Consider the following 144,179-nt stretch of genomic DNA (forward strand, 5'->3'; position numbering starts at 1 on the left):
CACGGCCGACCGGTGCTGGAGGAGCCAGTCTGGGAGTCGAGAAGGCAGGCAGAACACTTCTCGGTCACCTCAGGTGAGTCAGCACCAGATTCGCCCAGAACCCCCTGTTGGTCATGTGTTTTTGCCTGTTTCATTTTCTAAATTTTTTCCCTCTTCCCAGCATAGGGCGCTAGTCGATTCAGGCGCAGCTGGGAACTTTATGGACCGTGGACTTGCCATTAAGCTGGGCATTCCACGGGTGCCGATAGATTCCCCCTTCCCCGTGCACTCCTTAGATAGCCGACCATTAGGGTCAGGGCTAGTCAGGGAGTCTACGGTGCCGCTGGACATGGTAACGCTGGGGAATCATAGGGAAAGCATTAACTTTTTCCTTATTGATTCACCTGCGTTTCCAGTGGTGCTGGGGGTCCCCTGGCTGGCTGGTCACAATCCCCTCATTTCATGGAAACAGGGGGTTCTCCAGGGGTGGTCGGAGGAGTGTTCAGGGAAATGTCTAGGAGTTTCCATAGGTGCCACGTCGGTGGAGAGTCCAGACCAGGTGTCCACCGTGCGCATTCCCCCTGAATACGCCGATTTGGCGATCGCTTTTTGTAAAAAGAGAGCGACTAAATTACCACCTCATCGACAGGGGGATTGTGCGATAGATCTCCAGGTTAACGCTGCGCTTCCCAGGAGTCACGTGTACCCCTTGTCACAAGAGGAGACGGCGGCTATGGAGACATACGTCACGGAATCCTTGGGACAGGGGTACATTTGGCCCTCCATCTCACCCGCTTCCTCGAGTTTCTTTTTTGTGAAGAAAAAGGAGGGAGGTCTGTGTCCGTGCATTGATTATAGAGGTCTAAACGCGATCACGGTGGGGTTTAGTTACCCACTACCTCTTATCGCTACGGCGGTGGAATCATTTCACGGAGCACAGTTCTTCACAAAATTGGATCTCAGGAGCGCGTATAACCTGGTGCGTATCAAGAAGGGAGACGAGTGGAAAACCGCCTTTAGTACCACATCAGGCCATTATGAGTACCTCGTCATGCCGTATGGGTTGAAAAATGCTCCAGCCGTCTTTCAATCCTTTGTTGACGAGATTCTCAGGGACCTGCACGGGCAGGGCGTGATTGTCTATATCGATGACATTCTGATATATTCCGCCACCCGCTCCGCGCATGTGTCCCTGGTGCGCAGGGTGCTTGGTAGACTGCTGGAGCATGACCTATACGTTAAGGCTGAGAAGTGTGAGTTTTTCAAACGAGCCGTCTCCTTTCTGGGTTATCGCATTTCCACCACGGGGGTGGTGATGGAGTGTGACCGCGTTAAGGCCGTGCGTAATTGGCCGACTCCAACCACGGTGAAGGAGGTGCAGCGGTTCTTGGGCTTTGCCAACTACTACCGGAGGTTTATCCGGGGGTTTGGCCAGGTAGCGGCTCCCATTACCTCACTGCTGAAGGGGGGGCCGGCGCGTTTGAGATGGTCGACGGAGGCGGACGGAGCCTTCAAGAAGTTGAAGACCCTGTTCACCGACGCGCCCGTGTTGGCGCACCCGGACCCATCTTTAGCGTTCGTGGTAGAGGTGGACGCATCCGAGGCTGGGGTGGGTGCTGTGCTATCACAGCGCTCGGGTGCGCCACCGAAACTCCGCCCCTGCGCTTTCTTCTCAGGGAAGCTCAGTTCGGCGGAGCGTAACTACGATGTGGGGGACAGGGAGTTGCTAGCGGTAGTCAAAGCCTTGAGGGTGTGGCGACACTGGCTTGAGGGGGCTAAGCACCCCTTTCTCATCTGGACCGACCACCGAAACCTGGAGTACATCCGGGCAGCGAGGAGACTGAATCCACGTCAGGCAAGGTGGGCCATGTTCTTCGCCCGGTTTAGGTTTACCATCTCATATAGACCGGGTTCCCTTAATACTAAAGCCGACGCGCTGTCCCGTCTGTATGACACGGATGACCGCCCCATCGATCCAACTCCCATCATTCCAGCGTCTAGGCTGGTGGCACCAGTGGTGTGGGAGGTGGACGCGGACATCGAGCGGGCACTGGTGTTGGATCCTGCGCCTGCGCAGGTGCCCGTGGGGCGCATGTATGTGCCGCTCGATGTTCGCGATCGGTTGATTCGGTGGGCGCACACGCTACCTGCGGCGGGTCATCCTGGTGTAGAGAGGACAGGGCGGAGTCTAAGGGGGAAGTATTGGTGGCCCACCTTGGCTAAGGACGTGAGGTCATATGTCTCTTCCTGTTCGGTCTGTGCCCAGAGTAAGGCTCCTAGGCATTTACCGAGAGGGAAGTTACAGCCCCTCCCCGTTCCGCAACGGCCATGGTCGCACCTGTCTATTGACTTCCTGACAGATCTTCCCCCCTCTCAGGGGAACACTGCGATTCTGGTGGTTGTGGATCGGTTTTCTAAGTCCTGCCGTCTCCTCCCCTTGCCCGGTCTCCCTACGGCCCTGCAGACTGCGGAGGCCCTATTTACCCACGTCTTCCGGCACTACGGGGTGCCGGAGGATATTGTCTCTGATCGGGGTTCCCAGTTCACATCCAGGGTCTGGAAGGCGTTTATGGAGCGGCTGGGGGTCTCGGTCAGTTTAACCTCCGGTTATCACCCCGAGAGCAATGGGCAGGCGGAGAGGGTGAACCAGGAGGTGGGCAGGTTCCTGAGGTCGTATTGCCGGGACCGGCCAGGGGAGTGGGCGAGGTATATTCCTTGGGCAGAGTTAGCCCAGAACTCACTTCGCCACTCCTCTACTAACATGTCACCCTTCCAGTGTGTGCTAGGGTACCAGCCGGTCCTGGCCCCATGGCACCAGAGCCAGACCGAGGCTCCTGCGGTGGAGGACTGGGTTCAGCACTCCAAGGAGACCTGGAAAGCAGTATAGGACTCACTGAAGGAGGCCAGTGCTAGGCAGAAAAGGAGTGCTGACCGCCACCGCAGTGAGGCGCCGGTGTTCGCACCGGGTGACAGGGTCTGGCTCTCGACCCGGAACCTGTCTCTCCGCGTGCCCTGCCGGAAGCTGGGGCCGCAGTGTGTGGGGCCCTTCAAAGTCCTGAGGAGGATAAACGAGGTGTGTTATCGGTTGCAACTCCCTTCCTATTACCGTATTAACCCCTCGTTTCATGTGTCTCTCCTCAGGCCGGTGGTGGCTGGTCCCCTACAAGAAGATGAGGTGCCGGAGGTCCCTCCACCCCCCCTGGACATCGGGGGGTCCCCGGCGTACAGCGTAAGGGCCATTCTGGACTCGAGACGCCGGGCGGGGGGCCTGCAGTACCTTGTGGACTGGGAGGGGTACGGTCCGGAGGAGAGGTGCTGGGTGCCGGCGGAGGACGTCTTGGACCCATCCATGTTGAAGGAGTTCCACCGCCTCCGTCCGGATCGCCCTGCGCCTCGTCCTCCGGGTCGGCCTCGAGGCCGGTGTCGGCGCGCTGCAGGGGCCGCGCGTCAGGAGGGGGGTACTGTCACGATTCCTACCGACGGTGGCGCCCCCTCCTGCTCGGGTGGCGCTCGGCGGTCGTCGTCACCGGCCTATTAGCTACCACCGATTCCCTTTTTGTTTTTCCCTTTTTTTTATGTTTTCTCACCTGCCCTGAGTTAGGTAATTAAGAGGGCTATTTAGTTCAGCTGGCCCGCACCCTATTGTGCGGGATTGTTTTTCTGTATGTCAACTGCGTTTGTTGACTGTGCTTGTCCAGTGTATTTTTCCCTGTTGTTGGGAGACCTCTTATTTTGTACGGGTGGTTCTTGATTAAAATTACCACACAGTGTTCGCTGCTTCCTGCGCTTCTTTCCGCCACACCACAGACAAGACATTACAGCCTTAGAGCATTAGATCATTTATTCTGATAAATAGCTTGTTTTTGGTCACAGGTTCAGGAATGGCAAAAAAATCACAACATTCATTTAAAATGAACCCTTCAAATAGCAATGTTGGGCGATTTGGAAAGCCATCAATCAACAATATAATAATTATCTTGTATCTTTAACGTACAATCGGTGGCTAGTCTGCGATTAGAGAAGTTCAAAGTTCATGTGAGACATCACAGCACAGTTGAAAAATGTATGGCACGTGAAAATCAAAGGGTGTATACGGAGATAGGTGGGGATGGGCCGAGCGTAGCAGACTGTTGGGTTTAAAAAGTTCATGATCGGTACTAGTTATTACTGAAAACACTATAGATGTCCAAATACTAACTATCCACAATGTTGTGTGTGTGTGTATATAAATAAATATGCCTATGCTCAAAATGAAAAAATAAATAGCTACAAAAGTATTTGGTATGTAATGAATTTTGAGAAATTAATTATATTTTGAACGCCTACCCCCTGAAAGGTCTGTGCACGGCCCTGTTACCCACACATGCCTGAGTCACATATGCTTCATAGCAGTAGCTAAAGCTACAAGGATGTACTGTACATATCCTGCTTATATCTACAAGGTACACAAAAGGCCTAACACAATGTTGGTTGTGGTCGTAGCCGTTTCGTAGCATGGACTGACATGGGCTAATAAATAACTACAGTGCTTTCAGAAAGTATTCACAACCCTTGACGTTTCCCACTTTTTTGTGTTACAAAGTGAGATTCAAATGGATTTCATTTTCATTTTTTTGTCAACGATCTACACAAAATATTCATCTGATATGTTTTTTGGCTCTTTATTTACTCATGACGAAAACAATGATATGAGATCAGATGCTATTATTTAGATGATGGCGCCACCCCTAAAATGAGTAGTTGTTTATTTGAACACATCTTTAGAAGGAGTGAAGTCAGGGGAGATGTGTTATTTCATAGTTTTGATGTCTTGACTATTATTCTACAATGTAGAAAATAGTAAAAATAAAGAAAAACCCTTGAATGAGTAGGTGTGTCCAAACTTTTGACTGGTACTATATATATATTTCCTTTGCTCTACAAGGTATACTGTATTTCTTTCTATCAACTTTTATATAATGATCAGCAAATACAACTCAGCAACACTGCATATTTGGATAAGTGTACTTTATTCATATCATCATATATATGTCTGTTTTCATTTATACAATAATACAGTAAACAGAGTGTTGCCCAGCTTTTGCCTGGGTCACAATTCCGTTTTCTTTTGGCACCCAGACTTACTTCCTGGAACACATAAACACAGAATTCACCAATTCAAATTCTAACATTAGAAATATGGAATTCTATTTCGATGTTGGGAGACTAAGCTAAACACCACTGTTCAGGGCACAGCTACTTTCAACCAAAATAAGCTAAAGAACATATCAGAACTGATACCATAACATATTTAGGGCTCTTTTATTTAACCGTTATTTTAGAGAACACATTCTCATTTAGAGCAACGACCTGGAGAATGGTTACAAGGGAGAGGAATGAGCCAATTGGAAGCTGGGGATGATGGTATGAGGACCAGATTGGGAATTTAGCCAGGACACCGGGATTAACACCTCTACTCTTACGATAAGTGCCATGGGATCTTTAGTGACCACAGAGAGTCAGGACACTCATTTAACATCCCATCCGAAAGACGGCACCCTACACAGGGCAATGTCGCCAATCACTGCCCCACTGGGGCATTGAGATATTTTTTTAGACCAGAGGAAAGAGTCCCTTTCCTCACCTAACACCTTTTTTGCACTATTGGTTAGAGCCTGTAAGTAAGCATGTCACTCTAAGGTCTACACCTGTTGTATTCAGCGCAAGTGACAAATAAACTTTGATTTGATCTCCTACTAGCCTCTCCACCACCACTTCCAGCAGCATCTGGTCTCACACCCAGGATCAACTCTGCTTAGTTTAAGAGGCAAGCCAGCAGTGGGATGCATGGAGGTATGCTGCTCACTCTTGCTCTATTCTCTATGGACTGCAGGGCTGTTGAGGCTCCATGGAAAGACATCCAAAATAGCACCCTATTCCCTATATAGTGAACTACAGTGTATTCAGACCCCTTGACTTTGACATTTTGTTACATTACAGTCTTACTCTAAAATGGCTGATTTTTTTCTCCCACCAACAATCTACACACAATACCCCATAATGACAAAGTGAAAACAGCATTTAAGAAATGTTAGCAAATGTATAAACATTTTCTTTTATATTTGCCAAGAGACTTGAAATTGAGTTCAGGTGAATCCTGTTTCCATTGACCATCCATGAGATGTTTCTACAACTTGATGGGAGTCCACCTGTGGTAAATTCAATTGATTGGACATGATTTGGAAAGGCACACACTTGTCTATATAAGGTCTCACAGCATGTCAGAGCAAAAGAAAAGCAATCGGGTCGAAGGAATTGTCCGTAGAGCTCCGAGATAGGATTGTGTCCAGATCTGGGGAAGGGTATCAAAACATTTCTGCAGCTTGAAGGTCCCCAAGAACACAGTGGCCTCCATCATTTTTAAATGGAAGAAGCTTGGAACCACCAAGACTCTTCCTAGAGCCAAACTGAGCAATCGGGGGAGAAAGGCCTTGGTCAGGGAGGTGACCAAGAACCCGATGGTCACTCTGACAGAGCTCCAGAGTTCATCTGTGTAGATGGGTGAACCTTCCAGAAGGACAACCATCTCTACAGCACTCCACCAATCAGGCCTTTATGGTAGAGTGGCCAGATGGAAGCCACTTCTCAGTTAAAGGCACATGACAGGCCGCTTGGAGTTTTCTGAAAGGTACCTAAAGGACTCTGACCATGAGAAACAAGATTATCTGGTCTGATGAAAGCAAGATTGAACTCTTTGGCCTTAATGCCAAGGGTCACGTCTGGAAGAAGCCTGGCACCATCTCTACAGTGAGGCATGGTGTTGGCAGCATCATGCTGTGGGGATGTTTTTCAGCGGCAGGGACTGGGAGCCTAGTCAGGAAAACCTGCTCCAGATTGCTCACGAAAGTTCACCTTCCAACAGGACAATGACCCTAAGCGCACAGCCAAGACAACACAGGAGTGGATTCGGGACAAGTCTCTGAATGACCTTGAGTGGCCCAGCCGGAACCCGGACTTGAACCCGATCGAAGATCTCTGGAGAGACCTGAAAAAAACTGTGCAGCGAAGCTCCCCATCCAACCTGACAGAGCTTGAGAGGATCTGCAGAGAAGAATATGAGAAACTCGCCAAATACAGGTGTGCCAAGCTTGAAGAGTCATACCCAAGAAGACTCAAGGCTGTAATCGCTGCCAAAGGTGCTTCAACAAAGTACTGAGTAAGGGGTCAATACTTATGTAAATGTTTTGTATGCATTTTGTATAAAAATCTGTTTTGCTTAGTCATTATGGGGTATTGTGTGTCGATTGATAAGGGGAAAAATATATTTAATCAATTTTATAATAAGGTTGTAATGTAACAAAATGTGGAAAAGTCAAGGGGTCTGAATACTTTCCAAATGCACTGTACATAGGGAATAGTGTGCTATTTGGGTGCTATATCTCTGTGTTCATAGGCTCTAAGACGGACAAGAACATGGGTGATGCCACCAGATTTCTGTTCACAGCTTAAACCATTATTTCAACTCATCGCAATATTCATACAATATGTAAAGTTAACTCTTTAAAAGCTTACATGATTGTTTTGTTGTGGCAATTTTTTACGTTTTTCATTGCATCGAGGGGGATGAAAAAGAATACTCTTGTATCTTTAACAAAACAACACTTACTCACACCAAGCATTTTCAGCTTCTCATGCTGAAACTGTCACTTTTGCTGAGAACTATAACACCAATGTTTTTTTATTTTTACCTACACTCCATTTTGCATGATAAAAACACTCTCCTAACAGAAAGGTCCAAGAGGAAAATTTCCCAAATACACAGGTTTTACCATTTGAACCGTTTCCAATAAAGAGTACAACAGCTAAAACATTACATGCGGACAGGATTGTCTAAATTAATGCAAACTGGATGTCATGCCCTTGGTTCTCTATGGTGTAGTAGGTCAGGGCGTGACTAGGGGGTGATCTAATATGTCTATTTCTATGGTGGTGCTAATATGGTTCCCAATTAGAGGCAGCTGTTTATCGTTGCCTCTGATTGGGGATCATATTTAGGTAGCTATTTCCCCACCTGTGTTTTGTGGGATATTGATTGATTGTTAGTGTGTTTGGGCACTACGTCCTCACGGTCTTTGTAAGGTTTGTTATTTTGTTTTGTTAGTTTCACTTAAATAAATATGTGGAACTATACTCATGCTGCACCTTGGTCCGATCATTTTCAAGAACGTGACACTGGAGTTTAATGCATTTTTCTGTCGTGTTATTTAGTGTAGAATTGCGTGTTGTGGAGTATAAGTGTTCAAATGAAGAGGGTTATTGCTCTGACTGTGTCCTGATATTTAATATGGCTTCCACTTAGGCTTAGGGTCCATTTGTTTGGATGAGTATCAAAATTGTGTATTGAAATGAGGGTAATGGGTGAACATATAAGGGCCACAATGACAACACAAGTAACAAGTTGTTTCTATTGGTGTGAGATCATTACAACCAGTTGGGCATTGATTCAACACTCTCTAGGTATTGTCCACAACACTTTCTAGCACTTTCTATCCCATTGGTTCATGGTCACTGAGAGACAACCAACACCTATCAATGAGATGGGTTCTTGGTCTCAGGTCCTCCATGTTGCTGTTTTTTTCAACGGTTTGCCTCAATTCTTAGTAGTCTCCTGATGAGTTGGTGAAATGTCATACACAACATTTTGGGTATAATAGAATGATGGCCATGACTGCGGACCCAACTTTTATCAGACTAATCTTCATAATTATGCTGCAATATCGTAGCCTGAGTTGCTGAGTACAACAAGAGTACCACACGATTTGATAGACAGTGGATAAACTGATAGACACTGTCCACACAGATCATATCACTTTACTGAATAATGGTGAATTTTAGAGTCTGGTCCTCTCCAAAGTTTGCTATATTCTGGCTTTTGACGTGCGTGTTAAGAACATTTTCTAATATTGTTACCTCAGAAATAAACATTTTATCTCACTTTCTGTATAGGTTACTGAAGGTTATTTGGAACACAATTCATTAGGGTACTTGGTTACTGGAGTGACAAGTGTATTGTTCAAGTAAAAACGTTTTTTTTTGGCTCAATTTCAATAAATAGCTTTGAACCACTTTAACACATTGTTAAACTGTACAGCTGTGTACATGCAACATACATAATATACCTTATGGGTGGTTAGGCTGCAATATACCAGAGCGGAGTTATAATGCAGAATCTGATGCAAAACTGGTTTACTTGAGGCTAGACCACCTCTTTCTTGTGCATTGAGGGCATAGAAAAACCTTTCTGATCTAAATCAATATGGATATGTAAGATTTACCCTTGATCTACTATTGATTGCTATATGGACAATCATTTTTACTGTATATAATGGGATAAATGAAAGTTAGTCAAAGTAGCAATTATTTTTACATTTACAACTCCAACAAATGCCTTTCATACAATCCATTCATAAGCAATTAACAACACCATCATACATACGTAAGTACATCACTCTATGGCTGTCTTAATATAGATAACGCATGTGTTTATGGATTCCAGTGTGCTGTTTAAGTAGGCTTTATGCATTGCAGAATAATGGGTTATGTAGTCTTTATAAACCACCCTCGTAGACCTTTTCCTGCTCATTTAGTATTTCTATAGATGAGCTGAATCACTGACAGTTTTTTTTCTCCAACTGCAGCAATATTATGCTGTCAGCATTCCGAGTAAATAAATAAATACATCACACAACCTCATCCCTTCCGTACGTACATGGCCAAAAACATCAAATAAAACAGATGGTTAAATTTGAGAATATTTCTAGCTAACTCATTTCAAAATAGATTCTCAGGGAATGTCCAATGGAAACCAAGATGGAGAAGGAAGTGGAGTGGAATGCTGCTGAGAAGAAGTTGAGGAAAGTGAGGGCGACTAGAGGTAGTCATTTATGCTTCAGTCCTAATGAAAGAAAGCTATTTATAGGCGTTTGTTCTATGCTGCGTTCTTGAGTAGAACCAGTGTCCACGCTCCAGCCAAACCCACAAAAAGTGCAAACGGGGGGGTGCTTGTGAAACCAACTTTGTCCTGTGAAGTTCACTGTGTTTTCAACAGTTATTGATGTTTCCATGAGAATCCCACTCTCCTTTTCAGTTTCATATGATGAAATTTGATGATAGATGACAGGTTAATATATTCTCGCAAGAACAACTCCCAGCTTATTGCAGGAGTGATAAATTGTGTGCCATTTTCTGGTTCTGATATGAGAAGACTGTCTTTCACCGTAAGAAATGCAGTTTTTTGTTTACTTTTGTTTGCTTGCTCTTTCTTAGATGACTCCTCTGTACACCTAAGAGAGAGAGAAAGAAGTGGATGTATAGTAAATTAGTGTTAATCTTTACATACAGCGAGCTAAGAATAATTATCCTGGTTCCATACTCTTTGTTGTCAAGCCATAAATGTCAGGAGTTGGCTAAGATGGCTTTCCAACTCTGAGGTCACATATTGATATGAAAAATCTCACCAATTTCCAAGGATTGAACAATTACACTGTCTCAATGATGTTCAATCTGTTCCTGTAGCGGACAAAAAATGTACCATAAATCTATTGAGATATGTAGATACAAATTCACCTCACCACAAAACTACAAAATGATTTTGGCACACACAAACCTGTCAGATATTAAGATTAGTGAATTGATAGATTAAACAGATGAGTGAATGTCTTTACTTTTCAGAAATGTCGTCTAGTGGAGGTGCCAAACTCTCTTCTGTTCCTGTAAAGAGGCCTCCTTCCACTGATTTCAGTTCATCTGATTGATGTTGGTTGCTCCTTGATTTCACCTGTTAGATAAGAGTAACACTTTGTTAAAGGCCCAGTGCATTCAAAAACGTTATTTTTCTGTGTTGTATATGTTTTTCCACACTGAAGTTGGAATAATACTGTGCAATTGTGAAAATTATGATAGTTGTTTGAAAAGACCACCTGAAATGTCTACTTGTTATGGTGGGATGTAGTTTTGGCCTGCCTGGTGACATCGCCATGATGTAAATTAGTTAATAAATTGATAAGAGATCCAATCCTCTCTGCCAACAACAGATAGTTTTCAGTTTTCCCCTCCCCACTCAGACCACTCCCAGACAGTCCTAGCTAAATTCTTGCTTGAGAAATTACTCTTTGCTAAAAATCAATTTTTGTTCTGTCATGGACGAATCAGAATTAGTTGGGTAACATAGATAATTAAGATGTTTTATTAGTATAATATGCTTATTTGAGGTACTTGTCATTAGAAAGTGTCCATTGGACTCTGGTGTCTTTTCAGTTGCACGTCTACCTTAGCTGGGGCTCAGACACTTGGGGCCCAGAGAGGGGAGAGGTCAGACTTGTCATCATGGGAATGTGTCTTTACCTATTTCTTAAACCATGTGAAGGGATGGCGTGATGAATGGGGAACCAATGACTTGTCTCCACAATGTCTGTGAGCAAGTCACACCCTCCTTTTCTTTATTGTGGGGAGGATTATGGCAGTAAATGGACCCTTGTATGTCCTCTCTTAGATCTCACACTTATCCTGTGATAATATATGGCCTAGAGGCTCACTCCCTCCAGTGAGCCTGTCCAGGAGTGGGGTCAAGAGGGGGTTTGCTTGAGATGGGAGTATCTAGAGTTGACAATTGATATATGCCATTGGATGAAATAGTTCTGTTCAATACCGTACCAGGGAGGGACAGTTCTAAGGAGACCAGATACTGGGCTATACCATTAATCCTGTTGACATAGCAGTTACTGTCTGATGTGTTTTATGGATATCTGTCATACAAAACGTAACCTTTGTGAACTGTTACTAAGTATCTGTGGTTTGTCAATGTACATTGAAGGGGCTGTATCGTTGCTATAAAAGATCCCTGTAGCCATTCTGCAATCACCTCATTAAATGATTCATTTGAGAGAATGCATTATTGGGGGTCAAGAACTTTTGCAAAAGTATCTTAAGTATTGAAGATGTAGTTTTAACTCGGACCGGTGTGTTTGTAAATCCTCATTTGGTAATGCGGAAATTAGCCACTACAGTTCCTTTTTTGCAATTTTAATTTAAAACAATCACAGTAACGTACTTAATTGTTACCCAGAAATGATTTCATATTTAAAAAAGTCTGCGTTGGACCTTAAAACACCAAGGAAACCCATGTTAACCCACAAACAAAGTAAAATTCCCTAACAAAAATTCAAAAGAGAAGTCAAAGTAGCAGTTACTGGGAAAGAAACACCCAGACAGTCACAGACAAAATAACCATCAAAGACCAAAAAATGTACTTGCAATCAAAGAAATTGACAATTGCTAACAGTCAGGTTTTAAGTTGCAGGTCCTTAGGGTCAAAGAACAGCTCACCTTCCACACAAAGAGAAACACGATGGCTGCAATTGGAATTACAAGTAGTGACAGGAGGCTTCTCTCCACTACTTCTGGCAGGAACCTCAGAGACTCTTTCCCTGTAGGGACAGAAATGTTTCTAGTCTGTAAGATTCTCGAAAAGGTGCAAGCAAAGAAATCATACAAAATCGAACCATTCAAACAATTGTAATATTTTGTTTGTATTATTTCACCTTTATTTAACCAGGTAGGCCAGTTGAGAACAAGTTCTCATTTACAACTGCGACCTGACCAAGATAAAGTAAAGCAGTGCGACAAAAACAACAACAGAGTTACACATGGGATAAACAAACGTACAGTCAATAACACAATAGAAAAATCTGTATACAGTGTGTGCAAATGAAGTAAGGAGGTAAGGCAATAAATAGGCCATAGTGGCGAAGTAATTACAATTTAGCAATTAACACTGGAGTGATAGATGTGCAGATGAGGATGTGTAAGTAGAAATACTGGTGTGCAAAAGAGCAGAAAAACAAAAACAAATATGGGGATAAGGTAGGTAGTAGGATGGGCTATTTACAGCTGCAGCAATCGGTAAGCTGCTCTGACAGCTGACACTTAAAGTTAGTGAGGGAGATATAAGTCTCCAACTTCAGTGATTTCGGCAATTTGTTCCAGTCATTGGCAGCAGAAAACTGGAAGGAAAGGCGGCCAAAGGGGGTGTTGGCTTTGGGGATGACAAGTGAAATATACCTGCTGGAGCGCGTGCTACAGGTGGGTGTTGCTATGGTGACCAGTGAGCTGAGATAAGGCAGGGCTTTACCTAGCAAAACTTATAGATGACCTGGAGCGCGTGGGTTTGGTGACGACTATGTAGCGAGGGCCAGACAACGAGAGCATACAGGTCACAGTGGTGGGTAGTATATGGGTCTTTGGTGACAAAATGGATGGCACTGTGATAGACTGCATCCAATTTGCTGAGTAGAGTGTTGGAGGCTATTTTGTAAATGACATCGCCAAAATCAAGGATCGGTAGGATGGTCAGTTTTGAGGGTATGTTTGGCAGTATGAGTGAAGGAGGCTTTGTTGTGAAATAGGAAGCTGATTCTAGATTTAATTTTGTATTGGAGATGCTTAATATGATTCTGGAAGGAGAGTTTACAGTCTAGCCAGACACCTAGGTATTTATAGTTGTCCACATATTCTAAGCCAGAACTGTCCAGAGTAGTGATGCTAGTTGGGCGGGTGGGTGCGGGCAGCGATCGGTTGAAGAGCATGCATTTAGTTTTACTAGCGTTTAAGAGCAGTTGGAGGCCACGGAAGGAGTGTTGTATGGTATTGAAGCTTGTTTGGAGGTTTGTTAACACAGTGTCCAAAGAAGGGCCAGATGTATACAGAATGGTGTTGTCTGCGTAGAGGGGGGATCAAAGAAGAAAAGAGTCAGCTCGAGAATTGAACCCTGTGGCACCCCCTTAGAGACTGCCAGAGGTCCGGACAACAGGCCCTTCGAATTGACACACTGAACTCTATCTGAGAAGTAGTTAGTTAACCAGGTGAGGCAGTCATTAGAGAAACCAAAGCTGTTGAGTCTGCCGATAAGAATACGCTGGTTGACAGAGTAGAAAGCCTTGGCCAGGTCGACGAAGACGGCTGCACTGTACTGTCTTTTATCGATGGCAGTTACGATATCGTTTAGGACCTTGAGCGTGGCTGAGGTGCACCCGCGACCAGCTCGGAAACCAGATTGCATAGTGGACAAGGTACGGTGGGATTGGAAATGGTTGGTGATCTGTTTGTTAACTTGGCTTTCGAAGACATTAGATGGATATAGGTCTGTAACAGTTTGGGTCTAGAGTGTCTCCCCCTTTGAAGAGGGGGATGACCGCGGCCACTTTCCAATCTTTAGGAATCTCAGACGATACGAAAGAGAGGTTGAACAGACTAGTAATAGGGGTTGCAACAATGGTGGAGGGTAATTCTAGGAAGCGAGGGTCCAGATTGTCTAGCCCAGCTAATTTGTAGGGATCCAGATTTTGCAGCTCTTTCAGAACATCCGCTGTTGGGATTTGGGTGAAGGAGAAGCGTGCAGGCTTGGGCCAGTTGCTGCGGGGGGTGCAGAGCTGTTGGCTGAGGTTGGGGTAGCCAGGTGGAAAGCATGGCCAGCCGTAGAGATATTATTTCTGAAATTCTCGATTATCGTGGATTTATCAGTGGTGACAGTGTTTCCTAGCCACAGTGCAGTGGACAGCTGGGAGGAGATGCTCTTATTCTCCATGGACTGTACAGTGTCCCAACACCTTTTGGAATTAGTGCTGCAGGATGCAAATTTCTGTTTGAAAAAGCTAGCCTTTGCTTTCCTATCTGACTGTGTGTATTGGTTCCTGACTTCCCTGAAAAGTTGCATATCACGGGGACTATTCGATGCTAGTGCAGTACGCCACAGGATGTTTTTGTGCTGGTCAAGGGCAGTCAAGTCTGGAGTGAACCAAGGGCTATATCTGTTCTTAGATCTCCATTTTTTGAAAGGGGCATGCTTATTTAAGACCGTGAGGAAAGCACTTTTAAAGAACAACCAGGCATTCTGTACTGACGGGATGAGGTCACTATCCTTCCAGGATACCTGGGCCAGGTCGATTAAAAAGGCCTGCTTGCAGAAGTATTTTAGGGAGTGTTTGGCAGTGATGATGGGGTGGTCGTTTGACCGCGGACCCATAACAGACGCAGGCAATGAGGCAGTGATAGCTGAGGTCTATTTAGAGTGTAAATTGGTCAGGATGATATCTATGAGGATGCCCATGTTTACGGATTTCGGGTTGTACCTGGTAGGTTCCTTGATAATTTGTGTGAGATTGAGGGCATCTATCTTAGATTGTAACCTCCTCAAATTCTTACTGACTAGAGTGCTCTACCTGTGCAGAGCACATGTCCTTTTGCATTTCCTGTCTCAAAAGTGCCCTTTTTATATATTATAATATATTATTATAATATATATATATATATAATATAATATGATTATAATTTGTCATTGTTGTTCGAAACCCACTGCCCGCAAGTCGTCGCCACCCTCCATCCCATCCGTTGGTTGCGCCTGATTGGTTGCGCCTGATTGATGTAAATCAATGATAGCCCACCCTCCTTTCCCGATGTCAATCATTTTCTTATGAGGCACAGTAACTAGTGAAGCTGTGTTCGAAATACTCATACTAACCGCACTAACAATATTATTTGTGATGTAAATTGAGTATGTAGTCATGCTGGAAACCCTATACCCACTCCAATAGATCCACAGATGACGCAATCACACTCCACACTGCCCTCCATCGAGTTCCTGCACGACTCCAGGGCGAGGAAGCGTGCAGAAAGATCTTCGTCGACCCCTTCCACTCTGGTCACACACTATTCCAAAGAGTCAACTCTGGCAAACTGTTCAAGTAAATCACGAACAAAACCTTGCATCACCTGAACAGCTTCTTCCCCCACACCTTGGCCCTTACCGTGGCCACCTGGTACACAATGATCTTCTCACTCATGGACTTTCCACTCTGCAATTTAATCCACGGACTATCCACCCTGTACTTTTATCCTACAACTGCACATTTCACTTTCTTCTGCGCTCTGCCACCGGTTACATATATATTTCCCCCATTGCACATCATCCTGTAATTTTTTTTAATTCATACATCTCTACATGCATCCGTTATAATGTTGTTTATAGTGTTTAGTGTATTCTGTAGTTTTTAGCTTCAGTTTTATAGTGTACATACTGTATGTGGATTGTGTAAGTTCTGTGTCTATATACACTGCTGGTCAAAAGTTTTAGAACACCTACTCATTCAAGGGTTCTTCTTTATTTTTACCATTTTCTACATTGTAGAATAATAGTGAAGACATCAAAACTATGAAATAACACACGGAATCATGTAGTAACCAAAAAAGTGTTAAACAAATCAAAATACATTTTATATTTGAGATTCTTCAAATAGCCACCTTTTGCCTTGATGACAGCTTTGCACTCTTGGCATTCTCTCAACCAGCTTCACCTGGAATGCTTTCAAACATTCTTGAAGGAGTTCCCACATATGCTGAGCACTTGTTGGCTGCTTTTCCTTCACTTTGTGGTCCGACTCATCCCAATCCATCTCAATTTGGTTGAGGTCTGGGGATTGTTGAGGCCAGGTCATCTAATGCAGCACTCCATCACTCTCCTTCTTGGTAAAATAGCCCTTACACAGCCTGGAGGTGTGTTGGGTCATTGTCCTGTACACATACTGAGATCATCTGTTCATCCACACCGCGTCTCACGAAGACACGGCGGTTGGAACCAAAAATCTCCAATTTGGACTCATCACAGGACAAATTTCCACTGATGTAATGTCCATTGCTCATGTTTCTTGGCCCAAGCAAGTCTCTTCTTATTATTTGTGTCCTTTGGTAGTGGTTTCTTTGCAGCAATTCGACCAAGAAGGCCTGATTCACAGTCTCCCCTGAACAGTTGATGTTGAGATGTGTCTGTTACTTGAACTCTGTGAAGCATTTATTTGGGCTGCATTTCCTGCGGCTGGTAACTCTAATGAACTTATTCTCTGCAGCAGTGGTAACTCTGGGTCTTCCATTCCCGTGGCTGTCCTCATGAGACACAGTTTCATAATAGGGCTTGATGGTTTTTGCGACTGCACTTAATTTTTCAAATGTAACCTTTCTTTAACTAGGCAAGTCAGTTAAGAGCAAATTCTTATTTATAATGACGGCCTACACAGGCCAAACCCGGATGACACTGGGCCAATTGTGCGCTGCCCTAATCTTCCTCTGGTTCTGTGACTCAGCTGAAGGGGCGGCAGATAGCCTAGTGGTTAGAGCGTTGGGCCAGTAAATGAAAGGTTGCTGGATCGAATCCCTGAGCTGACAGGGTACAAATCTGTCGTTCTGCCTCTAAACAAGGCAGTTAGCCCACTGTTCTCCGGTAGGCCATCATTGTAAATAAAAATGTGTTCTTAATTGACTTGCCTAGTTAAATAAATAAAAATATTAGCACTAATGTCACAATGGACCTTCCAAGCACTTGGTACGTTTCATGTTTTGTCATGTGAAGAAGAGATCTAACGCAAAAAAAATATTCACAAGAGGAATCATTTAACCCTCCTGTTGTGTTCTTTTCATGTTAATTAATTCTGTTCCCAGTCCAAAATGACCGCCCCATTATAGCTGATTATAAATCCATAATAATACATATATTATCACCTAATGTTGTGTTAGATCTTTTTTATCAACTTAAATTCTTGTGAACATTACACATTTTGAACTTCTATTTATGACCTGTAGGCCTCAATGACCTGAGCTCATAAAACTCATTTATGAGTTAAAAAAAGCAGAATGTATGGATTATTTTGACAATAACAAATACTCAGATGAAACATATTGTGCTATTTATCACAGACTAGTTTGTGTCAAAGTTTAACAAGGACTCTCTCCTCACCAGTGTCATGATCAAAGATATTATCAAGAGCCTCACATACAGTATATCGTTTGGTCATTGTGCTGCCACAGAATGAATTGTGAGCAAGGCCTCAAAAAAAATGTATATACCATTTTTCAGAGAGAGAACTTGTAAATCGGTCAAATCGACAGGAACACAGCAGGAGGGTTAATGGAGAGGTACTGGTGCCCATCCACCAAAGAAGACAAATAGTCGTTTTTAATTCCGGTATATGATAACCACCACATTATATTTTAGAAGACTTAACAAGATCGAAACTGAGAGCTGACTCCTATGACCGTATCAGCATTGACCACTATCTGAATATTAGCGAATGCAACAATGATGTAAGATAATATTTACACTTAAACAAAAACACTTCAACATTTACCTGATGTGGGGTATTTTGTTGCTATTGTAGTTGCTGGTGCCTTTGTTGTTGTTGGACAGGGAGGTGGATCGCATCCTTCTGGCGAATCTCTATTCGAACGGGCCGTTTTTAGAAAATCTTCAACAAACTGAAAATAGTGTCCTGTCTGCCATTTCTCGTCTCTGTAGTGGCACTCAAAATCAGACGTGATCACCTCCTAAGGATACAAAAGGGAAATAATAATCTCAACGATGTGAAATTCAAAACATAAACATGTTAGCTTTAACTTATTCCACCCAATGGCATTCTCATATAGCGATGCAGCAAATAGTTCAAAGAACACAACTGGACAGAGATGTTTGAGGCCAAAATTAAGACATATAGGACAAGGGGGACTTAATTATCCCTATTGGATTATGAGCAAAGTTAATGAGTAATATGTTTTAACAATTTATTACATCTGCATTATCAACATATTTCTTCACTCTCATGAGACTACAAGAGATCCCCAGGTCCCTTTGTGAATACCTGATCTACCTGACAGATGATCCAGTCCTCACAAGACATTATTGCTGACAACTGACAAGATGTGACCTGATGTGGTCACTGGGATATTTGTGCTAAGAACTTTTGTAAACCTGTTTATTAATTTATTCTAGTCGCTTGTATTTCTCTATTTCATGTCAATGGGCCAGAAAGAATAGCATGAATGTATGTGTTATTGGCCAGCTCCACTAGAAGCAGCTAGGTAGTCATCCCAGTCAAAGCCTCTATCCAACAAGTCCTTTGCCAATTCAGTCTTCAATGTTTTGAAGCAGTTGACACGTGCAACTAACGCATTGCACTATGGGTGGTATGCTTATTGCGATAATTGTAATTGGTAATGACATATTGGTATCATAAATATTATATGTATGGTAATGCACTTCAAAGGTGCATTTTTGAATAGCCTTAAACATGTGTCCTCATCAAAATAAACCTGTCATAGTAGCTATCGCAGTTACATTATTAGTATTAGAACCAAAGCTCCAAACGTACCAAGTTCTTCATGTGATATCGCGTCTCTTTCAGCATTTCGATCAATATGCTGATATTATATTTGTTGGACGAAATGTTTCCAAACTTGTCTGCTAATCCTCGTAAACTGAGTTCCAAGTGGAAAACATTTAGCGTGACCCAACACATTCCACCCTGAAAAAGTAAACAATAATCAGGACATAATAATCATGGCTACTGGACAGTTTTGACATTTAAAAATTATAGTCCACCCTCTAAAAAGGTGAGGCATCACAGTCATTCGATTATATTTTCTAAGAAATACAAACATTTGAAGTTATAATAATAGTGTAATAATGCTATTGCGAAGAAAACAAAATCTTACCACTTCTTTTGGAATGTATGTCACAGGAATCTTGTAATCTTTAGGTATATTTTGTTTCTGTTCAAAAACAGACAATATCAAAACATTTTACCAGAAATGTTTGTTACCAAACTACTGATTTACATTAATGCTAATTAGTGTTGCACAGTATATCAAAACATCTGTACTTTTTTGATACTAGAACATGAACAACTGTTGTGTCTGTCATCACTTTTCCCAAATGTGTCTCATGTCGTATACTGATTGAGAGGATCAAGTCTGCCTATCAGTGCAGCCGAAGTCCCCTTAGCACGAGCGCACAGTTCATGCAACATGTTGGCTCCCCACTCATGCTGCACCGAAGTTAACACACTTGAATAATGCAACAAGGCATGTTGAAATGTTGATATTGTTAATTATTTATTGTAAAACAATGTTCATACAGGCTAGAAAACTTTACAATACAAGATGATACCGGTAGCTTCCAGCTTTGTAGGCTAACTTTCCTTGCTAGCTTACAGATGACGCTGACATCAATTCAATATCCTAGTACATGGTTTGTGATGCAAAATATGATGATTTCAAAGCTAATTGTCTCCAAAAACGTCATTAATTCACTTAATCATCTCCATCCAAAGATACTTTCCCCCTTCATCTGTCACGTCTCTTCCTCACCGAACTAAACTGACCGTGTGGGCGTATGACTCATCATGAATGACGTCATTACTGGGTTTAAAGAGACAGCGGGCACTTTATAAAAGAAGAGATTGCTACTTCTATGAACATTTTGTTGATCAGTACAATAAAATAAGTCCCAAATGGAAGGGAAACAGATTGTCTTATCTGTAGCCATATGAAAGCAGCGAAAACAAGCTCAAAACTCAATGCATGTACACACTCCTATTGAATATGCATTCACCTGTATTGTGGATAGACCGCCTAGTACATCTTGATTTCCCAGTTTATCAATAGAGATTTACTATTCAAATAAATGATTGGTAAAAACAAAGCCAAATGAATTGTATGATTTTATAATTGATTCATTAATGCAAACATAGCTGTCCCTGAAACATGTCGACATCAAATTTCAAATGTAATGATATTGAATTCAAAAGATTTCCAACTATTGAAGAGAGCAGTAGTGGAGTTTATCTGTCTGGATCAAGTGCCATTCTGTGACTTTGGCTAATACGCCTGTTTTGCTGTGGTATCGTTTTGGTATTGAGTATCATGATGGTATCGAGTATCGCGATATTAAACCTGGTATCAGTATCGAAGTAAAAATTCCGGTATCGTGACAATGCTAATGCAGGAAGTCCTACTGCATTACAATACTCATTCGGATAATAAGTGGTATTAGGAAACAATGACTGAATCTAAATGGATCAATGTATCAAAGTATAAAGTTTACAAATGAATTGTGTGCAACTGGCATTGCAACAATGTTACGACTAAGCCAAAAGGTTGATTTCGAAAGGATCCCTGGTTGAGAATAAGACTACATGCTGCCAGTAACTGGATCGAGACAGCTAAATACAATAAGAGCATTAGCCGAAGAGCTTTCATTTGCAGTTTTGGTGGCTTGAAGAAGTAAGTACGTCAGAGGACCTTACCAATAGTGAAATGCTTGTGATGTCATCTGTTACAGCATCTCCAAATTCACTTGAGTGAACTCCAAATGTGGTGCACAGCAATAAATGGACACAGATGCGTATCCAAATCTGAAAACCAAGAAAGACAAACACACAGCATCATGAGAAATGTCTACAGATAAATATTCTATTAGCGTAACTAGCTGTTGCCTACAATTGAAGAGTTTCTTTTCAGAAATGTTGGTATATTAACTTTTATTGTTTTAAAGACATTCTTAAATAGATTGGTGTGCTTTTTCACTATCTAATTATGGCATGAGGTTGTTCAATGACAGACGTACTGTATTTTTAAAAAATCTGTCACTTGATGGTTTCATTTCAGAGAGACAATCGTATTTTTTGGGGCAAAATGCTACTTTTCCACCTCACTCTCTGATAATTGTTTTATAAAGAACAGTACAAAGGATACATTTGTGACAAATATTATACTTTTTTATAATTCAATACAGTAATACGAGATTTGTATGTAAAACATTTTACATTTGAGTAATTTAGCAGATGTTCTTATCCAGAGCAACTTACAGTAAGTGCATTCATCTTTAGATAATTGGGTAAGACAACCACATATCACAGTAAAATATACAGGATACCAACATTTAATTCCAGCTAAACAATGAATATATAGCGTTTTGCAAAAAAACACATTCTCATACACATCTACAATCTATGAATAAAATATCTGATAAACAAGAATTTCGATAGAAAAAAAACATTAAAAAATGTGGATATAGCATTTTGGAAATAAATAATTTAATTAGACATAATCCACTAAAGTTAACCCTTGGCCGATCTTAGTTGATCAAAGGTAGCAACCTGACACTTAAAAAACATGCCAGGCATGAGAAGAGAAGAGCACATATCCACGCAACTTTATTTTCACCATAGTGATGATAATGTTCCCTTAGAAGTCTGTCTTCAAACACTAGGCTCTGTAAAATAGACGGTGACAGACCATTAACGCTCTAGTCCTTTCTAGACACAGCTTGCCATTATGTGGCTGTCTTCAGCTAATTGGCCCACTTCAATCTTCTGAATTGCAGCCTTGGTATCCAGACCAGGCCTTTCACTGTCTAATGACTAATGCCTGTAGTGTTTCAGGGAGGCCTGTGTGACAGTGCCTACACCTTGCCCCTGGGGCATTCCCTCGCCCCTGTCACCACTTCCACCCTTTTCCCCATGACAGTCTGAGCATGTTATGGGCAATTCCACAGTAACGGAATTACACTTTGACCCAGTATTTTCACTTTTAAATGTATGCCAAAAAAAAACATTGATTTTAAAATTTAACAAACCATAAAACTCTGAACAAGGACTACTTTTAACAATCTCCACTGAAAAATTTACAAAAAACTAATTTAGTGATATAAAGTTGCAGATGCAAACTTTGGTAATGGAATTATGGTCAAATTTCCCTCAGGTGATTATCTGTTAAATATCTGCTCCGAATTAAGATTCAACGATGTCTGCAGAAAGAATGGGGTGTCAGCTGTGACCTTGAGTTTGAAATAATCTCGGTAACACTTCATTAAGGGGTCCTTATTACAGTGCAGTTACATGTGTAAATACACTGTAACAAGTATTGTAATGAAGTTTAATACTTCAGAGTTACACTGTAATAACTGTAACTGGTGGTAATTGCAGTCTGTAATTACAGGGGTGTAACAACGAATGCTTGTTAAATGTAAAAGTTTCCAATACCATCCCAACGCACCATATTTCAGCCTGCACAAACCACGTTATAAGTGTTAGCCAATTGAAAACCGACCACCTCATTGAGACAACTCTGCAATAAAGGTCTGGAAAAAATGGGTTCAAATGGTTGACATAAAAAAATACGTTAAATCATTTAATGTTCATTTGAAAATGGGTCAGTTATTTTAACCATCGATTACATTTTTTTAGATACATTAATAAACAGTTATGGTCAAATTGTGAGAGAGTCATTCGTGCTTGCCAAATTGTAACCCTATGAAGCTTGGTTGAATAATGGTTTATAAATGCACTTAAAAATGTCATTAGACAAACTGTCGATCATGTAACCTTGAAAGGGTTTTCACTGTTGGAACATTCTCACTTTTGGATGGGATACATTGGTGCAATTATTGATTTATCCAAGGAATCATGTCAAGGTCTGCCCATCTGTGCAACATGTTCGAAATAACGGCGACACTGACTTCATGTAACAGTGTGTAAAGAACGAGATCGAGAAGGTCATTGTGCAAATTCCAGAAATGAAAGATTGCTTAAAAAAAACAAACAAGGTGTTGTATTTCAAAAATGTCAACACATGAGACAGAAAGTACATTTTTCATGCAATTTGTTTAGCTTTTTTGGATACATGAATTCTTCCTTGATGATTTAGCATAGGTAGTAAGCTAGCGTTTGCTAGTTAACTGCAGCTAGATAGCTAGCAAATGTTAGCTAGTTTTTGTTGGGCCTACCAACTAGGCTAGCTAGTTAGTTAAAGAATAGACTTTCCATGCAATCTGTTGTTTTTTTGGATAAGCTAGCATGCTAGCTAGCTAGTTTTCTAACCTTGGCTTGCTAGCTAGCTACCTAAAGTTGGCAAATATGCTATGGTTGCTAGTCACTAGCTAACGTTAGCTGGGCTCTTCCCAAGGGTATCTGTTAGCTAGTTACTTGTGTCAACACAAACACTATTGTTGCTAGCTGGATAACGTGAGAACTAGCTAAGATGCTAGTTAGGCCTGGCTAGCTATATGCATAAACTACAGAAATCATGATGATGATAACTAGGGGTAATGAATAGTGTCTATACTAAATTGTCATACATTCTACATCTTCTCTACCACAGATTCCCACAAGGTCTCAGACTCCAGGATGGGAAAATGCTAACAAGAAAGAAACAGATGAGGTCAGAGACAGAATTGTCCATTGTTACTTGTAATGTTAAAAAGGGAAGAAAAAGACAATCCCATATTTCTAAATTAGCTAGCTATCTAGGCTACTCAGCATAATTTAGGCTAAAGATTTGAGTCACCACTAGAATAGTTGTTTTTATGTTATCCTGTTGGGGCTCGGGGGCAGTATTGAGACATTTTGAAAAAAATATGTGCCCATTTTTAACTGCCTCCTACACCAACTCAGAAGCTAGGATATGCATATTCGGATAGAAAACACTCTGAATTTTCTAAAACAGTTTGAATGGTGTCTGTAAGTATAACAAAACTCATATTGCAGGCAAAAACCTGTGAAAAATAGATCCAAAAAAATGTGAATTTTGTGACTGTACTATTTAGTGTCATTGTTTTATAGATACCATAGTGAGAAAGGATTCATTTCGCAACACCTACGGCTTCCACTAGATGTCAACGATCTTTATAAAGTTGTTTGAAGCGTCTATGATAAACAGAGAGCAAATTAGAATCCAAGGAAGTTGACATGTCCTCACTTCATTTTTTTGCGCCTGCGCATAAATCTGAGAAACGTGAGTTTGTCATCATTTTTTATCTAGACATAGGATAGGTTGTGTGAAAATATTACTGATGTTTAACGTTAAAAATGGACCAAAAGATTAATGCTAAACAACATTTGACATGTTTGAACGAACATAAATAGATTATTTACTAGGTTTTTTTTACCTTTTCGGCGTGATTTTACCAGCCCCACACCACGTTTTATGGGAGCATAATGAACGCTAAGTACTTGGTGTTATTTGGACATAAATTATGAACTTTGTCAAAAGAAACCACATTTGTTCCGGACCTGGAATGCCTTCCGGACCTGGGATCCTGCCTTCTGATGGAGATAATCAAAGGTAAGGGGGTATTTACAATGTTATTATCGATTTTAGATGATGCTAACTGTATAGCATAGCCTGTTGTTCTTAGCATAGCACCCCGTTTATTGCAAAATGTGATTTCCCAGTAAAGTTATTTTGAGATCTGGCCATTCGGTAGCAATTACGAGATGATAATATATTATTCTTTGAATGACAATATTATAATTTACCAATGTTGTCGAATAGTAATTTTGTTATGTTCACCGGAAGCATTTCAGAGAAGAAAAAAATCTGAATTTCACGCTACTGTAAAATGCTGTTTTTGGATATAAATATGAACTTGATGGAACAAAAAATGCATGTATTGTATAACATAATGTCCTAGGAGTGTCATCTGATGGAGATTGACAAAGGTTAGTGCATAATTCTAGCTGGTTTCTGCTTTTGGTGACGCCTGACCTTGAATTGAAAATGGATGTTTGTACTTTTGTGGCTATGTACTGTCCTAACATAATCTAACTTTATGCTTTTGCCGTAAAGCCTCTTTGAAAATCGAACAATGTGGTTAGATTAAGGAGATGTTTATCTTTTAAATTGTGTAAAATAGTTGATGGTTTGAGAAATTGAAATTATTAGATTTTTGATGTTTTGAATTTCCAGCCTTGTTAGCAATCCCGACTCGGGGTTCATTGCTAACCTGTAGCCCCAACAGGTTATAGGCCTATATCTTTGTTTAATAAATACAAATGTTAATCATCTTGTAAGAAATGTAAGGTATTTTAACATGTTGAATAAGTAGAAGCTCATCTTTTGTTTGTAGGTATTTTCACTTGGTAATGAGTAATAAATAAGTAATTATATAGATATTGATCATAGCTCACTATAAAGTTACACTTACTTTAAATAGCTAAATCCTGTGTAACTAGCAATAGCCTTGTACTTATTCCGATATTACAGATATGTACTCCATGGTATATTACTGTGTTTATTTCCTTACTTGGATGGCGCACTCAGAAGCTGACGATTAGATTGTCAGAAAAGGTAACGTACTTTGTAGGTACATAATAAATAAAAGTAAGTACCCCTCAAGATATCCTCAATTTTAACAAGCTAAATCCGGTGTAACACATTAATTGCATTGTACTTATACAGATATTACATGTACTCTGTGGTGTACTAGTGTGTTTATCCTCCCACTTGGATAGCGCTTCCGGAAGCCTTAAAACCTCTTGAGGATACCCTAGGATAGGGGGCGCCACAGCGCATTTTGAAAAAAAATCGTTCCCATTTTCAACGGCCTACTAATCAAACTCAGAAGATAGGGCATGCATATACTTATTATATATGGATAGAAAACACTCTAAAGTTTCTAAAACTGTTTGAATGGTGTCTGTGAGTATAACAGAACTCAAATGGCAGTCAAAACCCCGAGACCGATTGAAACAAGAAGTGGAATTCTGAATTGTGGACTTGACTTCTCATCTTTCCTTATTAATCACACCGTTAAACATGGTTCAGTGAGCACTTCCTATTGCTTCCACTAGATGTCGCCAGTCCTTTCACAGTGGTTTGAGCCTTATAGAGTCAAAACTGAGTGAATGACACTAGTTTGAAATTGGTCACAGGGGATGGGCCATCACCATTATGACGCCGGCGGCCATGTCTGCCCCCACCTTTGGAAACGGTTTTAAAGGCCATGACATCATCCCCCTCGAATCTTATTGGCTCTCTTGGTGTTAGAGGCCCTGAAGATTTATTTTATACAACGTTTGACATGTTTGAACGAACCTACATGCGCGAGGATTGCTTTCATTATGAACTTCAGAGCTGCGCTTGGAGAGAGCCATAGGACGCGCTACCAACATCAGGCTAATGGAACGTGAAGTATGGACTTTTTGACCGAAAATACATCTGTTGTGGACCTGGGATGCTTTCTGATGAAGACAACTAAAGGTAGGCGATTATTGACAATATTATAGAAGATGAGATGGTTCATGGTGTTGCGTCCAAGATGGCGCCGAGCACTGTATATTAGCTCATTTTCTGAGTATCGCATCTCCTTTTATCGCAAAGTGTGATTACCCAGTAAAGTTAATTTAAAATCTGGTATGACGGGTGTTCTCAAGAGATATTCATCTATAAATGTTAGATTGACAATATACATTTAAAAAATCGTTATAGTATAGCAATTTATTGAAACGTAGCATTGTTTACCGGGACGCTTTTGAGGGGAAATTAGGTAGTCAACGTCAGACAGAGATGTAAAATGCTGTTTTTATATATAAATATGACCTTTATTGAACAAAAGAATGCATGCATTGTATAACATGATGTCCTAGGGGTGCCATCTGATGAAGTTTGTAAAAGGTTAGTGCTACATTTAGCTGTTTATTGATTAAATGTGATGCAAGTGGTTGGTCGGAAAATGGCTATGAAGCTGCTTTTTACGATGGACTCATCTAATATAATCTAATGATTTGCTTTTCCTGTAAAACCTTTTTGAAATCGGACGACGTGGGTCGATTCAGGAGAGGTGTATCTATAAAAAAAAAATATATATATTTTTTATTTTAAAAAAAAATTATGATATTTTTTTAATGCTAATTGGCGATATGATTTTTCGCTGGATTTTGATCCCGCTAACGGGATCAGATGCTCAAGAGGTTAAGCTAGGGGGCAGTATTGACACGGCTGGATAAAAAAACATACCCGATTTAATCTGGTTACCACTCCTACCCAGTAACTAGAATATGCATATACTTATTACATATGGATAGAAAACACCCTAAATTTTCTACAACTGTTTGAATGGTGTCTGTGAGTATAACAGAACTCATTTGGCAGGCAAAACCCTGAGACATTTTCTGACAGGAAGCGGATACCTGATGTGTTGTGTTACCTTTAAACCTATCCCATTGAAAAACACAGGGGCTGAGGAATATTTTGGCACTTCCTATTGCTTCCACTAGATGTCACCAGCCTTTACAAAGTGTTTTGAGTCTTCTGGAGGGAGATCTGACCGAACAAGAGCCATGGAACGATGATGGCCCATTAGACACCTGGCAGGCGAGTTCATGTTGGGTACCCTCGTTCCAATACGTTATAAAAGAGTATGCATTCGTCCACCTTGAATATTATTCATGTTCTGGTTAAAAAAGGCCCTAATGATTTATGCTATACAACGTTTGACATGTTTGAACGAACGTAAATATATTTTTTCCCCTCGTTCATGACGAGAAGTCCGGCTGGCTTAGATCATGTGCTAACAAGACGGAGATTTTTGGACATAAATTATGAGCTTTTTTGAACAAAACTACATTCGTTATGGACCTGTGATACCTGGAAGTGACATCTGATGAAGAGAATCAAAGGTAATGGATTATTTACATAGTATTTTCGATTTTAGATCTCCCCAACATGACGTCTAGTCTGTATCGCAACGCGTATTTTTCTGGGCGCAGTGCTCAGATTATTGCAAAGTGTGATTTCCCAGTAAGGTTATTTTTAAATCTGGCAAGTTGATTGCGTTCAAGAGATGTAAATCTATAATTCTTTAAATGACAATATAATATTTTACCAATGTTTTCTAATTTTAATTATTTAATTTGTGACGCTGACTTGACTGCCGGTTATTGGAGGGAAACGATTTCCTCAACATCAATGCCATAGTAAAACGCTGTTTTTGGATATAAATATGAACTTGATAGAACTAAAAATGCATGCATTGTCTAACATAATGTCCTAGGAGTGTCATCTGATGGAGATTGTAAAAGGTTAGTGCATCATTTTAGCTGGTTTTATGGTTTTGGTGACCCTGTCTTTGAATTGACAAAACATTACACACAACTCTTGTAAATATACTGTCCTAACATACTCTAAATTTATGCTTTCGCCGTAAAACCTTTTTGAAATCGTAAAACGTGGTTAGATTAAGGAGATGTTTATCTTTCAAAGGGTGTAAAATAGTTGTATGTTTGAAAAATTTGAATTTTGACATTTATTTGGATTCAAATTTGCCGCTCTTGAAATGCACCTGCTGTTGATGGAGTGCACCACGGGTGGCACGCTAGCGTCCCACCTAGCCCATAGAGGTTTTAACTTATGCCACTTTTTTACATGGAAAATGTATCTATGCCATTTCCCCAAATTATAGACTCTTAGCTTTCATTTGACACCCAATTTGATATGCTCCTATGAACTTCAGATGTTGGTGCTCATGGGTCCTTTTCGATGGAAATTCCCTTATGCAACAGACCGACCTGACCCACACCTTACCCCCTCATAGCCCAGATAGGAACTCAATATTAGGAAGGTGTTCTGAATGTTTTGAGCACTGTGTATATTATCAAGGGCCGGTTGCACCAGTTGGTTGTAAGTGGTTCATATCTCTACAGCCAACGTAAAATGCGCTCAATGCCGGACCTAAAAATTTGACGTGTGGCAACACCTGGGCGTAAGCCCTTCTAGAGGTATGACTGGGCGTAGATTGTACGCCTAGTAGAGAGCAGGCGTAGGTTTTTAAATTGGGACTATTGTCATCATGATATGCACATAAAATAATAGCAATCTATATTTTCAAAAGGATGTGAGTCTCGTGTTCATATTTCACAACCTCCACATAGTTTTTGAGTTACACCTGATTTATTCTATATTACAGCATTCTACCCTTTTCTGATCAGTGATAGATTAGCAAATAGATTAGCTACCACCACTATTTATTAGTCCAGCCAGAGATAAAATAACCAAATATATGCTACAGACGGAGATTCAGTAAAACAAAATCAAAGTTTTTGATTATCCGACAAGTCAAGGGCTTTTGGTTGGGATATAGGCTACTACGCGTGTGAAGAGCAAAATAATCAACTTGTAGCAAAGTTTTCTGACCAGTGCTAAACAAGGTAGACTAAAGATTATGATCATGAGCACTCACCTCAATATAGCTAATTGTAACCAAATATCCAAGCAGAGATTCAGTGAAAAACATTTGACATTGATTGATTTATTAAGATGAGTCCCCACACTTGTCTCAAACAATCAAAAACGGTGGTGAAATGATACACTACATGACCAAAAGTATGTGGAAACCTGCTTGTCAAACATCTCATTCCAAAATCATGGCGTTGATATGGAGTTGGTCCCCCCTTTTATGCTATAACAGCCTCCACACTTCTGGGAAGGCTTTCCACTAGATGTTGGAACATTGCTGTGGGGACTTGCTTCCATTCAGCCACAAGAGCATTGGTGAAGTCGGGCACTGATGTTGGGTGATTAGGCCTGGCTCGCAGTCGGCATTCCAATTCATCCAAAAGGTGTTCGATGGGGTTGAGGTCAGGGATCTGTGCAGACAAGTCAAGTTCTTCCACACCGATCTCAACAAACCATTTCTGTATGGACCTCGCTTTGTGCACGGGGGCATTGTTATGCTGAAACAGAAAAGGGCCTTCCCCAAATTGTTGCCATAAAGTTGGATGCACAGAACCGTCTAGAATGTCATAGTATGCTGTAGCATTAAGATCTCCCTTCACTGGAATTAAGGGGCCTAGCCCGAAACATGAAAAACCTCCCCAGACCATTATTCCTCCTCCACAAACTTTACAGCTGGCACTATGCATTGGAGCAGGTAGCGTTCTCCTGGCATCTTCCAAACCCAGATTTGTCCGTTGAACCGCCAGATGGTGAAGCATGATTCATCATTCCAGAGAATGCGTTACCACTGCACGTTTGGACAGTGATAAACTGTCACTGGTAACCCACTTCAAGATTAGGAAATGGATATAATAGCATCATACAGTGGCTTTGACATCTGGCTTTGGTTAAACTGAGAGAACACAATGGTGTCAGGGTCTTGTGAGGGATGTTATGAGGGCTACTTCAGAGACGCATTAATTGAGATTCTGTTTGTATCCAAGAAAATCAGATTGGAATGAAAAATGATCAAGACAATATAATAGTTCAGGGAACAATATTTATGACTTATGTGCTTCAGCACTCGGTAGTCCCATTCTATGAGCTTGCGTGGCCTACCACTTCTCAGCTGAGCCGTTGTTGCTCCTAGACGTTTCCACTTCACAATAACAGCACTTACAGTTGACCGGGGGAGCTCTAGTAGGGAAGAAAATGTATGAACTGAGTTCTTGGAAAGGTAGCATCCTATGACGGTGCCACGTTGAATGTCACTGAGCTCTTCAGTAAGGCCATTCTGCTGCCAATGTTTGTCTATGGAGATTGCATGGTTGTGTGCTCGATTTAATACACCAGTCAGCAACGGGTGTGGCTGAAATAGCCGAATCCACTAATTTCAAGGGTTGTCCACATACTTTTGTGTTGACCACACACGGCTATTGTTTTAAATTATTTAAAACAGTTGGATGACTTTGGGAGTTTCGGTAAGCAACAATTTGATACATGCCTTCAATTGCATTAACCTACTTTATTACAATTTTTTCGACATTCAGTGATAATCGTTCCCCCTATAATTAATTGATCCATCCAGTTGTGGTTAAGCAAACGTGCATGCATAGTGGTGGGCTTTGCGAAGTACCATGCAACGCAAAGTTTAGAAATGCCACAAGGATGGTATGAATGTGCATTGCTTATGCCGGACTTAGCAACAATTAGTCTCATTTTGATTGTTGCAACAGGTGTAAATTCTGATCCCGAAGTCGGACATAGCTACGCCCGATCTAGCATTTAAGACCAACTTATTTACGCAGATGTGCTATTAGTAAAACGCATTATCACCTGTAACCCAACCCTATAAAATGTAGACAGGCAAAAGCATGGGGTTTATACATCTGCATTTACCCATTGGACACAAACTCCTGATTGTTATTATTAACCTGTTAGGGCTAGGGGGCAGTATTGACACAGCCGGATAAAAAACGTGCCCGATTTAATCTGGTTACTACTCCTGCCCAGTAACTAGAATATGCATATAATTATTGGCTTTGGATAGAAACACCCTAAAGTTTCTAAAACTGTTTGAATGGTGTCTGTGAGTATAACAGAACTCATATGGCAGGCCAAAACCTGAGAAGATTCCATGCAGGAAGTGGCCTGTCTGACAAGATGTGTTTCATCTAGGCTGTTTTTATTGAAGATTTTGGATCTTTGCACTAACGTGACACTTCCTACGGCTCCCATAGGCTCTCAGAGCCCGGGAAAAAGCTGAACCACTTTTATCGCATTTGGCAAGTGGCCGCTCATAGTACTGTGGGCTTAGGCGCGTGGCCGAGTCGACCGAATGCTTTATTTTTTTTCGTCCGTTTACCTAAATGCAGATTCCCGGTCGGAATATTATCGCTTTTTTACGAGAAAAATGGCCTAAAAATTGATTTTAAACAGCGGTTGACATGCTTCGAAGTACGGTAATGGAATATTTCGATTTTTTTTGTCACGAATTGCGCCATGCTCGTAACCCTTATTTACCCTTTCGGATAGTGTCTTGAACGCACGAACAAAACGCCGCTGTTTGGATATAACGATGGATTATTTTGGACCAAACCAACATTTGTTATTGAAGTAGAAGTCCTGGGAGTGCATTAATAACATTTTTCTTATAGTAAATCTGACTTGGCCAGGCTATCTACTCAGAATATTGCAAAATGTGCTTTCACCGAAAAGCTATTTTAAAATCGGACATATCGAGTGCATAGAGGAGTTCTGTATCTATAATTCTTAAAATAATTGTTATGCTTTTTGTGAACGTTTATCGTGAGTAATTTAGTAAATTCACCGGCAGTGTTCGGTGGGAATGCTAGTCACATGCTAATGTAAAAAGCTGGTTTTTGATATAAATATGAACTTGATTGAACAAAACATGCATGTATTGTATAACATAATGTCCTAGGGTTGTCATCTGATGAAGATCATCAAAGGTTAGTGCTACATTTAGCTGTGGTTTGGGTTTATGTGACATTATATGCTAGCTTGAAAAATGGGTGTCTGATTATTTCTGTCTGGGTACTCTGCTGACATAATCTAATGTTTTGCTTTCGTTGTAAAGCCTTTTTGAAATCGGACAGTGTGGTTAGATTAACGAGAGTCTTATCTTTAAAATGGTGTAAAATAGTAATATGTTTGAAAAATTGAAGGTTTTGCATTTCTAAGGTTTTTGAATAACGCACCACGGGATTGCACTGGCTGTTACGTAGGTGGGACGATTTGGTGCCACCTAGCCCAGAGAGGTTAATAATTTTATCATACAGGTGAATATATAAATAATAAAAAAAAATTGTTGTTTCTATTACAAAGTATGTTAGTGCCCCTTTAAGAGCTCTGTTAGTAGCTACACCTAAGCCATGCTTGAAACTCCATGCTACACCATTTTATATATGGGGGCGGCAGGGTAGCCTAGTGGCTAGAGCGTTGGACTAGTAACCGAAAGGTTGCAGATTTGAATCCCGAGCTGACAAGGTACAAATCTGTCATTCTGCCCCTGAACAAGGCAGTTAACCCACTGTTCCTAGGCTGTCGTTGAAAATAAGAATGTTCTTAACTGACTTGCCTAGTTAAATAAAAATAAACACACGGACTCTCTCTCTCCCTTACATGCACACACGCACGAACACACACCAACCCACCCACCACAGGGATGGGTCCAAAAACAAAGATTCAAACTATGCACTTGGCGACTTCGACAGATGCAGTACAATTACAGTGTAGGAATAGCACATTTTAACTTACATTTACATGGAAGACCGTTCAGGTCTTTACGTGTAAAAATTAACATGTCAAATAACTAAATTCTATTATAGTGTGTGTGTGCTGAATTTACATACACAAGCCACCAGTACAGTCAGTGGCACTGTCAAAGCTGTCTGCAAATCGACAGGATAAAAAATGTAGCTACTGGTAGTCAACATTTTCTCAGAAATTCCATCATCCCAGAGGCAGGGGATAAAGGATAGTGGTCCTGATGCTGCTGCTGCAAGCCAACCAGCCACATCCCAAGAAGTTGCACCTGATTTATCTTTGTCAAAATACAGAATAATAATCAAGCATTTTGTCAACATCGATGACAGTTTGGAAACTGGAGGTATGCTGTCTCACTACTAACGTTACGTTGACTTCGGTTTGTAGTATGACAAAGTCACTCAAAAATATCTTTGATACAAATGTTAATAGCAACTTCTGGGGTAGCTACCTAGCTTGATAATGTTACCTAGCTAGCAACGATGCAACCAACCTGAAAACAATGATCAGAAACTACAGTCATTCTCCATATTCTTAGCAATGATTTAGGAATCCATGTGACTATTGGGCAGCCACTTAATGTTCTCCTATTTAAATCTAACTTCAGTTCATAACTTGCTAGCTAGTGAACTAAACAAGCTAGCCAGTTACCTGTTGCACCAAGCCATAGTAGCTAGCTTTCTTCATACTCTAACTAATGGCTTGACCGGAATGTTGATGTTCTTCCCTCAAAAACTGCAAAAACATAGCAAAATGACATCTGTATTAGTAGTTACTGTATCTAGTTAGTTAGCTAACAATCTACATGTCATCATCTGAATACCATCAATCAAATACTGTTTTATATATTCGGGGTATTCAGATGATGACATGTAGATTGTTAGCTAACTAACTAGATACAGTAACTACTAATACAGATGTCGTTTTGCTATGTTTTTGCAGTTTTTTGGGGAAAAGAACATTTAACTTCCATCAGCTAACTAGTTTTTTTTCTGACTAGCAGTCCCAGAGCTTGGGGAAATGTGTAGTTCATGCGGCAGGTGTGTGAGACAACTTTACCAGCATAATAGCATATTTACCAGTGAATCACTGTAACATATGAAATACAAGTGATAGTGTAATCACTATGTAAACATTTTATGTATGTGTTAATCCAGATTGGTCAATAAATTTATTTGAAATTTCAAATAGTGCTATTTGACGGGTCAAATAACCAAGACAGCTGCGAGCTGAACGGCGTTCCATACATTTACCACATTCCTTACACGTAAAACCTGTAATGCATTTGTAATGAGACCTTGCATACAATTCTGCAAACACCTCTCTAGATGTATTGTCTAAGATGCTAATTGACTCACTTGTGTGCAAGCCACAAACCGGTGCAACAGGAAGTACTGCAAAAACAGGGTAAAACATATTTCACTTCCCACCTTAAGTGGGATCCAATTCTCTTAAAATAATTGACTCATTTCAGACTCAATTAAATTAAATTCCTATTTAATAATTCATTTTTTAACATTAATTCTTGTAAAATGTTTTTTTTAGAACTATTCTAATTCCCTCAACTCTAGAGTGAGCATCAAGTCAACAAAAACACTGCCTATTTATTCTTTGAAATAAATATTGGCTAATTTGAATCCGGTGCGCACACACAAACACGCAAAACACTGCCTTTGAATTTACGCCAGATTTGTGAAAGTGATTACAGCCACAAACAGGGTCAGACTGACCAATTTAATAAGCACGGCAGGAGAGGAATAATGTTCTGGGGCAGTTTTTCATGGTTCGGGCTAGGCCCCTTAGTTCCAGTGAAGGGAAATTGTAACGTTACAGCATACAATGACAATCTAGATGATTCTGTGCATCCAACTTTGTAGCAACCATTTGGAGAAGGCCCTTTCATGTTTCAGTATGACAATGCCGCCGTTTACAAAGCGAGGTCGCTACAGAAATGGTTTGTCAAGATCATTGTGTAAGAACTTGACTGGCCTGCACAGAGCCCTGACCCATCAAACACATTTGGGATGAATTGGAACGCTGTCTGCGAGCCAGGCCTAGTCGCTCAACATCTGTGCCCGATCTCACATATGCTCTTGTGGCTGAATGGAAGCAAGTCCCAACATCTAGTGGAAAGTATTCCCAGAAGAGTGGAGGCTGTTATAGCAGCAAAGGGGGGACCAAATCCATAATAATGCCCATGATTTTGGAATGAGATGTTTGAAGAGCAGGTGTCCACAAACTTTTAGTCATGTAGTGTATGTCCAATCTATGACCTTTAAGAAATACCTTGTTATTAACAAGTATGGTTAGAAGTGGATGTTGTGCTGTCAGACTACAGACTAAAGTAAGATCAGTTCACTGGGACAGTTCCCCTGGTGATGTTACCGCTGGGATAGTTACCAATCGCTACGGGAGTCTGGCAAATAGTAGTGTAGTCCTGTCCACAGTAAAGAGAAAACAAAGCAGGACCATAAGCACTTTCCTGAGCTGTTTATGTATTTTAAGTCAAAACAGACAGTATGGTTCCAATAAGAACATAAGATACAATGTGTTCTAACATGGATGGGTATCCATAGATCGTAAAAAATATTTTTGATATCTTTGATTGTTCTGGAAATGTTCAATTGGAAACTTCATTTTTAGAAAATCATGATGAAAGTGGAGATTTTAGGCCCTTTTTAGACCTATACATGCCTCATGTAAAACCCTATGATCCATGAACCATACATAATACAGACAACATCTTGGTGTCATTATACTCCTTAGAATTGGTTAGGTTTAGTCTGACCTGTTCAAACTTTGAAATAGGTGATATCTGACAAACATACATCTTAACTGCCATTGGTAATATGTCATGCGGTGGGTGTAGCCGGTGCATGGAAGTCAGGCGCAGGAGAGCAGAGATGAGTGAACAAAGAAGCACTTTACTGAGGCAATTGTAAGAACAGAACGCAACCGTGTCACAAAAACAAATGCCCAAAGAACAAGTGAGGCAGCACAAAGTACAACAACCAAGTACAAAGTACCGGCTGCCACAAATCATGGGTACAAATAAAACCCGGCGCAAACCAGCCGGAAGCGTGCCAACCTAGACAATAAACAATACCCCACACAGACATGGAGGGAACAGAGGGCTAAATACACATAGTAATCATGAGGAGATGTAAACCAGGTGTGCGGAAAACAAGACAAAATAAATGGAAAATGAAAGGTGGAGCGGCGATGGCTAGAAGACGGGTGACGTCGACCGCCGAATGCCGCCCGAACAAGGAGAGGGACCAACTTCGGCGGAAGTCATGACATAATAGAAGAGTGACTGTGTATGTGTTCACACATGCATGTATGGAGCCAGCAGACTTGCAAGATGATGTAATGGAGTCCTGACCGACAAGCAGGCTTGATACTGACATCTCTGAATGGAGATAGACCTGGCACTCAACAAATCCACAATGTGGGACTGAAGGTGATTTCTTATAATACAGTAGAGCAGAATGTCCAGAATTTGCAACACCCTTTTCATTCCATGTGTCACTGATGAACTCTGCCTCAACTCTGCCTATTTTGTACAGGTGGAGAGGACTGCAGATGCTTTTGTCAGACGTCAGCCTCAGTCGTTTGATGGGGAGACCATCATTTGGTAGGTTTTATCTGACTTGTTCAACTTAGATATTACCTAACTGCCATTGGTAATAGCACAGTCAGTGGCTATGTGTACACAGAAATGTATGGAGCTAGCACATGGAGACATGCAAGATGTGATGAAGTCCAGACTGACAGACGGGCTTGATACTGATGTCTCTAAATGGAGAGAGACCTGGCACTCAGCATTCAAATTTAGCTAGAAACAACTTTTACTTGTATTGTCTTTTTTTAAATTATTGGATGGTGCTGTATCAGTCAATACGGGGAGGGAGAAACCCTGTGTATTCTCCACCAGGATCAGAGAACTCCTGACATGTTTGCCAAGGTACCCCCATTACCTCCAGATAAAATGTCGATAGGCACAGTATCTGTATCGTATGGGAATGACAATGAAAGGTGAAAGGTGGACATTGTTATATTAGCAGATCACTGATTCGATGGTATTATGTAAAGGGTTGTTTATTCTACATGGACCTGTTACTACATGTGGAAGCTATCAAAACAGTTAGTTTAGAATATCTACATAAATTCAGCAATTGCAAAGTATTTTGTAACAAGATACTTTCGAGAGCTGTAATTTGTATTTTCGAAATACATTTCTATAAAAAAATGTTTATAGTGGTTCACCATTTTGTGGCCCCCTTTTTATGGAGTGATTTCAGTGCCAACATAAATTGTATTAGAATTTTATAATTTATCATTTGTTTTAGGATAATGAATTTTAATATAATATTTATGAATGTTTAATGCACAATTTGAATCATTGAATTCATAAATTGAACTTGTATTTTATGATTTGAAACTGAATCAAAAATGGACTATGTCAAATTAACACATCTTCAGGTCTCAGGCAAGGTTCTCATCACATAAGCATGGATCACCAAATCACACGATTAACCTTGCTGGATCATGAGGAATTGTATTAGTGTAGCAGATGGCGACTCCTCAGCCTGAAGTGTCACCCCTTGCGCAATTGAAGAAGGCCTTTTTTAATAGCACAATGGGTTGGAATGCTTCAGGAGGGCAGTCACGTGCGTTTTCGAGCTGAATCAGGGGGAAGTGGTACTCGCTAAGCAGGCAGTGTGACGTCATTTACAATGGTGCAACTGGACTCGGATCTATAGTTGAGCTGGTTCAACTGCTGGGGTTGCTGTGTAGTGAGTTAAAGCAGTGAATGGAGCAGATGGGGTGCTGTGAAACTCACTCATCAGCCTGAAGTTTCGCTCCTAGCTCAGTTGAAGAAGGCCTTTTTCAATATCCTGACAGGTTTATGTGTGTTTGCGAGGCAGAGGTCCTGAGTTCGAGTCTTGGTATGAGCTGAATTAGGAGGATGTGGTACTTGTTAAGTAAGCAGTGTGTCATCCTTTACACTTAGATAAAGCCCATAGGGATTAGTTCAGGAAGCTAGCACAAGTCTTCAAGTCTCCAGCAAGGTTCATCAAACCATCTTGGTTACATTCCACCCCCCTTTGACCTCATACTCAAAGATCACAGCTTTAACTAAGTGTGCTAACACAGTTTTGTGACATGCAGGAGACCTGGTTAGAACACAGTCAGTCACAAGAGCAAGATTAAATAGGGAGTGGAAAGCTATCCTTTGAAGGGCTATGACACGGCATTTCATTTTTCTTCTAACGCAACCTGATCACCATAGAGGGGAAGAGAAGGCATGTCCATGCTCCAGAGAGTCTTAGCTTTGAGGAATGGGGTCATAATAGCTAGAGCCAAATTCATTGGAAGAAAATTAATTCAACATGCCACATTGGCTTCAGAAACTGCCAGAAGTTTCTGTTTACCATAGTGAGCGTTTGCGAAATGAACTAAATATAAATGTGTATGCAAAAATGGACAATTGCAAAGCGTGCAGAGTATTATTCTAATGAGCTCCACCCCAAAACAAGGTTTTGTTTAGAAGGGATATAGCTTTTGTCAAAATTGACTTTTCGTAGCAGGTTTAGGAGAACTTACACAGCAGGTTAGGAGAATTAGGTAAAGCTGTATCCCATTTAGACATGACCCCGAAACAAGGCCAATAATAATACCCAGTGTGCTTTGCAGTTCATTTTGGTATTTTCATTTTCTCACCATACGTCTGCCTGTAGTTATTGAACTCAACTTGCAGGAGACTTGTTTGTTTGGATTGAGTGGGGTGAAAACAGCTGCAGGCAAGGTTCTGACAGATGGGTGTGTCTTGGTGGTGGAAAGGACACACCCAGGAAACACCCACATCAAACCACACCCCCAAGCCAACTCATGTTTTGCTTCTGTCATGCAAGTCAAAAATCGAAGGCCAAATATGTGGGTGCAGTTCCCCTTTAACATCTTAAACCAAAATATGACTTTGTTGCAGTGCCTTCAGGAAGTCTTCACAACCATTTGTTGTGTTACAGCCTGCATTTTTTAAATGTCTAAAAACATATTTTCACTTTGTCATTGTGGGGTATTGTGTGTAAATGGGTGAGAAAAAAAAAATGTAATCAATTTTTAATTCAGGCTGTAAAACAACTAAATGTGGAATAAGTCAAGAGGTATAAATACTTTCTGAAGGCACTGCACATGTAACTACAATGTGCCACTACCATCGAATCCACATGTAATACCAGGGTTTATAATTAGGCCGGTCGTTTTCAATTATTTTATGTTACCACGATTCAAGTGTAATGTAAAAACAAGGTAGTTACATATGATATACTTGTTATTAACCTAGCAACTTAATCCAGTAGTGTATAACCTTTATAATTACTATGTAGTTACAATGTAACAACTTTTTCAGACACTACCCTAACCAGGTCAAATTAGGAGACAGGAGAGCACTAGGTATAACCAGTTTAGTTACACTGTACTTACAATGTTACAATCTTTAACAACCCACTCTGTAATTACAATGTTGTTACAAGTGATATACACTGCTCAAAAAATAAAGGGAACACTAAAATAACACATCCTAGATCTGAATGAATAAAAGGATCTTATTAAATACTTTCTTCTTTACATAGTTGAATGTGCTGACAACAAAATCACACAAAAATAATCAATGGAAATCCAATTTATCAACCGATGGAGGTCTGGATTTGGAGTCACACTCAAAATCAAAGTGGAAAACCACACTACAGGCTGATCCAACTTTGATGTAATGTCCTTAAAACAAGTCAAAATGAGGCTCAGTAGTGTGTGTGGCCTCCACGTGCCTGTATGACCTCCCTACAACGCCTGGGAATGCTCCTGATGAGGTGGCGGATGGTCTCCTGAGGGATCTCCTCCCAGACCTGGACTAAAGCATCCGCCAACTCCTGGACAGTCTGTGGTGCAACGTGGCGTTGGTGGATGGAGCGAGACATGATGTCCCAGATGTGCTCAATTGGATTCAGGTCTGGGGAATGGGTGGGCCAGTCCATAGCATCAATGCCTTCCTCTTGCAGGAACTGCTGACACACTCCAGCCACATGAGGTCTAGCATTGTCTTGCATTAGGAGGAACCCAGGGCCAACCGCACCAGCATATGGTCTCACAAGGGGTCTGAGGATCTCATCTCGGTACCTAATGGCAGTCAGGCTACCTCTGGCGAGCACATGGAGGGCTGTGCGGCCCCCCAAAGAAATGCCACCCCACACCATGACTGACCCACCGCCAAACCGGTCATGCTGGAGGATGTCGCAGGCAGCATAACGTTCTCCACGGCGTCTCCAGACTCTGTCACATGTGCTCAGTGTGAACCTGCTTTCATCTGTGAAGAGCACAGGGCGCCAGTGGCGAATTTGCCAATCTTGGTGTTCTCTGGCAAATGCCAAACGTCCTGCACGGTGTTGGGCTGTAAGCACAACCCCCACCTGTGGACGTCGGGCCCTCATACCACCCTCATGGAGTCTGTTTCTGACCGTTTGAGCAGACACATGCCTGCTGGAGGTCATTTTGCAGGGCTCTGGCAGTGCTCCTCCTGCTCCTCCTTGCACAAAGGCGGAGGTAGCGGTCCTGCTGCTGGGTTGTTGCCCTCCCACGGCCTCCTCCACGTCTCCTGATGTACTGGTCTGTCTCCTGGTAGCGCCTCCATGCTCTGGACACTACGCTGACAGACACAGCAAACCTTCTTGCCACAGCCCGCATTGATGTGTCATCCTGGATGAGCTGCACTACCTGAGCCACTTGTGTGGGTTGTAGACTCCGTCTCATGCTACCACTAGAGTGAAAGCACCACCAGCATTCAAAAGTGACCAAAACATCAGCCAGGAAGCATAGGAACTGAGAAGTGGTCTGTGGTCACCACCTGCCGAACCACTCCTTGATTGGGGGTGTCTTGCTAATTGCCTATAATTTCCACCTGTTGTCTATTCCATTTGCACAACAGCATGTGACATTTATTGTCAATCACTGTTGCTTCCTAAGTGGACAGTTTGATTTCACAGAAGTGTGATTGACTTGGATTTACATTGTGTTGTTTAAGTGTTCCCTTTATTTTTTTGAGCAGTGTACATATATTGACAATGTACTTACCCAGGAGCAAGCAACTTAAAGTGAAGTTTCATTTTTTCTTACTTGTGTAACAATGTAACAACATTTGCAGGCAACAGGCTAACCAGCAGAAAAATAACATTTTTCCATTTGACTTTTCTAATATGGATTTGAAAAAGATTAATATTCAAACTATTCAATTTCCATGTCAGACTCAAAGCAATAACTATTATTAAAACAAAATAACTAGTTAGTAAAACGTATGCACACAGGGTTGTAAAGCTAGCTATCATTTCCCCTCTTTTCACTAATAGTAGGTAGCAGCTAGAAAAGCACTGGCACAATGTCAACACGTTTTCCAACTCTGTCACTGGTTTAAGTCAGGAATTGCATAGAGGATGTTGTTCCTACAGTGACAATTAGAACATATCCAAACCAAAGAATGTGGATGAATGGCAGCATGCACGCAAAACTGAAAGCGTGAACCACCGCATTTAACCACAGTAAGGTGACTGGAAACATGGACGAGTACAAACAGACCTTCCATTACCTCTTTAACCTGTTGGGTATAGGGGGCAGTATTTGCACGGCCGAATAAAAAAACGTACCCGATTTAATCTGGTTACTACTCCTGCCCAGTAAGTAGAATATGCATATAATTGTTTGATTTGGATAGAAAACACCCTAAAGTTTCTAAAACTGTTTGAATGTTGTCTGTGAGTATAACAGAACTCATATGGCAGGCCAAAACCTGAGAAGATTCTATATGGGAAGTGCCCTGTCTGACCATTTCTTGGCCTTCTGTAGCCTCTTTATCAAAAATAGAGGATCTCTGCTGTAACGTGACATTTTCTAAGGCTCCCATAGGCTCTCAGAAGGCGCCAGAACGTTGAATGATAACTCTGCAGTCCCTGGGCGAAAAACAGTAGGGGTTTTGGAAAGTGGTCGTTCTGAGAACAATGACACTGGTACGCGCGTGCATGTGAAGACTTCATTTTCTATTTTCAGTGTTTGAACGAAAACAAGGTCTCCCGGTTGGAATATTATCGCTATTTTACGAGAAAAATCGCATAAAAATTGATTTTAAACAGCGTTTGACATGCTTCGAAGTACGGTAATGGAATATTTTGATTTTTTTTGTCACGAAACACGCCGGCGCGTCACCCTTCGGATAGTGTCTTGAATGCAAGAACAAAACGCAGCTATTTGGATATGGGTTATGTGGAACCAAAACAACATTGGGTGTTGAAGTAGAAGTCCTGGGAGTGCATTCTGACGAAGAACAGCAAAGGTAATCCAATTTTTGGTGAGTGCCAAACTTGGTGGGTGTCAAAATAGCTAGCCATGAGTGCCGGGCTATCTACTCTGAATATTGCACAATGTGCTTTCACCGAAAAGCTATTTTAAAATCGGACAACACGATTGCATAAAGGAGTTCTGTATCTATAATTCTTAAAATAATTGTTATGTTTTTTGTGAACGTTTATCGTGAGTAATTTAGTAAATTCACCGGAAGTTTTCGGTGGGCATGCTAGTTCTGAATGTCACATGCTAATGTAAAAAGCTGTTTTTTTATATAAATATGAACTTGATTGAACAAAACATGCATGTATTGTATAACACAATGTCCTAGGAGTGTCATCTGATGAAGATCATCAAAGGTTAGTGCTGCATTTAGCTGTGGTTTTGGTTTTTGTGACATTATATGCTAGCTTGAAAAATGGGTGTGTGATTATTTCTGGCTGGGTACTCTCCTGACATAATCTAATGTTTTGCTTCGTTGTAAAGCCTTTTTGAAATCGGACAATGTGGTTAGATAAAGGAGAGTCTTGTCTTTAAAATGGTGTAAAATAGTCATATGTTTGAAAAACTGAAGTTTTTGGATTTTTGAGGTGTTTGTAATTCGCGCCACGCTCTATCATTGGATATTGGCGAGGCGTTACGCTAGCGGAACATCTAGATGTAAGAGGATAAGTCAATCAGAGACAAAAATACATCATAGGGAAAAATTCAATGGCTCAGACACAAGACGCATGTGGCAGGGATTCCAGACAATCAAGGATTATCAAGGGAAAACCAGCCACGTCACAGACAGACATCGACGCCTCACTCTCAGACAAACTTAACACATTCTTTGCCCGCTTTGAGGAAAACACACTGTTGTCTTGGCTGTAGCCAAGATGAGTTGGACTTTCAAGTATGTTAACCCTCGCAAGGCTGCCAGGCCGGACGGCATTCCAAGCCGCATCCTCAGTGCATGTGCAGACTAGCTTGGCTGGAGTGTTTACGGACATATTCAACCTCACCCTATCCCAGTCTGTTGTCCCCACTTGCTTCTAGATGTCCACCATTGATTGTTCATGTAACCAAGCAAGCTAAGGTAACTGAACTAAGTGACTATCGACCCGTAGCACTCACCTCTGTCATGATGAAGTGCTTTGAGAGGCTGGTCAAGGACCATATCCCCTCCACCTTGCCCGACACACTAGACCAGGGGTATTCAACTCTTATCCTATGAGGTCCAGAGCCTGCTGGTTTTCTGTTCTACCTGATAATTAATTGCACCCACCAGGTCTAAATCAGTCCCTGATTAGAGGTGAACAATGAAAAACGCAGAGGAACTGTCTTTGTGGTCCAGAGTTGAGTTTGAGGACCCTAGACCCACTACAGTTTGCATACCGCCCCAACAGCTCCACAAACAACGTAATTGCTGTTGCACTGCACACCACCCTATCCCACCTGGACAAGAGAAATACCTATGTGAGAATGCTGTTCATCGACTTCAGCTCTGCTTTGAACACCATAGTGCCCCCAAGCTTGTCACTAAGCTCAGGGCCCTGGGTCTGAGACTACCTGACGGGCCGACTCCAGGTGAGGGTAGCCAACAACACTTCCGCCACGCTTATCCTCAACGCGGAGGACCTGAAATGGTCCCACCACACTGACACCATGGTGAAGGTGCAACAGCGCCTCTACAACCTCAGATGCCTGAACAAAAAAGCCACTAAAACCATCAAAGTTCTATTGAGAGCATTCTGTTGGGCTGCATCCCCGCCCGATACGGAATCTACACCGCCGTCAACTGAATGGCTCTCCACAGGGTGGTGCGGTCAGCCCAACGCATCACCGGGGGCAGGCTTCCTGCCCTCCAGGACACTTACCGAACTTGGTGTCAAAGGAACCTCAGACACCAAAGTCACGGTCTGTTCACTCTGCTACCATCTAGCGGAAAGAGACAGTACAGGTGCATCAAAGCCAAAAGACTGAAAAACTACTTCTATCTCCAGGCCTTCAGACTGTTGCACAGCCACCACGTCATCTCCTGTAATAAGTGAGAGTAGTAAGTAGAGGCAAAGATGAAGGGGAGGAAACAGGTTAAATAAGGCTGTTTAAGCCTCGAGACAAATGAGATATGGATTGTGTATTTGTGCCATTCAGAGGGTGAATGGGCAAGACAAAAGATTTAAGTGCCTTTGAACGGGTTATGGTAGTAGGTATCTGGCGAACCGGTTGAGTGTGTCAAGAACTGCAACGCTGTTGGGTTTTTCAATCTCAACATTTTCCCGTGTGTATAAAGCATTGGAATCAATCTACAACTTGTAGAGTCCATGCCTGGAAGAATTGTGTCTGTTCCGAGGGCAAAAGGGGCTGCAAATCAATATCAGGAATGTATTCAGACCCCTTGAATTTTTCCACATTTATTTTACGTTGCAGCCTTTTTCTAAAATGGATTAAATAATTTTCTCCTTCATCAATCTACACACAATACCCCATAATGACAAAGCAAAAACAGGTTTGTATAATTTCTTTGCAAATGTATCAACAAACCCCCCCCCAGAAATGTACATAAGTATTCAGACCCTTTACTAAGTACTTTGTTGAAGCACATTTGTCAGTGATTACAGCCTCAAGTCTTCTTGGGTATGACGCTACAAGCTTGGCACACCTATATTTGGGGAGTTTCCCTCATTCTTCTCTGCAGATCTCTCAAGCTCTGTCAGTTTGGATGGGGAATGTCGCTGCACAGCTATTTTCAGGTCTCTTAAGAGATGTTCAAGTCTGGGATCTGGCTGGGACATTCAGAGACTTGTCCCGAAGCCACTTCTGCGTTGTCTTGGCTGTGTGCTTAGGGTCGTTGTCTTGATGGAAGGTTAACTTTTGCCCCAGTCTGAGGCCCTGAGTGCTCTCGAGCAAGTTTTCATCAAGGATCTCTATACTTTGCTCCCTTTCCCTCGATCCTGACTAATCTCCCAGTCCCAGACGCTGAAAAACATCCCCATAGCATGATGCTTCTACCATCATGCTTCACAGTAGGGATGGTGCCAGGTTTCCTCCAGACTTGACGCTTGGTATTCAGGCCAAATAGTTAGATCTTGGTTTCATAGATGAGAGAATCTTGTTTCTCATGGTCTGAGAGTCTTTAAGTGCCTTTTGGAAAACTCCAAGCGGGCTGTCATGTGCCTTTTACTGAGGAGTGGCTTCTGTCTGGCTACTCTACCATAAAGGCATGATTGGTGGAGTGCTGCAGAGATGGTTGTCCTTCTGGAAGGTTCTCCCATCTCTACAGAGGGACTCTGGAGCTCTCTCAGAGTGACAATCAGGTTCTTTGTCACCTCCCCGACCAAGGCCCTTCTCCCACGATTGCGCAATTTGGCCAAGAATGATGGATGCAAATGTGTTCTTGTGGACCTTCAATGCTGCAGAAATGTTTTGGTACCCTTCCCCCGATCTGTGCCTTGACAATCCTATCTCGGAGCTCTACAGACAATTCCTTCGACCTCATGGCTTCGTTTTTGCTCTGACATGCACTGTCAACTGTGGGACCTTACATGGACAGATGTGTGTGCCTTTCAAAATCATGTCCAATCAATTACATTTTCCCCTGGTGGACTCCAATCAAGTTGTAGAAACATCTCAAGGAAGATCAATGTAAACAGGATGCACCTGATCTCAATTTCAAATCTCATAGCAAAGGGTCTGAATACTTATGTAAATAAGGTATCTGTTTATTTTAAATAAATTTGCAAAAATATATATTAACCTGTTACCGCTTTGTCATTATGGGGAATAGTGTGTATATTGATGAGGTAATAATGTATTTAATCCATTTTAGAATAAGGCTGTAACGTAACAAAATGTGGAAAAAAGCAAGGGGTCTGAATACTTTCTGAATGCAGTTTGTGGTCACTTAGAAATGTCCTTGTTTTTGAAAGAAAAGCACATTGTTTGTCCATTAAAATAACATAAAATGTATCAGAAATACAATGGAGACATTAATAATGTTGTAAATGACTATTGTAGCTGGAAACGGCAGATTTTTTTAATGGAATATCTATATAGGCGTACAGAGGCCCATTATCAGCATACATCACTCCTGTGTTCCAATGGCACGTTGTGTTAGCTAATCAAAGTTTATCATTTTAAAAGGTGAATTGATCACTCGAAAACCCTTTTGCAATTATGTTAGCACAGCTGAAAACTGTTGTTCCGATTAAAGAAGCAATAAAACTGTCCTTCTTCAGACTAGTTGAGTATCTGGAGAATCAGCATATGTGGGTTCGATTACAGGCTGAAAATGTCCAGAAACAAATAACTTCCGAAACGTTATTCTATTGTTGTTCTGAGAAATGAAGGCCATTCCATGAGAGAAATTGCCAAGAAACTGAAGATCTCGTACAACGCTGTGTACTACTCCCTTCACAGAACAGCGCAAACTGGTTCTAACCAGAATAGAAAGAGGAGTGGGAGGCCCCGGTGCACAACAGATCAAGAGGACAAGTACATTAGAGTGTCTAGTTTGAAAAACAGACACCTCACAAGTCCTCAAATGGCAGCTTCATTAAATAGAACCCGCAAAACACCAGTCTCAACATCAACACTGAAGAGGTGACTCCGGGATGCTGGTCTTCTAGACAGAGTTGCAAAGAAAGAGCCATTTCTCAGACTGGCCAATAAAAATAAAGATTAAGATAGGCAAAAGAACACTGACACTCGACAGAGGAACTCTGCCTAGAAGGCCAGCGTCCCGGAGTCGCCACTTCACTGTTGACGTTGAGACTGGTGTTTTGTGGGTAGTATATATATATTATAATATTTTTTTCTACACATATTTAACCTTTTTTTGTGTACTCATAAAACTACCTTAATTCTTCCATATAAAAAAACCCCAGTACCGTTCACTTTTAGATGAGTCCCGTGACACTTGTGGGGGTCGTAGAGCGAAACGGAGAACACCATCATGTTCATGAGAGTCATCTTTCCATAGAGGGGTCAAAGCATTCGGACGCTAAAGACATTTTCGTGAGAAGACCGATTTTCCGGATGTCTCAAACACCGCTCTAGCTCTGTCACCTTTAACCTCCAATGCAAAAAAGACAAACTGAGAGATTTTGAAGGGGATTTTTGCATTGTGTTACTTAGATTGACACACCAGTGCTTCAAAATGAAAACAAGGTAAATTGGGAAGTAATAGTAATAGTATTTGGAGATTAAATTACATTTTTTAACAAATTGAACACACATTTTCATAAAGAACTTAAATGAATGCCTCCTTATTTGCTTCAGTAAGTCATAGCACGTTTTAGTAGAAAAAGAACAAAGCCAGGTTTCTGCAGTGCAGGTTTGATTGAACTCCAGACTAACATTAAAATAGAGGCACACTTTTCTAGTTCTTAAAAGGCCTGTATTCACGCTTTGTTGGGTGCATTACTGTTGTGTTGGCTGCACTGCACTGCCTGATGACAAGGCCAGCTACAGGCATAAGTGACATAAGCGGTCTTTTTTTTTTTTTAGCTCAGTTAGGGACTCGAAATTTGGTTGCGCATCAGCAGTTTCTCTCATTATGTCATTCACTGACATTTATTAAATTAGCCATGTCAGCAAACCCTTTTTTGATTGGTAAATTAGTCTAGCCAGCTATCTAAACTTGTAGTAATCATGGCCGAATACCGATGCAGGGCATGTGCCTAGGGGCCCTAACCTCCTGGGGGCCCCCATGGATTTTGTTAGTCACTCTTCCTCAGATTTCATTAACATGGCATAAGTATTGGCAAAATGTGTAGAATTGCAGGAAATTAGCTTTAAAACCGCAAAAATGTCTCCACCCCATGGTAAAATGGGCAGAATTGCAGGAAATTAGCTGTAAAACAGCCCATTTTTATCTCTGCAACATGGCAAAATGAGTAGAATTGTATGAAATTTGTTATAAAATGTCTAAACCTCTCTCTGCCCCATGGCAAAATGTGTAGAATTGCAGAAAGCTTGCTTTAAAACTGCAACATCTACTCGACTCCCAATGGCAAAATGTGTAGAATTGCAGGAAATGTACTATAAACAAAAACAAATATCTGCCATCAAGAGGGGGGGCCACAAAAATGTTTGGCCCGCGACGTGGAGTGGCCCCCAACAAAATGTTGTTTCGGGCCCCCAAAATTTTCGGGCCGGCCCTGCCTGATAATGATTACCCATGTCCTCATTGTCTACAACCTACTTTGATTCTACAGCCACTTTGATCCTGCGGTATCATTAACCAAATAGACTCAACAGGCCCTCCAGATACCCAGGCCTGTGCCTTCCTCTCCAGCCCTCTCCAACAACATACAGTAATCTCATTGTACAAAAACACAGGGCCATGCATATCATTAGTGCCACATGGCATCTTTTAATTTAGGACATCCATTTTTCACAGGCAAGACCCTGTTCCTAATCTCACCTAAATGATTTTGGTCTAGCGACAATACAACACCTCTGCCAGTGCGCTAAATGTTTTATAAAGGAGTAAAACGTTTGCAGATAAAATCTGTTTTCAGACTATTGTTTTTCAGTGGACTTGAGGTCTATGACCAAGGCTTTATTGTCCAGTGCATTGTTTACTGACTGGAATGGAACAACAATGACACAGTCTTGGTAGGCTTCTACTGTGTCTTGTTCATCTCATCAACAAACAAAAACATTTCTGCAGTTTTCCCAGGTATTGCTAAAATCATATGTAATGGAAATCTGAAACATTTCTAATTTTGGTCTAAGAATGACAGTGTAAACAGATTTAGAACATTGGCATTTGTGTAAAATAATGGTTTCATCATATCTGATGGTAACCCAAAATAGAAGGCCTACAAGAGTGGGTAAAAGTGAAAAGCATCAGGAAAAGTAAAGTCTATGATACAAAACAGGAAATGCGATTGATCTATTCCCACAGCGATTCAGAAAGCGAACCAGCGCCCACACAAAACGTGTATAAATCAAATCTGCATCTACAAATTGCATTCTGCCTGCCTCTGTCCACTCAGGTACACTTAAAGGCCCATGTTAACTGAATAAACACAAATGGATATGATGCCATGGGGATTATACTGTCTAAAATGTAGAGGCTCACTCAATGCCATGTGGTCAACTGAAGAGATTGAGTACTGGAAGTACATTGCGTTGGCAACTAAAAAGCATATTGAGAAGTATTTCTTCAGATCAATAAAGTACTTCTACTACTACTACTGGGTCATTCCAAGAAATGAGTGCCTTTTGGCGTCCCTTTGATATTTGAAGTAGTAATTGTGCACAAATATTGCATTTTAAAGCCTGTTATATTAAATGAAGTAGCCTTTAACATAGACCACATAGAAAACTTAAATCAGATTTTCTTATATGAATAAAAATTCAGCATTTTGACTTCCTAGATGTCACATCCTCACATCCTCTGAAATAAGCCTTCGTTCTTCATTTCAATGGAGAAAGCTCAAAACTGCCGAGGACAGCAGAGAGAGGGATGGTGGGATTTGTATGAAGCATAAACACAATCAGGTTCAAGCACTCTCCATAATCATCAGGTTAGGAAGAGTACACAACCATTCAAGGAGGCACTCTGCCACAAATGTGCTCATTTGATCTTTTCCAGCTCCAAACAGCGTGGTGGCGAGTCAATCTGCAAGTCTAATCTAGGCAAGCAGTGAGGAGAGCACATAACAATACAGGCTCCAGACATCACAAGCCAGCAAAAAGAAACCCATGAAACAAACAAGTTACACACTCATAAACACACAACCTCGTGTGATGGATAGCTGTCGGCTATATTAGCCACGACTTACCATTCTTTGTGCAGCTTCAAATGTCGAACAAAGTTGGAAATTGTTGCGCCTCCATCTGTAATTTTCTTCCTGCATGTTTTGCAAGTTGCAATCCGTTTTTTGTTGATACAGCGTCGTCTTTATATCCTAAAATAATAATTTGGGATATCATCTTTCCAAGGGCTCCATCTGAATTCACCTGCCAACGTTCCTCTGCACTGCCACGCACAATTTGATTGGCTGCTGTCCGATTCAAACTGTAATCCGTTAAATGAAGAGTTGATGCCCTGCACACTTTTTTTAATAGCATCATTTTTAATATTTGGGCTTGGGGAGCGTGTCAGGTCGAGTCATAAGGCTCAAGTCCAAGTCAAGTCAGGAGTCATTGGTGTTAAAGTCAAAGTCGAGTTGCAAGTCATCATATTTGTGACTCGAGTCTGACTCGAGTCCAAGTCATGTGACTCGAGTCCACACCTCTGGTAAATAGTACCCGCAAAACGCCAGTCTCAAAGTTAACAGTGAAGAGGTGACTCCGGGATGCTGGCCTTCTAGGCAGAGTTCCTCTGTCCAGTGTCTGTGTTCTTTTGCCCATCTTAATCTTTTCATTTTATTGTCCAGTCTGAGATATGGCTTTTTCTTTGCAATTCTGCCTAGAAGTCCAGCATCCCAGAGTCGCCACAGTTTTCAACTGTGCTAACATAATGGCAAAGGGGTTTTCTAATGATCAATTAGCCTTTTAAAATTATGAACTTGGATTAGCTAACACAACGTGCCATTGGAACACAGGAATGATGGTTGCTGATAATGGGCCTCTGTACGCCTATGTAGGTATTCCATTAAAAATCTGCCGTTCCCAGCTACAATAGTCGTTTACAACATTAACAATGTGTACACTGTATTTCTGATCAATTTTATGTTATTTTAATAGACAAAAAATGAGCTTTTCTTTAAAAAACAAGGACATTTCTAAGTGACTAATTTCTAAGTGAAATCCAACACGCGGCACCCCCTCCAACATTTCCTTGAAAATCAAATTTCATGAATTACAGTAGCAGTGTCATAGACAGTGGGGGATTTATCCACAGCCACAAGGGAAAAGTAAACATAATTAACTATACATCCAACGGCTTGTTCTCTGCCTCGTACATATATATAATCACACCCTAACTTTAGATGTGCCTACTTCTAATGCAAATCTACTGTTGACATCAATGCATGTCTAATGTGAAAACGCAGTGTAAATACAATCATCTGAGTTTGGATTCGGCTCATAATTTGCATTGATGGTCACACGCCTACAAATGGAAATGAGGCGGAAGACAGACATTACTACTTCACTGGAAATCACGAAGCTGCTTAGCCATGGAGAAAATACAGAATCTTTCCTAGCCATGATTGGTTGAGATAATGAGGGGGCTGGTACATTCACGAGAGTATTTAATTACAAATATATTGCACATCCCCCTCCCCCATATTACAATTTGTGCCACCTATAAGTGAGAAACCTACATGCGAAGTATAGACCATATATTGTGTTCCCTTCAGGTTATAGAAAATAACTATCCATCAGACCCCAGTTCTACCTACAGGTTATGAAAAATATGCTATTTTTGCTTCAGGTTTCCTAAAGGAGAAAGCCTCCACTTCTATGTCAAAGAAAATAAAACAAAACCGCTCTAGCAAATACTACAGTGATGTCTGCCAAGTAATACTACAGTAAATACTACAGTATACTACAATCTGCAAAAACACTACATGAATTACTATAGTATATACTACAGTTTTATTTGATGAATGTATTTATATTGGATCAAATCCAACACATCACTGAGTAACTGCCTCCTTATTTTCAAGTATGGTGGTGGCTGCATCATGGTATGGGCATGCTTGACATTGGCAAAGACTGGGGAGTTTTTCAGGATGAAAAAAATGTGGGATAGAGCTAAGCACAGGCAAAATTCTAGAGGAAAACCTGCTTCTGTTTGCTTTACACCATACACTGGGAGAGGAATTCACCTTTCAGCAGGACAATAACTTACAACACAAAGCCAAATCTACACTGAAGTTGCTTACCAAGAAGACAGTGAAAGTTCCTGAGTGGCCAAGTTACAGTTTTGACTTAAATCTGATTGAAAATCTATGGCAAGACTGGAAAATTGTACTTAAGCCATGATCATCAACACCTTGACAGAGCTTGAATAATTTTTTTAATAATTAAATGTGCAAAGCTCTTATGAGACTTACAGCTGTAATCGCTGTCAAATGTGTTTCTAACATGTATTATAAACTGGGTGGTTCTAGCCCTGAATGCTGATTGGAAGAAAGTCGTGGTATCTCAGACAGTATACCATGGGTATGACAAAACATATTTATTTTTACTGCTCAAATTACATTGGTAACCCGTTTATAATAGCAACAAGGCACCTCGGGGGTATGTGGTATATGGCCAATATACCACGGCTAAGGGCTGTATCCAGGCACTCCGCTTTGCATCGTGCTTAAGAACAGCCCTTAGCTGTACCCACCCCCGGGCCTTATTGCTTTATTGACTCAGGGGGGTGAATACCTATCTAATCAATGTACAGCATATGAGTGTTTTATTTTTCATTAATAAAAATTGAGTTTTGTGTAGATCCTTGACAAAAAAATTACAATTAAATCTATTTTAATCCCACTTTGTAACACAATAAAATATGAAGAATGGGGTTGTAGACTTTCTGTAGGCACTGTACCATTGACTTGCATTGGATTTGTGCCACAAATGCAAAAAACATTGCATTTGAAACAGTGGCCAGGTAAACAAAACCAATGCATGGCTTGCTGTCATCCCATGTCCATAAACTACTTACAGGGTAAGGCAACCAATTGGTCATTTTGTAATTTGTGTGAACTATCCCTTTACAAAAAAAGAAATCACCTACTGCCAGGAACAACACCACCTAGTGGTCAGAACCTGGTAATATCAGGCTGTTGGATAGGACATAAATCTAACAACTTCTTTAATTTCTCTGAACAGGGGAAAAATACATCACCAAATTCACTGAGAATACATTACAAAGGATGAAGAAACAATACTCAGAGCCGCAGCTCCATACTAGTCAGACAGAGTACTGATACTGTCTACTCGTTGTTCAGGTGGGTTTGACGTGGAGTGTGGGGGGGTCCGTGGTTGGCTTTTGACCATATCTTACTCATAGTTAGCAAAAAGTTTGTTCCAAATCGGATGTTGGGTACTATATTTATCCGATATTATATGAATCGTATAAATTAAAATGGCCAATTTGGGTGCAATCAATTAACTTAATATCTCAGAGATCAAATTATATTTAAACAAAATAATGTTGCAGGAATGCTAATCTTATCTGTTTCTAACTACATAAATGATTTCAGAGCAATCTGTAATGCTGGGTGCAATCTGAGAATGAGGCCTACCCACCTGGCTCAGTTACACCAGCTCTGTCAGGAGGAATGGGACAAAATTCACCCAACTTCTTGTGGGAAGCTTGTGGAAGGCTACCCGAAACGTTTGATCCAAGTTAAACAATTTAAAGGGAATGCTACCAATACTAATTGAGTTTATGTAAACTTCTGACCCACTGGGAATGTGATGAAAAAATAAAAGCTGAAATAAATCATTCTCTCAACTATTATTCTGACATTTTACATTCTTAAAATAAAGTGGTGATCCTAACTGACCTAAGACAGGGATTTTTACTAGGATTAAACGTCAGGAATTGTGAAAAACTGAGTTTAAATGTATTTGACTAAGGTGTGTGTAAACTTCCGACTTCAACTGTATAGCCCTACAGGTGATTGTTAGAGCCTATCCCCTGTATTTGGCAGAGCATTACAGGCTCCTACAAACATGCTGCTGGTCAGTCAGGCTTTTGTTTTGCTTTAGGCCAAAGGGACAACAAAGATTCCACTCGGTGCTTCACAAGTATTTCAAGTCTGGTCGAAGAGTTCCTCGATCGTGATATGCCTCTCTAATACCAGTCTGTGGGTAGAATGTATGGTCAAAAGTCATGACTGACAATAATGCTGTTAGTCTCAGCAGGGACACTTGTTGATTTAGCATACCTGAGCTGCTTACAGATCATCCAGTCTGACCCATTTTACTAGCATTCTCAGGCATGTGGAGTCTAGAGTTCAGGAGACATGGCACCCTATTCCCTTTATAGTGCACTACTTTCCTCTTATGGGGAATATAGTGTAATTTGGGATGCAGACAGCCTCAGCAGCATTCCATTTCACTGGCAATCATGCAAAAATCACCTGGACTGTTTAGTTGAACCACTTTCTTTCACTCAGGCCATGTTTTGTGGCTTGCCCCTAACACTTTCCAGACGCTTAGCCCTCTGAATTGTTGCCTGGTAAATTATGACATTGACCAACAACAACAAAAAGCATCCCCTTGAAGGTTGACCTAATTGCGGCATGGGGGTAGTGTCATCTTCCGCAGTCTCTAACCCACCGAAAGGTTGTATATCTGAGGGGAAAATCTCACTCAATTCATAGCCTCATTGACCCCCTCCGCTAGATCACAAACTCTTCCTAAATGTGCTCGGCTCTCCACAGGGGGCACATCGTAAAGCAGAGATACAAACAGGGCTGTCGGCGTGTGACCCCTCTCTGCACCCCCCGGTGTCTCCACAGGTGCCCTGGGACCCTCACTTCTAAGGAGACCTTGGAGCCCCCTACGGTCTGCTGTCAAGACTGTGAATGGGGGTTAAGAGCATTAAAGTAAACTGATATACCCAGCCTTATTGTGGTCTTGGAAACCTTGACTACTGAGGGACCTTCGAGGAAGGTGGTCATGGATATGTTTAATAGCAGACATAAAAAACAACCTAGGAGGTACAGTATGTGTAGCTTATATCTGTCGATGTGCATTGCTTTTTAGAAATGCTCAAAGTTACGCACCTCACACATTATTTTCTTGATAGCCAAACATTTCACACATCCTGTGTCGTATTATACTTTAAAAGCTATATTTATTTTTCAGCAGCAGCTGCAGACTATTGCACAATGGGATTATTTTTTAAATATGTTATTACTGTAGCTCACTTGATAAAAAACAAGAAAAAGGGAAATGAAAGAGAGGAATGTTCCCTCTTTTCTGTGAGGTACCATACAAATGTCAAAACTATGAGTGGCTCATTGGAGTCAATAAAGTTTTGTTCCAAACGATAGCGATACAGTACTCTAGATTGATATAACCCGTTTTAGCAGGACATTGCCAATAAGTGCTTCCACACATGGAACAGGCAGAACATTTGTGTTACTATGAATTATCAGGATTTATATAATACTTTAATTTAACCAGAGAACACTGGATAGACTGTCCATCATAGGCCTACCAAAGGGTGCAAAGTTTCACAGCGTGCATAATGTATTTGTCAGTTTCTGTGCTGAAGTTTCTGTGTGAATAAGAAACAGGAATGCAAGTCTAGATGTGAGTATAAGTTCAATTATACTAACTGAATCAGAGAAAAGTTTTACTGACTAAAGGATTAGGCTACAGTAAAGTTCATGCTGTAGGCTATGGTGAAAGTGAGAAACACCTGATTTCAGTTAGGCTCATTTTCCAAGTCTGGATACAAGGAAAGTTAGGATAAGGACTCTGGGTCTGCAGCTAGATCCTGAACGTTGACAGGCCGACCCCAGGTGGTGAGGGTAGGCAACATCACGCTGACCCTTAACACAAGTACCCAACAGGGGTGTTGGCTCAGTCCCCTCCTGTACTCCCTGTTCACTCACGATTGTGGCCACGCACGACTCCAACACCATTATCAAGTTTGCTGATGACACCACGAATCCAGGACCTCTAACAGGTGGTGTGAAAAGAATGCCTGGAAAATGGTCAAAGACCCCAATCACCCAAGCCATCGACTATTTTCTGTGCTGCCGCATGGCAAGAGGTACCGGTGCATCAAGTCTGACACCAACAGGATCTTGAACAGCTTCTATTCCCAAGCAATACAACTGATAAATAGCTAACAAAATAGCTACATGGACCAAATTTACCTGGTATCTTTGACCTTTTATTTAAGTATTTACACATGTCACTCCATAATTTGCTCACTCACACATTTATACTGACTCTACACAACCCACTCACATGCAAGCTACTACTCTGTTTATCTTACATCCTGTTGCTTAGTCACCCTACCCCTATACATATCTACATCACTCCAGTATCCATGCACATGTAAATATGCTATTGGAACTGACGTTAATATTTCCTGTATTTAGTATGCTTACTTAATTGTGCATTTCATGTTTTTTTTGTAATACATTGAATATTGCATTGTTGGGTTTTGAGTTTGTAAAAAAAGGCATTTCACTGTACTTGTGCATGTGACATTAAAACTTGATATGGTAGGATCAACTGTAATGTCCCAGAGCAGAAAATTGTCTTAGAAACACACTGTATAAACTTTCCCTGTAAAGCTGCTGCATTATCCTAGCACCAGAGTTGCCTGCTTAATAGTGTAGTATATTTCACAGTACCATTTTCCTTACTGTAAAAACATACAGCATCCCTGCTGTAAATTTACATGGATGCTGTAATGTTTTACAGTAAGGAAAATAGTACTGTGAAATATATTATAGCATCTCTGCTGTGAAGCAAAATTACCGTATTAATCTGGCAACTCTAATGCTAGGATAATGCTGTAAATTTACAGTGACATTTTCCCTAAAATCAAAAAGTAAGAAAAACAATACATTTTAACATAAAATACATTTATTGATACTGGTAACATTAACAAATGAACATAATTGACAATAGAAGTTACAGTTAACGCATGTAACCAAATAAGAGCATCACTAATCTAAAAACGATATTGTGTGCCTGTGGGGGAGAGAGAGACAAAGAGGGAAAGGGAGTAGGAGTTAACAATTGGGATTTGGTACAATCCTAGATCTATAATCAGGGGCAACTACTATGGGTAAGGGGTTTCCGAGGAGGTGAAACACACAACGGGACAGTTTGGGCAGGAGAGCATCCAGGAGAGAAGTCAGCGCAGCATCAGGTGTTCCTCATGGGACTCTAACAATCATCCTCAGTTCTGATTTGTTAGTTCTTCTCACCCTTAATTAGGACAAGTATAGAAAAATGAAAGAATATAATGAGAGGCAGAGCACCATGGCAGTTAATCTGTGGGCAAAAACAAAGGTGACAAGGGACATATCAAACTGGTGTTGTGTGTGTGTGTGTGTGTGTGTATTTACCTCGCTAAAGTTCTTCATTCAAACTCAGTAAACTCTTGGAACAATGGGGCAATGTAGGGGATGAGAAAAAGCCTGCTGTTCTGGGCCACCTTTTCATGAACTTTGTCCCATCTTCAGGGTTCATCATCTTGGGTTGATTCGAACCTACAGCATATATCCAGTATAGTTTATGAAATCAATGGAGTCATTGAACAAAATCGAGAGCTAGATACACATAGTTCAAACCCTTGCTAACTAATAAAACATTCCTGTAGCCTACACAATCCCACAGATTATTTACCAGACTCACATTTTCCTTTCTTTTCCACCAAATGTTTACATACTACTGATAAAGTGAATGTTTACTAATACTGTAACATTACATGGAATTTTGGAGTCCATGTTACTAGCTACCGCCGGCGACACTATGACAGGCTACAGCTGGTCATTAGCGGCGGCTTTAGAGTACAGCCCACGGTTTATGTGCAAAATGTGGCCCGTCAAGCCCCCCAAAAAACGTTGTGCCAGTAATATGGGTCACATCTTTTGAACTGCTAGAAACATGCCATTTCTCTGTAGTAATGGTGAAAACATACCGGTTCATTGTCATTTAGGAGGTGATGCTTTTCTAGGTCACACAGCAAGATATTTATGAGCAATTTAGAGCAGACCAAAATGGCATGTGTCAACTTGAGCTAGCTAGCTAAGCTAAGAAAACATGCAGTAATTCAATTCAATAAAGATACTTAGAAACAAGTCAAGGTACCTACCCAGCAGCTGCTGAAAATATTCTTCCACCACAGACGCTTCAAGAAGATATTTACTAAAATAGTCTGAGCTTTATGTGTCTCACTCGACAGCATGAGGTTGGCACCTGAAACGGATCATTTTAATCTACAGTAGGCATAAGCTATTACTGTAAAGAAAGTGTTTGAGTAATTGTTACAGCTGGCTTCCAATTAAAGTTAACAGTATTTTTCCCGAATGTTACCTATAATGCAGTGCAATCTACATTAATAACAGTATTTTACTCTATTGTTTCACTGTTGAAATTACAACAACAAAAAAAGAGACTGTACATTAGACATAATACATACATTGCCATACATAAGCCTACACCCAGTGGGGTCCGAAATTATTGACACCATTGATAAAGATGAGCAATAATGACTGTATAAAATAAATAATTCAAATACTGAGCTGTGTTGTATGCAAATAAAAAGGGTAAATGGTATTATTTTATACAATTGCTCAGAGAAAGAGATGGTTTCACTAATGTAGATGTGTTTAGAAACAAATTGTATTCTTAATTATAATAAAAAAAAGTGACTCCAAAATGACAATACATTATTTACCATTAATTTCTATTGGGCACAAAATAATCTGAAACGCATCCAAAATTAACTGGAAATGCATCCAACAAGTCTATATAGTCACAAGTTTGATTTAGTCATTGTGTGCTAGGAATATGGGACCAAATACTAAACTTCAATATTTCATTGATAATTTATCTTTAGTGGGTGTCATTTTTGACCCCTACCTTTGAGAATGTTTTATTATTTGTTAAACAAAATCCCTCTGGCGCAATTGTATTAGTATACAATTATTTCCCAATTTGAGCATACAATACAGTTCAGGATTTGAATTATTTATTTTATATGGTCATTATTTGATTATCTCTATCAAGGGTGTCAATAATTTCAGACCCCACTGTAGACCTACATAAATAAACGGCCTGAATATTGATAGGCTATTCACAAACAGGATGTTGAGAGGCTGTGTAGAATACTGAAGTACAACAATTTTCCCCATCATTGATGTAAAAATGACATAAACATTGCTAAAGATGAGCATTTGGAAAGTATTCAGAACCCTTGACTTTTCCCCCATAACAGCCTTAATTTAACATTAATTAAATAGTTTTTGTTTTTCTTCCCATCAATATACACATAATACCCCATAATGACTAAACAAAAACTTTAGATACTTTAGCAAATGTATATATATATATATAAAACGGAAATATCACATTTACATAAGTATTCAGACCCTTTACTTTGTTGAAGCACCTTTGGCAGGGATTACAGCCTCGATTCTTCTTGGATATGACACTACAAGCTTGGCACACCTGTATTTGGGGAGTTTCTCCCATTCTTCTGTGCAGATCCTCTCAAGCTCTGCCAGGTTGGATGGGGTGCATCGGGTTCAAGCTTGGCCAAAGAGTTCAATCTTGCTTTCATCAGACCAGATAATCTTGTTTCTCATGGTCAGAGTCCTTTAGGTGCCTTTCAGAAAACTCCAAGCGGCCTGTCATGTGCCTTTTACTGAGAAGTGGCTTCCATCTGGCCACTCTACCATAAAGGCCTGATTGGTGGAGTGCTGCAGAGATGGGAGAACCTTCCAGAAGGACAACCATCTCCACAGAGGAACTCTGGATCTCTGTCAGAGTAACCATTGGGTTCTTGGTCACCTCCCTGACCAAGGCCCTTCTCACCCAATTGCTCAGTTTGGCCGGGCAGCCCACTCTAGGAAGAGTCTTGGTGGTTTAAAACTTAATCCATTTAAGAATGATGGAGGCCACTGTGTTCTTGAGGGACCTTCAATGCGGCAGAAATGTTACGGTACCCTACAGACCATTCCTTTTTTGCTCTGACATGCATTGTCAACTGGGGGACCTTATATAGACAGGTGTGCCTTTCCAAATCATGTCCAGTCAATTGAATTTACCACAGGTGGACTCCAATCAAGTTGTAGAAACATCTCAAGGATGATCAATGGAAACAGAATTGACCTGAGCTGAATTTCGAGTCTCATAGCAAAGGGTCTGAATGCTTATGTAAATAAGGTAATTAATATTTTTTTGTTTTAGAAATTTGCTAAAAATTCTAAAAACCTGTTTTCTCTTTGTCATTATTGGGTATTGTGTGTAGATTGAGGAAAACTAGTAATTTAATCAATATTAGAATTAAGGCTGTAACGTAACAAAATGTGGAAAAAGTCAAGGGGTCTGAATACTTTCCTAATGCAGTGTATATATAGTGTGCAAAAACCAATAGCCTGTATTACACTTTCATCTCATGTACCCCCAAACCAAAAACCAATAGGCATAGCGCATGGCACATCAAAATACTGTACATATACTGACATGAACTTACAGTATGTTTATCACCGCTTATTATTTAAGGTTATAACCTTAAACCACAAACTACAGTGATTTCATGAAAGGAAAACGATTAGGCCCTACACGCGAAAAGATGGTACATCATTGCACACAATTCAACAGGGGCGCACTCATTGCACACATCATGGGATATGTGCAGGCAAATAGGCCACTAAATGTCATTTGTGTGTTACTGTGATACGATATGAGAAAATCTAGGATGATTAGGTGCCTGATCGGTTCGGACACCCACACATAATTACCGTTGGCATATTCTGTTTGGCCGGATTGGAAAAATGGGGAGTGAGGTGGTTAACTTAAACGTTTCCAAAGACGCTGACCACTAAAGGAACGGGCTTCATGTCAATGATATTTATGTACACTTCTCAAAATCTATGGACAGAAATAGGACAATTCACACCTTTCGTTTTCTCACCTGCCACTCGAATACGCGCACCGCACCAGGCGTAAAAGGACATGAAAATAAGACAGCCTATAACAAGAAAGTGAGTAAGAAATGTTCAATTCCGATGTTAACTTACTTTTGACTTCTTCATATGGAACGAGAGGAGTAAATCCAATGTATTCGAAACCCTATTTTATCTTACTTCTGCGGGGAGGAAAGGGGTTTTCATCATCCCGCGTGCACATATCCAATGCCCCAGTCAGTAGTATCCAAACAGGGAAAAAAATATCAAACCGCATAAAACTGCTGCAATAAGCTCTGTTGTATGGTATCCAAATGCACACATCATAGCGTGCGCATGAAAGTTCATTGCGAGAACATTGTGAGTTGATGGCTTTTTTTTTTTACAGGGCAACACCTTTTATGCGCGCTTCAAGTGCCGCCCACAGGAACCGTTCCCGCCCGTCTGCTGCTCTACTATATGGAATGCCAAAAGGTTCAAATCGTCTTACCAGGAACATGCATTAACACTTGTAATTTTCACTTGCTTTCTTCAAATGCTTGTTATGGTCTTTTTTGACCCCCACCTGCGTCCACCAGGAGGTGCTACTTCATCCAGCCAGCTCCCTGCCCCAAGGAGAGAGGGCCCAGTGACGGGGAGGCAACCCCCGGAGGGGTCCTAACCCTCGCCCATGGCCACCAGGGGGCGCCACGCATTCAGCCAGCTCCCTGCATGGGCTGGGGCAACCCAAGGAAGGGTGTGGGTAAGGGGGCGACCCCCACCCTCAGTCAAGGCCACCAGGGGGCGCCACTACATCGACAGTTCCCTGTCTCAGCTATAGAGAGAAAGAGTAATGCCGTCTTTTTGTAAGCTTAACTCCGCCATGGTTCGTTCAACAGCCTATGGGATAATAAATAGCATTTTTGTAGTTTTTTAAATAATTACTGGAAATAACTTATTTGGTAAATGTTATATGTTTTGTTCAATGAGATCATCTTCATCAGCTAATGTCACATTTTGTGAATTGTTATGCATTTATGTATTTAAAAAAAGCACAAAGGCTTCACAATTCATGAAGGTCATGTTAAATGACTGATATCTCAGAACAAAAGGTATAAGATCTCCTAAGCCCGTCTTAACCTCATACCTTACTACCATCATTACATTTTAGTAATTTAGCTAAATACGTATAACTCACATCTCTGCGCCATCTTTTAGTATTTTCCTCACAGTAACACACATTTTCAGCCTGTTGGCCTTATTACACCAATATTTATTGCATTGAAAAATCAATTCAGTTCCTCCACACTGAAATGAATGGAGGCCAACTGGAAAATAGGCTGCTGTGACTGATTTTACACTAAATCTATGATGACTCAATTAACCTTTTCCAATGGGTCGCCTTGTTCTGTGGGAAAGTTGGTGTAGTTATCATCTAGGGTACCATGTGATAATAAAGCAAAGGTCCTATGTGGCTCAGTTGGTAAAGCATGGTGCTTGCCAAGGTTGTGGGTTCGATTCCCAGAGGGGACCACTATCAAAATGTATGCACTCACTACTGCAAGTCGCTGTGGATAAGAGCGTCTGCTAAAATGTAAATAATAAAGCACTGCCCATTGTGTAGTCCATATTTTGCTCTAAGTGTGTTCTATATACATTTTTCTGCTGTTCATTCAGGATCCATTCAGTGTCTGTATAATGTGAGCAATACAAAGTCTGTCATTGATATCATAAAAGTGTCCTAGTTGTTAGCTGACTAATGAATGACTGACTGAATAACAGCTCTACACAGACTCCCGGTGATGACAACAATGCAATTCTAATGCTCCATGCCAAGATTATAGTTGATATTTTTACATTTTAATTAGCTATCCATAATTTTTCCTTGTCTTAAGTATCAAGCTGTTCGTCCATATGAAAACACATTTTAATGACACTTTCCATCCACCAGATGAAGTTGTTTTGAGAAAAGTACCTACCAAAACCCCTTTTGTTTGATAGATAAATTAAAGCAATAATAGTTACTATACTTTCCAAATCACAAAGGCTGGATTAAAATATGTTTTGTAGAAACAATTTTATAAACTGTTAAGGCGGCAGCAGAGGACGGATCAGGGTATTTCCACATCCCATTTATTCTACACTGACATTGTGGAGGAACTCTACACAGACCATGTATAGTGTCATCATTGGGTACTCTGTTCACAGCAAACAGCTCGCCCACATGACGCCATATATGTGGTCGTCATGGTCGGTTGGAAGTGCTGCCAAATTCTCTACAATGACATTGTATGGCTTATGGTACAGAAATTAATATGAAAACAGCTCTGGTGGACATTCCTTTAGACAGTATGCCAACTGCACACTACAACAAAACTTGAGACATCTGTGGCATTGTTGTTTGACATTTTAGAGTAGCCTTTTATGGTACCCAGCCCAAGGTGCACCTGTGTAATGATCATGCTGTTTAATCAGCTTGTTGATATGCCACACCTTTCAGGTGGATGGATTGCCTTGGCAAAGGAGAAATACTCACTAACAGGGCTGTGAAGAAATTTGTCTGGGATCTTTTATTTCAGCTCATGAAACATGGGACCAACACTTCACATGTTGTGTTTATATATATTTTCCAGTGTATATATACAGTAGGAATCAAATTTGGACACCTACTCATTCAAGGGTTGTTCTTTATTTTAACTATTTTCTACATTGTAGGATAATAGTGAAGACATCAAAACTATGAAAGAACACACAGAATCATGTAGAAACCATACAACTGTTAAAACTTCTTAAGGCTAGGGGGCAGTATTCGGAAGTTCGGATGACTGACGTGCCCAAAGTAAACTGCCTGTTTCTCAGGCCCAGAAGCTAGGATATGCATTTAATTGGTAGCATTGGATAGAAAACACTGAATTTTCAAAACAGTTAAAATAATGTCTGTGAGTATAACAGAACTGATATGGTAGGCGAAAAGCCGAGGAGAATTCATCCGGAAATCTTTTTAATTTAGGTCACAGGCCATTCAAATGCTTGTCGATGGGATATTCAAAGGAATTCCTCCCAGATTGTAGTTCCTATCGCGTCCAATAGATGTCAACAGTCTTTAGAAAGGGTTTCAGGCTTGTTTTTTGAAAAATGAGTTAGTAGTTGAAGGTTTTCAAGGTGGCTCTCATTTGGACTGTAGTCTTGTGGCGTGCGTGGATGAAGGCGCGCACTTCGTCATTTATCTCCGGTATTGAACATACTATATTCCGTCTTAAATCGTATTGTTTATTTACATATTAGGGTACCTGAGGATTGATTATAAAGGTTGTTTGACTTGTTTGGAGAAAGTTTATTGGTAACTTTTGGGATTCCTTTGTCTGCATGTTGAACGGGTGGATTACTGAATCAAACACGCCAACTAAACTGACTTTTTTGGGATATAAAGGACTTTATCGAACAAAACAAACATTTGTTGTGTAGCTGGGATTGCAAACAAAGGAAGATCTTCAAAGGTAAGTGATTTATTGTTAAGGGATTTATATGTTTGAATGTAATGATTAAATAATTCTACCCTGAAACTTAACTAGTAGGGATATGGTCTATATAGCATGTAGAATGAGTAACTAAAGGGTTAACCTGTTTGGGATAGAGGGCAGTATTTTCACGGCCGGATAAAAAAACGTAACCGATTTAATCTGGTTAATTCTCCTGCCTAGAAACTACAATATGTATATAATTAGTGGATTTGGATAGAAAACACTCTAAAGTTTCTAAAACTGTTTGAATGGTGTCTGTGAGTATAACAGAACTCATATGGCAGGCCAAAACCTGAGAAGATTCTATACAGGAAGTGCCCTGTCTGACAATTTGTTCTCCTTCTAGGGCATCTCTATCAAAAATACAGCATCTCTGCTGTAACGTGACATTTTCTAAGGCTTTCATTGGCTCTCAGAAGGCGCCAGAAAGTAGAATGAGAGCTCTCCAGTCTCTGGGCGAAAAACAGCAGGAGTTTGTGAGTGGTCCTTCTGAGAACAATGACACTGGAGCACATGCGCACGAGACGACTGCATTTTTTTCTTTCAGTGTTTGAACGAATACAACGTCGCCCCGTTGGAATATTATCGCTATTTTATGAGAAAAATAGCATAAAAATGTATTTTAAACAGCGTTTGACATGCTTCGAAGTACGGTAATGGAATATTTTGCATTTTTTTGTCACGAAATGCGCCGGCGCGTCACCCTTCGGATAGTGACTTGAACGCACGAACAAAACGGAGCTATTTGGATATAACTATGGATTATTTCAAACCAAAACAACATTTGTTGTTGAAGTAGAAGTCCTGGGAGTGCATTCTGACGAAGAACAGCAAAGGTAATCCAATTTTTCTTATAGTAAATCTGAGTTTGGTGAGGGCCAAACTTGGTGGGTGTCAAATTAGTTAGCCATGATGGCCGGGCTATCTACTCAGAATATTGCAAAATGTGCTTTCACCGAAAAGCTATTTTAAAATCGGACACCGAAATTGCATAAAGGAGTTCTGCATCTATAATTCTTAAAATAATTGTTTTTTGTCAACGTTTATCGTGTGTAATTTAGTAAATTCACCGGAAGTTTGCGGTGGGTATGCTAGTTCTGAACATCACATGCTAATGTAAAAAGCTGGTTTTTGATATAAATATGAACTTAATTGAACAAAACATGCATGTATTGTATAACATAATGTCCTAGGAGTGTCATCTGATGAAGATCAAAGGTTAGTGCTGCATTTAGCTGTGGTTTTGTTTTTTGTGACATTATATGCTAGCTTGAAAAATGGGTGTCTGATTATTTCTGGCTGGGTACTCTGCTGACATCAGAATGCACTTTGTCAGAATGCACTCCCAGGACTGCTACTTCCACACCAAATGTTTTTGTTCCAAATAATCCATAGTTATGTCCAAATACCCCCGTTTTGTTTGTGTGTTCAGGTCACTATCCAAAGGGTAATGCGCGAGCGCATATCCAGACAAAAAAAAATCAAAATATTCCATTACTGTACTTAGAAGCATGTCAAACGCTGTTTAAAATCAATTGATGCTATTTTTCTCGTAAAATAGCGATAATATTCCAAACGGACAATGCTGTATTCATTCAAAAAGGAAGAGAAAAAATGACGAAGTCTCGTGAACGCGCATCTCCAATCTCTCTGTCACCAGGCAGTCCACTGACAAACTGTGCTCCTGTTATCTGCCCAGAGACAGGAGACGCCTCAATCCGGTTTCTGAAGGCTTTAGAGAGCCAATGGAAGCCTTAGAAAGTGTCACGTAACAGCTCAGATACTGTAGTTTCGATAGAGAAGGACTACAAATTCGCAGAAAGGCCACTTCCTGCTTGGAATCTTCTCAGGTTTTTGCCTGCCATATGAGTTCTGTTATACTCATAGACACCATTCAAACAGTTTTAGAAACTTTAGAGTGTTTTCTATCAAAACTACTAATAATATGCATATTCTCATTTCTGGGCAAGAGTAGTAACCAGTTTAAATCGGGTACGTTTTTTATCCGGCCGTGAAAATACTGCCCCGTATCCCAGACAGGTTGATTAAAATATTTCAAAGGTCTTGGATGAAAAGAAAAAGAACAGGATAGAAAAATCACATTTCTCCACACAGATAGGCTGCCCATAACAGCTAAAATGAGCAGTACTTCACCAGTTGCTTTGCTCTACTCTTAGAGAGGCCTGCAATCTGAGGGCCACATAACGTAAGCCTATGTACGTGGCGAGGATGGCAAATTATAGTGCCATCAACCTGCACCTATATCCAAGGCTGTCTGAGCGTGATACAAGGTTATGTTATTTCAGATGCTTGTCAGCAAAGGCCTGATCCATTTAACAGTGAAATGAGCTGCACACTTCCCGCAAATAACAATATTTGTTGTATTTGGTAGAGAGGAAACCACATAATCGTCATCATCAAACCACCTTCCGCTTACACAAGAATGTTTATGGAGGAGTGTTTGCTGTTGCTGAGGCTACATTTCTGACTTCAATGGCTATCTGGTCATTGAGGTGATCATGTCTAGCTACAGTGCATTCGGAAAGTATTCATACCCCTTTACTTTTCCACAATTTGTTACATTTCAGCCGTTTTCTACAATTTATTCAATTATTTTCCCCTCATAAATTGTTTTCCACTCATTTTGGGATTCCCGAGTGGCACAGCAGTCTAAGGTACAGCACCTCAGTGCTAGAGGCATCACTACAGATCCTGGTTCGATTCCAGGCTGTATTAAAACCGACCGTGATGAGGAGTCCCATGGGGAGGTGCAATCGGCCAAGCGTCGTCCGGCTTAGGGTTTGGCTAGGGTAGGCCGTCACTGTAAACAAGAATTTGTTTGTATAAACAGTTGAAATCGGAAGTTTACATACACTTAGGTTGGAGTCATGAAAACTCGTTTTTCAACCACTTGTTTTCCACTCATTTTGGGGCTCCCGAGTGGCACAGCGGTCTAAGGTACAGGTGCTGTCACTGTGGCAAGTCGGTTAGGACATCTACTTTGTGCATGACACAAGTAATTTTTCCAACAATTGTTTACAGACAGATTTCACTTATAATTCACTGTATCGCAAATCCAGTGGGTCAGAGGCTAAGTTGACTGTGCCTTTAAACAGCTTGAAAAATTCCAGAAAATGATGTCATGGCTTTAGAAGCTTCTGATAGGCTAATTCACATAATTTGAGTCAATTGGAGGTGTACCTGGGAATGTATTTCAAGGCCTACCTTCAAACTCAGTGCCTCTTTGCTTGACATCATGGGAAAATCTAAAGAAATCGGTCAAGACCTCAGAAAAAAATTGCAGACCTCCACAAGTCAGGTTCATCCTTGGGAGTAATTTCCAAACGCCTGAAGGTACCACGTTCATCTGTTCAAACAATAGTATGCAAGTATAAACACCATGGGACCACGCAGCCGTCATACTGCTCAGAAAGGAGACACATTCTGTCTCCTAGAGATGAATGTACTTGGTGCGAAAAGTGCAAATCAATCCCAGAACAACAGCAAAGGACCTTGTGAAGATGCTGGAGGAAACCGGTGCAAAAGTATCTATACCCACAGTAAAACAAGTCCTATATCGACAACCTGAAAGGCCGCTCAGCAAGGAAGAAGCCACTGCTCCAAAACGGCCATAAAAAAAGCCAGCCTACGGTTTGCAACTGCACATGTGGACAAAGATCGTACTTTTGAAGAAATGACCTCTGGTCTGACGAAACAAAAATATAACTGTTCGGCCATAATGACAATCGTTATGTTTGGAGGAAAAAGGTTGATGCTGGCAAGCCGAAGAACACCATCCCAACCGTGAAGCATGGGGTTGGCAGCATCATGTTGTGGGGGTGCTTTGCTGCAGGAGGGACTGGTGCACGTCACAAAATAGATGGCATCATGAGGAAGGGAAAATTATGTGGATATATTGAAGCAACAGCTCAAGACATCAGTCAGGAAGGTAAAGCTGGGTCGCAAATGTGTCTTCCAAATGGACAATGACCCCAAGCGTACTTCCAATGTTGTGGCAAAATGGCTTAAGGACGACAAAGTCAAGGTATTGGAGTGGCCATCACAAAGCCCTGACCTCAATTCTATAGAGAATTTGTGGGCAGAACTGAAAAAGCATGTGCGAGCAAGGAGGCCTGAAAACCTGACTCAGTTACACAAGCTCTGTCAGGAGGAGTGGGCCAAAATTGAAACAACTTATTATGGGAAGCTAGTGCAAGGCTACCCGAAACGTTTGACCGAAGTTAAAACATTTAAAGGCAATGCTACCAAATACTAATTGAGTGTAGGTAAACTTCTGACCCACTGGGAATGTGATGAAAGAAATAAAAGCTGAAATAAATCTATTATTCTGACATTTCACATTCTTAAAATAAAGTGGTGATCCTAACTGACCTAAGACAGGGAATTTTTTCTGTGATTAAATGTCAGGAATTGTGAAAAAACTGAGTTTAAATGTAGTTGGCTAAGGTGTATGTACAGTGAGGGGAAAAAAGTATTTGATCCCCTGCTGATTTTGTACGTTTGCCCACTGACAAAGAAATGATCAGTCTATAATTTTAAAGGTAGGTTTCTTTGAACAGTGAGAGGCAGAATAACAACAACAAAAAATCCAGAAAAACGCATGTCAAAAATGTTATAAATTGATTTGCATTTTAATGAGGGAAATAAGTAATTTACCCCTCAACAAAACATGACTTAATACTTGGTGGCAAAACCTTTGTTGGCAATCACAGAGGTCAGACATTTCTTGTAGTTGGCCACCAGGTTTGCACACATCTCAGGAGGGATTTTGTCCCACTCCTCTTTGCAGATCTTCTCCAAGTCATTAAGGTTGAGGCTGACGTTTGGCAACTCAAACCTTCAGCTCCCTCCAGATTTTCTATGGTATTAAAACCTGTTAGGGCTAGGGGGCAGCATTGACACGGCTGGATAAAAAACATACCCGATTTAATCTGGTTACCACTCCTACTCAGTAACTAGAATATGCATATACTTATTACATATGGATAGAAAACACCCTAAATTTTCTAAAACTGTTTGAATGGTGTCTGTGAGTATAACAGAACTCAAATGGCAGGTCAAAACCTGAGAGATTCCTTTACAGGAAGTGGCCTGTCTGACCATTTCTGGAACTTCTTTGCCATCTCTATCATTTACTAAGGATCTCTGCTCTAACGTGACACTTCCCACGTCGTCCATAGGCTCTCATAGCCCGGGAAAAAAGAGAATGTCGTCATTCCAGCCTCAGGCTGAAACACATTATCGCCTTTCTCAAGTGGCCCATCAAGAGACACTAGCTTATGCGCGTGACCCCGACCGCCCCCGCCTTTGGGATTTTTTCCTCTGTTTGCCGAAAAGGAGATTCCCTGTCGGAATTTTATCGCTTTTCTACGAGAAAAATGACGTAAAAATTGATTTTAAACAGCGGTTGACATGCTTCCACGTACGGCAATGGAATACTTTGAATTTTATTGTCAGGAATTGCGCCAAGCGCGCGACACTTCTTTACTATTTCGGATAGTGTCTGGAACGCACGAACAAAACGCCGCTATTCGGATATAACGATGGATTATTTTGGACCAAACCAACATTTGTTATTGAAGTAGACGTCCTGGGTGTGCATTCTGACGAAGACAACAAAAGGTAATGACATTTTTATAATAGTAAATATGATTATGGTGAGTGCTAAACTTGCCGGGTGTCTAAATAGCGAGCCCGTGATGCCTGGGCTATCTACTGAGAATATTGCAAAATGTGCTTTCACCAAAAAGCTATTTTAAAATAGGACATATCGAGTGCATAGAGGAGGTCTGTATCTATAATTCTTAAAATAATTGTTATGCTTTTTGTGAACGTTTATCGTGAGTAATTTAGTAAAATGTTAGCGAATTCCCCGTAAGTTTGCGGGGGGTATGCTAGTTCTGAACGTCACATGCTAATGTAAAAAGCTGGTTTTTGATATAAATATGAACTTGATTGAACAAAACATGCATGTATTGTATAACATAATGTCCTAGGGTTGTCATCTGATGAAGATCATCAAAGGTGAGTGCTGCATTTAGCTGTCTTCTGGGTTTTGGTGACATTATATGCTGGCTTGAAAAATGGGTGTCTGATTATTTCTGGCTTGGTACTCTGCTGACATAATCTAATGTTTTGCTTTCGTTGTAAAGCCTTTTTGAAATCGGACAGTGTGGTTAGATTAACGAGAGTCTTATCTTTAAATGGCTGTAAAATAGTCATATGTTTGAGAAATTGAAGTAATATGATTTTGAAGATTTTGAAAATCGCGCCACAGGATGGCAGTGGCTGTTACGTAGGTGGGACGAATTCGTCCCGCCGGTCCCATAGAGGTTTAAGATCTGGAGACTGGCTAGGCCACTCCAGGACCTTAATGTGCCACTCCTTTGTTGCCTTGGCCGTGTGTTTTGGGTCATTGTTAAGCTGGTATACCCATCCACGACCCATTTAATGCCCTGGCTGAGGGAAGCAGGTTCTCACCCAAGATTTGACGGTACATGGCCCCGTCCATCGTCCCTTTGATGCGGTGAAGTTGTCCTGTCCCCTTAGCAGAAAAACACCCCCAAAGCATAATGTTTCCACCTCCATGTTTCACGGTGGGGATGGTGTTCTTGGGGTCATAGGCAGCATTCCTCCTCCAAACACGGCGAGTTGAGTTGATGCCAAAGAGCTCCATTTTGGTCTCATCTGACCACAACACTTTCACCCAGTTGTCCTCTGAATCATTCAGATGTTCATTGGCAAACTTCAGATGGGCATGTATATGTATTCTTGAGCAGGGGGATCTTGCGGGCGCTGCAGGATTTCAGTCCTTCACGGCGTAGTGTGTTACCAATTGTTTTCTTGGTGACTATGGACCCAGCTGCCTTGAGATCATTGACAAGATCCTCCCGTGTAGTTCTTGGCTGATTCCTCACTGTTCTCATGATCACTGCAACTCCACGAGGTGAGATCTTGCATGGAGCCCCAGACCGAGGGATATTGACAGTTCTTTTGTGTTTCTTCCATTTGCGAATAATCGCACCAACTGTTGTTAACTTCTCACCAAGCTGCTTGGCGATGGTCTTGTAGCCCATTCTAGCCTTGTGTAGGTCTACAATCTTGTCCCTGACATCCTTGGAAAGCTCTTTGGTCTTGGCCATGGTGGAGAGTTTGGAATCTGATTGATTGATTGCTTCTGTGGACAGGTGTCTTTTATACAGGTCACAAGCTGCTCGTTACCTGTATAAAAGACACCTGGGAGCCAGAATTCTTTCTGATTGAGATGGGGTCAAATACTCATTTCCCTCATTAAAATGCAAATCAATTTATAACATTTTTGACATGCGTTTCTGGAATTTTTTGTTGTTATTCTGTCTCACTGTTCAAATAAACCGACCATTAAAATTATAGACTGATCATTTCTTTGTCAGTGGGCAAATGTACGAAATCAGCAGGGGATCAAATACTTTTTTCCCTCACTGTACACTTCCGACTTCAACTGTTCATTTAAAATATTGTATAAAATACATTGCCTTCGGAAAGTATTCATACTGTCACAGGTCGACTCAGCCTGTGGCAAAAATGAGGGGACATCAACAGGTAGAGGCCAATTCAAAAGGTTCTTTATTGTAAAACAAAAGTATTAACTCTAAACAAAGAAAAAGGAATTAGGTGTGAACATGACTGAGTGGAAACTAAATAAACCTACAAAGGAACAAACAAAACAGGATCGAGAGAGCGAGAGAGCGATTAGTGGAGCAGTTTTATACCCTGAACCCAGGTGGCTCCAATCAGGCCAGCTCCAATCACTAATGACCCTCCTCTGCCTGCAGGAGGAACCGCCGTTGCACTGCAGAGGAGGAGCCGTGACACCCCCCTCCTTAAAATGAGGGTCCCACCCTCAATCCAAATTACGACCCAACATACTCAAAACAATCCAAAATTCCCAAAAAAGAACAAAAAAACAGATACCAGTCCCGGCTCCTAGTAGTAGCCCCGTGTCCCCTAGCTGACTGTCCGTCCTCAAACTCAGCAGCCCTGGTACCTGGGGAGCAAATTAAGAGGAAAGAGGCGCAGACCGCCCGCAGGGGTCAACAGAAAGAAAATATAAACTAGGCTAAAGGAGCACGGGACCGAGCATCGTTGTGGTCAGTGAACACAGTTAAAGGGGTTAAACCAGAACCAACAGACCTCGAAGTGCTGTAAAGCACAAATGAGACTTAAAGCCTCCTTTTCAATTACAGAATAGTTTTGCTGATACTTCTTAAATTTCCAGGAAAAGAAACTGACTGGACACTCAACATTGTTATCATTTTCCTGGAGAAGCACAGCCCCAGCACCGATTTGACTGGCGTCTACCTGCAATTTGAAAGGTTTCCCAAAATTTGGTGCTACCAACACGGGTGCCAAACACAAAAGAGCCTTAACTGCATCAAATGCCACTTGACACTGGGTGGACCAGAGAAATTCAGCCTTTGCATTCAACAGATTGGTCAGGGGGGACACTACTACCGAAAAGTTTACAAAAAGCACGGTAGTACCCCGCCATTCCCAGGAAGCGCATCAGTTCTTTCTTTGTGGAGGGCTGTGGGAACTTCACAGCCTGAACCTTGGCTTCCACGGGACAGAAAACACCCTGACAAACAACCTTGCCTAGGTATGTGACTGTAGCTTTGGCAAACTCACATTTTTCCAAATTGATAGTCAACCCGGCCCACACCAGTCTTTCGAACAGGGCTTGCACCCTCCAGACATACTCCTCCAAGGAGTCTGAGTAGACGACCACGTCGTCCAATTGCAGTCTCTTCTCCTCAGATACACAAAATCTGTTTGATAGGCGTAGCATCTCCGATGTCTGTCATGCTCAATTAAGTGGGTTTTCGATAGAGTGTCAGAAAACAAAACAGGGTAGCTTCTAATAAGAGCTACCAAATCATCACGTTTCTCAGAGGATAAAGGATCTACCAAAACCCCAAGGTTTTTGCAAAGTCTGGGAGTTTTTCAACCGACCTTAAAACCTCATCCGAAACCCTAACTACCTCCTCTTCTCCCCCCTCCACAAAGTTAACTTGTTACGGATAGGGGGCAGTATTTTCACGGCCGGATAAAAAACGTACCCGATTTAATCTGATTATTACTCCTGCCCAGAAACTAGAATATGCATATAATTATTAGCTTTGGATAGAACACACTCCAAAGTTTCTAAAACGGTTTGAATGGTGTCTGTGAGTATAACAGAACTCATTTGGCAGGCCAAAACCTGAGAAGATTCCAAACAGGATGCGCCCTCTCTGACCATTTCTTGGCCTTCTTGATCCAAAACAGGGGATCTCTGCTGTAAGGTGACATTTTCTAACGCTCCCATAGGCTCTCAGAGGGCCCCAGAACGTTGAATGATGACTTTGCAGGCCATGGCTGAAAAACAGTAGCGCATTTGGTAAGTGGTCGATCTGAGAACAATGAGACTGGCCCGCGCGTGCACGAGACAACTCCATGTTTTTATTTTCAGTCTTTGAACGAAAACAACGACTCCCGGTCGGAATATTATCGCCTTTTTACGAGAAAAATCGCATAAAAATTGATTTTAAACAGCGTTTGACATGCTTCGAAGTACGGTAATGGAATATTTTTAAATTTTTTGTCACGAAACGCGCCGGGCACGTCACCCTTCTTTACCCTTCGGATAGTGTCTTGAACGCACGAACAAAATTTTGGATATAACTATGGATTATTTGGAACCAAACCAACATTTGTTATTGAAGTGGAAGTCCTGGGAGTGCATTCTGACGAAGAACAGCAAAGGTAATCCAATTTTTCTTATAGTAAATCTGAGTTTGGTGAGTACCAAACTTGGTGGGTGTCAAAATAGCTAGCCATGATGGCCGGGCTATCTACTCAGAATATTGCAAAATGTGCTTTCACCGAAAAGCTATTTTAAAATCGGACACCGCGATTGCATAAAGGAGTTCTGTATCTATAATTCTTAAAATAATTGTTATGTTTTTTTGTGAACGTTTATCGTGAGTAATTTAGTAAATTCACCAGAAGTGTTCGGTGGGAATGCTAGTTCTGAACGTCACATGCTAATGTAAAAAGCTGGTTTTTGATATAAATATGAACTTGATTGAACAAAACATGCATGTATTGTATAACATAATGTCCTAGGAGTGTCATCTGATGAAGATCAAAGGTTAGTGCTGCATTTAGCTGTGGTTTTGTTTTTTGTGACATTATATGCTAGCTTGAAAAATGGGTGTCTGATTATTTCTGGCTGGGTACTCTGCTGACATAATCTAATGTTTTGCTTTCGCTGTAAAGCCTTTTTGAAATCGGACAGTGTGGTCAGATTAACGAGAGTCTTGTCTTTAAAATGGTGTAAAATAGTCATATGTTTGAGAAATTGAAGTAATAGCATTTCTAAGGTATTTGAATAACGCGCCACGGGATTCCACTGGCTGTTACATAGGTGGGACGATTTCGTCCCGCCGACCCTAGAGAGGTTAAAATGGTGTAAAATAGTCATATGTTTGAGAAATTGAAGTAATAGCATTTGTAAGGTATTTGAATAACGCGCCACAGGATTCCACTGGCTGTTACGTAGGTGGGACGATTTCGTCCCACCGACCCTAGAGAGGTTAATAAGTAGCTATGACCTGACTTGGACCGTGGTAAAGGCCCAACACAATCGATAATAAGATGCTCAAAAGGTTGCCCTACGGCTGGTATTGGATACAAAGGTGCTGGCTTTACAACCTGGTTTGGCTTGCTTGTGCGCTGACACGTATCACAAGTTTTAATAAACTGAGATACATCCCGCTTTAAACGTGGCCAGAAAAAAATAACGGAGTATGCGATCATAAGTTTTATGAACACCCATATGACCTGCCACATCACCATGTGAAGTTGCAACACTTTATTTCGCTAAGTAGTAGGTACAACTATTTGAAGACTGGTTCTCCTAGACCCTGATCATAGTGTGGAACACATTTCCTAACCAACAGCCCATCAAGAAGAAAATAACACTGAGCACTATTCCTCACCACTGAATCAGGAACAACTTTATCAAACAGATCAGCCAAGGTAGTATCGGCCTTTTGCTTAGCTATCAATGAATCTCTAGAACTAGTCAACTGTTCTGTCTGGAGTTTGACTGGCAACTCAAGACTTTCTGGCTTACCCTCAACCTTATTACTAGAGGCAGCGCGGGTAACAGCACAAACTGGTAATATCTCAGGAGATACACAGTTGCTATCTGGAGATACCCTTGCTGGGGACACTGAAGGTTACTTCGTAAAGATGTTTACTTTTCCATCTGCCCACACCTTACTACCTGCCAAATCATTCCCCAAAATCATGTGGACTCCCTCTACTGGCAACTGGGGTCTAACCCCAACATCACCCTCTACCAGACCACATTTTAAGGTAACTTCATGTAAAGGAGAAGAGAAGGGAATTAAACCCATACCACGTACCATTACACATCTGCCAGTATCAAACTCCTTAGAGAATGGCAAAACAAATTCCAGAATAAAAGAATCTAAAGCTCCAGTGTCTCTTAAGATCTTGATCGAAACATTTTGTTTGCCATCTACCAGGGATACTAAAGCCTCACGTGTTTTACCTGTAAGTACACATTGCAACAACATAGTCATGTCCAAATCAGACCAAGCTCTAGCTTCCGCAATACGCTCAAATAAAACAAAGTATGTGTCTGGATCTGACTCATCAAAATTAGGCAACAAACGAAGATTCCGTGCAACATCAAACTGTGGTAGTCCTTCTGGTCTATTAGCATGTCGCAATAGCTCTATCTACAACTGCATTCGCAACAGCTCCCGCTGCTGCTCAAAAGTTAATGAAGTACTAGACTGAACTTGTACCTTCACTACTAGCAGATTGACCCGAAAAAAAAACACCCATTTCCATAAGACTCTGCTTTAACCTCTCTAGGGTATGTGGGACGAAATCATCCCACCTACTCAACAGCCAGTGGAATGCCGTGGCGCGTTATTCAAATACCTTAGAAATGCTATTACTTCAATTTCTCAAACATATGACTATTTTACACCATTTTAAAGACAAGACTCTCGTTAATCTGACCACACTGTCCGATTTCAAAAAGGCTTTACAACGAAAGCAAAACATGAGATTATGTCAGCAGAGTACCAAGCCAGAAATAATCAGACACCCATTTTTCAAGCTAGCTTATAATGTCACATGAACCCAAACCACAGCTAAATGCAGCACTAACCTTTGATGATCTTCATCAGATGACACCCCTAGGACATTATGTTATACAATACATGCATGTTTTGTTCAATCAAGTTCATATTTATATCAAAAACCAGCTTTTTACATTAGCATGTGACGTTCAGAACTAGCATTCCCACTGAACACTTCCGGTGAATTTACTAAATTACTCACGATAAACGTTCACAAAAAACATAACAATTATTTTAAGAATTATAGATACAGAACTCCTTTATGCAATCGCTATGTCCGATTTTAAAATAGCTTTTTGGCAAAAGCACATTTTGCAATATTCTGAGTAGATAGCCCAGCCATCATGGCTAGCTATTTTGATCCCCACCAAGTTTGGCCCTCACCAAACTCTGATTTACTATTAGAAAAATGTGATTAGCTTTGCTGTTCTTCGTCAGAATGCACTCCCAGGACTTCTACTTCAATAACAAATGTTGGTTTGGTTCAAAATAATCCTTAGTTATGTTCAAATATCCTCTGTTTTGTTCGTGCGTTCAAGACACTATCCGAAGGGTGACGCGCTTCGTGACAAAAAAATTCTAAATATTCCATTACCGTACTTCGAAGCATGTCAACCGCTGTTTAAAATCAATTTTTATGCTATTTTTCTCATAAAGAAGCGATAATATTCCGACCGGGAAACCCTGTTTACGTTCAGACAGAAAATAAAAACATGGTGTCGCCTCGTGCACGCGCCTCAGCCTCATTGTCCTCTGATCGACCACTATCCAAATGCTCTAATGTTTTTCAGTCAGGGCCTGCAAAGACATCATTCACTGGTTTGCCGCCTTCTGAGAGCCTATGGGAGCCGTAGGAAGTGTCACGTTACAGCAGAGATCCTCAGTTTTCAATAAAGAGAGTGTAGAAGCCAATTAAATGGTCAGACAGGCCACTTCCTGTAAGGAATCTTCTCAGGTTTTTGCCTGCCATATGAGTTCTGTTATACTCACAGACACCATTCAAACAGTTTTAGAAACTTTAGGGTGCAAATACTGCCCCCTATCCCCAACAGGTTAATTTAGCTTTAACAGTCTCTTTAATTTTTTTTATCAACAATCTCAATCTGATAATGTTCAGCAATTTCAATTAACTGCTCCTTAGTACACTAAGGCTACCTCTGAAGGAGCTTGAACAAAACCACTCAGAATGGAAGACATTTTCCTCAACCAATACAACTATTACAAATGCTCAAAAAAAACACAACTCACCTGCTGTCAGTCTGGGTTCAAGGACAGGAGCCACACCCCACTATCCTCCAAAAACAACTAACCAACTGGCCCTGGTCTTCGTGCAGTCACATGTGGTGGGGTTTTATGCACACAAAACCAGCGGAGTGGAAAAGACAACCAGAAACTGGCGGCCCCCCCATAACCACGGAGGTGCTCCCGAGCCGATGTAGGGGATAAGGAAAAGGGAAGCTCTACCCATGTTCACTACCACCTAAAACAAAAACACCACGAGCCTCCTATTGACACTCGCTGATAAGCCTGAACAGGAGAGGACTCCCACTTGAACAAAAACCCAGAGTGAATTGTTAACCAAATTTAGCTACCAAGCTAACTGAACCAAAAGAACACATGGCTCTCAATGCTCTCTCCAACAATATATGCCCAACCAAAAATATCCCCTCAAACAAAATTTGGCAATCTGAACTAAACTAACCCAAGTTAACTTTAAAATAGTCAAATAAGCCAAATTACAAATAAACAAACATACCAATAATAAAGCAAAGACAATTGACAAAACCTTAACCAACTATGACAAAATGTTAAAGTAAACTAAAATACTAAACTTTATCTTATGGATGAGCCCCCACTTGTCACAGGCCGGCTCATAGCCTGTGGCAAAAATGAGGGGACATCAACAACAGGTATAGGCCAATTCAAAAGGTTCTTTATTGTAAAACAAAAAATATTAACTCTAAACAAAAAAAAGGAATGAGGTGTGGAAATGTCTTAATGTAAGGTGCATGGATGCGTGAATATGTGTGTGGAAACTAAATAAACCTACAAAGGAACAAACAAAACAGGATCATACCTGGAGGAGGAGGAGGAGAAGAAGAAGAAGAAGAAGAAGAAGAAAGTGAGAGAGATTGAGAGAGAGAGAGTGAGTGGATATTTGACAAGTTTGGTTAATAAAACGTGGATAGTAAATGGAAGAGAGGGGAAGAGAGAAAGAGGGTGAGTGGACAATTAATAAAACATTGGGTTATCAAACATGGAGAAAGAGGAGGTGATAGAGAAAGACAAATGGCAGGTGAATAGAAATGAGAGTTCCTGCCTGGAAAGGGAGTAGAGTGAAACAGGCACAAAGAGGGTGAGTGGAGGCATACGCTTGACTAGACCAGGAGGGTGTGGACAAGAGGAGTAACTGAGAAGATATCCTTTTTTTTCCTGAGAACCAATTTGTGCCAATTTAGCACTCAAGAAACATCCTTGCACAAATACTGTATGCTACTGCTAAGTTTTATACCCTGAGCCCAGGTGGCTCCAATCACTAATGACCCTCCTCTGCCTGCAGGAGAAACCGCCCCTGCACTGCAGAGGAGGAGCCGTGACAATACCCTTTGACTTATTCATCATGTTGTAGTTTTACAGCCTGAATTCAAAATCCCATAATGACAAGGTGAAAACATGTTTTTGAAATTTTAGCAAATTATTATTGTAATTATTTATATATTTTTTTACTGCCTTTTTCACCCCAATTTAGTGATATCCAATTGCTATCCAATTACGATATTGTCTCATCGCTGCAACGGGCTCGAGAGAGGTGAAGGTCGAGTCATGCGTCCTCCGAAAAACATAACCTGCAAAACCACGCTCCTTTACACCCGCCGGCATCAATGTGTCTTTAGAAACACTGTTCAACTGACGACCAAAGTCAGCCTGCAGGCGCCTGGTCTGCCGCAAGGAGTCGCTAGAGCACGACGAGCAAAGTAAAGCTCCCCCGGCCAAACCATCCACTTACCCAGACGATGTTGGACCGGTTGTGCTCCGCCCTTTTGGACTCCCAGTCACGGTCAGTTGTAACACAGCCTGGGATTGAACCCAGGACTGTAGTGACGCCTCAAGCACTGCGATGCATTGCCTTAGACTGCTGCGCCACTCAGAAGGCCCACATTTTTGCTAATTTATTGAAAATTAAATACAGAAATATCTCATATCAATATTTACACCCTTGAGTCAATACTTGACTTTATTCAGGACAAAAAGTGAACTGCTTTTTCACATTTTTTTGCAGTATTACTTTAGTGCCTTGTTGCAAACAGGATGCATGTTTTGGAATATTTATATTTTGTACAGGCATCCTACTTTTCACTCTGTCAATTAGGTTAGAATTGTGCAGTAACTACAATGTTGTTGATCCATCCTCAGTTTTCTCCTATAACAGCCATCCAAGTCTGTAACTATTTTAAAGTCACCATTGGCCTAGTGGTGAAATCCCTGAGTGGTTTCTTTCCTGTCCGGCAACTGAGTTAGGAGGTACGCCTGTATCTTTGTAGTGACTGGGTGTATTGATACAGTACACCATCCAAAGTGTAATTCATAACTTCACCATGCTCAAAAGGATTTTCAATGTCTGCTTTTTGTATTTACACCCATCTACCAATAGGTGCCCTTTGCGAGCCATTGGGAAAAACCTCCCTGGTCTTTGTGGTTGAATCTCATGTTTGAAGTTCTCTGCTTGACTTACAGAAAGTCATTCAAAAATCTTGTCAAACACTATTATTGCCCACCGAGTGAATCAATACAACTTATTTTACTCCTGAACGTATTTAGGCTTGAATAAGGGGTTGAATACTTATTGACTCAAGACATTTGAGCTTAGAACTTTTTATTAATTTCTGAAAATAATCATTCTACTTTGACATTATGGGCTATTGTGTGTAGGCCAGTCACCAAAGATATCTCAATTACATTTTAAAGTCAGGCTGTAACACAACAAAATGTGGAAAAAGTCAAGGGGTGTGAATACTTTCTGTAGGTATTGTATGTCATGGTCTAGCCTACTGCTTGGGCTTTGTCATCACAGACGAATAATAAAAAATTCCTATTCCCTATTTTTATTTTGTGAAATGGCTTGAACATTTTGTTCAGGACAAAAATCCTGTTAATGTGTCATTGTTTCCACAGTCCAACCGTTGTTATGCTACTGTCACGCCCTGATCTGTTTCACTTGTCCCTGTGCTTGTCTCCACCTCCCTCCAGGTGTCGCCCATCTTCCCAATTATCCCCTGTGTATTTATACCTGTTTTCTCTGTCTGTTGCCAGTTCGTCTTGTTTGTTCAAGCTTACCACTGTTTTTCCTTTCAGCTCCTATCTTTTCACAGCCTCTCTTTTCTCGTTCTCCTGGTTTTTGACCTTGGCCTGTCCTGACCCTGTACCCACCCGCCTGACCTCTCTGCCTGTCCCTGAGCCTGCCTGCCGTCCTGTACCTTTGCTCCACCTCTGGATTACTGTACTCTGCCTGTCCCTGACCCTGAGTCTACCTGCCATCCTGTACCTTTGCCTTACCCTGGATTATCGACCCCTAACTGCCTTGACCAGTTTTTGCCTGCCCCTGTTGCTACAATAAACATTGTTACTTTGACAGTCTGCGTCTGGGTCTTACGTTGATTCCTGATAGCTACTTCGTTGATAAAGTAACACACACAGTATTTAAATACTTGGATGGCTCACAACTTCCTCCAGCTAAATCAAGTTAAGACCAAGGTACTTATCATTGGAGCAAAAGCACAGTGAGAGAATCTGGCCAGACATGGTCACCTCCCTGCCCAAAGCCCTTCTCCCCCGATTTGACTGGTCGGCAAGCTCTTGGAAGAGTCTTGGTGGTTCCAAACTTCTTCCATTAAAGAATGATGGAGGCCACTGTGTTCTTGAATTCTTCAATGCTGCAGAAATGTTTTGGTACCATTCCCCAGATCTGTGCCTCGACACAATCCTGGACCTCTACGGATAATTCCTTCAACCTCATGGCATGGTTTTTGCTCTGACATGCACTGTCAACTGTGGGACATTATATAGACAGGTGTGTGCCTTTCCAAATGATGTCCAAACAATTGAATTGTCCACAGGTGGACTCCAAGTTGTAGAAACCTCTGATGGATGATCAATGGAAACAGGATGTACCTGAGCTCAATTTCGAGTATCATAGCAAAGGGTCTGATTACATATGTAAATAAGGTATGTTTTAAAAAATATATGAATTTGCCAAAATGTAAAGAAACCTGTTTTTTTGTCATTATAGAGTATTGTGTGTAGATTAATGAGGGAGGAAAAATTCTAATTTAATACATTTTAAAATAAGGCTGTAACATAACAAAATGTGAAAAAAGTCAATGAGTCTGACTACTTTCTGAATGCACTGTATAGTGTCATTAGAATGTGTAGGAAATCACTATTCAAGACAAAGGCTGGAGGAACATTTTGTTTCTATAAAATTATTAATAAACGATGGAGGGTATTTGTTTTCTCATGGACTAATAGCTTGTTACTTCAGAAGGAAAATTGTTGATATCCAGACAATAGAAATGAAAAGATTGTGGCATTGGGCTCTAGAATTGCATTTGTCATCACAGGGAGTCTGTGTAGTGCAGTCAGTCAGAACCTCAGCTACTATCCGTAGAACACTTTTCTGATATCAATTACAACAGAATTTGGTTTTATTGTCCACAGTTAAAAAAACTAAATACATTCTGAATTAACATAATAAAAATTGCATATAAGAACACACTAAGAGAAAAACATGGATTACACAATGACTGAAGACACTGTCAAATTTCAAACATTTTTCCACATTGGTGTGGCAAAGTCTAATGACGATTTTCATTAAGGTCCATGTCTATATCACGTTTCAGATAAGACCCAAATGCAGACTGTGTTGAAGTAACAATGTTTATTACAGCAACAGGGGCAGGCAAACAACAGGTCAAGGCAGGCAGGGGTCGATAATCCAGAGTAGGGGCAAAGGCACAGGACGGCACTTGACAAAAAAGACGAACTGGCAATAGACAAACAGAGAACACCTGTATAAATACACAGGGGGTAATGGGGAAGATGGGCGACACCTGGAGGGGGGTGGAGACAAGCACAAAGACAGGTGAAACAGATCAGTGCGTGACAGTCTATTTTGGTATGATAACCACATTTAGCTACCTCCACTATAAGTGGTTATCACTGTCATTGGTTTTTGAGTCAATAGCATTGAACATATGAAATGTCATTTTGTATTATCAGGGAAAAAAAATGTATTAACTTTGTCGTAGAATTATTGGTCCAATAATATTTCTCTGATGCCGGAACTTGTGAATTCAAAATAGACTTTATTACAAGCCAAGCTGGTCCATGGATCAACTGTCTTCCCAGCCTCGGCACACTCCTTTTATACAGTTTTCATCCTTACATCACATACATAGTTACTCCTCTTTATGTTAATGATCAACTATTTTTGGCTTCGTGCCACTATTATTTTCCCTCCCTAAGTCATTTTTTTGAGGTGGGCTTTTTCCCGCCTCTACAAATCATTTAACACTACAATCTTTGAGGAGGGCTTTTTCCCGCCTCCACAAATCACTGAAATGATTATATTGGTGGCGCAACTGTTACAGTTTGGTTAAAAAATAATAGGGGCCTTTACCAGGCTGCAGTCACAAGTACATTCATTATATAGATTATATCAGCACCCACCAGGCTATAGTCATAAGTACATTCATTATGTTGATTGACATTTCTTATCCAGGCATGCATCTGGATTACATTGTGTGTCTGTTTCCTTTGTATATTGGCTTTATTATGCTGTACTGGTGTGATTACAGGTTCCTTTAAAGCTTTAAATGATTCTGTTACATTATTATTTCACAATATGCTACTGAAAAATCACCATAACTTGAGGTATGAAATAAAGTATGAAATAATTGGAATGTTAATGCAATCTCCATGGGCCCACCTTGGGGGGGTCAAAGGTCGTACCTGTGTATATTTTGGGGTACCCTAGATGATAACTACACCAAGGTGACCCATTGGAAAAGTTACATAGAGTCATCATATATTTAGTGTAAAATCAGTCAAAGCAGCCTATTTTCAAGTTGGCCGCAATTCATTTCAGTGTGGAGGAACTTAATTGATTTTTAAATGCCATAAAGGAATGGATATTGGTTTAATAAGACCAAGATCAGTCTGGTTTTAGACCCCATCATAGCACTGAGACTGCACTTGTGAAGGTGGTAAATGACCTTTTAATGACGTCAGACCGAGGCTCTGCATCTGTCCTCGTGCTCCTAGATCTTAGTACTGCTTTTGATACCATCGATCACCACATTCTTTTGGAGAGATTGGAAACCCAAATTGGTCTACATGGACAAGTTCTGGCCTGGTTTAGATCTTATCTGTCGGAAAGATATCAGTTTGTCTCTGTGAATGGTTTGTCCTCTGACAAATCAATTGTAAATTTCGGTGTTCCTCAAGGTTCCGTTTTAGGACCACTATATATTTTACCTCTTGGGGATGTCATTCGAAAACATAATGTTAAATTTCACTGCTATGCGGACGACACACAGCTGTACATTTCAATGAAACATGGTGAAGCCCCAAAATTGCCCTCGCTAGGAGCCTGTGTTTCAGACATAAAGAAGTGGATGGCTGCAAACTTTCTACTTTTAAACTCGGACAAAACAGAGATGCTTGTTCTAGGTCCCAAGAAACAAAGAGATCTTCTGTTGAATCTGACAATTAATCTGGATGGTTGTACAGTCGTCTCAAATAAAACTGTGAAGGACCCTGATCTCTCTTTTGAAGAACATATCAAGACTGTTTCAAGGACAGCTTTTTCCCATCTACGTAACATTGCAAAAATCAGAAACGTTCTGTCCAAAAATGACGGAGAAAAATTAATCCATGCTTTTGTTACTTCTAGGCTGGACTACTGCAATGCTCTACTTTCCGGCTAAAGCACTAAACAAACTTCAGTTAGTGCTAAATACGGCTGCTAGAATCCTGACTAGAACCAAAAAATTTGATCATATTACTCCAGTGCTAGCCTCCCTACACTGGCTTCCCGTTAAGGCAAGGGCTGATTTCAAGGTTTTACTGCTAACCTACAAAGCAATACATGGGCTTGCTCCTACCTATCTTTCCGATTTGGTCCTGCCGTACATACCTACACGTACGCTACGGTCACAAGACGCAGGCCTCCTAATTGTCCCTAGAATTTCTAAGCAAACGGCTGGAGGTAGGGCTTTATCCTATAGAGCTCAATTTTTATGGAATGGTCTGCCTACCAATGTGAGAGACGCAGACTCAGTCTCAACCTTTAAGTCTTTACTGAAGACTTATCTCTTCAGTAGGTCCTATGATTAAGTATAGTCTGGCCCAGGAGTGTGAAGGTGAACGGAAAGGCTGGAGCAACGAATAACCCTTGCTGTCTCTGCCTTGCCGGTTCCACTCTTTCCACTGGGATTCTCTGCCTCTAACCCTATTACAGGGGCTGAGTCACTGGCTTACTGGTGTTCTTCCATGCCGTCCATGGGAGGGGTGCGTCACTTGAGTGGGTTGAGTCACTGACGTGGTCTTCCTGTCTGGGTTGGCGCCCCCCCCCCCCCCCTTGGGTTGTGCCATGGCGGAGATCGTTGTGGGCTATACTCGGCCTTGTCTTAGGACGGTAAGTTGGTGGTTGGAGACATCCCTCTAGCGGTGTGGGGGCTGTGCTTTGGCAAAGTGGGTGGGGTTATATCCTGCCTGTTTGGCCCTGTCCGGGGGTATCATCGGATGGGGCCACAGTGTCTTCTGATCCCTCCTGTCTCAGCCTCCAGTATTTATGCTGCAGTAGTTTATGTGTCGGGGGGCTAGGGTCAGTGTGTTACATCTGGAGTATTTCTCTTGTCTTATCCGGTGTCCTGTGTGAATTTAAATATGCTCTCTCTTTCTCTCTTTCTGTCTTTCTCTCGGAGGACCTGAGCCCTAGGACCATGCCTCAGGACTACCTGGCATGATGACTCCTTGCTGTCCCCAGTCCACCTGGCCGTGCTGCTGCTCCAGTTTCAACTGTTCTGCCTGCGGCTATGGAACCCTGACCTGCCGGACGTGCTTGTTGCACCTTCGACAACTACTATGATTATTATTATTTGACCATGCTGGTCATTTATGAACATTTTAACATCTTGACCATGTTCTGTTATACTATCCACCCTGCACAGCCAGAAGAGGACTGGCCACCCCTCATAGGCTGGTTCCTCTCTAGGTTTCTTCCTAGGTTTTTGGCCTTTCTAGGGAGTTTTTCCTAGGGAGTTTTTCCTAGCCACCGTGCTTCTTTCACATGCATTGCTTGCTGTTGGGGGTTTAGGCTGGGTTTCTGTACAGCACTTTGAGATATCAGCTGATGTACGAAGGGCTATATAAATACATTTGATTTGATTTGAACAAAGGCTGAAAATATGTGTTACTGTGAGGAAAATGCTAAAAGATGGCCCAGAGATATGTTTAGCAAAATATTACCAGTGTCTGCTTAATTACTAAAATGTAAATGTTAGAATGGTAGAAATATAACAATACATCTGAAAATTAGGTCAAGGTCGAAGACGGGCTTACAAGATCTTATACGTTTCCTTCTATGAGATAAAACCAGTCATTTAACATGACCTTTATGAATTATGAAGCCTTTATCTGTTTTATGTGCTTTATTTTAATAAACACACTACCGGTGAAAAGATTTAGGACACCTACTCATTCAAGGGTTTTTCTTCATTTTTTACTATTTTCTACATTGTTGAATAAAAGTGAAGACATCAAAACTATGAAATAACACAATATGGAATCATGTAGTAACCAAAAAAGTGTTTAACCTCTCTGGGCTAGGTGGGACGCCTGCTTCCCACCTACTCAACAGCCAGTGTAATCCCGTGGCGCGATATTCAAATACCGTAGAAATGCTATTACTTCAATTTCTCAAACATATGACTATTTTACACCATTTTAAAGACAAGACTCTCGTTAACCTGTTAGGGCTAGGGGGCAGCATTGACACGGCTGGATAAAAAACATACCCGATTTAATCTGGTTACCACTCCTACTCAGTAACTAGAATATGCATATACTTATTACATATGGATAGAAAACACCCTAAATTTTCTAAAACTGTTTGAATGGTGTCTGTGAGTATAACAGAACTCAAATGGCAGGTCAAAACCTGAGAGATTCCTTTACAGGAAGTGGCCTGTCTGACCATTTCTGGAACTTCTTTGCCATCTCTATCATTTACTAAGGATCTCTGCTCTAACGTGACACTTCCCACGTCGTCCATAGGCTCTCATAGCCCGGGAAAAAAGAGAATGTCGTCATTCCAGCCCCAGGCTGAAACACATTATCGCCTTTCTCAAGTGGCCCATCAAGAGACACTAGCTTATGCGCGTGACCCCGACCGCCCCCGCCTTTGGGATTTTTTCCTCTGTTTGCCGAAAAGGAGATTCCCTGTCGGAATTTTATCGCTTTTCTACGAGAAAAATGACGTAAAAATTGATTTTAAACAGTGGTTGACATGCTTCGACGTACGGCAATGGAATACTTTGAATTTTATTGTCAGGAATTGCGCCAAGCGCGCGACACTTCTTTACTATTTCGGATAGTGTCTGGAACGCACGAACAAAACGCCGCTATTCGGATATAACGATGGATTATTTTGGACCAAACCAACATTTGTTATTGAAGTAGACGTCCTGGGTGTGCATTCTGACGAAGACAACAAAAGGTAATGACATTTTTATAATAGTAAATATGATTATGGTGAGTGCTAAACTTGCCGGGTGTCTAAATAGCGAGCCCGTGATGCCTGGGCTATGTACTTAGAATATTGCAAAATGTGCTTTCACCAAAAAGCTATTTTAAAATCGGACATATCGAGTGCATAGAGGAGGTCTGTATCTATAATTCTTAAAATAATTGTTATGCTTTTTGTGAACGTTTATCGTGAGTAATTTAGTAAAATGTTAGCGAATTCCCCGTAAGTTTGCGGGGGGTATGCTAGTTCTGAACATCACATGCTAATGTAAAAAGCTGGTTTTTGATATAAATATGAACTTGATTGAACAAAACATGCATGTATTGTATAACATAATGTCCTAGGGTTGTCATCTGATGAAGATCATCAAAGGTGAGTGCTGCATTTAGCTGTCTTCTGGGTTTTGGTGACATTATATGCTGGCTTGAAAAATGGGTGTCTGATTATTTCTGGCTTGGTACTCTGCTGACATAATCTAATGTTTTGCTTTCGTTGTAAAGCCTTTTTGAAATCGGACAGTGTGGTTAGATTAACGAGAGTCTTATCTTTAAATGGCTGTAAAATAGTCATATGTTTGAGAAATTGAAGTAATAGGATTTTGAAGATTTTGAAAATCGCGCCACAGGCTGGCAGTGGATGTTACGTAGGTGGGACGAATTCGTCCCGCCGGTCCCATAGAGGTTAATCTAACCACACTGTCCGATTTCAAAAAGGATTTACAACGAAAGGAAAACATTAGATTATGTCAGGAGAGGCCTTGAAATACATCCACAGGTACACCTCCAACTGACTCAAATGATGTCAATTAGCCTATCAGAAGCTTCTAAAACTATGACATAATTTTCTGGAATTTTCTAAGCTGTTTAAAGGCACAGTCAACTTAGTGTATGTAAACTTCTGACCCACTGGAATTGTGATACAGTGAATGATAAGTGAAACAATCTGTCTGTAAACAATTGTTGGAAGAATTACTTGTGTCATGCACAAAGTAGATGTCCTAACCAACTTGCCAAAACTATAGTTCGTTCACAAGAAATTTGGGGAGTGGTTGAAAAACAAGTTTTAATGACTCCAACCTAAGTGTATGTAAACTTCAACTGTATCTCCAAGCCCATTCCCATCCTAGGCCAAGGTGTTCAAAGATGGCAGACGACGGTTTTGTCCTGCTGGGCTCCTTCATGGCCTTCTTCATCTCCCTCACCATCATGGTGGTCACCTACTTCCTCACCATTAGTGCCCTGCAGACTGAAGCTACCCTCTACCTGAACCAGTTGGTTCCCCGGCCTTTTCAGGCGTTCACTCAGCCGCGACACAGGATGGGAAGGAGGAGAGCTCGTCGTGACCTGGGTGGACTCGCGGTAAAGAGGTTGCACTATGCAGTCGATCAGCAATGAGCATAAGGCCTCCAAGGACCTGGGAGGGGTTTTCTTCCTGTTTGTGGTCATGTGGTGTTAATTTTTCTTTACCAACGTGGTGTGCGACCCCGTGAACTGTGACCCGGGGCTGATGGGAGGGCTGCTGACTGTGTTTGTGTGGGTGGGATACCTGTCTTCAGCCGTCAACCATATGGTATACACTTAACAAGACGTATCCGCAGCCTTCTCCCGCTACAAACGCTGCCAATACAGCCCAGAGAGGAAGTCTATGCAGCTCATACTGGTCAACACCATCCCTCCACTGGCATACAACTTCACTCACCTGGCCCTAGAGGAAGTGGGGTCCCTCAGGTATGGAGCCCACAGCGGTGGAGGACCCAGGGATTCCTAGCTTTACGGTGAGACTCATGGGCCAATTCTCAACTGCAAAATCCTCATCTCTTTCTCAAAATCCATTGAAAGCCAGAGCTTCCTCCCTCTGACCTTCTCCTCCAATGGGTTTGAGGAGGTGAGGAGAGACGACTCGAGGTTTATGCAATTGAGAGAAGGCCATGCTGCCAGGAGCAGTCAGGAGCAAGAAATATAAAACAGGAAGTACAGAGAGATGAAAGACAAAATCTGCCTCACAAACTCTTAAACTAGGAGACCCGGCCTAGACTGTACTTTACAAAGGCCAAGAAGGGGTGTATTCAGCATAACCCTTCAAGACAAAGCCAACACACCACAAGTAAATAAATTATGAAGTAGTAAACATTTACTTTGAATGTCTTGTACTGCTACTTCCTAGATTAACTGACCTTGTCACATCCCCTTTCTGACCTCAGGTGTGATCTCTCTCCTCTCAACACTGAGCATGTCTTGCACTACTAGATTCCACTGTTCCTCTTCATCATCATGAAGGAGTGTCAATTTGAATTTGTCTCTCTATCTGTACAGGACTGAGTACCTATCGCTCTCCCAGCACTCGGACTGGTCAGACACCAAAGGATATCCTGTACCTACAGCAGCTTCCATGATAAACTTGGACAGCCTGACCCCCCCCCCCCCAACATCTGTCAATACAGTAACACCTGCTAACTTGCGAAAAATAAAGACTCATTATATCTTGTTTTCTGTATTTCTATGAATATGATACACTCATCATCAAAAAAAACCTGTTCATTACTGTTTGGTTACATGAGGATGCAACAAACAAACTAAATTGATTACTTTTATCATAACATTAACCTTTTATTCCATTCAATACGTTCACTACGTATTTAGTCCTGTTTATTACTGTTTGTAAATGATACATGTTACGATAAAATCTATATTTTACACAGATATAATACATTCACTATACTTGCTTATTGTCACGTCCTGACCAGCAGATGGAGCTGTTGTTGTAGTTTTGGGGTCAGGACGTGGCAGTCTTGTGTGTGTGATTGTTCTGTGTTGGTCTTGTGACTCCTGATCAGGAACAGCTGGGGATCGTTGTTCCTGATTGGGAGTCATATATGTAGGAGTATGTTTGTCACTTGGTTTTGTGGGTAGTTGTTTTTGCACTGCGTGTTGTGTGCCTGCAAAACTGTTCCTGTCTTATATATTGTTTGAATTGTTCAGTGGATGCTCTACTCCTTTATTTTAATTAAAGATGAGTATTCACATACCTGCTGCGCCTTGGTCCATTTTTACAGAAGACAGCCATTACAGAACTACCCACCACCAAAGGACCAAGCAGCGGAGAAGAGGACAGAGGCAAGTGAGGGAGGAATGTTGGAGGCAGCCCCAATAATTTTTTAGGGGGGGGCACAAGGGCTATTTGGCGGGGCGAGATTACAGCCCCAGGCCAGCTCCCCGTACCCTTGTAGGGCAGACTGGACAGGTCCCGTGCTTTGGGGTTGGGGCTGTGGTGAGGCCTGGGATTTTCAGGCCGGTAGGCAAGGTACCAGCGCCCCGCATGTGCCAGGGCGAAGTAGGCATCGAGCCGGAACGGGTGATGCCAACCCTGCGCTCAAGACCGCCAGTGCGCCCTTTCGGTCCGGTGTTTCCCGCCAGACACACTAGCATGGAGGTGCGTGTCTCCAGGCTGGCACGTCCTATACCAGCCCCACGCATCAGGAGTCTAGTGTGTCAACCCAGCCTCGCCAGTCAACAGTCACCAGAGCTGCCCGCCAGTCAACAGTCGCCAGAGCTGCCCACCAGTCAACAGTCGTCAGAGCTGCCCGCAAGTCAACAGTCGTCAGAGCTGCCCGCCAGTCAACAGTCGTCAGAGCTGCCCGCCAGTCAACAGTCGTCAGAGCTGCCCGCCAGTCAAAAGTCGTCAGAGCTGCCCGCCAGTCAACAGTCGTCAGAGCTGCCCGCCAGTCAACAGTCGTCAGAGCTGCCCGCCAGTCAACAGTCGCCAGAGAGGTCAGACTGCCCTGAACTGCCGGAGTGGCCAGACTGCCCTGAACTGCCGGAGTGGCCAGACTGCCCTGAACTGCCAGAGTAGCCGGACTGCCCTGAACTGCCAGAGTGGCCGGACTGCCCTGAACTGCCAGAGTGGCCGGACTGCCCTGAACTGCCAGAGTGGCCGGACTGCCCTGTTCTGCCGGAGTGGCCGGACTGCCCTGTTCTGCCGGAGTGGCCGGACTGCCCTGTTCTGCCGGAGTGGCCGGACTGCCCTGTTCTGCCGGAGTGGCCGGACTGCCCTGTTCTGCCGGAGTGGCCGGACTGCCCTGTTCTGCCGGAGTGGCCGGACTGCCCTGTTCTGCCGGAGTGGCCGGACTGCCCTGTTCTGCCGGAGTGGCCGGACTGCCCTGTTCTGCCGGAGTGGCCGGACTGCCCTGTTCTGCCGGAGTGGCCGGACTGCCCTGTTCTGCCGGAGTGGCCGGACTGCCCTGTTCTGCCGGAGTGGCCGGACTGCCCTGTTCTGCCGGAGTGGCCGGACTGCCCTGTTCTGCCGGAGTGGCCGGACTGCCCTGTTCTGCCAGAGTGGCCGGACTGCCCTGATCTGCCAGAGTGGCCAGACTGCCCTGATCTGCCAGGGGTGCCCGCCTGCCCTGATCTGCCAGGATCAGCCCGAGTGGTCCTCCTGCCCTCCGGTCCAGCCCGAGTGGTCCTCCTGCCCTCCGGCCCAGCCCGAGTGGCCCTCCTGCCTTCCGGCCCCAGCCCGAGTGGCCCGCGCATGCCTTCCGGCCCAGCCCGAGTGGCCCGCATGCCTTCCGGCCCAGCCCGAGTGGCCCGCATGCCTTCCGGCCCAGCCCGAGTGGCCCGCATGCCTTCCGGCCCAGCCCGAGTGGCCCGCATGCCTTCCGGCCCAGCCCGAGTGGCCCGCATGCCTTCCGGGCCAGCCCGAGTGGCCCGCATGCCTTCCGGCCCAGCCCGAGGGGCCCTCCTGCTCCCCGGCCCAGCCCGAGGGGCCCTCCTGCTCCCCGGCCCAGCCCGAGGGGCCCTCCTGCTCCCCGGCCCAGCCCGAGGGGCCCTCCTGCTCCCCGGCCCAGCCCGAGGGGCCCTCCTGCTCCCCGGCCCAGCCCGAGGGGCCCTCCTGCCCCCCGGCCCAGCCCGAGGGGCCCTCCTGCCCCCCGGCCCAGCCCGAGGGGCCCTCCTTTCCCCCGGCCCAGCCCGAGGGGCCCTCCTGTCCTCCGGCCCGGCTCGAGGGGTCCGTCTGCCTGGCGCAGCTATCGGCTCCACCGAAGTGGGCGACGCCGAGGGTGGAGCAGGGTCCACGTCCTGCACCGGAGCCACCTCCAGGATAGGTGGGTTGGGGAGGGAGGGTGTAGCACAGTGCCGTCGTTGACGGCAGCCACCCTCCCTTCCCTCCCTTATTGTTTAGGGGTTATTGTTTATGGGTTTTGTTGGGGATTTTGTTTGTTGGTGTTTTTTCGTTGTTAGGTGCATTCCGGGGTCTGCACCTTGAGGGGGGGGGTACTGTCACGTCCTGACCAGCAGATGGAGCTGTTGTTGTAGTTTTGGGGTCAGGACGTGGCAGTCTTGTGTGTGTGATTGTTCTGTGTTGGTCTTGTGACTCCTGATCAGGAACAGCTGGGGATCGTTGTTCCTGATTGGGAGTCATATATGTAGGAGTATGTTTGTCACTTGGTTTTGTGGGTAGTTGTTTTTGCACTGCGTGTTGTGTGCCTGCAAAACTGTTCCTGTCTTATATATTGTTTGAATTGTTCAGTGGATGCTCTACTCCTTTATTTTAATTAAAGATGAGTATTCACATACCTGCTGCGCCTTGGTCCATTTTTACAGAAGACAGCCATTACACTTATTCAGTCTTCTCTGATGCAGTTATGTGAAGAGCCTGTTAATTTAGTTACACGAGGTTCATGGATGCAACATAAAAACTACAAATTATTACTTTTACCTTTCATTCCATTAAGTACATTCATTATACTTACTTATTCAGTCCTCTCAGACTCAGTTATCCATAATCTGCCCTGTATATGTTCATGGCATGTTGTAATGCATACACAGATTGTCGCAAGACCAGGGTGACCTGCCATGCAATGGCATGGTTCTTCTGGAGGCACATGCCTACATCTTCTGATAACATATTGAAATAAGTTATGCTGCAATATTACATGGTAAGGCTGATAAAGTGTCTCTTACGATGTATCCTACATAAACCTGTGGAAATTCCCGGCAGAATATGTTCTCTATTCTGACAATGCCCACAGGTACACCATATAGAAAATTAAGATCAGACGAAAGACAGCATTTCTGTTGCTCACTGTCCACAATCTCCAGTAAGGACCCTAAAATTCCAGGCAATATCGTCCTATAACACTAATGTCCACTGGGATCAAGCTAAAATAATTCCAATCTACCTATAGCTAGATTAACATGAAAGGTTGCAACGATTTCCAAATAGACTTACAACTGTGTTATGTTTTGCACTGGCTCATTATCTTCCTCATTAATTTCAGGGTTAGACTCTGGCTCATGCATGTAAGGCTGCATGCTACCTTGCGCCATTGCTGTGCTAACATTACAGTTGAATTTCTGATTAAGTAGCCACGTGAGTTTGTTTTGGTTTGCATCAGCCAATCAGAACTAAGAAACATTCATATTTATAATGTGATTCCCACGCCCATACCTTTCTTCCAGCTGTTTCCAGGAGAGATTCTGACTTCAGTAAAAGCTGTTTTTAAAATACTTATTGACGAGTATGACACGTAACAGCGTTTATTGAAATCAAGAAAAAATAAAAAGGCTGGCATGAACCTTTAACAATAATTTGATTTCCCCACAAATGTATTATGTAATAACTATGGAGTATGGTATTGCATCCAGGTAGGGATACTACACCATGTCTCTCAAACAAAGAAAGTCTAAATACCGGTATGAAAAGTGATGGAAAGACACACAAGAGAAAGTTATCACTGGCAGCCTTGTCAATTGACTCCACAGTAGGATTCCCTATATGTGTGTGTGTAAGAGAAAGAAACAATGTCTCTTTACTGTTTTTAAACAGAACATTGTACAAGTGGCAGCAACATGCTGAATTTTTACTCCGAATTAAATTTGAATATTAAAACCAAATAAACAACAAATGGAAATCGAAAAAGAACGATCATCCTCATCTGTTAAACAGGCGAACCATGGCTGGGATGGTGCTGCAACGAAAATGCTCAGTCCTGCAGTGGATCAATCAATAGCATTTACTTGATTAATTCCATTTTACATCAGCGGTTGTCACAAAGTGATATAATCACTTCCAGTTTAGTTGGGGGTCTGGTGTAGATTGTTGGGGTGGGAGCATATGGCGGTAGGGATCGGATTATAGAAGATTAACTTTCCTTGTGCGTGCAGAATGATGGGGCCCGCTGCTTTACGGGTTTTCACTTTCTGTAGAATTCCCAAGGTTGGACTGTTGGAGCAGGGCGTGCTGGTAAAAAGGAAAGCAGCAGTGCTGGGTTGATGGGTGGTAGGGACTGTGTTGCATTTAAAAGTGATTTATTCATTTTATTTGCAATACCATGTCTATCGTCAGATCTAAGATCCTCTATGTCGAAGATTGTCTCAAATTGGGAGAGGTTGGTTAAGTCTTGATGTTCTTATGCCACTGGACAGGATCTTGCTTCTTGAGGGCTTGGATCATGTTTTTTATTTCACCTTTATTTAACCAGGTAGGTCAGTTGAGAACAAGTTCTCATTTACAACTGCGACCTGGCCAAGATAAAGCAAAGCAGTGCGACAAAAACAACAACAGAGTTACACATAAACAAATGTACAGTCAATAACACAATAGAAACATCTATGTACAGTGTTTGTAAATGTAGAAGAGTAGGGAGGTAAAGCAATAAATAGGCAAAATAATTACAATTTAGCATTATCACTGGAGTGATAGATGATGATGTGCAAGTAGAAATACTGGGGAGCGAAAGAGCAAGAGGATAAATAACAATGTGGAGATGATGTAATTGGTTGTGCTATTTACACATTGGCAAGCTGCTCTGACAGCTGATGCTTAAAGTTAGAGAGAGAGATAATTAATTTTGGAGATTAACCTATTTATTTTATCTTTATTTAACTAGGCAAGTAAGTTAAGAACAAATTCTTATTTTCAATGATGGCCTAGGAACAGTGGGTTAACTGCCTTGTTCAGGGGCAGAACGACAGATTTGTACCTTGTCAGCTCAGGGATTTGATCTTGCAACCTTTCAGTTACTAGTCCAACACTCTAACCACTAGGCTACGCTGCCGCCCCAAGGTATTTAGGTATTTGTAGTTGTCCACATATTCTAATTCAGTACCGTCCAGAGTAGTGATGCTAGTCGGGCGAGTGGTTGCCGGCAACAATCAGTTGAAGAGCATGCATTTAGTTATACTATCATATAAAAGCAGTTGGAGGCCACGGAAGGAGTGTTGTATGGCATTGAAGCTCGTTTGGAGGTTTGTTAACACAGTGTCCAAAGAAGGGCCAGATGTATACAGAATGGTGTTGTCTGCGTAGAGGTGGGTCAGAGAATCACCAGCAGCAAAGCAACATCATTGATATATACAGAGAAAAGAGTCAGCCCGAGAATTGAACTCTTTGGCCATAGAGACTGCCAGAGGTCCGGACAACAGGCCTTCCGATTTAAAACACTGAACTCTATCTGAGAAGTAGTTGGTTGGCGCCCCCCCCTGGGTTGTGCCGTGGCAGAGATCTTTGTGGGCTATACTCGGCCTTGTCTCAGGATGGAAAGTTGGTGGTTGAAGATAACCTATCTAGTGGTGTTGGGGCTGTGCTTTGGCAAAGTGGGTGGGGTTATATCCTGCCTGTTGGCCCTGTCCGGGGGCATCATCGGATGGGGCCACAGTGTCTCCTGACCCCTCCTGTCTCAGCCTCCAGTATTTATGCTGCAGTAGTTTGTCGGGAGGCTAGGGTCAGTCTGTTATATCTGGAGTATTTCTCCTGTCTTATCCGGTGCCCTGTGCCCTCTAATTCTCTCTCCCTCTCTGAGGACCTGAGCCCTAGGACCATGCCTCAGGACTACCTGGCATGATGACTCCTTGGTGTCCCCAGTCCACCTGGCTGTGCTGCTGCTCCAGTTTCAACTGTTCTGCCTGCGGCTATGGAACCCTGACCTGTTCACCAGACGTGCTACCTGTCCCAGACCTGCTGTTTTCAACTCTCTAGAGACAGCAGGAGCGGTAGAGATACTCTCAATGATCGGCTATGAAAAGCCAACTGACATTTACTCTTGAGGTGCTGACATGTTGCACCCTCGACAACTACTGTGATTATTATTATTTGACCATGCTGGTCATTTATTAACATTTGAACATCTTGGCCATGTTCTGTTATAATCTCCACCCGGCACAGCCAGAAGAGGACTGGCCACCCCTCATAGCCTGGTTCCTCTCTAGGTTTCTTCCTAGGTTTTGGCCTTTCTAGGGAGTTTTTCCTAGCCACCGTGCTTCTACACCTGCATTACTTGCTGTTTGGGGTTTTAGGCTGGGTTTCTGTACAGCACTTTGAGATATCAGCTGATGTAAGAAGGGCTATATAAATACATTTGATATGATTTGGTGAACCATGCGAGACAGTCATTTGAGAAACCAAGGCAACTGAGTCAGCCGATAAGAATGCGGTGATTGACAGAGTCGAAAGCCTTGGCCAGGTTGTTGAAGACGGCTGCACAGTACTGTCTTTTATCGATGGCTGTTATGATATCGTTTAGGACCTTGAGTGTTGCTGAGGTGCACCCATGACCAGTTCGGAAATCAGATTGCTTAGTGGAGAAGGTATGGTAGGATTTGAAATGGTCGGTGATCTGTTTGTTATCTTGGCTTTCAAACATTTTAGAAAGGCAGGGCAGGATTGTCATAGGCGTCGTAAGGATTGGACCAAGGCACAGCGGGTAAAGTGCTCATCTTCTTAATTTATTAAAGAAAACACTTAACTTCTCTTGGGCCAGTGGGACGATTTCGTCCCACCTACGTAACAGCCAGTGAAATCCCGTGGCGCGTTATTCAAATACCTTAGAAATGCTATTACTTCAATTTCTCAAACATATGACCATTTTAACCTGTTGGGTCTAGGGGGCAGCATTTGCACGTCTGGATAAAAAAAATGTACCCGATTTAATCTGGTTACTAATCCTACCCAGTAACTAGAATATGCATATACTTATTATATATGGATAGAAAACACCCTAAATTTTCTACAACTGTTTGAATGGTGTCTGTGAGTATAACAGAACTCATTTGGCAGGCAAAACCCTGAGACATTTTCTGACAGGAAGTGGATACCTGATGTGTTGTATTGACTTTAAACCTATCCCATTGAAAAACACAGGGGTTTAGGAATATTTTGGCACTTCCTATTGCTTCCACTAGATGTCACCAGCCTTTACAAAGTGTTTTGAGTCTTCTGGAGGGAGATCTGACCGAACAAGAGCCATGGAACGATGATGGCCCATTAGACACCTTGCGCGCGAGTTCATGTTGGGTACCCTCGTTCCAATACGTTATAAAAGAGTATGCATTCGTCCACCTTGAATATTATTCATGTTCTGGTTAAAAAAGGCCCTAATGATTTATGCTATATAACGTTTGACATGTTTGAACGAACGGAAATATATTTTTTCCCCTCGTTCATGACGAGAAGTCCGGCTGGCTTACATCATGTGCTAACGAGACGGAGATTTTTGGACATAAATGATGAGCTTTTTTGAACAAAACTACATTCGTTATGGACCTGTGATACCTGGAAGTGACATCTGATGAAGAGAATCAAAGGTAATGGATTATTTACATAGTATTTTCGATTTTAGATCTCCCCAACATGACGTCTAGTCTGTATCGCAACGCGTATTTTTCTGGGCGCAGTGCTCAGATTATTGCAAAGTGTGATTTCCCAGTAAGGTTATTTTTAAATCTGGCAAGTTGATTGCGTTCAAGAGATGTAAATCTATAATTCTTTAAATGACAATATAATATTTTACCAATGTTTTCTAATTTTAATTATTTAATTTGTTACGCTGACTTGACTGCCGGTTATTGGAGGGAAACGATTTCCTCAACATCAATGCCATAGTAAAACGCTGTTTTTGGATATAAATATGAACTTGATAGAACTAAAAATGCATGCATTGTCTAACATAATGTCCTAGGAGTGTCATCTGATGGAGATTGTAAAAGGTTAGTGCATCATTTTAGCTGGTTTTATGGTTTTGGTGACCCTGTCTTTGACTTGACAAAACATTACACACAACTCTTGTAAATGTACTGTCCTAACATACTCTAAATTTATGCTTTCGCCGTAAAACCTTTTTGAAATCGTAAAACGTGGTTAGATTAAGGAGATGTTTATCTTTCAAATGGTGTAACATAGTTGTATTTTTGAAAAATTTGAATTTTGACATTTATTTGATTCAAATTTGCCGCTCTTGAAATGCACCTGCTGTTGATGGAGTGCACCACGGGTGGCACGCTAGCGTCCCACCTAGCCCCAAGAGGTTAAAGACAAGACTCTCGTTAATCTAACCACTCTGTCCGATTTCAAAAAGGCTTTACAACGAAAGGAAAACATTAGATTATGTCAGGAGAGTACCCAGCCAGAAATAATCAGACACCCATTTTTCAAGCTAGCATATAATGTCACAAAAACCCAGAAGACAGCTAAATGCAGCACTAACCTTTGATGATCTTCATCAGATGACAACCTTAGGACATTATGTTATACAATACATGCATGTTTTGTTCAATCAAGTTCATATTTATATCAAAAACCAGCTTTTTACATTAGCATGTTTTGTTCAGAACTAGCATACCCACTGAAAACTTCCGGTGAATTTACTAAATTACTCACGATAAACGTTGACAAAAAACATAATTATTTTAAGAATTATAGATACAGACCTCCTTTATGCAATCGCGGTGTCCGATTTTAACCCCTGTGCGGCCTCCGTCCCGTATGCGGGACGGACATCGAGCAAAAAATCATATCCCCATTAGCATAACAAAATTTTATAATTAAAAAAAAATATCTAATTATATCGTTTTATAGATACACCTCTCCTGAATCGAACCACGTTGTCCGATTTCAAAAAGGCTTTACAGCAAAAGCAAAACATTAGATTATGTTAGAGGAGTATATCGTAAAAGTAGCCACATAGCCATTTTCCGACCAACCACATGCATCAAAAATAACCAAAAAACAGCTAAATGCAGCACTAACCTTTGACAATCTTCATCAGATGACACACATAGGACATCATGTTACACAATACATGCATTATTTTGTTCGATAAAGTTCATATTTATATATGAAAACAGCATTTTACATCGGTGCGTAACGTTGACTAACTATTTTCCCTCAAATGCATCCGATGAAACAGAGCTACAATTTACTAAATTACTATTCGAAAACATTTTTAAAATGTAATATTGTCATTCTAAGATTTATAGATGAATATCTCTTGAAAGCACCTGTAATGCCAGATTTAAAATTAACTTTACTGGGTAATCATACTTTGCGATGAAAGGGGATGCGATACTCTGAAAAATAGACTAACGTTACAGGTCAGCGCCATCTTGGAACAATCGCATATCACATCTAGTCTTGTATACTATTGTCAATAATCCCTTACCTTTGGTTGTCTTCATCAGAAAGCACTTCCAGGAATCCCAGGTCCACAACAAATGTATTTTCGTTCGAAAAAATTACTCCTTTATGTTCCAAGAGCTTGTTCTTGTTAGCGCGTCTGAAGGCTGATTCAAATGCTCCGTCGGCCGCGGGACAGCCATTTCGAGAAAATGCATTTTTTTCCCATTTAGGTTCGTTCAAACATGTCAAACGTTGTATAACATAAATCTTCAGGGCGTTTTTCAACAAGAGAGCCAATAAGATTCGAGGGGGACGATTGCATTGTGTTTCAAAACGTTTCCAAAGGGGAGGGTAACCAGGGGCGCCGGCGTCATAATGGTGATGGCCCTCTCTGTGTGACCACGTTCCACAGCGTCTCATTCATTCAGTTTTAACAGTAGGAGACTTTGTAAAGACTGGGGACATCTAGTGGAAGCAATAGGAAGTGCTCAATGAACCATAGTTCACGTTGTGATTAATAGGCAACGTGATGAAGTTGAGTTCGCAATTCAGAATTCCACTTCCTGTTTCGATCTGTCTTGGGGTTTTGACTGCCATATGAGTTCTGTTATACTCACAGACACCATTCAAACAGTTTTAGAAACTTTAGGGTATTTTCTATCCACAAGTATTAATTATATGTATATCCTAGCTTCTGAGTTTGAGTAGGAGGCCGTTTAAAATGGGCATGAATTTTTTTCAAAAATCGCTTTAGCGCGCCCTATCCTAGGGGAACGCTAAGAGGTTAAAATAGCTTTTCGGTGAAAGCACATTTTGCAATATTCTGAGTAGATAGCCCGGCCATCATGGCTAGCTATTTTGCCACCCACCAAGTTTGGCACTCACCAAACTCAGATTTACTATAAGCAAAATTGGATTACCTTTGCTATTCTTCGTCAGAATGCACTCCCAGGACTTCTACTTCAACACCCAATGTTGTTTTGGTTCCAAATAATCCATAGTTATATCCAAATAGCTCCGTTTTGTTCATGCGTTCAAATCACTATCCGAAGGATGACGCGCCGGCGCGTTTCGTGATAAAAAATTTCAAAATATTCCATTACCGTACTTCGAAGCATGTCAAACGCTGTTTAAAATCAATTTTTATGCGATTTTTCTCGTAAAATAGCGATAATATTCCAACTGGGAGACGTTGTATCCGTTCAAACACTGAAAGAAGAAAATGGAGTCGTCACATGCATGCGCGCGCCAGTGCCATTGTTCTCAGAAGTATCACTCTCCAAAACCCCTACTGTTTTTCACCCAGAGACTGCAAAGTTATCATTCCACGTTCTGGCGCCTTCTGAGAGCCAATGAAAGCCTTAGAAAATGTCACGTTACAGCAGAGATCCTGTATTTTTGATAAAGAGGCTACAGATGGCCAAGAAATGGTCAGACAGGGCACTTCCCATATAGAATCTTCTCAGGTTTTGGCCTGCCATATGATTTCTGTTATACTCACAGACACCATTCAAACAGTTTTAGAAACTTTAGGGTGTTTTCCATCCAAATCAAACAATTATATGCATATTCTAGTTTCTGGGCAGGAGTAATAAACAGATTAAATCGGGTACATTTTTTATCCGGCCGTGAAAGTACTGCCCCCTATCCCAAACAGGTTAATAATTTGTGTTTGATTGAGGGCATCTAGCTTAGATTGTAGGACGGCCGGGGTGTTAAGCATAGTACAGTACGAACTCTGAAGATAGATGGGGGTCAATCAATTCACATATGGTGCCCAGGGCTTAACTGGGGGCTGAATGGGGTCTATAAACAAGCGGCAACGGTGAGAGACTTGTTTCTGGAAAGGTGGATTTTTAAAAGTAGAAGCTCGAATTGTTTGAGCACAGACCTGGATAGTATGACAGAACTCTGCAGGCTATCTCTGCAGTATATTGCAAATCCGCCCCCATTGGCAGTTCTATCTTGTCGGAAGATGTTATAGTTAGGGATGGAAATTTCTGGATTTTTGGTGGCCTTCCTAAGCCATGATTCAGATACGGCTAGTACATCAGGGTTGGCGGAGTGTGCTAAAGAAGTGAATTAAACAAACTTAGGGAGGAGGCTTCTAATGTTAACATGCATGAAACCAAGGCTTTTACGTTTACAGAAGTCAACAAATGAGAGCGCCTGGGGAATGGGAGTGGTGCTGGGGGCTGCAGAATGCTTCCATTGCACCTTATTCCTTAATTGATTGATTTTTCACAAAACCCAGACAAAAAAATATGATTTTAGGCGTTTTTACAAAATGGAATCCATAGAATAGTAATTTGGAGGATTGCTGACGTCTGTGGAGGCTCCTGAGGGAAGGACGGCTCATAATAATTGCTGGAATGGAATCAATGGAGTGATATCAACCGCATGGAAACCACATCTTTGATACCATTCCATTGACTCCATTCCAGCCATTATTATGAGCCATCCTTCCCTCAGCAGCCTCTACTGGTTGATGTACTGTATATTTGACATTGATATTTAAAAGCATAGAGAAATAATTCATCAAAGTTGGAATATCTATTACATTTCGGCCTTACCCAGGCCTCCTTTGGGACTCCATAGTGTTTCATCTCAAGTTGCTACAAAGCAAACAAACATTGGTGTCATATGAAGCTTTATCACTTGCTCTGTAATAATGAGTAGTATTTTGATTTCAATAACTTTTTTTAACATTAATTTTAGAATACAGAAAAATATAAACAAGAATATTGAAAATATACAAATGTTGATTTGGTAAATGGAATATACAGTGCATTCGGAAAGTATTCAGACCCTTGACTTTTTCCACATTTTGTTACGTTATAGCCTTATTCAAAAATTAAATATGATTACTTTTTGATCAATGTACACATAATACCTCACAAGGTGAACACAGGTTAAAAAAAATTGCTAATTTATTACAAATAAAAAACAGATACTTTATTTACTTAACTATTCAGACCCTTTGCTATGAGACTTGAAATTGAGCTCAGGTGCATCTTGTTTCCATTGATCATCCTTGACATGTTTCTACAACTTGATTGGAGTCCACCTGTGGTAAATTCAATTGTTTGGATATGATTTGGAAAGGCACACACCTATCTATATACTATACAAGGTCCCACAGCGACACTCCCCATCCAACCTGACAGAGCTTGAGAGGATAGTAAAAATAAAGAAAAACCATTGAATGAGTAGGTGTTCTAAAACTATAAAAGTCTGGAAACATTTTGTGTAAGTGGTTTAAAAGATCAGTTAGGCCTACATGTTGTTATGCTGTGGCCTCTACTTCTTTTGTGAAAGACTGGTCAAACTGGTGAACAGAAGTGAAAAAAAATACTGATTAACAAAAACACTTAACCTAACTAGTTGATCATGTCTAGCGGCAGGTCATGCAGCGTCATCCCATTGGACGGTTGCTGGGGTAGGGGGGAGACAGACATATACTGTAGAAACTGGCAAAACTGTCATAGAACTATCAGGTTTATTCCCCTCCATACAAGCGGTCTGTTAACTCCTGACACTAAAGCCATGTACTTCTATGTACACAAAATGATTATTGACAATGAGACAAAATTAACCAATCTCTCTCTGAAGTCTAACCTTGTAGCCATTCTGATTCTGATTTAACAATTCAGTATAAAAGCAGAATCAGACCCAGGTTGTAGGTAACCTCTGTGTCGTGTCAAGGTTTTGCCTGCCTGGCTGTGGCTGCAGCAGAACACAAGACCACAGTGAGAGGATCTGATGACTGAACACTGTCCGTCACCATGCTATCTGTATTATTAGGAATGAGAGGAGCTGTGGTCACCCAAAAATAATTTTAGGTTCATACTCATCCTTTTAGAAGAGGCTTTCATCAGTGAGAGTGAACAGTGAGGGCTTTGTACCATATATAACACTTGAGAGGGGGATGGTGACAATAATGATACAGCATATCAGCACTTAACTGAATGGCATGCAGCCACACAGGCACACACACACACACACTCTACCTTGGCAGTGGCGAAGTTACCATGTAAATCTTGGTAGGGACTACTCAACATTTTTTTTTTAGACGCACTACTCAACACAACACTAAACAATACAGTAATTGCAGTATCACTGAAAACGGTGCCCACATTTTTTTTAGGGCTTTCATAAAGTTGCCCCGACAGCAGAGCTTTCCTTACAGCACCATGGAGAGAATCCTTACCACTGCTACACCTGGCTATCAGTGGAGCCTTGTATGGCAGCAAAACAGTTCATTCAGCATCATTTACTCCCTTTTTAAAAACCATAGCTGATATGGCTTACTTTCACCTCTTAAGGATCCAACCCTTTTTCTCAATTTTCTCCTAAAATGACATACCAAAATCTAACTGCCTGTAGCCCAGGACCTGAAGCAAGGATATGCATATTCTTGATACCATTTGAAAGGAAACACTTTGACGTTTGTGGAAATGTGAAATGAATGTAGGAGAATATAACACATTAGATCTGGTGAAAGATAATACAAAGAAAAAAACATGCATTTTTTCTTTTTGTACCATCATCTTTGAAGAGAAAGGCCATAATGTACTATTCCAGCCCAGGTGCAATTTAGATTTTGGCCACTGTGTGTGCAAGGCCAGCAGTGTCTGTGTGCAACGTTTTAGACTGATCCAATGAACCATTGCATATCTGTTCCAAATGTACCTAAATGGTTTATTAATACATTTTCAAGTTCATAATTGTGCACTCTCCTCAAACAATAGCATGGTATTATTTCACTGTAATAGCTACTGTAAATTGGACAGTGCAGTTAGATTAACAAGAATTGAGTCTTTCTGCCCATATCAGATAGGTCTATATTCTGGGAATAGTTTTTGTTACTCATGCTAATCACATTAGCCTACATTAGCTCAACCGTCAAGCTGGCGGGACACCGATCCCGTAGAGGTTAAAAAAGGTTTCTACTGACTCCTTGTCGATTTGTGTAAGTCTATAAGAACCGCATTATCCTACAATAATAACGAACGCCGACATGAGTTTTGACTTTTGAACCACACACAAACATTATATTTATGTTCACTAAATTCATAATGTTTGTTCTTATATCAAATGTATTTATATAGCCCTTAGATCAGCTGATATCTCAAAGTGCCGTACCAAAACCCAGCCTAAAACCCCAAACAGCAAGCAATGCAGGTGTAGAAGCACGGTGGCTAGGAAAAACTCCCTAGAAAGGCCAAAACCTAGGAAGAAACCTAGAGAGGAACCAGGCTGTGAGGGGTGGCCAGTCCCCTTCTGGCTGTGCCGGGTGGAGATTATAACAGAACATGGCCAAGATGTTCAAATGTTAATAAATGACCAGCATGGTCAAATAATAATAATCACAGTAGTTGTCGAGGGTGCAACATGTCAGCACCTCAGGAGTAAATGTCATTGGCTTTTCATAGCCGATCATTGAGAGTATCTCTACCGCTTCTGCTGTCTTTAGAGAGTTGAAAACAGCAGGTCTGGGACAGGTAGCACGTCCGGTGAACAGGTCAGGTTTCCATAGCCGCAGGCAGAACAGTTGAAACTGGAGCAGCAGCACAGCCAGGTGAACTGGGGACAGCAAGGAGTCATCATGCCAGGTAGTCCTGAGGCATGGTCCTAGGGCTTAGATCCTCCGAGAGAGCGAAAGAGAGAATTAGAGAGAGCATACTTAAATTCACACAGGACACCGGATAAGACAGGAGCAATACTCCAGATATAACAGACTGACCATAGCCCCCTGACACAAACTACTGCAGCATAAATACTGGAAGCTGAGACAGGAGGGGTCCGGAGACACTGTGGCCCCATCCGATGATACCCCCGGACAGGGCCAAACAGGCTGGAGATAACCCCACCCACTTTGCCAAAGCACAGCCCCCACACCACTTAGAGGGATACCTTCAACCACCAACTTACCATCCTGAGACAAGGCCGAGTATAGCCCACAAAGATCTCTGCCACGGCACAACCCAAGCGGGGGCGCCAACCCAGACAGGAAGACCACGTCAGTGACTCAACCCACTCAAGTGACGCACCCCTCCTAGGGACGGCTTTAGGAGCACCAGTAATCCAGTGACTCAGCCCCTGTAATATGGTTAGAGGCAGAGAATCCCAGTGGAGAGAGGGGAACCGGACAGGCAGAGACCGCAATGGCGGTTCGTTACTCCAGTGCCTTTCCATTCACCTTCACACTCCTGGGCCAGACTACACTCAATCATAAGACCTACTGAAGAGATGAGTCTTCAATAAAGACTTCAAGGTTGAGACCGAGTCTACGTCTCTCACATGGGTAGGCAGGCCATTCCATAAAATTGGAGCTCTATAGGAGAAAGCCCTGCCTCCAGCTGTTTGCTTAGAAATTCTAGGGACAATTAGGAGGCCTGCGTCTTTTGACCGTAGCGTACGTGTAGGTATGTATGGCAGGACCAAATTGGAAAGATAGGTAGGAGCAAGCCCATGTAAAGCTTTGTAGGTTCGCAGTAAAACCTTGAAATCAGCCCTTGCCTTAACAGGAAGCCAGTGTAGGGAGGCTAGCACTGGAGTAATATGATCAATTTATTTGGTTCTTGTCAGGATTCTAGCAGCCGTATTTAGCACTAACTGAAGTTTATTTAGTGCCTTATCCGGGTAGCCAGAAGGTAGAGCATTGCAGTAGTATAACCTAGAAGTAACAAAAGCATGGATTAATTTTTCTGCATTATTTTTGGACAGAACATTTCTGATTTTTGCAATGTTACGTAGATGGAAAAAAAGCTGTCCTTGAAACAGTCTTGATATGTTCATCAAAAGAGAGATCAGAGTAACACCGAGGTCCTTCAGTTTTATTTGAGACGACTGTACAACCATCAAGATTAATTGTCAGATCTCTTTGTTTCTTGGGACCTAGAACAAGCATCTCTGTTTTGTCCGAGTTTAAAAGTACAACGTTTGCAGCCATCCACTTCTTTATGTCTGAAATACAGGCTTCCAGCGAGGGCAATTTTGGGGCTTCACCATGTTTCATTGAAATGTACAGCTGTGTGTCATCCGCATAGTAGTGAAAGCTAACATGTTTTCGAATGACATCCCCAAGAGGTAAAATATAGTGAAAACAATAGTGGTCCTAAAACAGTACCTTGAGGAACACCGACATTTACAGTTGATTTGTCAGAGGACAAACCATCCACAGAAACAAACTGATAACTTTCCGACAGATAAGATCTAAACCAGGCCAGAACTTGTCCGTGTAGACCAATTTGGGTTTCCAATTTCTCCAAAAGAATGTGGTGATCGATGGTATCAAAAGCAGCACTAAGGTCTAGGAGCACAAGGACAGATGCAGAGCCTCGGTCTTACGCCATTAACTTCTCTAGGGCCAGTGGGACGAAATCGTCCCACCTACGTAACAGCCAGTGGAATCCTGTGGCGCGTTATTCAAATACCTTAGAAATGCTATTACTTCAATTTCTCAAACATATGACTATTTTACACCATTTTAAAGACAAGACTATCGTTAACCTCTTGACGGTCGCCTAGGATAGGGGGCGCCACAGCGCATTTTGAAAAAAATTCGTGCCCATTTTAAACGGCCTACTACTCAAACTCAGAAGCTAGGATATGCATATAATTAATACTTGTGGATAGAAAACACCCTAAAGTTTCTAAAACTGTTTGAATGGTGTCTGTGAGTATAACAGAACTCATATGGCAGTCAAAACCCCGAGACAGATGGAAACAGGAAGTGGAATTCTGAATTGCGAACTCAACTTCATCACGTTGCCTATTAATCACACCGTGAGCTATGGTTCATTGAGCACTTCCTATTGCTTCCACTAGATGTCCCCAGTCTTTACAAGGTGATTTGAGACTCCTACTGTGAAAACTGGTCACACGGAGAGGGCCATCACCATTATGACGCCGGCGCCCCTGGTTACCCTCCCCTTTCGAAACAATGCAATCATCCTCCTTGAATCTTATTGGCTCTCTTGTTGAAAAACGCCCTGAAGATTTATGTTATACAACGTTTGACATGTTTGAACGAACCTAAATGGGAAAAAAATGCATTTTCTCGAAATCGCTGTCCCGTGGCCGATGGAGCATTTGGATCAGCCTTCAGACACGCTAACAAGAACAAGCTCTTGGAACATAAAGGAGTAATTTTTTCGAACGAAAATACATTTGTTGTGGACCTGGGATTCCTGGAAGTGCTTTCTGATGAAGACAACCAAAGGTAAGGGATTATTGACAATAGTATACAAGACTAGATGTGATATGCGATTGTTCCAAGATGGCGCTGACCTGTAACGTTAGCCTATTTTTCAGAGTATCGCATCCGCTTTCATCGCAAAGTATGATTACCCAGTAAAGTTAATTTTAAATCTGGCATTACAGGTGCTTTCAAGAGATATTCATCTATAAATCTTAGAATGACAATATTACATTTTAAAAATGTTTTCGAATAGTAATTTAGTAAATTGTAGCTCTGTTTCATCGGATGCATTTGAGGGAAAATAGTTAGTCAACGTTACGCACCGATGTAAAATGCTTTTTTTATATATAAATATGAACTTTATCGAACAAAAGAGTGCATGTATTGTGTAACATGATGTCCTAGGTGTGTCATCTGATGAAGATTGTCAAAGGTTAGTGCTGCATTTAGCTGTTTTTTGTGATGTATGTGGTTGGTCGGAAAATGGCTATGTGGCTACTTTTACGATATACTCCTCTAACATAATCTAATGTTTTGCTTTTGCTGTAAAGCCTTTTTGAAATCGGACAACGTGGTTCGATTCAGGAGAGGTGTATCTATAAAACGATATAATTTCAGAAAAAAAATTGAAAAAGAAAATGTATTACATTTTGTTATGCCAATGGTGATATGATTTTTCGCTGGATGTCCGTCCCGAGGCCGCACAGGGGTTAATCTAACCACACCGTCCGATTTCAAAAAGGCTTTACAACGAAAGCAAAACATTAGATTATGTCAGCAGAGTACCCAGCCAGAAATAATCAGACACCCATTTTTCAAGCTAGCATATAATGTCACATAAACCCAAACCACAGCTAAATGCAGCACTAACCTTTGATGATCTTCATCAGATGACAATCTTAGGACATTATGTTATACAATACATGCATGTTTTGTACAATCAAGTTCATATTTATATCAAAAACCAGCTTTTTACATTAGCATGTGATGTTCAGAACTAGCATACCCCCCGCAAACTTCCGGTGAATTTACTAAATTACTCACGATAAACGTTCACAAAAAACATACATTATTTTAAGAATTATAGATACAGAACTCCTCTATGCACTCGCTATGTCCGATTTTAAAATAGCTTTTCGGTGAAAGCACATTTTGCAATATTCTGAGTAGATAGCCCGGCATCACAGGGCTAGGTATTTAGACACCCAGCAAGTTTAGCACTCAAAGTCAGATTTACTATAAGAAAAATGTGATTACCTTTGCTGTTCTTCGTCAGAATGCACTCCCAGGACTTCTACTTCAATAACAAATGTTGGTTTGGTTCAAAATAATCCATAGTTATATCCAAATAGCGGCGTTTTGTACGTGCGTTCAAGACACTATCCGAAGTGTAAATAAGGGTCATGCGCACGACGCATTTCGTGACAAAAAAAATCTAAATATTCCATTACCGTACTTCGAAGCATGTCAACCGCTGTTTAAAATCAATTATGCCATTTTCTCGTAAAAAAGCGATAATATTCCGACCGGGAAAGCGTGTTTACGTTCAAAGAGAGAGAAAATAAAAGCATGGGATCCCCTCGTGCACGAGCCTGAGTCTCATAGTATTCTGACTGGCCACTATCCAAACGCGCTAATGTTTTTCAGCAAGGGGCTGCCTCGATATCATTCAGCTTTTTCCCGGGTTCTGAGAGCCTATGGGAGCCGTAGGAAGTGTCACGTTACAGCAAAGATCCTCAGTTTTCAATAAACAGAGCCAAGAAGAACAAGAAATTGTCAGACAGGCCACTTCCTGCATGGAATCTTCTCAGGTTTTTGCCTGCCATATGAGTTCTGTTATACTCACAGACACCATTCAAACAGTTTTAGAAACTTTAGGGTGTTTTCTATCCAAAGCCAATAATTATATGCATATTCTAATTACTGGGCAGGAGTAGTAACCAGATTAAATCGGGTACGTTTTTTATCCGGCCGTGTCAATACTGCCCCCTAGCCCTAACAGGTTAAAAGGTAATTTACCACACTTAGCTTTAGGTATTAGCATGTGCAAACAAACAAGGTGTGATGAGGTAGACCTACATTTTCTACACGTTTAGCACTTTCAAAATGGACACAGACAAATTCAGATAGATGTTAGTTCAGATAAATTCAGCAAGATGTTAAGGCCTTAACTTTACTCTTCTTATAGTCACCACTGACAGAAAAAGGAAGGAAAATACAATCATGAGGATACACTTTAGACAACATACCGACGCACAGATAGTGCTTTGTGCAAACCAAACAACCCTCGCAATATCAACTGGAATTACACGGGTCTATTACTGAACCTTTTGTTTAAAACATTTTTTAAATGGGAAGAGACTGTCATTGGCAAACCTGGTTACAGACCAATAACATTATATAGGCTAGTATCCACTCCTCGTGAAGAAAAAAAATCACGAGCTAATTATAATACACAAAGTAGGAAAAACAATTAAATCATTCCAGCATTCCCCAAAACAATTAATTGCCAATGACCTTGAGCCTTCCTGGATGCACTTCTAATGTGAATCTATGGCAGCACCCAAGGGGGCTTGAACTGCCTAGCTCTCCTAGTAGAGTCTGCGTTGAGGTAGTGTCCCCATGAGTTGCACCATGAGCCAATCACAGTGCAACTCGAGAAGATTAACAACGCCCATGCTCTGTATGTTCACTGGCTGCCCCTCCACCACAGAAAGCATTGAGCTAGGCTTAAACACCTGCATTTTGGAGCTGCCTTACTCAAGAGGCCATGTTTGTATGCGGCTTTATTTACTCAAGGAATACATTTTTTATTCAACATTGTTTGAAAACTGACATGTGACAAGAATTAATGGCAAAATAACATGCAAAAAAGGCCCAATTTTTTTTTTAAACAAAATAAATGCCCTGAATGACAGGTTGCCACTATACCTTGGGTATCTGCGGTCGTTGAGCTGCTGCTGCCAGTTAAGAATGGTCTCCAGCCTACAGACCCAGATGTTGATGTTACCCACCCCAGGTCAGGATGCACAGGATGGAGCTCAGGTCCTGCAGCAGCTCCTTGATAAAGCAAGGGTTATGGTGTTCCTCCAGAACTGGACACAAAGAAGAACAAAGACTTTTAAACAAGTGTAAAAAAAAAAAATACTATGCCAAACATGTATTAAGAAAACCTATAACATCAACATTCACTGTGCTTCATACTAAGTCTCTCTTAAGATAAATGTTATTCTATTTCTAATGGAAGAAACTTAGTTGGAAAAAAACTGAACTGGAAAATATTGATCAGAGGTCAAAGCACTTTTATATTACTTACAAAGCAAAACCACCATCTGAAGAGAATATTGTACTTTGAAAGGCACGTGTTCGAATACTAACCACACTATTTGTGATGTGAATTGAGTTTTTAGTATGGATATAGTTAGTGTACTAAATTCACCAAAATATTAAGTATAAACGCAGAGGACACCATTTCCGTACTTTAGGGCCCATAATGCAGTTCTTCAGGAAATGGGCATGGCTTCACATCTTTTTCAGATTTGAAGAAGATTTTGGAAAATATGCAGCCGAAGTACAACGAGAGTGAATACAAATTCATTGCTTTAACAAAAATGTTGAGCAATGTAATAAAGTAATAACTTTTCAAATAAGTTACCTTACACGTTATGTTGTAATACCTAGGATAGGATAAAGTATCCTTCTAACCCCCCCCCCCCCCCTAAAAGATTTAGATGCACTATTGTAAAGTGGTTGTTCCACTGGATATCATAAGGTGAATGCACCAATTTGTAAGTCGCTCTGGATAAGAGCGTCTGCTAAATGACTTAAATGTAAATGTTGGCTGACAATTTCTTAGCTACACTGTCCTTACAAACCACATAACAAATCATTACAGAAGTATGTACTGGTATGTTAGCTAGCTACTTATTTATCAAACTTGCTAGTATATTACATTTTACATTACATTTTAGTCATTTAGCAGACGCTCTTATCCAGAGCGACTTACAAATTGGTGCATTCACCTATAATATCCAGTGGAACAACCACTTTACAATAGTGCATCTAAATCTTTTAAGGGGGGGGGTTAGAAGGATTACTTTATCCTATCGCAGGTATTCCTTGAAGAGGTGGGGTTTCAGGTGTCTCCGGAAGGTGGTGATTGACTCCGCTGTCCTGGCGTCGTGAGGGAGCTTGTTCCACCATTGGGGTGCCAGAGCAGCGAACAGTTTTGACTGGGCTGAGCGGGAACTGTGCTTCCTCAGAGGTAGGGAGGCGAGCAGGCCAGAGGTGGATGAACGCAGTGCCCTTGTTTGGGTGTAGGGCCTGATCAGAGCCTGAAGGTACGGAGGTGCCGTTCCCCTCACAGCTCCGTAGGCAAGCACCATGGTCTTGTAGCGGATGCGAGCTTCGACTGGAAGCCAGTGGAGAGAGCGGAGGAGCGGGGTGACGTGAGAGAACTTGGGAAGGTTGAACACCAGACGGGCTGCGGCGTTCTGGATGAGTTGTAGGGGTTTAATGGCACAGGCAGGGAGCCCAGCCAACAGCGAGTTGCAATAATCCAGACGGGAGATGACAAGTGCCTGGATTAGGACCTGCGCCGCTTCCTGTGTGAGGCAGGGTCGTACTCTGCGAATGTTGTAGAGCATGAACCTACAGGATCGGGTCACCGCCTTGATGTTGGTGGAGAACGACAGGGTGTTGTCCAGGGTCACGCCAAGGCTCTTAGCACTCTGGGAGGAGGACACAAGGGAGTTGTCAACCGTGATGGTGAGATCATGGAACGGGCAGTCCTTCCCCGGGAGGAAGAGCAGCTCCGTCTTGCCGAGGTTCAGCTTGAGGTGGTGATCCGTCATCCACACTGATATGTCTGCCAGACATGCAGAGATGCGATTCGCCACCTGGTTGTCAGAAGGGGGAAAGGAGAAGATTAATTGTGTGTCATCTGCATAGCAATGATATGAGAGACCATGTGAGGATATGACAGAGCCAAGTGACTTGGTGTATAGCGAGAATAGGAGTGGGCCAAGAACAGAGCCCTGGGGGACACCAGTGGTGAGAGCACGTGGTGCGGAGACAGATTCTCGCCACGCCACCTGGTAGGAGCGACCTGTCAGGTAGGACGCAATCCAAGCGTGCGCGTGCCGGAGATGCCCAGCTCGGAGAGGGTGGAGAGGAGGATCTGATGGTTCACGGTATCAAAGGCAGCAGATAGGTCTAGAAGGATGAGAGCAGAGGAGAGAGAGTTAGCTTTAGCAGTGCGGAGAGCCTCCGTGACACAGAGAAGAGCAGTCTCAGTTGAATGCCCAGTCTTGAAACCTGACTGATTAGGATCAAGAAGGTCATTCTGAGAGAGATAGCAAGAGAGCTGGCCAAGGACGGCGCGTTCAAGAGTTTTGGAGAGAAAGGAAAGAAGGGATACTGGTCTGTAGTTGTTGACATCGGAGGGATCGAGTGTAGGTTTTTTCAGAAGGGGTGCAACTCTCGCTCTCTTGAAGACAGAAGGGACTTAGCCAGCGGTCAAGGATGCGTTGATGAGCGAGGTGAGGTAGGGGTGAAGGTCTCCGGAAATGGTCTGGAGAAGAGAGGAGGGGATAGGGTCAAGTGGGCAGGTTGTTGGGCGGCCGGCCGTCACAAGACGCGAGATTTCGTATGGAGAGAGAGGGGAGAAAGATGTCAAAGCACAGGGTAGGGCAGTGTGAGCAGGACCAGCAGTGTCGTTTGACTTAGCAAACGAGGATCGGATGTCGTCAACCTTCTTTTCAAAGTGGTTGACGAAGTCATCCGCAGAGAGGGAGGAGGGGGGGGGGGGAGGATTCAGGAGGAAGGAGAAGGTAGCAAAGAGCTTCCTAGGGTTAGAGGCAGATGCTTGGAGTTTAGAGTGGTAGAAAGTGGCTTAGCAGCAGAGACAGAAGAGGAAAATGTAGAGAGGAGAGAGTGAAAGGATGCCAGGTCCGCAGGGAGGCGAGTTTTCCTCCATTTCCGCTCGGCTGCCCGGAGCCCTGTTCTGTGAGCTCGCAGTGAGTCGTCGAGCCACGGGGCAGGAGGGGAGGACCGAGCCGGCCTGGAGGATAGGGGACAGAGGAAATCAAAGGATGCAGAGAGGGAGGAGAGGAGGGTTGAGGAGGCAGAATCAGGAGAAAGGTTGGAGAAGGTTTGAGCAGAGGGAAGAGATGATAGGATGGAAGAGGAGAGAGTAGCGGGAGAGAGAGAGAGCGAAGGTTGGGACGGCGCAATACCATCCGAGTAGGGGGAGAGTGAGAAGTGTTGGATGAGAGCGAGAGGGAAAAGGATACAAGGTAGTGGTCGGAGACTTGGAGGGGAGTTGCAATGAGATTAGTGGAAGAACAGCATCTAGTAAAGATGAGGTCAAGCGTATTGCCTGCCTTGTGAGTAGGGGGGGAAGGTGAGAGGGTGAGGTCGAAAGAGGAGAGGAGTGGAAAGAAGGAGGCAGAGAGGAATGAGTCGAAGGTAGACGTGGGGAGGTTAAAGTCACCCAGAACTGTGAGAGGTGAGCCATCCTCAGGAAAGGAACTTATCAAGGCGTCAAGCTCATTGATGAACTCTCCAAGGGAACCTGGAGGGCGATAAATGATAAGGATGTTAAGCTTGAAAGGGCTGGTAACTGTGACAGCATGGAATTCAAATGAGGAGATAGACAGATGGGTCAGGGGAGAAAGAGAGAATGTCCACTTGGGAGAGATGAGGATTCCAGTGCCACCACCCCGCTGGCTCGATGCTCTAGGGGTATGCGAGAACACGTAGTCAGACGAGGAGAGAGCAGTAGGAGTAGCAGTGTTATCTGTGGTGATCCATGTTTCCGTCAGCGCCAGGAAGTCTAGGGACTGGAGGGTAGCATAGGCTGAGATGAACTCAGCCTTGTTGGCTGCAGACCTGGCAGTTTCAGAGGCTGCCGGAGACCTGGAACTCCACGTGGGTCGTGCGCGCTGGGACCACCAGGTTAGAGTGGCAGCGGCCACGCGGTGTGGAGCGTTTGTATGGCCTGTGCAGAGGAGAGAGAACAGGGATAGGCAGACACATAGTAGACAAGCTACAGAAGAGGCTAGGCTAATGCAAATTAGATTGGAGTGACAAGTGGACTACACGTCTCGAATGTTCAGGAAGTTAAGCTTACGTTGCAAAAATGTTATTGACTAGAATGATACAGTACTGCTGGCTGGTGGAGTAGGCTAGCTAGCAGTGGCTGCGTTGTTGACTTTGAACGTGTAGCTGGCTAGGTAACCTCGGTAGTTTCAGTACTACACCTTGTCGTGATACAAAGCAACTTTGTAGCTAGCTAGCTAACATAACACTAATCAAGACGTTCCTTGTAGTGTATTTAGTTTCAACAATGCTGCTCGTCGGTAATAGTTGGCTAGGTTAGGAAAAATGGCGTCACGGGGGACGGAAATAGCTGGCTAGCTAACCTCGATGGCTGGCTAGCTAACAATTATCAATTAACAATTATCAAGCTATGACAAAGACAACTAGGTAGCTAGCTAGGTAACACTGCACTAGTCAAATCGTTCCGTTGTAAAGTATTAGTAACTACAGCGCTGCTAGTCGGTAACGGTTGGCTAGCTGGCAGTGGGTTAACGATGACTAGGTGTGTTGAGTAAGTCTGGCGCCGCGTCGCGGCTGGCTAGCACACCTCGATAATACTCAAACTCAAACTACACAATTATCTTAGATACAGAGACAGCAAAGACAACTATGTAGCTGGCTAACTAACACTAACACCACACTAATCAAGTCGTTGCGTTGTAATGTAATAGTTTCTGCGGTGCTGCTAGTCGGTAGAAGTTGGCTAGCTAACAGTGATGACTAGCTAGCTAGCAGCTAGCAGTGTTGACTACGTTAGGAGGACGAAGATAGCTAGCCTCGATAATTACTCAGTTACTCAAAACTACACAATTATCTTTGATACAAAGACGGCTATGTAGCTAGCTAAGAAGAATTGCTCAGATCAAACAAATCAAGCCGTTGTAATGTAGCGAAGTGTAGTATTACCTGTGGAGCGAAGCGTGGTGCGACTGCTCGCTCCAAACCGGAAGTATCATCATATTAACAATAGGCCATGTAACTAACTAACTACCCAATGTTTATTGACCGTTTAAATTAGCTTAGCTAAATGGTATAGTTGTTGTGTGTTCACAATGGACATTCGGGTGCTTTCGTAAATTCTCTCTGGCCATCTACACCGATTTCAGAGCACTCTTTTGAGTGTACCAGAACGCAGAATAATGAATTTACGAGCACTCAACACCCGTTTAATATGGCCGGTGTCAGTAAATAACATAAAAACTGCCTAACCAGCTCTGCTAGGCCGAGTAAAATGGTCAGAGTGGTCTCATTTGTGTCTGGAAGTAGCTAGCAAGCTAGCCAACATTAGCTTGGGTGCTTGATTGCAGTTGTAAGGTCAGAACGCTCAAGTCAATGCTCTGAATTTACAAACTGACAACGCTTTGAATTTACGAGTGCACTCTTGCACTCCAGATTGAAGTCGTCCTTTTTTCAGAATTTCCGCCTGACTGATGTGCCCAAAGTAAACTGCCTGTTACTCAGGCCCAGAAGCCAGCCATATGCATATAATTGGTACCATTGGATAGAAAACACTTTGAAGTTTTTAGAAGTGTTAAAATAATTTATGAGACTATAACAAAATTGATATGGTAGCCAAAAAACCAACCAGGATTTCTTGTTGTTGTTGAGAACCCATGCTCTTTCAATGGAAAGCTATGAGTCCTATGCAATTCCAGCTACCGGATTGCAATTCCTATGGCTTCCATTAGATGTTAACAGTCTTTGTTCAAGGTTTCAGGCTTGTTTCTTCCAAAACGAGGAAGAATTTTGAGTTTTGGTTCAAAGAGTGGGCGCGTGACGAAGACGACGCGCACTTGCTAATTTTACTTTTCTATTTAACATACTTCTTTCCATATGAAATATTATAGTTTAATTACATTTTAGGGTACCTGAGGATTAAATAGAAACGTAGTTTGACTTGTTTTAACAAAGTTTACCGGTAGCTTTTTGGATTCCTTTGTCTGTATGTTGAACGAGTGGATTACTGAAATCGATGGCGCCAACTAAACTGACTTTTTGGGATATAAAAATAATTTTATCTAACAAAACAACCACGCATGTTGTAGCTGGGACCCTTGGGATTGCAAACAGAGGAAGACTTTCAAAAAGTAAGTGATTATTTAATCGCTATTTGTGATTTTATGAAGCCTGTCCTGGTTGAGAAACATGTTGTGGGGTGCCGTCCTCAAACAATCGCATGGTATGCTTTCGCTGTAAAGCCTATTGTAAATCTGACAATGCAGTTAGATTAACAAGAATTTAAGCTTTTGACCGATATAAGATACTTGTATGTTCATAAATGTTTAATATTACAATTATTTATTTGAATTGCACGCCCTCCAATTTCACCGGATGTTGCTGATGTGACGCCTAGCCCCAGCTAACTAGCTAGCAAGAACTTGCATAGCAACAGCATCAACTTCCGGTAGACAGGCGAAGAGCTAGTTTGCTCAACTGAAAGGAGCAGTATACTAAAATGTAGTATACGTATGTAGTATATACTCATTAAGTATGTAGTATACAGTATGTTAGGATGGGTATTCGAACACAGCTTATGTCTTTATATACTTCAGCTAATTATGTTTTCCTACCCAAGTGTGACCTAAGGCCTAGATCTGGCAACAGCAGCCCAGTCATGACTACAGCCGTGTGGTTTATCAAAAAGTACATTTTTACATTTACATTTTAGTCATTTAGCAGACGCTCTTATCCAGAGCGATTTACAGTAGTGAATGCATACATTTCATTTAAAAAAACATCCATACTGGTCCCCCGTGGGAATCGAACCCACAACCCTGGCGTTGCAAACACCATGCTCTACCAACTGAGCCACAAGTACCAAGAAATCCAGTATGACTGTCTAAGTTCATTGAAATGAGGGCAGAGAAGTGTTGGTCTCAGAGAAAATGTGATGCTGCATTTCACTTGTCCAACCAGGGAGCAGTGCAAACACTAGGTATGGCTCAGTGGTAAAACTAGGGGTTGTGCCATTAGGAAAAATGCTATAGTTACTGTGTGATATTCTGACAGACCACTGAGTACACAGACCAGACTCTTAAAGCACGATGAGGACATATCGCTCTCTTTCTCTCACCCTTCTGTACGATCTTCTCCAGCATGTTGAAGTAGTTCTTCTGAGCTACCACTCGTAGGCGGCAGCTGAAATTGAGCTGGAGGGAGAGAGAGGGGGGGACTAGCCTCAACACACAAAAACATGTAAAAAAATAACCACAAGGGGATGACATGTACTTTGCAAAGGCAGAGCTGTCTTGGGTTGGCTCTGAGGTTTCCAACCTTTCTGCTGACACCCATATGTAGTGCAAGCTACCCAGCCAGCTAGCTACACCTGAAGAGATTGTTATGGCCACTTTGTTAGATGGAAACATGTTTTGTATAATAATGTGCTCTCATCTTATTCATGACAAGTGACACTACTAAGCTAGTTAACACTTCTTTGCTGCTGGCTTACTGTTGACTTACATTAGATGCTTCAACCAATGGCTGGCTAGCCAGTTAGCTAACGTTAACGTTACTCCCGTTGCAGAATTTTTTGGCAAGCTGCAGCAGCGTCAAACATTTCAACAGCAAATAATTAGATTGGGTGGTTACTGTGACACATCATAGGCACGCGACACCTGTTCCTGGGACGTGACTAGAGGGAGTACAGCTACGACCGGAAGTGACTTGTCATAGCAGTTTAGAAGAGTATTTTAGCCAACACCAACTCTTTTCCTAACCTTAACCTAAATCTCCTAACCTGACACATTCATTATCCTAACCTGCTGCGTAAATTCTCCTAACCTGCTACAAAAAAGTGACTTCCGGTCGTAGCTGTACTCCCTCTAGTCAGAACCCTGTTCGAAACCTAGACTATGGCCACTACATATGCACTTTCCAAAATATATACTATAGCATAATCTAATAAAGATAATATGATGGTGAGAAAACAAAGACTGCTTTGTATATCGATGAGTCCAATGTTTGTCAGATGATCACAAACTCAATATTACATGAAAACATTAGATAAAGTAAATACTTTAGGTAAAATTAAGAAAATACAATTGCTGCAAGTTAAGATTTTTACAGTGTCTTCAGTCATCCTACTGCCCTCCAGGTCAAGTTGCTTGGCATGAGTACCGAGGAGAGAATTATTGAATAGTGAGACCATAACCAATGTGTTTTAATTATGTAACTTGCGAAAACCATTTGCACATTTTAAAAACAGTAAAGGGACTGACACACAAGGTGAAAAGATTGTATCAGTAAGTACCAAGGATAGACTTTTCTGGGTTCAGTGACTGGGTATATTCACCTTTAACCAAAGCATTGTCTTACATTGATGACTGTTCCTAAGTCTTAAAAAGCATAAGCATATTGTTAAAATGGCAACCCAGCTACTAAATATAGATCCGTCTACCTGTATTTTTTTTATATTATTCAATTGTGTAGAATGACATTTCTTGACATCACCAGTGCCATCAGATAGCCAGTTGTCTGCCTACACCACTATCAAGGTGTAACGGGCGTCGTAAGGATTAGACCAAGGTGCAGCGGGAACGTGTATACTCATCTTCTTTATTAAATCAAAAGAAGGAAAAACAAACAAATCACGTATATACAAAACAACAAACGCCACTAAACAGTCCTGTCAGGTGCACAGACACAAAATAGGAGACAACTACCCACAAATCCCTTTACAAAAACACCCCTATACATAGGACCTTCAATCAGAGGCAACGAGGAACAGCTGCCTCCAATTGAAGGTCAATCCAATGAACTGAACATAGAAATACACTAACATAGATCATAGACCAAAACCCCGGAACACTCTAAACAAACACCCCTCTTACATAAGCACATAGACCAACAAACCCCAAGACACTCTAAACAAACACCCCCTGCCACGTCCTGACCAAACTTCAATAACAAAATACTCCTTTCTGATCAGGACGTGACACAAGGTGAGATTCTCTCGTTAACCATAATTTGAAATTCACTAATGTTAAATGTTTTGATGATTAATGCACATCAGATGCGCACATCAGTTAACTGGTGACGATTAAAACAGATTATATATAGGGACTCAGGATTTTTGGACGGTTCAGTGCATTGATTCAAGATAGTCCCGACAAATCCATTAAATATAGTCGACTATATTTAATTTTCTAATTTATTTTACTTCTTGGAAAGAGGAGACTACCACTACTGTGCTGGTGGTCGAAGGAGTGTGTGTAAACAATGTTGGAGTTGTGAAATTGTCAGTGGAGGGTGGTGAACATAAAGTAAAGTTTATTTTATTTTTTATGTTAGACAACCATGACCGCAAATGAAAGAGGGACCACTGAAGTCTGAAACATCGTCGACCAAGTTGGGAGTTCACCTCTTCCTCAACCTGCCTAGCGTCGACGTCTTCAGATGCAAAGAGGAATGTGTGTAACATACACCAGACACAGAGACTATTACTAGTGATGGAAAGTGGCCCTGAAGAAAGGGGAAAACCAGCCATGTCGAGGACACCGTTCCCTGACAAGCTAAACACCTTCTTCTCCCGCTTTGAGGATAACACAGTGCCACCGACTTGGCATGCTCCCAAGGACTGTGGGCTCTCGTTCTCCGTGGCCGACGTGAGTAAGAAATGTAAGCGTGTTAACCCTCGCAAGGCTGCCAGCCCAGATGGCATCACTAGCCGTGTCCTCAGAGCATGCGCAGACCAGCTGGCTAGAGTCTTTACGGACATATTCAATCTCTCCCTATCCCAGTCTGCTGTCCCCACTTGCTTCAAGATGTTCCTGATGTTACTTGATTCAAGATGTTACCCAAGAAAGCAAAGGTAAAGGAACTGAACTAAATGACTATCGCCACGTAGCACTCACTTCTGTCATCATGAAGTGCTTTGAGAAGCTAGTTAACGTGTTTAGGATAGGGGGCAGTATTTTCACGGCCGGATAAAAAAATGTACCCTATTTAATCTGGTTATTACTCCTGCCCAGAAACTAGAATATGCATATAATTGTTTGATTTGGATAGAAAACACCCTAAAGTTTCTAAAACTGTTTGGTGTCTGTGAGTATAACAGAACTCATATGGCAGGACAAAACCTGAGAAGATTCTATACAGGAAGTGCCATCTCTGACCATTTCTTGGCCTTCTATAGCCTCTTTATCGAAAACAGAGGATCTCTGCTGTAACGTGACATTTTCTAAGGCTCCCATAGGCTCTCAGAAGGCGCCAGAACGGGGAATGATGACTCTGCAGTCCCTGGGCGAAAAACAGTAGTGCATTTGGATAGTGGTCGATCTGAGAACAATGAAACGGGCGCGCGTGTGGACGTGAAGAGTCCATTTTACATTTTCAGTCTTTGAACGAAAACAACGTCTCCTGGTCGGAATATTATCGCTATTTTACGAGAAAAATCGCATAAAAGTTGATTTTAAACAGCGTTTGACATGCTTCGAAGTACGGTAATGGAATATTTTGATTTTTTTTGTCACGATATGCGCCAGCGCATCACCCTTCGGATAGTGTCTTGAACGCAAGAACAAAACGCCGCTGTTTGGATATAACTATGGATTATTTGGAACCAAAACAACATTGGGTGATGAAGTAGAAGTCCTGGGAGTGCATTCTGACGAAGAACAGCAAAGGTAATCCAATTTTTCTTATAGTAAATCTGAGTTTGGTGAGTGCCAAACTTGGTGGGTGTCAAATTCGCGACCCGGAGGGCGAGGGGCAGGGCGATCCGGACGGAGGTGGTGGAACTCCCTCAACATAGGTGGGTCCAGGACGTCCGCCGCCGGCACCCAGCACCTCTCCTCCGGGCCGTACCCCTCCCAGTCCACGAGGTACTGCAGGCCCCTCGCCCGGCGTCTCGAGTCCAGAATGGCCCGTATGCTGTACGCCGGGGACCCCCCGATGTCCAGAGGGGGTGGAGGGACCTCCGGCACCTCATCTTCGTGAAGGGGACCAGCTACCACCGGCCTGAGGAGAGACACATGAAACGAGGGGTTAATACGGTAATAGGAAGGGAGTTGCAACCGATAACACACCTCGTTTATCCTCCTCAGGACTTTGAAGGGCCCCACACACTGCGGCCCCAGCTTCCGGCAGGGCACGCGGAGGGGCAGGTTCCGGGTCGAGAGCCAGACCCTGTCTCCCGGTGCGAACACGGGTGCCTCACTGCGGTGGCAGTCAGCACTCTTCTGCCGCGCACTGGCCTCCTTTAGTGAGTTCTGGACGGCTCTCCAGGTCTCCTTGGAGTGCTGGACCTAGTCCTCCACCGCAGGAGCCTCGGTCTGGCTCTGGTGCCATGGAGCCAGGACCGGCTGGTAACCTAACACACACTGAAAGGGTGATATGTTAGTTGAGGAGTGGCGAAGTGAGTTCTGGGCTAATTCAGCCCAGGGAATATACCTCGCCCACTCCCCTGGCCGGTCCTGGCAATACGACCTCAGGAACCTGCCCACCTCCTGGTTCACCCTCTCCGCCTGCCCATTGCTCTCGGGGTGATAACCGGAGGTCAAACTGACCGAGACCCCAGCCGCTCCATAAACGCTTTCCAGACCCTGGATGTGAACTGGGAACCTCGATCAGAGACAATGTCCTCCGGCACCCCGTAGCGCCGGAAGACGTGGGTAAATAGGGCCTCCGCAGTCTGCAGGGCCGTAGGGAGACCGGGCAATGGGAGGAGACGGCAGGACTTAGAGAACCGATCCACAACCACCAGAATCGCTGTGTTCCCCTGAGAGGGGGGAAGATCTGTTAAGAAGTCGATGGACAGGTGCGACCATAGTCGTTGTGGAACGGGTAGATGCCTAGGAGCCTTACTCTGGGCACACACCAAACAGGAAGAGACATAGGACCTCACGTCCTTAGCCAAGGTGGGCCACCAGTACTTCCCCCTTAGACCCCGCACTGTCCTCGCCTCACCAGGATGACCCGCAGTAGGTAACGTGTGCGCCCACCCGAATCAAACGATCACGAACACCGAGCAGCACATATATGCGCCCTACGGGCACCTGCGCAGGCGCAGGTTCCAACACCAATGCCCGCTCGATGTCCGCGTCCACCTCCCATACCACTGGCGCCACCAGCCTAGATGCTGGAATGATGGGAGTTGGATCGATGGGCCGGTCCTCCGTGTCATAGAGACGGGACAGCGCGTCGGCCCTAGTATTCAGGGAACCCGGTCTATAGGAGATGGTAAACCTAAACCGGGCGAAGAACATGGCCCACCTCGCCTGACGTGGATTCAGTCTCCTCGCTGCCCGGATGTACTCCAGGTTTCGGTGGTCGGTCCAGATGAGAAAGGGGTGTTTAGCCCCCTCAAGCCAGTGCCTCCACACCCTCAGAGCTTTAACCACCGCTAGCAACTCCCTGTCCCCCACATCGTAGTTACGCTCCGCCGAACTGAGCTTCTTCGAAAAGAAAGCGCAGGGGCGGAGTTTCGATGGCGTACCCGAGCGCTGTGATAGCACGGCACCCACCCCAGCCTCGGATGCGTCCACCTCCACAACGAACGCTAAAGACGGGTCCGGGTGCGCCAACACGGGTGCGTCGGTGAACAGCGCCTTCAACCTCTTGAAGGCTCCGTCCGCCTCCGTCGACCATCGCAAATGCACCGGCCCCCCCTTCAGCAGTGAGGTAATGGGAGCCGCTACCTGGCCAAAACCCCGGATAAACCTCCGGTAGTAATTGGCAAAGCCTAAGAACCGCTGCACCTCCTTCACCGTGGTTGGAGTCGGCCAATTACGCACGGCCTTAACGCGGTCACACTCCATCACCACCCCCGTGGTGGAAATGCGATAACCCAGAAAGGAGACGGCTCGTTTGGAAAACTCACACTTCTCAGCCTTCCACGAAATACGGGGATTGTGACCAGCCAGCCAGGGGACCCCCAGCACCACCGGAAACGCAGGCGAATCAATAAGGAAAAAACTAATGCGTTCCATATGATTCCCCTGCGTTACCATGTCCAGTGGCACCGTAGACTCCCTGACTAGCCCTGACCCTAATGGTCGGCTATCTAGGGAGTGCACGGGGAAGGGGGAATCTAACGGCACCCACGGAATGCCCAGCTTGATGGCAAGTCCACGGTCCATAAAATTCCCAGCTGCGCCTGAATCTACTAGCGCCCTATGCTGGGAACTGGGGAAAAATTTAGTAAAAAAAACAGGTAAAAACATGTGACCAACAGGGGGTTCTGGGTGAATCTGGTGCTGACTCACCTGAGGTGACCGAGAAGTGTTCTGCCTGCCATCTCGACTCCCAGACTGGCTCCTCCAGCACCGGTCGGCCGTGTGTCCTCTCCGACCACAGCTGGTGCAAGAGGAGCCACCTCCTCCGGTGCCCCTTGGCACGGCCCCTCCCACCTCCATAGGGCCCGAAAGCGGCGGGTGAACTCTGGGTACTGGTCCCTCGCCGAGTCTGGACCGTTCCAGACCGCATTAGCCCACTCCAGAGCTCGGCCCGTCAGGCAAGAAACGAGGGCACTCACGCTCTCCTCCCCCGTGGGAGCAGGTCTGACGGTGGCCAGGTACAGCTCAAGCTGGAGCAAAAACCCCTGGCACCCAGCCGCCGCCCCATCGTACTCCCTCGGGAGCGCCAAACGAAGCGCGCCAGAGCCAGATGTCATGGGAGGCGCAGATGGCTGTATCGGGGGAGGTGGAGGTGGAGAGAGGATACCACTTCTCTCCCATCGGTCCATCCTCTCCATCATCTGGTCCATGGCCGATCAAATGCGATGTAGGACTGTCGCGTGGTGGAGCACGCGTTCCTCCATCGAGGGCAGAGGAGTGCTCGCTGCTTCCGCTGATTCCATACTTTATGGTGGTGCGGGATTCTGTAACGGCGTTGGTAGTCGTGATTAGGAATGAGGCGCAGGAAGCAACGAGCACAGGGAGTGTTGTTCTTTTAATAACACTTTGAGAAAGAAAATCAAAGTTCCCAAACACAGGGGAATAAATAAAGTATGACAATGCCAAGCCGAACATGAACAAGACAGTCTGACACAACAATTAATCCCGCACGAAAAGGAGCGGGCCAGCTAACCTAAATAGCCCTTCTAATGGCTAATTTACTACAGGTGTGAAAAATAAAAAAAAGGGAAAAGCAAAGGGAATCGGTGGCAGCTAATAGGCCGGTGACGACGACCGCCGAGCGCCACCCGAGCAGGAGGGGGCGCCACCGTCGGTGGGAATCGTGACAACAGCCTACTGCTTCCTCCCCATCTGGAAATTGAACCCCGGTCTCCCGCGTGCTCACACGACACAGGGATTCTTTAGCTAAATAGCCCAGTGCTGTACTCCCGACCGTCACGTTGTACAGCACCATATTTTCCATTCCATCGTAATGGAAACCCAGAGGGTTTTTCATTTTTTCTTCAAATAGAAACCCTATAATATTAATCAAGCAAGTGCCAGTCAAAAATGTGGACACACCTACTCATTGCAGGGTTTTTCTTTATTTTTACTATTTTCTATATTGTAGAATAATACTGAAGACATCACAACTATGAAATAACACATATGGAATCAGTTAACCTCTTGGGGCTAGGTGGGACGCTAGCGTGCCACCTGTGGTGCACTCCATCAACAGCAGGTGCATTTCAAGAGCGGCAAATTTGAATCCAAATAAATGTCAAAATTCAAATTTTTCAAAAATACAACTATGTTACACCATTTGAAAGATAAACATCTCCTTAATCTAACCACGTTTTACGATTTCAAAAAGGTTTTACGGCGAAAGCATAAATTTAGAGTATGTTAGGACAGTACATTTACAAGAGTTGTGTGTAATGTTTTGTCAAGTCAAAGACAGGGTCACCAAAACCATAAAACCAGCTAAAATGATACACTAACCTTTTACAATCTCCATCAGATGACACTCCTAGGACATTATGTTAGACAATGCATGCATTTTTAGTTCTATCAAGTTCATATTTATATACAAAAACAGCGTTTTACTATGGCATTGATGTTGAGGAAATCGTTTCCCTCCAATAACCGGCAGTCAAGTCAGCGTCACAAATTAAATAATTAAAATTAGAAAACATTGGTAAAATATTATATTGTCATTTAAAGAATTATAGATTTACATCTTTTGAACGCAATCAACTTGCCAGATTTAAAAATAACCTTACTGGGAAATCACACTTTGCAATAATCTGAGCACTGTGCCCAGAAAAATACGCGTTGCGATACAGACTAGACGTCATGTTGGGGAGATCTAAAATCGAAAATACTATGTAAATAATCCATTACCTTTGATTCTCTTCATCAGATGTCACTTCCAGGTATCACAGGTCCATAACGAATGTAGTTTTGTTCAAAAAAGCTCATCATTTATGTCCAAAAATCTCCGTCTCGTTAGCACATGATGTAAGCCAGCCGGACTTCTCGTCATGAACGAGGGGAAAAAATATATTTCCGTTCGTTCAAACATGTCAAACGTTGTATAGCATAAATCATTAGGGCCTTTTTTAACCAGAACATGAATAATATTCAAGGTGGACGAATGCATAGCCTTTTATAACGTATTGGAACGAGGGTACCCAACATGAAGTAGCGCGCCAGGTGTCTAATGGGACATCACCGTTCCATGGCTCTTGTTCGGTCAGATCTCCCTCCAGAAGACTCAAAACACTTTGTAAAGGCTGGTGACATCTAGTGGAAGCAATAGGAAGTGCCAAAATATTCCTAAACCCCTGTGTTTTTCAATGGGATAGGTTTAAAGTCAATACAACACATCAGGTATCCACTTCCTGTCAGAAAATGTCTCAGGGTTTTGCCTGCCAAATGAGTTCTGTTATACTCACAGACACCATTCAAACAGTTTTGGAAACTTTAGAGTGTTTTCTATCCATATATAATAAGTATATGCATATTCTAGTTACTGGGTAGGATTAGTAACCAGATTAAATCGGGTACATTTTTTTTATCCAGACGTGCAAATGCTGCCCCCTAGACCCAACAGGTTAACCTCTTGGGGCTAGGTGGGACGCTAGCGTGCCACCCGTGGTGCACTCCATCAACAGCAGGTGCATTTCAAGAGCGGCAAATTTGAATCCAAATAAATGTCAAAATTCAAATTTTTCAAAAATACAACTATGTTACACCATTTGAAAGATAAACATCTCCTTAATCTAACCACGTTTTACGATTTCAAAAAGGTTTTACGGCGAAAGCATAAATTTAGAGTATGTTAGGACAGTACATTTACAAGAGTTGTGTGTAATATTTTGTCAAGTCAAAGACAGGGTCACCAAAACCATAAAACCAGCTAAAATGATGCACTAACCTTTTACAATCTCCATCAGATGACACTCCTAGGACATTATGTTAGACAATGCATGCATTTTTAGTTCTATCAAGTTCATATTTATATCCAAAAACAGCGTTTTACTATGGCATTGATGTTGAGGAAATCGTTTCCCTCCAATAACCGGCAGTCAAGTCAGCGTAACAAATTAAATAATTAAAATTAGAAAACATTGGTAAAATATTATATTGTCATTTAAAGAATTATAGATTTACATCTCTTGAACGCAATCAACTTGCCAGATTTAAAAATAACCTTACTGGGAAATCACACTTTGCAATAATCTGAGCACTGCGCCCAGAAAAATACGCGTTGCGATACAGACTAGACGTCATGTTGGGGAGATCTAAAATCGAAAATACTATGTAAATAATCCATTACCTTTGATTCTCTTCATCAGATGTCACTTCCAGGTATCACAGGTCCATAACGAATGTAGTTTTGTTCAAAAAAGCTCATCATTTATGTCCAAAAATCTCCGTCTCGTTAGCACATGATGTAAGCCAGCCGGACTTCTCGTCATGAACGAGGGGAAAAAATATATTTCCGTTCGTTCAAACATGTCAAACGTTGTATAGCATAAATCATTAGGGCCTTTTTTAACCAGAACATGAATAATATTCAAGGTGGACGAATGCATACTCTTTTATAACGTATTGGAACGAGGGTACCCAACATGAACTCGCGCGCAAGGTGTCTAATGGGCCATCATCGTTCCATGGCTCTTGTTCGGTCAGATCTCCCTCCAGAAGACTCAAAACACTTTGTAAAGGCTGGTGACATCTAGTGGAAGCAATAGGAAGTGCCAAAATATTCCTAAACCCCTGTGTTTTTCAATGGGATAGGTTTAAAGTCAATACAACACATCAGGTATCCACTTCCTGTCAGAAAATGTCTCAGGGTTTTGCCTGCCAAATGAGTTCTGTTATACTCACAGACACCATTCAAACAGTTTTGGAAACTTTAGAGTGTTTTCTATCCATATATAATAAGTATATGCATATTCTAGTTACTGGGTAGGATTAGTAACCAGATTAAATCGGGTACATTTTTTTTATCCAGACGTGCAAATGCTGCCCCCTAGACCCAACAGGTTAAGAACACTCTTATTTACAAGGGACAGCCTACTCCTTCCTCCCCATCAGGTAATTGAACCCTGGTCTCCTGCGTGCCCGCACGACACAGGGATTCTTTAGCTAAATAGCCCAGTACTGTAGCCTACTCCCGATCGTCATGTTGTACAGCGCCATATTTTCTGTTCCCACCTAACAGAAACCCAGAGAGTTTTTTTGTTTTATTGGAATAGAAACACCATAATATTAAGCAAATTAACCTCTTGGCGTTCCCCTAGGATAGGGGGCGCTAAAGCGATTTTTGAAAAAAATTTGTGCCCATTTTAAACGGCCTCCTACTCAAACTCAGAAGCTAGGATATGCATATAATTAATACTTGTGGATAGAAAACACCCTAAAGTTTCTAAAACTGTTTGAATGGTGTCTGTGTATAACAGAACTCATATGGCAGTCAAAACCCCGAGACAGATGGAAACAGGAAGTGGAATTCTGAATTGCGAACTCAACTTCATCACGTTGCCTATTAATCACACCGTGAGCTATGGTTCATTGAGCACTTCCTATTGCTTCCACTAGATGTCCCCAGTCTTTACAAATTGGTTTGAGCCTTCTACTGTTAAAATTGAATGAATGAGACACAGTGGAACGTGGTCACACGGAGAGGGCCATCACCATTATGACGCCGGCGCCCCTGGTTACCCTCCCCTTTCGAAACGTTTTGAAACACAATGCAATCGTCCCCCTCGAATCTTATTGGCTCTCTTGTTGAAACAGGCCCTGAAGATTTATGTTATACAACGTTTGACATGTTTGAACGAACATAAATGGGAAAAAAATGCTTTTTGTCTAAATGGCTGTCCCGTGGCCGACGGAGGATTTGGATCAGCCTTCAGACGCGCTAACAAGAACAAGCTAATGGAACATAATGGATGAACTTTTTCGATCGAAAATACATTTGTTGTGGACCTGGGATTCCTGGAAGTGCTTTCTGATGAAGACAACCAAAGGTAAGGGATTATTGAGAATAGTATACAAGACTAGATGTGATGTGCGATTGTTCCAAGATGGCGCTGACATGTAACGTTAGCCTATTTTTCAGAGTATCGCATCCCCTTTCACCGCAAAGTATGATTACCCAGTAAAGTTAATTTTAAATCTGGTATTACAGGTGCTTTCAAGAGATATTCATCTATAAATCTTAGAATGACAATATTACATTTTAGAAATGTTTTCGAATAGTAATTTAGTAAAATTGGACAACGTGGTTCGATTCAGGAGAGGTGTATCTATAAAACGATATAATTTTTTTTTTTTATTATTACATTTTGTTATGCTAATGGCGATATGATTTTTCGCTGGATGTCCGTCCCGTATGCCGCACAGGGGTTAATTAAGCAAAATGTATTTAAATCAGTTCCATATACTATGTTCTTACAAAAAAAGGTTGAGGGGGCTCCTCAAAAACACAACACACAGTTTTCAAATTAGCCTACATCAGACTCTAGCACATCACCGACTCAACACACTTTTACTCTATTAACCTGTTAGGGCTAGGGGGCAGCATTGACACGGCTGGATAAAAAACATACCCGATTTAATCTGGTTACCACTCCTACTCAGTAACTAGAATATGCATATACTTATTACATATGGATAGAAAACACCCTACATTTTCTAAAACTGTTTGAATGGTGTCTGTGAGTATAACAGAACTCAAATGGCAGGTCAAAACCTGAGAGATTCCTTTACAGGAAGTGGCCTGTCTGACCATTTGTTGAACTTGTTTTCCATCTCTATCATTTATTAAGGATCTCTGCTCTAACGTGACACTTCCCACGTCTTCCATAGGCTCTCAGAGCCCGGGAAAAAACAGAATGTCGTCATTCCAGCCCCAGGCTGAAACACATTATCGCCTTTCTCAAGTGGCCCATCAAGAGACACTAGCTTATGCGCGTGACCCCGACCGCCCCCGCCTTTGGGATTTTTTCCTCTGTTTGCCGAAAAGGAGATTCCCTGTCGGAATATTATCGCTTTTCTACGAGAAAAATGACGTAAAAATTGATTTTAAACAGCGGTTGACATGCTTCGACGTACGGTAATGGAATACTTTGAATTTTATTGTCAGGAATTGCGCCAAGCGCGCGACACTTCTTTACTATTTCGGATAGTGTCTGGAACGCACGAACAAAACGCCGCTATTCGGATATAACGATGGATTATTTTGGACCAAACCAACATTTGTTATTGAAGTAGCTGTCCTGGGTGTGTATTCTGACGAAGACAACAAAAGGTAATGACATTTTTATAATAGTAAATATGATTATGGTGAGTGCTAAACTTGCCGGGTGTCTAAATAGCGAGCCCGTGATGCCTGGGCTATGTACTTAGAATATTGCAAAATGTGCTTTCACCAAAAAGCTATTTTAAAATCGGACATATCGAGTGCATAGAGGAGGTCTGTATCTATAATTCTTAAAATAATTGTTATGCTTTTTGTGAACGTTTATCGTGAGTAATTTAGTAAAATGTTAGCAAGCGTCCCACCTAGCCCATAGAGGTTAAACTGATTAATCATGTAATTGTAATTAACCTCTATGGGCTAGGTGGGACGCTTGCGTCCCACCTACGTAACAGCCACTTGCAGCCTGTGGCGCGATTTTCAAAACCTTAAAAATCCTATTACTTCAATTTCTCAAACATATGACTATTTTACAGCTATTTCAAGACAAGACTCTCGTTAATCTAACCACACTGTCCGATTTCAAAAAGGCTTTACAACGAAAGCAAAACATTAGATTATGTCAGCAGAGTACCAAGCCAGAAATAATCAGACACCCATTTTTCAAGCCAGCATATAATGTCACCAAAACCCAGAAGACAGCTAAATGCAGCACTCACCTTTGATGATCTTCATCAGATGACAACCCTAGGACATTATGTTATACAATACATGCATGTTTTGTTCAATCAAGTTCATATTTATATCAAAAACCAGCTTTTTACAGTAGCATGTGACGTTCAGAACTAGCATACCCCCCGCAAACTTCCGGGGAATTCGCTAACATTTTACTAAATTACTCACGATAAACGTTCACAAAAAGCATAACAATTATTTTAAGAATTATAGATACAGACCTCCTCTATGCACTCGATATGTCCGATTTTAAAATAGCTTTTTGGTGAAAGCACATTTTGCAATATTCTAAGTACATAGCCCAGGCATCACGGGCTCGCTATTTAGACACCCGGCAAGTTTAGCACTCACCATAATCATATTTACTATTATAAAAGTTTGATTACCTTTTGTTGTCTTCGTCAGAATGCACTCCCAGGACGTCTACTTCAATAACAAATGTTGGTTTGGTCCAAAATAATCCATCGTTATATCCGAATAGCGGCGTTTTGTTCGTGCGTTCCAGACACTATCCGAAATGGTAAAGAAGTGTCGCGCGCATGGCGCAATTCGTGACAATAAAATTCTAAATATTCCATTACCGTACTTCGAAGCATGTCAACCGCTGTTTAAAATCAATTTTTACGCCATTTTTCTCGTAGAAAAGCGATAATATTCCGACAGGGAATCTCCTTTTCGGCAAACAGAGGAAAAAATCACAAAGGCGGGGGCGGTCGGGTCATGCGCATAAGCCCAGAGTCCCTTGATCGGCCACTTGAGAAAGGCGATAATGTGTTTCAGCCTGGGGCTGGAATGACGACATTCTGTTTTTTCCCGGGCTCTGAGCGCCTATGGTCGACGTGGGAAGTGTCACGTTAGAGCAGAGATCCTTAGTAAAAGATAGAGATGGAAAAGAAGTTCAAGAAATGGTCAGACAGGCCACTTCCTGTAAAGGAATCTCTCAGGTTTTGACCTGCCATTTGAGTTCTGTTATACTCACAGACACCATTCAAACAGTTTTAGAAACTTTCGGGTGTTTTCTATCCATATGTAATAAGTATATGCATATTCTAGTTACTGGGTAGGAGTGGTAACCAGATTAAATCGGGTATGTTTTTTATCCAGCCGTGTCAATACTGCCCCCTAGCCCTAACAGGTTAAAGAACGTTCTGGAATAATCTGCTTACATTTAACTATTTCATAGATTTTAAACAATAATTTTTTTCGCTCGGTCCTCCCCTCCTGCTCCGTGGCTCGACGACTCACTACGAGCTCACAGAACAGGGCTCCGGGCAGCCGAGCGGAAATGGAGGAAAACTCGCCTCCCTGCGGACCTGGCATCCTTTCACTCACTCCTCTCTACATTCTCCTCTTCTGTCTCTGCTGCTAAAGCCACTTTCTACCACTCTAAATTCCAAGCATCTGCCTCTAACCCTAGGAAGCTCTTTGCTACCTTCTCCTCCCTCCTGAATCCTCCTCCCCCTCCCCCCCCCTCCTCCCTCTCTGCGGATGACTTCGTCAACCATTTTGAAAAGAAGGTTGACGATATCCGATCCTCGTTTGCTAAGTCAAACGACACCGCTGGTCCTGCTCACACTGCCCTACCCTGTGCTTTGACCTCTTTCTCCCCTCTCTCTCCAGATGAAATCTCGCGTCTTGTGACGGCCGGCCGCCCAACAACCTGCCCACTTGACCCTATCCCCTCCTCTCTTCTCCAGACCATTTCCGGAGACCTTCTCCCCTTCCTCACCTCGCTCATCAACTCATCCTTGACCGCTGGCTACGTCCCTTCCGTCTTCAAGAGAGCGAGAGTTGCACCCCTTCTGAAAAAACCTACACTCGATCCCTCCGATGTCAACAACTACAGACCAGTATCCCTTCTTTCTTTTCTCTCCAAAACTCTTGAACGTGCCGTCCTTGGCCAGCTCTCCTGCTATCTCTCTCAGAATGACCTTCTTGATCCTAATCAGTCAGGTTTCAAGACTGGGCATTCAACTGAGACTGCTCTTCTCTGTGTCACGGAGGCTCTCCGCACTGCTAAAGCTAACTCTCTCTCCTCTGCTCTCATACTTCTAGACCTATCTGCTGCCTTTGATACTGTGAACCATCAGATCCTCCTCTCCACCCTCTCCGAGTTGGGCATCTCCGGCGCGGCCCACGCTTGGATTGCGTCCTACCTGACAGGTCGCACCTACCAGGTGGCGTGGCGAGAATCTGTCTCCGCACCATGCGCTTTCACCACTGGTGTCCCCCAGGGCTCTGTTCTAGGCCCTCTCCTATTCTCGCTATACACCAAGTCACTTGGCTCTGTCATATCCTCACATGGTCTCTCCTATCATTGCTATGCAGACGACACACAATTAATCTTCTCCTTTCCCCCTTCTGATAACCAGGCGGCGAATCGCATCTCTGCATGTCTGTCAGACATATCAGTGTGGATGACGGATCACCAGCTCAAGCTGAACCTCGGCAAGACAGAGCTGCTCTTCCTCCCGGGGAAGGACTGCCCGTTCCATGATCTCGCCATCACGGTTGACAACTCCCTTGTGTCCTCCTCCCAGAGTGCTAAGAACCTTGGCGTGATCCTGGACAACACCCTGTCGTTCTCCACTAACATCAAGGCGGTGACCCGATCCTGTAGGTTCATGCTCCACAACATTCGCAGAGTACGACCCTGCCTCACACAGGAAGCGGCGCAGGTCCTAATCCAGGCACTTGTCATCTCCCGTCTGGATTACTGCAACTCGCTGTTGGCTGGGCTCCCTGCCTGTGCCATTAAACCCCTACAACTCATCCAGAACGCCGCAGCCCGTCTGGTGTTCAACCTTCCCAAGTTCTCTCACGTCACCCCGCTCCTCCGCTCTCTCCACTGGCTTCCAGTTGAAGCTCGCATCCGCTACAAGACCATGGTGATTGCCTACGGAGCTGTGAAGGGAACGGCACCTCCATACCTTCAGGCTCTGATCAGGCCCTACACCCAAACAAGGGCACTGCGTTCATCCACCACTGGCCTGCTGGCCCCCCTACCTCTGAGGAAGCACAGTTCCCGCTCAGCCCAGTCAAAACTGTTCGCTGCTCTGGCACCCCAATGGTGGAACAAGCTCCCTCACGACGCCAGGACAGCGGAGTCAATCACCACCTTCCGGAGACACCTGAAACCCCACCTCTTTAAGGAATACCTAGGATAGGATAAAGTAATCCTTCTAACCCCCCCCCCCCCCCCCTTAAAATATTTAGATGCACTATTGTAAAGTGGTTGTTCCACTGGATATCATAAGGTGAATGCACCATTTTGTAAGTCGCTCTGGATAAGAGCGCCTGCTAAATGACTTAAATGTAAAATGTAAATGTACATTTTTGTCTTTCTTTTTCTTCTCATTCACTTCAATGGGACATTCTAAAGCTCCCCATTGTGACATCATGACTTCTAACATTCACTGTAAACAATGTAACTTTTGACACAAATCAGCTACTTTTAAACACTTTCCCAACAAGTTAGACAAAAAGTTAGAGGGTATGACATCTTGGAATCGGAACAGAAATATCTTGTACAGATCTAACACAGCTGTTTTAGTAACTGCTTCAAAAAGGTTGTCTCAATTTTAATACACCCACCTGACAGGTGTGGCATATCAAAATACTTCTTAAACAGCATGATCTTTACACCTTGTGCTGGGGACAATAAAAGGTCATTATAAAATGTGCAGTTTTGTCACACAACACAATGCCACAGAGTCTGCAACTGGCATGTTGACTGCAGGAATGTCCACCAGAGCTGTTGCCAGATAATTGAATGTTAATTTCTCTATCATAAGCTATCTGTCAATGTCATTTTAGAGAATTTGGCAGTACGCCCAACCGGCCTCACAACCACAGACCACGTTGTCATGACGTTGCCCTCTTTGGACACAGCGAGCACCATCCCCCTACCGCTGCACCATCTCCCTCTGTCTCCTACTCCCAGGCTGCTGTGGTCAGAGAGGTCGTAAATTCCTGGAGAAGACTATCTCCTTATGGCCACAGTATAGAGAGAGAGTGAGTTTTCATAGAGAGAACAAAGGAATATCTTCCACCTCACAGAACTGGAGGTCCGAACAATATTTATGTTCTGGAGAATGTATAAAAGATCGGTGAAGAATCCAGCTACGAACTGGTCCGTTTGATACAATTTTGTGAAACTCATGAGAGACAATACGGCCACTTTACCATAACGATGTTTATATAATAGCCTCAGTTATGAGGCTTACATCTAATTGTTGCATAAAATGAATGAATAAGGATGAAGCTATTTGTGAGATGATGGGATGCTATGTAATGATGTTACCTGTTTGAGATAGGGGGCAGTATTTTCACGGCCGGATAAAAAACGTCCGCGATTTAATCTAGTTACTACTCCTGCCTAGAAACTAGAATATGCATATAATTAGTAGATTTGGATAGAAAACACTCTAAAGTTTCTAAAACTGTTTGAATGGTGTCTGTGAGATTAACAGAACTCATATGGCAGGCCCAAACCTGAGAATATTCCATACAGGAAGTGCCATGTCTGACAGTTTGTTCTCATTCTAGGGCATCTCTATCAAAAATACAGCATCTCTGCTGTAACGTGACATTTTGTAAGGCTTCCATTGGCTCTCAGAAGGCGCCAGAAAGTGGAATGACGTCTCTGCAGCCTCTGGGCGAAAAACAGCAGGAGTTTTTGTGAGTGGTCAGGCAAGGAACAATGACACTGGAGATGCGCGTCCACGAGAGGACTCCATGTTTTTCTTTCAGTCTATGAATGAATATAACGTCGCCCGGTTGGAATATTATTGCTATTTTACGAGAAAAATAGCATAAAAATTGATTTTAAACAGCGTTTGACATGCTTCTAAGTACGGTAATGGAATATTTTGAATTTTTTTGTCACGAAATGCGCCCGCGCGTCACCCTTCGGATAGTGACCTCAACACATGAACAAAACGGAGCTATTTCAATATAACTATGGATTATTTCGAACCAAAACAACATTTGTTGTTGAAGTAGAAGTCCTGGGAGTGCATTCTGACGAAGAACAGCAAAGGTAATCCAATTTTTCTTATAGTAAATCTGAGTTTGGTGAGGGCCAAACTTGGTGGGTGTCAAAATAGCTAGCCAGTGGTGGCCGGGCTATCTACTCAGAATATTGCAAAATGTGCTTTCACCGAAAAGATATTTTAAAATCTGACATAGCGATTGCATAAAGGAGTTCTGTATCCATAATTCTTAAAATAATTGTTATATTTTTTGTGAACGTTTATCGTGAGTAATTTAGTAAATTCACCGGAAGTTTTCGGTGGGTATGCTAGTTTTGAACGTCACATGCTAATGTAAAAAGCTGGTTTTTGATATAAATATGAACTTGATTGAACAAAACATGCATGTATTGTATAACAATGTCCTAGGAGTATCATCTGATGAAGATCATCAAAGGTTAGTGCTGCATTTAGCTGTGGTTTGGGTTTTTGTGACATTATATGCTAGCTTGAAAAATGGGTGTCTGATTATTTCTGGCTGGGTACTCTCCTGACATAATCTAAAGCCTTTTTGAAATCGGACAATGTGGTTAGATAAAGGAGAGTCTTGTCTTTAAAATGGTGTAAAATAGTCATATGTTTGAAAAATTGAAGTTTTGGGATTTTTGAGGAGTTTGTAATTCGCGCCACGCCCTATCATTGGATATTGGCGAGGCGTTCCGCTAGCGGAACATCTAGATGTAAGAGGTTAACCTGTTAGGGCTAGGGGGCAGTATTTGCACGGCTGGATAAAAAAATGTACCCGATTTAATCTGGTTACTAATCCTACCCAGTAACTAGAATATGCATATACTTATTATATATGGATAGAAAACACCCTAAAGTTTCTAAAACTGTTTGAATGGTGTCTGTGAGTATAACAGAACTCATTTGGCAGGCAAAACCCTGAGACATTTTCTGACAGGAAGTGGATACCTGATGTGTTGTATTACCTTTAAACCTATGCCATTGAAAAACACAGGGGCTGAGGAATATTTTGGCACTTCCTATTGCTTCCACTAGATGTCACCAGCCTTTACAAAGTGTTTTGAGTCTTCTGGAGGGAGATCTGACCGAACAAGAGCCATGGAACGATGATGGCCCATTAGACACCTGGCGCGCGAGTTCATGTTGGGTACCCTCGTTCCAATACGTTATAAAAGAGAATGCATTCGTCCACCTTGAATATTATTCATGTTCTGGTTAAAAAAGGCCCTAATGATTTATGCTATACAACGTTTGACATGTTTGAACGAACGTAAATATATTTTTTCCCCTCGTTCATGAAGTGAAGTCCGGCGGGCTTAGATCATGTGCTAACAAGACGGAGATTTTTGGACATAAATGATGAGCTTTTTTGAACAAAACTACATTCGTTATGGACCTGTGATACCTGGAAGTGACATCTGATGAAGAGAATCAAAGGTAATGGATTATTTACATAGTATTTTCGATTTTAGATCTCCCCAACATGACGTCTAGTCTGTATCGCAACGCGTATTTTTCTGGGCGCAGTGCTCAGATTATTGCAAAGTGTGATTTCCCAGTAAGGTTATTTTTAAATCTGGCAAGTTGATTGCGTTCAAGAGATGTAAATCTATAATTCTTTAAATGACAATATAATATTTTACCAATGTTTTCTAATTTTAATTATTTAATTTGTGACGCTGACTTGACTGCCGGTTATTGGAGGGAAACGATTTCCTCAACATCAATGCCATAGTAAAACGCTGTTTTTGGATATAAATATGAACTTGATAGAACTAAAAATGCATGCATTGTCTAACATAATGTCCTAGGAGTGTCATCTGATGGAGATTGTAAAAGGTTAGTGCATCATTTTAGCTGGTTTTATGGTTTTGGTGACCCTGTCTTTGACTTGACAAAACATTACACACAACTCTTGTAAATGTACTGTCCTAACATACTCTAAATTTATGCTTTCGCCGTAAAACCTTTTTGAAATCGTAAAACGTGGTTAGATTAAGGAGATCTTTATCTTTCAAAGGGTGTAAAATATTTGTATGTTTGAAAAATTTGAATTTTGACATTTATTTGGATTCAAATTTGCCGCTCTTGAAATGCACCTGCTGTTGATGGAGTGCACCACGGGTGGCACGCTAGCGTCCCACCTAGCCCATAGAGGTTAACTGCTCAACACCGAATAGCCGCATGTGAGCACAATAATGCCACGGAAATCAAACCAAATCTTGTCTGCTAAATGAGCTAGTGTAGGCCACAGTCATGTGGCATACCCAGATCAGGACCTTGCATAAGGACAACTCAGAGTATGCTATTCTGTTCTTCTGAAATAGACTACATTTTCTTCATATCATGTTTCTTTAGATCTGTCTAAAATAAAAAAGAAAGGATTCATTGTGATGGTGTAGGCTAGATTACTTTTAAAGTTTAGATTTTCCAATTCTGAATACTTATGTAAATAAGGTATTTCTGTTTTTTTATTGTTTACACAGTGCCCCAATCCATTTAAGAATAAGTCTGTAACGTAACAAACTGTGTAAAAGTCAAGGGTCTGAATACTTTCCGAATGCACTGTACTTCCATTCCTTTTTTAAACTGCTATCGGGGGGACATTCAGACGAGTCTTGTGAGGCCTGTGGGCATGTGTGTGTTTGTGAGAGTCTCATCTTTCCACAGAGAGTTCATGTTAGTGTGTAGCCCAAACTGTTCGGACGCTACAGACAGAAGTTGGCAAATTGGCTGTACCAACTTCAGACAAGTCCCAAGACACTTGTGGGGGTTGTGGAGCAAAATGGAGAACACCATCGTGTTCGTGAGAGTTTTGTCTGTCCATAGGGGGGTAATAGTTTGTAGGCAAAACCTTTTAGACGCTACAGATGATTTTGTGAGAAGACACATTTTTGGCATGTCTCATGGTCTGACAAACCCCGCTCTAGCTCTGTCACCTTGCAAAAAAAAACAGATACAGTGCTTCCTCCTTTAAAAGTTGCGAGCTTATGCCACGGTACCCAGCATCACGGCTTCATTGCTCCAGACCAACGCAAGGGGGAGTTAGAGCACTCATTATGCATTTGGGTCCAAAGATTTTTATATGACCAATCATATCGAGTGGTTCCAATGATGATTTTGACACGAGGCACCCATCCCTGGTGACTTTCTTCAGCAAAGATGGCTGACAAAACATTACGGTGGAAGCAAATGTAAGTAATTATAACATCATAACGAGTCAAGCAAAAAATGTACAATTGAGAGGAATGTGTTAGTTAATGTAGAGACAAAAACATTTTTGTCATAAAGTTAATTTACGAAAATCGCTATTTAGCAAGTTAGCTGACTAGCTAACATTAGCCAGCTAGCTAGCTAGTGCTATGACATGAGTATGAAATTGTAATTTGTGTTGTTTAATGTTTTAGGGACTCCTGAGAAAACCAACAAACCAGGCTGTCGTCTTGTGAAACAGTGGATGTAAAGAATCTAGCTAGCTAAAGCATTTACTGCAAATTGAATGTACAATTGTGTAAGCTTGCCTTGCTTATATTTGCCATGCAATGCAGCTGCAGTAACATAGCTAGCTAAATATTTATTTGCTTATTGTGTAGTTGTTAAAGGAATTTTATATCTTGATGATAATAATCAATAATCAATTCGCCTTGACTAATGCCCAAGGTTTGTAAGACAATGGGTTAAAATAATTAGGCCAGGACTCAGCTTTCTGCAAAAGGTTTCTGTAGCTTTATTCATGAGAACGTTCTCCCGTCAGGATAACAAAACAGTCATTATATAGTTCTTGCTTACTTACGCACATGCATTTACACACAATCTGTTGGTGACCTGCAACCCCCATAAACTTCTCACACTGTTTATCACCTTCTGGCTCACCCTGTTCCTTTCCTTCAAGGTTAGGAACTCTCTGAAGTTTTACTCCCTTGACCATCTGCTTCTCTATCTCTCTATACTAATTGCATACACACATTTCTTTCCCTCTCCAGTGGTTCCTGGACTTTCCGGAACTAATCAGACCAATCGAACCCTACATTGATCATTACATTGATTATTCATTAACCCTGCTGTATGACTAATAATTCATCATGGTTTATTGATTCATTTACCTTTATTAGATAATTCTCTTATCAGTAGTGGAGGATAAAATTAACTCTATGCCTATGGATGTGTAGCTAGCTGCAGTATGTAGCCGATCTGTGTATGGACCCTAAAACCTTTGGTATGAATATTAGTTCAGAACCTATCCATGAACCTCAGCTATCACAGTTGTTGTATCGACTTCAAGTCAGAATGTCATTAATGAAGCCTATGGTTTGAGTAGAATATAGTAACTTTATTGTGCCAAGGATGCAAGTCCTATACTGTATACATGTACTGTAGTTATTACCATGCATGAGATCCCCACATTGTAGCTTGTACATTGAATATATTCACTGATCATGTACTCTTCCTTGGCAAATAAAGGTGCGTTTCAGGTATGAATCTCTGAGACATTCTTTTTCAGTCATATCCAATACCAGGTGTATCAAACTCCATTCTTTGAATGATGCTGTGGCTGCATGTATGTATTACAATTATACACTTCAACAGTGTTTACCACTCCTGCTCCTGGGACATCAATGATTACACATTGCAACTATGCAATACACTAGAAACATAATTTAAGTAAAGGCTGATTTGTAATTCATAATATATACAAAAAAACAGTACACTACACTTCCTATGCATATCTAACTCCCTTCATCTGCATTAATCTGAGGACACAGGATAGATGTAGAATTCCAATGATATACTTAACTTCAACCAGTGCAGAATGTGAAACGCTTAATTGAAAGTTTATTATCCAGGTGTTATAAATACACAATACATGCATTATAAATACAAGTTTAATCTGTACATCAATGTACATACGGTGTGCATTATAAAAAAGATAAAGAAAGAGGAGGTGGGGAGAGAGGTGTAGAAGACAGAAAAGAAAAGAGGGTAAAACAGAGGAGTAGGGAAAACAGCATATGATTAATGAATTACAGTGCTATCTTAAAATTCTCTCAGTTCATAACAATTACATAGTGTCTCTAGGGGTGTCTCCTAACCAGCCTTGGGCTCCCAGTCGGCTATAAGGTTTTCTTAAGAGTGAGTGAGGTGGCGATGACGGGACTGGTTTCCTCTCTCACATCAAAACATACCTGCAGATGAGAGACAGATGGATAGAGAGAGAGCATGATTAAGCCATGTTTTTTAAAATTCTAACATGGTCAGTCATCATAATCATCAGGAGGTGAAATGCTAAACTGACCTTGGATCATTAACTCTGGGAGTACTACATCTCTATCTGTATTTCAATGTAAAGCATCTCTTTAATAATACCTCCTGTATAATATAAGTATAATATCCCTTATAACAAATCATGATAACATTGGATATAGATGAATGTGTAGCATGTGACAATAGCAGGATCATACCAATGATAGCCTCACAAATGAATACATAAATACCACTTGAAGCTTCATGATGACTTGATCATTTGAATCAGCTGTGTAGTGCTAAGACAAAATTGTGCACCCCTTTGAGTCCCCAAGACCAGGACTGAGAACTGCTGCTCTTCATTGGGACCTCTTAACTTGTTATGGATAGGGGGCAGTATTTTCACGGACGGATAAAAAAAGTACCCGATTTAATCTGATTATTACTCTTGCCCAGAAACTAGAATATGCATATAATTATTAGCTTTGGATAGAAAACACTCCAAAGTTTCTAAAACTGTTTGAATGGTGTCTGTGAGTATAACAGAACTCATTTGGCAGGCCAAAAGCTGAGAAAATTCCAAACAGGAAGCGCCCTCTCTGACTATTTCTTGGCCTTCTTGATCATCTCTATTCAAAACAGGGGATCTCTGCTGTAACGTGACATTTTCTAACGCTCCCATAGGCTCTCAGAAGGCACCAGAACGTTGAATGATGACTTTGCAGGCCATGGCTGAAAAACAGTAGCGCATTTGGATAGTGGTCGATCTGAGAACAATGAGACTGGGGGCGCATGCACGAGACAAGTCCATGTTTTTATTTTTTCGTCTTTGAACGAAAACAGGGTTTCCCGGTCGGAATATTATCGCTTTTTTTACGAGAAAAATCGCATAAAAATTGATTTTAAACAGCGTTTGACATGCTTCGAAGTACGGTAATGGAATATTTTGAAATTTTTTGTCACGAAACGTGCCGCGCGCGTCACCCTTCTTTACCCTTCGGATAGTGTCTTGAACGCACGAACAAAACGCTGCTATTTGGATATAACTATGGATTATTTGGAACCAAACCAACATTTGTTATTGAAGTAGATGTCCTGGGAGTGCATTCTGATGAAGAACAGCAAAGGTAATCCAATTTTTCTTATAGTAAATCTGAGTTTGGTCAGTACCAAACTTGGTGGGTGTCAAAATAGCTAGCCATGATGGCCGGGCTATCTACTCAGAATATTGCAAAATGTGCTTTCACCGAAAAGCTATTTTAAAATCGGACACCGCGATTGCATAAAGGAGTTCTGTATCTATAATTCTTAAAATAATTGTTATGTTTTTTGTGAACGTTTATCGTGAGTAATTTAGTAAATTCACCGGAAGTGTTCGGTGGGAATGCTAGTTCTGAACGTCACATGCTAATGTAAAAAGCAGGTTTTTGATATAAATATGAACTTGATTGAAGAAAACATGCATGTATTGTATAAATTAATGTCCTAGGAGTGTCATCTGATGAAGATCATCAAAGGTTAGTGCTGCATTTAGCTGTGGTTTTGTTTTTTGTGACATTATATGCTAGCTTGAAAAACCGGTGTCTGATTATTTCTGGCTGGGTACTCTGCTGACATAATCTAATGTTTTGCTTTCGTTGTAAAGCCTTTTTGAAATCGGACAGTGTGGTTTTAAGAATGTGAAATGTCCGAATAATAGTAGAGAGAATGATATATATATAACTTGGGTCAAATGTTTTGGGTAGCCTTGCACAAGCTTCCCACAATAAGTTGGGCGAATTTTGGCCCAATCCTCCTGACAGAGCTGGTGTAACTGAGTCAGGTTTGTAGGCCTCCTTTGCTCACAGACGCTTTTTCAGTTCTGCCCACA

The 144,179-nt window shown here is 42.1% G+C and overlaps 1 protein-coding gene and 1 pseudogene across 1 annotated transcript; one reads left to right on the forward strand and one right to left on the reverse strand.

The window, feature by feature from the left end:
• Nucleotides 1–4,971: 4,971 nt before the first annotated feature.
• LOC106573113 (kit ligand) lies at nucleotides 4,972–61,951 on the reverse strand. Its single transcript, XM_014147823.3, has 9 exons — nucleotides 61,680–61,951; nucleotides 21,141–21,248; nucleotides 19,549–19,605; nucleotides 19,206–19,358; nucleotides 18,189–18,384; nucleotides 12,343–12,443; nucleotides 10,683–10,795; nucleotides 10,476–10,527; nucleotides 4,972–10,301 (listed from the first exon to the last, which is right to left on the reverse strand). Exons 1-8 carry the CDS (start codon nucleotides 61,692–61,694, stop codon nucleotides 10,497–10,499), a joined length of 774 nt encoding a protein of 257 aa, XP_014003298.1. The 5' UTR covers nucleotides 61,695–61,951; the 3' UTR covers nucleotides 4,972–10,301; nucleotides 10,476–10,496.
• Nucleotides 61,952–89,238: 27,287 nt separating this feature from the next.
• LOC123727798 (5-hydroxytryptamine receptor 2A pseudogene) lies at nucleotides 89,239–89,863 on the forward strand (annotated as a pseudogene).
• The last annotated feature ends 54,316 nt before the right edge of the window (nucleotides 89,864–144,179 follow it).

This window comes from Salmo salar, chromosome 16, assembly GCF_965601325.2.
Source record: "Salmo salar chromosome 16, fSalSal1, whole genome shotgun sequence".
Taxonomy (NCBI): Eukaryota; Metazoa; Chordata; class Actinopteri; order Salmoniformes; family Salmonidae; genus Salmo; species Salmo salar.

Excerpts from the sequence above, each read along its gene's own strand:
- LOC106573113 (XM_014147823.3), bottom strand. Across the intron at positions 19,606-21,140 it reads TCACAAGCATTTCACTATTG|AAACAAAATATACCTAAAGA; the intron begins GTAAGGTCCTCT and ends GTTTTTGAACAG. Across the intron at positions 10,796-12,342 it reads TGTTTCTCTTTGTGTGGAAG|GTGAAATCAAGGAGCAACCA; the intron begins GTGAGCTGTTCT and ends CTTATCTAACAG.